General features: G+C 38.1%; 4 protein-coding genes across 7 annotated transcripts; all 4 read left to right on the forward strand.

Annotated features, from left to right (window-relative positions):
- The first annotated feature begins 14,156 nt into the window (after positions 1-14,156).
- On the forward strand, positions 14,157-23,400 carry LOC136250639 (DNA polymerase theta-like). The gene is made up of 5 exons (XM_066042864.1): positions 14,157-14,265; positions 15,010-16,625; positions 17,230-17,423; positions 18,883-19,025; positions 20,063-23,400. Exons 1-5 carry the CDS (start codon positions 14,173-14,175, stop codon positions 23,300-23,302), a joined length of 5,286 nt encoding a protein of 1,761 aa, XP_065898936.1. The 5' UTR covers positions 14,157-14,172; the 3' UTR covers positions 23,303-23,400.
- LOC136250640 (single-strand selective monofunctional uracil DNA glycosylase-like) lies at positions 23,369-35,016 on the forward strand. Its single transcript, XM_066042865.1, has 4 exons — positions 23,369-23,492; positions 32,494-32,704; positions 34,201-34,538; positions 34,589-35,016. The coding sequence occupies exons 1-4, from the start codon at positions 23,458-23,460 to the stop codon at positions 34,797-34,799; spliced, it is 795 nt and encodes a 264-aa protein (XP_065898937.1). The 5' UTR covers positions 23,369-23,457; the 3' UTR covers positions 34,800-35,016.
- A 1,642-nt stretch (positions 35,017-36,658) lies between these two features.
- Positions 36,659-58,956, forward strand: LOC136250641 (serine hydrolase-like protein). 3 transcript variants are annotated; one of them, XR_010698611.1, is made up of 15 exons: positions 36,659-36,805; positions 36,854-36,905; positions 36,955-36,997; positions 40,467-40,547; positions 41,689-41,742; positions 41,976-42,089; positions 42,467-42,508; positions 48,382-48,401; positions 48,531-48,605; positions 49,256-49,356; positions 49,550-49,635; positions 54,400-54,434; positions 54,684-54,735; positions 55,624-55,700; positions 57,323-57,384. XR_010698611.1 is itself a non-coding variant. In XM_066042866.1 (15 exons), the coding sequence occupies exons 1-15, from the start codon at positions 36,747-36,749 to the stop codon at positions 58,693-58,695; spliced, it is 999 nt and encodes a 332-aa protein (XP_065898938.1). In that variant the 5' UTR covers positions 36,660-36,746; the 3' UTR covers positions 58,696-58,938. The 3 variants fall into 3 exon arrangements, 2 of the variants coding, with proteins under 2 accessions (XP_065898939.1, XP_065898938.1); XM_066042866.1 differs by lacking the exon at positions 54,684-54,735 and adding an exon at positions 58,597-58,938 and having other exon boundaries at positions 36,660-36,805; positions 57,323-57,383; XM_066042867.1 differs by lacking the exons at positions 54,684-54,735; positions 57,323-57,384 and adding an exon at positions 58,597-58,956.
- Positions 58,957-64,587: 5,631 nt separating this feature from the next.
- Positions 64,588-113,252, forward strand: LOC136250642 (serine hydrolase-like protein). 2 transcript variants are annotated; one of them, XR_010698612.1, is made up of 16 exons: positions 64,588-64,727; positions 64,775-64,838; positions 64,887-64,923; positions 69,122-69,202; positions 69,653-69,706; positions 73,470-73,583; positions 75,547-75,588; positions 76,665-76,684; positions 81,084-81,158; positions 82,371-82,471; positions 85,309-85,388; positions 85,587-85,621; positions 95,767-95,843; positions 96,378-96,435; positions 97,646-97,738; positions 113,059-113,252. XR_010698612.1 is itself a non-coding variant. In XM_066042868.1 (15 exons), the coding sequence occupies exons 1-15, from the start codon at positions 64,684-64,686 to the stop codon at positions 113,155-113,157; spliced, it is 981 nt and encodes a 326-aa protein (XP_065898940.1). In that variant the 5' UTR covers positions 64,588-64,683; the 3' UTR covers positions 113,158-113,252. The 2 variants fall into 2 exon arrangements, 1 of the variants encoding a protein (XP_065898940.1); XM_066042868.1 differs by lacking the exon at positions 97,646-97,738.
- The last annotated feature ends 16,663 nt before the right edge of the window (positions 113,253-129,915 follow it).

Below are 129,915 nucleotides of genomic sequence, written 5' to 3' on the forward strand. Positions count from 1 at the left end.
TGTGGAGAGTTCAGCTACAAACAAATCACCCTGTAGAGAGATCAGCTAGAAGAAGTTGCCTTGTAGAGAATTCAGTTACAAAGAAACCACCATGTAGAGAGTTCAGCTACAAACAAATCACCCTGTAGAAAGATCAGCTAGAAGAAGTCACCTTGTAGAGAGTTCAGTTACAAAGAAACCACCTTGTAGAGAGTTCAGCTACAAACTAGTGACCCTGTAGAGACATCAGCTAGAAGAAGTTACCATGTAGAGAGTTCAGCTACAAAGAAACCATTATGTAGAGAGTTCAACTACAAACAAGTGACCCTGTAGAGACATCAGCTAGAAGAAGTTACCTTGTAGAGAGTTCAGCTACTAAGAAACTATCATGTAGAGAGTTCAGCTGCAAACAAATCACCTGTAGAGAGTTCAGCTACAAACAAATCACCCTGTAGAGACATCAGCTAGAAGAAGTTACCTTGTAGAGAGTTCAGCTACAAACACTTCACCCTGTACAGAGATCAGCTAGAAGAAATTACCTTGTGGAGAGTTCAGCTACAAACAAATCACCCTATAGAGAGATCAGCTAGAAGAAGTCACCTTGTAGAGAGTTCAGTTACAAAGAAACCACCATGTAGAGAGTTCAGCTACAAACAAATCACCCTATAAAGAGATCAGCTAGAAGAAGTCACCTTGTAGAGAGTTCAGTTACAAAGAAACCACCATGTAGAGAGTTCAGCTACAAACAAATCACCCGGTAGAAAGATCAGCTAGAAGAAGTCATCTTGTATAGAGTTCATTTACAAAAAAACCACCATGTAGAGAGTTCAGCTACAAAGAAACCATTATGTAGAGAGTTCAACTACAAACAAGTGACCCTGTAGAGACATCAGCTAGAAGAAGTTACTTTGTAGAGAATTCAGCTACTAAGAAACTATCATGTAGGGAGTTTAGCTACAAACAAATCACCCTTAGAGAGTTCAGCTACAAACAAATCACCCTGTAGAGAGATCAGGTAGAAGAAGTTACCTTGTAGAGAGTTCAGCTACAAACAATTCACAGAGATCAGCTAGAAGAAATTACCTTGTGGAGGGTTCAGCTACAAACAAATCACCCTGTAGAGAGATCAGCTAGAAGAAGTCGCCTTGTAGAGAATTCAGTTACAAAGAAACCACCATGTAGAGAGTTCAGCTGCAAACAAATAACCTGTAGAGAGTTCAGCTACAAACAAATCACCCTGTAGAAAGATCAGCTAGAAGAAGTCACCTTGTAGAGAGTTCAGTTACAAAGAAACCACCTTGTAGAGAGTTCAGCTACAAACTAGTGACCCTGTAGAGACATCAGCTAGAAGAAGTTACCATGTAGAGAGTTCAGCTACAAAGAAACCATTATGTAGAGAGTTCAACTACAAACAAGTGACCCTGTAGAGACATCAGCTAGAAGAAGTTACCTTGTAGAGAGTTCAGCTACTAAGAAACTATCATGTAGAGAGTTCAGCTGCAAACAAATCACCTGTAGAGAGTTCAGCTACAAACAAATCACCCTGTACAGACATCAGCTAGAAGAAGTTACCTTGTAGAGAGTTCAGCTACAAACAATTCACCCTGCACAGAGATCAGCTAGAAGAAATTACCTTGTGGAGAGTTCAGCTACAAACAAATCACCCTGTAGAGAGATCAGCTAGAAGAAGTCACCTTGTAGAGAGTGTTCAGTTACAAAGAAACAATCATGTAGAGAGTTCTGTAATATTATATATATATATATATATATATAATTTGTATATTTACTAATAAAATCAGAAATATTTAAAGTATTTATCACCTGCTTCATCTTTTCTTCTTCCTGTGGTAAAGAAAAAAAGATAGGTTACATTTTATGCTATTGCAGTGCATTCAGAGTTCCTAGAGGCATGGATGCAGTTATTTTATTTTATTTATTAAGACTTTACAGCACAAGTGCTGAAGTTCTGTAGGACTACTGGTCCTACAGCTTGTTTAAAGCTGTTACAGAAAGTATGTTTGAAAAGGTGGAGAGAAAGGAGAGAAAATCCATGACTGGACCTGGGCAGCCTCGAACCTGCAGCCATCCGATTAATGCTCAAATACCCACAATGCTAGCACCACCATAGGTTGACCATGATACAGCAACCTAAATTGTTGAGAAATTGTAGAGTGTATTCCTGAAGATTATGGCTTCACCTTCAGTATAAAGTTGCCAAGGCTAGTGAGTTATTATTACCATTTAAAATAGTATGGATGTATGTATATACAATGTCAGTTTTGCAAAATTACCTAGGTCACACATCATGGATACGTATGCGAGCATAGCATCACCGCAATGTTTTATACCTTTAAATAAATCTTTTTCTCCCTGATGTATAACATCACCTCCTTTACAACTTCCTGAAAAGTACACCAATACACTAGAGATCAATACTGAACACCAGTTACCTTGGTTGTCTGTCCCTGTATGGTACGTTCTTCTACCAAGTCCAAACAGTGTAGCTGTAGATCAATAGTGTAATTTGTCACTAAATATTCAAAGAATTCCAACTCAAATACAAAAATTTGTACATCCTGTAAAACACACAGTTCATGTGTACACTACACTCGGAGGGTCATTCTAAAATCAACCAAGTCTCCTAATTGTGACAGAAATAGTAATTGGATAGTTTATCTTGTCATAAGCTTACAGATGACTCAGGCCCGTAGCCAGGGATTTTGAAAGGGGGGTTCTTTTTGACCAAAAGTGGACCTTTAGTAAAGGTCCAAATATTGTGACTGTTCTATTAGAGTGGTTGACTGCTCTATTAGAGTATCTTGATCTTGCATTGCATTTAATCCATGCAATGAATGAGTTACTCGAAGCGCTTAATTTAGTTTCTTATTAGTGGTATCTAGTAAACTGTAGCTAATGGACTTTTGCTCCTGAAAATTTGGACTTGTATACCAAAAATTGTGGACCTTTTGGTTACATTATGGACTTTTTTACTGAAATTGGGGACCTTTTTTCCAAGAGGGCGGTTCTTCAGAACCCCCGAACCCCCCCTGGCTACGGGCCTGTGACTTCAGCTTTTGCATTAAAAAATTCACAAAACTCTTCAAGAAGTTCACTTACCTACAAAACCATGATAATTTGGTACAAAAGACATTAACAAGAAAATAATTAGAAATTGCACAAGCTAATATCAAATATCAGTAGTACTGTTTAAGTAGGCCACGTGCAACCTAAAATACCACCTTTAAAAATCATCCTAGAGACATCTTACACAACAAAAATTACTTTTACGGAATACTATTAGTCCATCTAACATCAAATAGAGTATTAAAATCAAGAAAACACTTATAAGCAGCCGGATATAGAATTTAAAAAAATTCCAAAGTTCAAATTTTGGTCTGCCTGCCTGTCTGCCTGCCAACATAGATAATATAAACCCTTACAGATATGAAACAAATAAGCACCACCTGGTTTTGCAACTCCAATGAAATGACCCATCAACTTTGCATACGCGCTCTTTCAATGATGGCAGTGTTTTAATAGCCATGAAATCTTTGTGAGGGATTGTTATTCGTTGTGGTGTGCAGTGAAACCATTCATCTGGTGATATAGCATGTTTGAGTGGATTATTAGAGGTGAAGAAAATTGGTGATAACATTCAAACATCATGCATTTGTCTGAAAACGCATACAGAAAAATGACTAAAAGGAAATAAGCGTAAAAATCAGCCTGTCTCCGTAACAAAATATTTCTTCTAACAACTATTACAAATAATATATAAATGGTTTGAACTTGACACAACAACAAATAAAAGGATGATTCTTTTCCAGGCGTGAAACTAGCTGCCCTCCATAGAAACATATGCTCACATGTCCATGGGGGCATATTATCTATGCCTGACCATAGTTGCACGGCTGGAGGCCAAACAAAGCAACACACAGCCACTATTTTATACCACAATAACAAACTCACCAGTGACATGTGCCTTTTGGGGTTCCAATGAGTGTGTGCCCTCTGCGCTTTGTCTTTCTATTAATCTTCAATCAGGCCTGTCATCATCTTCTTCATGCAACATAACGGTGTCCAGGTGTTAATTTTCTGTATAAACACTTTCCTTGAGCAGAATATTTAAAAGCCACAAAATTATTTAAAGCATTTACACTGCTGTAAAAGGTAGTGGACACCTGGTAGATACCTGTAGTTACATAATTGGCTTGAGACCACACCCAGGGGCGGATCTAGGATTTATAAAAGGGGGGGCTAACTCAAGGTACTAATCTGTTGGGTAGAGGTGTGAACTAGGGGGGTCTGGGGGCATGCCCCCCCCAGGAAATTTTTGAAAAATAGATGCTAAAATACTGCAATTTGGAAACATTTCCACATAAAATTCATAATATTTTCTGCCTGTAGATATTTCATATACTGCCTTTAGATTATAGGTATGGCTTTCTAAAGCATTTTGCTAATCAAAATGTTTGGGTAGGTACAGACAACCAAGTACACGATGCACCCCTCTCACAATTGCACAACACCGAATATGTGCATGTTAGAATAATATAATGTTGAATGTGGAAAATTTTGAAATTTGAACAATACAAGATTGAATCTGAGAGCATTTTCAATGAAAATTGTGTACCTGAATTAAGTATTGCCATACATATTAACTACACAAGTGGATGAATGAAGCCCTTTAAACAAACCAATGCATTTCATTGTATATATGTATAGGTGCAGGCAGATTTGGAAAAATTCCATAAAAGAACCAACTACATGTTTCCAGTGAATGTTCTATTAGAGTAGTTAGCTGACTGCTCTATTAGAGTATCTCGATCTTGTACACCTCCAATGCTGATCCGGGTCCTTGTTACATAAACTTTAGCATAAATCCACTAATAATACCTTGGAAAGATGTTTATAAGGTGGTTTTATGAGTATTTGTATTATTAGAGATCATATAATTATGCTAAGACAAAATTTCATTATAATACTCAGCATATTGATCAAGTAAAGCCTAAATATGAAGGGGGGGGCTTCAGCCCCCAAAGCCCCCCCCCCCCCCCTGTATCCGCCCCTGACACCCATTAATGATCTTGGTTGATTAATAATGATCAAGCATGGAGACCACACCTCTTAACAATAATTACTCAAACATGATGACCTCACACCTATTGGTCTAGCTGTATTTATAATGATAGCACAGTGAAATGCCCCTGGAGGCTACGAGAGCAGGCGCTTATAATTTCCAATCGATAAGCGCCGTGCAGAGAAATAGGGTCTGGCAACACGAGACTACCTGGAGGCTGACTTGAGATACTCTAATACAGCAGTCACTCTAATAGAACAGTCACATGTGTAAAGCTGTATGCGACAATAAAACAAGTACATTTAAAATGATTAATTTAAACATGAAGTGGGGATCCAAGTAATAAAAGTAGTGAAACAAGAGATGAATGATGGTATTACAACATAGCTTGGTGGGAAATCCCTGCTTTGGCATTGAACAAAATAATATACCAATATAGGGATTTTCTCACAGAGCTATATATGTTGTAATAACCATCACTCATCTATTTTTCACTACATTTTATCGCTTGGATCCCTACTTAATTTTTTTTAAATAAACATACTATGATTATATAGAAATCCATACAATAAAAAGTGCTCAAACAAAAGGAGAACATCACCTTCTGTATTTAATCCTTAGCTATTTTTATCATACAGTACAGTAATACTGCATGGTATGCATCATCAAGGTTTGGGCTTCCTTGTAATTTCACACAAAAGCCAGCCTAATTTTTCCTTAATGACAGCTTAGAAGTATTAGCTAGACTAATCCAAGCCCATAAATCACCCCAAACCCTTCCAACAAGTTTCTATGAATTTTTTAATTTTCTGTTAACTGACTGCTTGACTAATGCCAACATAACCTGCCTATGGTTAGGCTATAGGCTTGATTTCTTCACTGTTCGACATTGCTTCAGCCCGAGATGTACCTATTGCCAACCACAGCAGCTACAATGTACACACCATGGACCTACCTTTATCCTCCTTTGTACCCCCTTCACTACCACATAGGTGTTAATTCATCATGGCTTGAGTGCTTTAGTTTCTGAACTTATTACAAAGGAGCTTCTTGTACTGTTCTTCATTTGTAACAGATGGAATGTAGCTGAAACTAAAGCGGAATGGCCACTTCATGTTTCAGTAATAGATAGTGATCAGTCATATTTTCTGTAGTGACTGTATTGATTGTAGAGGTGCTCCTCATATTGTTATTCACTTTTAATGTTGTATAACAGGTAGAAAATAGCTGAAAATGAAGCGGAATGGCCACTTTGCATTTCAGTGCAATCATTAATCACGGGTTAATACACCGTTCGACACTCTTGGTTTCTATTATATACTCTTGGTAGCGTAGCCATGACTGAAATAGGGATTAAATGCATGTCCACTAGTATAATAGCTGCAAGTGTAGATTATCTCCCTTTTTCACTGCATTTTATTTCTATATAAGAAAAATTTAGGAATTTTAAGAAAAAAGTAGTCAAACAAAGAAATAGCTATATAAAAAGTAGTGAAACCAGAAGCTGCAAATCTACTAATGAAGAGGATTTCATGACTAAATTAGGGAGTAGATTTCCACTAGTATATATACAGGAATAGACAACTCCTGTTTTTCACTACTTTTTAGCTTTTCCCTTGTTTCACTAATTTTTCTTTAATCACTAATCCAACTTATAATTCCAAATTTTCTTTAGCTTCTACTTGTATGTTTACTTTGTAATAGCACAGTTATGACTACTGAACCCCATCCAAAGAAAGAATGGCATCAGGCATGCCATATTCTGTGTCTGAACGTTCACCCCAACAATCAATTACTGAAAGTAAAGTGGCCATTACGCTTCATTTTCAGCTATGGTCAGTCTATTACACAACATTACAAATGAAGAACAGTATGAGAAGCATCTCTGCAATCAATCCAGTCACTACGGAAATACAGGCGATAAGAATGATAGCTAGCCACAGGGAAGCAATATTGCACTATCGCAAATCATCACCTTGCATTGTCAGCAGGACACAAAGGAGGACAAAAGTATGTCCATAATGCGTGTATTGTACGTACTGTGGTTGGCAAAAAGGCATGTCTTGGGATGAACCAACATTTAATTGAGCAGTGAAGAAATCAAGCCCGTAGCCTTATCCATTGTTGAGTTATGCTTGGCTGGAGGCATCATTCAGTCAATTAGTTAGTCAGTCAGTCAGCATAAATATAAAAAGACTTTTTTTAATTCCATGGAAGGGTCTAAAAGATGACAAAGGCTTGGCAATACTGCCAAGCTGGAAAAATAAGGCTCTTTTTTGGGAGATATTGTTGGATAAGAAACCAAAGCACCTAATATACACTATTATCATACTGTATGATAATCCCTATACAAATGTATAATTTCTAATTTTTCTTTACCTTTTTGTACATCAGTTATAACTGGTGAACCACATCAATGGAAAGAGGACAGACATCAAGACACACGGTAGTATGTCGTGCGGCCCAAGAAGCCGGCGCGCCACACCGTGAGTATATTGACAGGAAGAACGAAAACGTCATTTTCACACCTTTGTATCTCAGTGATCAATTATCCGATTGGAACCAAACTTGCTACACAGTTGCCCGCCAGCCAGGGGAGTCTACATTCCAAATTTGAAGGAATTCGCTCCAGCCATTTCCGAGATACGAGCTGCCAAAGTTTCGTTTTTTTTTCTTCGTTTTTTTTCTTCTTCGACTTTTCGCACACTTGCAAAAATTGCTATAACAAGCAAACGCGTACTCCGATCGCCATGAAATTTGGCACACAGAAAGGGAGTCCAACGGCGAATCCTAGCATCAACTTTGGTACAAATCCGATGTATGGTTCAGGAGTTATGACCGATTATTTGCATAAAACAAGATCGATTTGTTGTCACGCCTACAGGGTAAACCGCTTCATGGAATGAGTTGAAAATTGCTATGTAGATGGAGTAACCATCGTAGGAGTGCCTTTTGGTGGTTTGAAAGGAATCGAGATAAAGACCATGGAGATATGACACAAAACCCAACCTGTGTCACAATTACGCGATCGATTTTTACGAATAAAAAAGTATTAGTTTTCACGCCTACTAGGCAAACCGCTTAGAGCAATGAGCTGAAAATCGGTGTATAGCTGGAATAATCTTCATAGAAAGTCCTTGCAGTAGTATAGAAGAATCGGATTACAAACCACTGAGTTATGATTCTAAAGCCAACTCCGTGTAGCAAATGCGAGATCGAGATACTCTAATAGAACAGTCACCCTAATAGAGCATTCGGCTAATTTATTTACTCCATTATAGAATTTTATTACATCACAAGTTATTCTGTAGGGAGTTCAGCTGCAAACAGTTAATCTTATAAACAGTTCAGCAAGAAGCAAGTCACCATGTGGAGAGTTAAGCAAATATATCACTATAGAGATTCAGAACATTACAAGTCACACTGAAGAAAGTTCAGCTATAAACAAGTCATGCACCCTGTAGAGAATACAGCTACAATTAAGTCACTCTCTAGAGAATTCAGCTACACAGAATTCAGCTACACACAAGTCACTGTGGAGAGAGTTCAGCTACAAACAAATTACCCTGTAGGGAGATCAGCTACAAATAAAACACTTTGCAGAGTGTTCAGCTACAACAAATCAACCTTTAGAGCAATCAGCAATGAACAAATCAACACAAATCTACCTGTAGAGAGATAAGCTAGAAACAAATCACCCTGTAGAGAGTTCAGCTACAAAAAATCACCCTGTAGAGACATCAATTAGAAACTAGACACAATGTAAGGAGTTCAGCTACAAGCAATCATCCTGTAGAGAGTTCAGCTAAAACAAATCAACCTGCAGAGAGATCAGCTACAAACAAATCACCTTATAGAGAGTTCAGCTACAAACAAATCACCCTGTAGAGAGATCTTCTACAAACAAATCAACCTGCAGAGAGATCAGCTACACACAAATCAACTTGTAGAGAGATCAGCTATAAAAAAATCACCCTGTAGAGACATCAGCTAGAAACTAGACACAATGTAAGGAGTTCAGCTACAAGCAAATCACCCTTTAGTGAGTTCAGCTACAAACAAATCAACCTGCAGTGAGATCACCTACAATAAAGCACCTTGTACAGAGTTCAGCTACAAACAAATTACCCTGTAGAGAGATCGGCTACAAACAAATCAACCTGTAGAAAGATCAGCTACACACAAATCAACTTGTAGAGAGATCAGCTACAAACAAATCACCCTGTAGAAAGATCAGCTAGAAACTAGACACAATGTAAGGAGTTCAGCTACAAGTAAATCACCCCGTAGAGAGTTCAGCTAAAACAAATCAACCTGCAGAGAGATCAGCTACAAACAAATCACCTTATAGACAGTTCAGCTACAAACAAATTACACTGTAGAGAGATCGGCTACAAATTAATCAACCTGCAGAGAGATCAGCTACACACAAATCAACTTGTAGAGAGATCAGCTACAAACAAATCACCCTGTAGAGAGATCAGCTAGAAACTAAACACAATGCAAGGAGTTCAGCTACAAGCAAATCACCCTTTAGTGAGTTCAGCTACAAACAAATCAACCTGCAGTGAGATCACCCACAAAAACGCACCTTGTACAGAGTTCAGTTACAAACAAATTACCCTGTAGAGAGATCAGGTAAAAGAATTCACCTTGTAGAGAGTTCAGCAACAAAGAAACTACCATGTAGAGAGTTCAGCTGCAAACAAATCACCCAGTAGAAAGATCAGCTAGAAGAAGTCACCTTGTAAAGAGTTCAGCTACAAAGAAACCATCATGTACAGAGTTCAGCTACAAAGAAACCACCATGTAGAGTGTTTAGCTGCAAAAAATCACCTGTAGAGTTCAGCTAGAAACAAATCACCCTGTAGAGAGATCAGCTAGAAGAGGTCACCTTGTTGAGAGTTCAGCTACAAAGAAACCACCACATAAAGAGTTTAGCTGCAAATAAATTACTTGTAGAGAGTTCAGCTACAAATAAATCCCCCTGTAGAGGGATCAGCTAGAAGAAGTCACCTTGTAGAGAGTTCAGCTACAAATAAACCATCATGTAGAGAGTTCAGTTACAAACAAATCACCCTGTAGAAAGATCATCTAGAAGAAGTCACCTTGTAGAGTGTTCAGTTACAAAAAAACCATCATGTAGAGAGTTCAGCTGCAAACAAACCACCTTGTAGAGAATTCAACTACAACAAATCACCCTGTAGAGAAGAAGTTACCTTGTAGAGAGTTCAGTTACAAAGAAACCATCATGTAGGGAGTTCAGCTACAAAGAAACCACCATGTAGAGAGTTTAGCTGCAAACAAATCACCTGTAGAGAGTTCAGCTAGAAACAAATCACCCCGTAGAGAGATCAGCTGGACGAAGTCACCTTGTAGAGAGTTCAGCTACAAAGAAACCATCATGTAGAGAGTTCAGCTGTAAACAAATCACCCTGTAGAGAGTTCAGCTACAAAAAAATCACCCTGTAGAGAGTTCAGCTAGACGAAGTCACCTTATAAAGAGTTCAGCTACAAAGAAACCATCATGTAGAGAGTTCAGCTACAAAGAAACCACCATGTAGAGAGTTTAGCTGCAAACAAATCACCCTGTAGAGAGACCAGCTAGAAGAGGTCACCTTGTAGAGAGTTCAGCTACAAAGAAACCATCCTGTATATAGTTCAGCTACATTTCAAGTCACCCAGTAGAGAGATCAGCTGCAAAAAAATATCCTGTGGGGAATAATGGGCGTGTAATAAATATATGTATATAATTTGTATAATTACTAATAAAATCAAAAATAATTGAAGTATTACAAATCTTCTTTAAGTTCTTTTCTTCTTCCTGTGGTAAAGAAAAGAACACATGGGTTAAAAAAGCCCCAAAGCCAGCCATAGGCTGGCTTTGCAGTATACAAATACAAAAAGAAGTGATATCTAATCAAAAACAGCCAAGCTGTAAAAAAAGGTGCGGCCCCCAAAAAGGCCATGGTGAAAAAAGATGTGAAATCCAAGGTGGCGGCCAAGAAATGGCTGTGATGGTAGGTTAATGGTTACATTTTAATAACGACAATTCAGGTGAATTTGGTGCCAAGGCCAAGTGGCACAAAATTCACCTGAATTGTCGTTATTAAAATGTAACCATTAACCTACCATCACAGCCATTTCTTGGCCGCCACCTTGGATTTCACATCTTTTTTCACCATGGCCTTTTTGGGGGCCGCACCTTTTTTTACAGCTTGGCTGTTTTTGATTAGATATTATATAACAAGTTGATGTTATGAATAAAAACCAAGCACCATCTAGCTAGCTAAATTAATTAACAATGTACAAACTGATCTATCAATTATTAACTAATAGGTTTTTGTCCCAAATTAAGGAGCTCATAAGCACCACAAGGCCTTCGGTGCTTATAAGCTCCTAGTACAAACACATGGACACAAAATCACAATTTACAGGCAATCGCGAAACTTTTATGTTAGTTAGCTAGCTACATCTGTTACTATGCATTGTATTTATATACCAAGACATTGGCATACATGATCAGTATCACAAACTTTTCTGCTGGTAAACAGAGTAAAGTGCCTCCACGCATAGCTTTCCTTGTCTACAGTATGCACCCTGCTATATGGTATACAAATATTTGCAAGCTTGTTACATTATAAAGTACAAATACTTTCAAGTCGAAGTACACTTCTATAAGGCCTGCTATGGTATTTTTTGGTTGTTAAACACCTAATGGGAAGGCTGTTTTACAAAGCCTGTAGAGTCGAACAGATGGTTTCCATTAGTCTCGCGTGACCAGACCACTTTTTTTTTTCTTTTTCATTTGGTCAGGAAAAAAAGGGTCTGGTCCAGTTCGAATACCCGCACTTGTTCTCAAAATCCCAGTTGTGGTGGGGATTTACTCTATGTGAACGTCTTAAAGCATTCTCGAAGTATGCTCGAATGGACATTAAGTCTGCCAGTGACTGGGCAATTGAAAAGATAGGATTCCGACCATTCAGTGATGAACAGGCAAGCTACGGTTTTGTAATGTTTACATTGATTGTAATAAGTGCACATAGAATAAATCCCAATCATGACTAGGATTTTGAGAACAAGTGCAGGTATTCGAACCGGACCAGGCCCTTTTTTCCCCTGACCAAATGAAAAAATGTAAAGGCAAAGATCACACGAGAACGGACACATGACTGAAGGTGTGAACTCATGGACCAAAATATTTGTTGTAGGCTGCTATTGTGTGCGTGATTGTAATTGATCAAATGTTGTTTAAGAATTGTTTAATGATCATTACTAAGTCATATTAAGTGATAATAGCCTACTGTACCAACCGTCGAGTGATATGACACACTTCAAGGATGGTTTCACACCTCCGACGAATGACACGTGGACCCGAGAGGCATCACAACAAAAAAGCGGTCTGGCCATGCGAGACTAGGTTTCCATGTGATGACAACATGTGAGCCATGGTGAAGTTCCATGAACATGCAAAGCTATTGTACTATTGCAAATTGATGCCTTGGTGTTACAAGTGAAAAGAACTGAGACACAAGTAATCCATGTATAGTCAGTGTTGGGAGTAACATGTTACATAAGTAACGAGTTACATAATATTATTACTTTTGTGGTAACCAAGTAATATATAACGAAATACACTATAAAAACGGGTAATATAACTCAAGTTACTTTACTTACAAATGTAATGCGTTACCTAAATATAGTTACTGTAACGAGTCTAATATTATGTAATATTATTACTACAAGTAACGAAGTTACTAATCTTGTTAGTTATCCTCTGAGTAACGCCTAGCCACAACGAAGTAACGAAGTCTACTGAATGAAGTTTATTCACCAGCTTCTTACTTATTATAACCAAGATTTGCATATTGTCCAACAACGCAATCATGTCACGTGATAAGGTGGTAGTTTCACACGTGACAGCTTAAGGCTGTGAACACAAAGTAATACAATATGTAACATTATTATAGTTACTTTATTTTATGGGTAATATCAAGAGTTCATAATATATATACTAAGGAGAGTATCCTACTCTCATATACCCCTGTAGAAGGGCGTATCGTGAAGTTATGACATAACGACAAGATGTTGTGGTTTGTGACGTACATGAAGCCGTAAAAGTGCAAGAATCGTTAGCACCGTTTCACACTTGCGACGCTCAGGATAGCCGTATTCGCGAATGGCCTAGTAAGAAACGCCTACGAAGTGGTCTTAACCCATGAAGGAACGATTGTAGTTGGGTGAGAAACGCTTAGAGCTGGAGTTAATTTGGTTGCTAGCGACGTTGGTAGGCACGCGTTCAATCGATACCATGTTCAACTAATGACATCATTAATTATACAAAGAAAAACGGGCGAACTCAGAAGTGTTATGTCATAACTTCACGATACGCCTTTCTACAGGGGTATATGAGAGTAGGATACTCTCCTTAGTATATATATTATGAACTCTTGGTAATATGTAACTGTAACTAAATAGTTCAGTTGCAAGTAATATGTAATATGTAACTAGTTACTTTTACAAAGTAACTTGCCCAACACTGTGTATAGTATAGTTATGTCAAAAGGCACTTACCAGGCTGAAGCAACACCAATTAGTGATAAAGCAAACCCGTAGTGTATTAGCTATGTAATACTGATAAGCTACGCATGTCTCACCATGTCACAGTAGCAGTGAAATATCAGTTTGCTTTCTTTCATTTGCCGGCTTTGCTGAAAATTTTATTAGCGTCATAGTATCTAACTGTCTGTAAAGATGCACCACACCGTTGAATAACAATAACCTACGGTAGTTATGCCTCACTTGCGTACTTTTTACAGACAGGGCACTTATGTCTGACAGTGGTATCTATGCTTTTTATCAACACCTCCACAAAACTATGCACTGGGTATTTCCAGAAGCTAGAGCTGAAAAATTGAAGACACTGTGATTCTTCAGAGAGGACTAAATCTTGTACTGCCAAACTACATTCAATCCTTTAGGCGACCAGTACTGTTCGTCACTTTTTGTATGCGCCTGCGTATATAGACATGCAGTACACTGTGCAGTTTTGTAAAACATCGTATATATGCGGGGGATGAAATGATACAAGTTTACGGAACAATTTTGAATTCATGGCGCTCTGTCTTCCGGCCTTTCGTCAAGGAAGCGGACGAAAATGTAAGTGGAAAAAATCTTTACTCGGGAACTCTACAAATACCGTAAAGGTAAAACATTCAGTATACTAGATTTTTGTGTGTGTTTTCGCGTAGCCGGCCCGGGCTTTCCCAGGGACTAAAGCATAGGTGCGTAGTAGCTGAGTCTAGGTGTGTAGTACAGTGAAACTTCACTTTGTGGCCACCTCAGTAATGAGGCCACCTTGTTACAGAGGCCAGGTCCAGCAAGTCCAGATGTATTTTTAGGCCAACTCATTAATATTTAATATAAAGTAGTAAAGGCCAGTGACCTTTTACTGCAGGACCAAACCGAGTCTATAGTATCTATGGTAAAACTAATACAATTTTCCCTCAAATATGCCAGCAGAGCAGACAGGTATCACTGCAAAAGTTGCTGCTAATATAAGTGCATAATGTAACTGCCAAAAGCTGTACTATTCTGGCAAATGTACTTCATGCTTTTCCTCAAGTAATGAATAATTAGTGTATTCCTACCTTTCACTGTGTTTATGTCAACTGTAAATTTCTGTTACGGCAAGCTAGCCAGTTGTTGATTTGTTGAAAACCCAATAATACCTAGTTTTATGGCCAGATTTTTGGCAATAGGACCACTTATCATGAGTCCCTATTAATGAGGTTTCACTGTAATAATATATTTGTTTGAAGTACCCTGATAGTTGCATCTTTTAGTGGGGTGGGGAATGGGCAAGACTATAGTATGAAAGATACAACACTTACTGTTTATGTTTTTGCCTTATTCTGCTTATTGAATACAAATATGCTAATATTGTATAGTCATTGAGTACTGAAAGATCACATACCCAAGTGTTTACTGATGATATAGCAGTTAAAACTGTAGCTTGTCTTACACCCCCAATAATATTAAGTCAGTCGCTTGGACTAGAAGAGAACAGTGAGTTAGACTCATTTTTAGAAAAACTAGAAAAGTATTCCCAAAGCAATTCTCTTTCCGAAAACAGTGAGAATGTACCATCGACTACTGATGCTGTTACCTCAAAACAAAATTGCAAGTCACTTCTACTGTTAAGCAGCTGGGATTTACCCCTCATGGTTGTACAGCAATATGAAGTGGGTGGGATTTCTTCAATGTTCCCCTGGCAGGCTGAGTGCCTTCTGTTACCTAATGTATTAAGTGGTGGCAACCTCATATTCTCTGCGCCCACTAGTGCTGGTAAGACTCTTGTGGCAGAACTGCTAACATTAAAGTGTGTGCTGGAGAGACGTAAAAAGGTCTTGTTTATTCTTCCATTTGTCAGTATCGGTCAAGAGAAGACTAGTCACTTTCAGAAACTGTTTGGTTGTGTCAATGTTAAAACAGGTGGCTTCATGGGTGGACAGAGTCCAGCTGGCGGATTAGCATCAGTAGACATTGCAGTGTGCACCATTGAGAAGGCTAACAGTATAGTTAATCATTTACTAGAGAAGGGAGAACTCTGGCAAATTGGTGCAGTAGTGATTGATGAGTTACACATGATAGGTGAACCTCATCGAGGCTTTCTACTGGAGCTATTAATCACTAAGGTATTGTATGCATCTTCCGTTGATATCTGTTCTAACTCTTTGACAGAAGAAAATAACCATATTCAAATAATAGGGATGAGTGCTACTCTTCCTAATGTAAAACTGCTATCTAGTTGGATAAAAGGTGAACTATTTTTAACCGACTACAGGCCAGTCGTTTTAGAAGAGATGGTGTTTATTGGTGATACACTTTATGATGCATCATTTAGTAAACTGAGAAGTTATTCTAATTCTAGTGATGAAGAAGGCCTCACACAGTTGTGTAAGGAGACTATTTCTGAAGGGCATTCTGTTCTCGTGTTTTGTCCTACACGGAGCTGGTGTGAAAATTTAGCTAAAAAGCTTGCCACTGGTATATCCTGTCAGGATGATAATAGAGCTATAGGTACAGTCTATGAGAAACTACTGCAAACAATGGTTGGGATTGATCCAATATTGAGATCTACACTATCTCATGGAATAGCTTTTCATCATGCTGGGCTCACTGTTGATGAAAGAGTGATTATAGAAACTGCTTTCCGTCAAGGCATCATCAGGTTATTGATTGCCACATCAACCTTGTCCAGTGGAGTCAACTTGCCAGCACGAAGAGTGATTATTCGCACCCCTATGTTCTGTGGTAAGCTGATAGACATTCAGGTGTACAGGCAGATGGTAGGTAGGGCTGGAAGGAAAGGAGTGGACATAAAGGGAGAGAGTATTTTGATTTGTAAACAGAGTGAACGAGCAAAGGTTACAAGCTTGCTGAAGTCGGAGTTGAATCCAGTTCACAGTTGCATAGGTGGAGGACTCTCTGGTGATAGTAGTCATAACCCAAATGCCATGAGTAGAGCATTACTGGAAGTAATTGTCAGTGGAACTGTTGTTAAGTGAGTGGTCCTTCTTGTAAATAATTTTGTTGGACTGTATTGTGCATACAGTAATGATATAATTATACTAACTAAGATGTTTGGTTTGGCCCAACCTTCACAGATGTTACACCCAGCTATTTTAAGTGGTGTGTGACTATGACTACCTTGTTTTTCTGTACTAAAGCTAGGCTCTAATACATGCTAACTTATATGCCAGGCTATAATATACACATTTGGGTCTGTTTAAATTCCAGGGCCTAAGGTCATGTGTTGTTACAATGGAGTCTAAATACCTGGATTTACACACTTCAACCTCTTGCTCACTGTTGCAAGTAACAAAAAAAATCAAACTAAGTGAGCACAGTCACTACCACTTTAACCATTACTATAATACATGCTAAGAACTGCCCTAGTTTGTTTAAATGCCTAGCCCAAAATCATTTACACCCAGTCATTAAATATGGTAATTGACTAAATAAGACACTAACTACTATAGTGGTGTTTATGTGCATAGGAAATAGTGAACTTGAGTTAAGCAAAAGTAATATGTGTCAGTACTGACTAGTTTGGAGGTTGATATTCATGGCACATATGCCATCTTTTTGTTTGCTACCTATTTTAGTTACAAGGATGTAATGAAGTATGCATCTTCTACTTTACTATTTACTGAGTACATGGACCAAAAGACTGAGACTGATACCTTAACAACCAATGATCTTGTGAAAACTACTCTGGAGTTTTTAATTGGGAATGAGTTTGTTGCTGTAATCCAACCTGGACAAGATGATGTTGAGAAGATCGATCCTCTGGCAAATGGTACAGTACATTTATCCCTAAAATCTCATGATCACTGTAGTACTCCACATACTCCATAGCTGACTGTCAACAGACTGTGGGGTACTTTATTGCTTGGGTCTACATACAGTGTATCTATCTGCAACCATAAAATGTGACATATAGCAGTATAGGTTTCTGTTAAAATAAGACGGAATCCTATTTCACATACTATTAGTAGTGAACACCACATGTACAGCAGGTAATGTTTGTTAAGACCAATTTCTTCTTGCTAGTATTCAATATAGCTATGTTAGATGTTATGGCATGGGTTATGAGTAACATTATGGTCATTCAGTTTCAATAGAGTAAGGAAACAATTCAAACTAAAAGAGAGTCTGAATAGCAGGTTCAGGGCCTTGGGTATGTACATTTCAAACACTTGGTAACACCCAAGAATTATGATGTGTTTATACAACCAAGAGTTCATAATATTATAGTGGGGGAGACTGAAACTGATACTGTAATATTATGTTTGAGTGAGTATGGGGTGCACCAAATTCTTTAGACATTGTACACATCTCTTACTGACTTGCTTGCATAATTCAGACACACAAGGGTATGTGATATGCAGACCACCAGTTATTTTAGAAATACAGTGTAATTTTAGAATTCTGTTTAGTTGGACACCAAAACAATTGCTGTATTTAGAGTGGTTGAGTGTTCTCTTATATAACCAAGATTCTACTGTCTTGTCTTGTCAAGAGAAGGGCGACCTTGGAGAAGTAAACAGGGTATGTATAGTCAGTTCTCATTCATCTTCACCTGAGCCCTCACTTTTTGTTAATAAAATTATTGTTACTTAAGCCAGCTACTAGTAGTGCTGTGAAGCTCTTTAAACACTGACACTGTTTATCAAAAGGTGGGCAAGAACAGATGGGTTATAACTTATATGGCTTTAAAAATATCCTGTACGTTTGAATAGACGATTCAAGTGCATAAACATTTACATAAAACATGCTTGTTCTACAAAACCTTTGGGAGTAACACATGTTCACACCTCTTTGATATTACTGTACTGCAGACCCCTAGTTATCCGATCCTTGTTTGTCCATACCTTTGTTTATCCGAAATTGAAAATGACCGTTTGTTCTATTAGAGTATTTTGAGTACAGGTGTATGTTCTATTAGAGTATTTCAACAGAACTCTGTAAAATTAAACACTTTTGCTATTTCCTGAGATCATTAGGGGTTCGGATAACTAAGGGTCCACTGTAGTTGGAAGGGGCTCAGGTGAATGTGAACTGACTATAGTACTTTTGATAGAATTTTCATCATTCATGTTACAGATGTACATGCTCCTGGCTATATGTACTACACACAGTGCTTCCGGGCCGGAATACATACATACAGTAGTACCATTTCCTGTACTCTAATTTTTGTTTACAAGTTACTATAAATTATCTTTGATACATTTACTGTATATTTTACACTTGTAAAGGAGTGCAGTATTGTGCTACTCAGTTGGGAATGGCAACAGTTGCATCATCTTTGTCTCCTCATGATGCTATTTGGGTCTTCAGTGAATTGAGCAAGGCAAGGAAGAACTTTGCACTGGAAAATGAGCTCCATCTCTTATATCAGGTAGAGCCAGGCAATTAGTAGTACAATGCATGCACATACAAATTATACTTTTAACCTGATCAAGCCACTTGGTAGTGTATTGGTGCAGCCCTAGAAACTGGGTCACACTGCTAAATTATTTACAGGAAGAACAAAAACATGATTTTCACACACATAGCTGTGTCATCCCTTATCCATTTTGAGTAATTTTTACAGTAGGATTGATTGCCCATCTGGTAGGAGAATCCGCATTATGTATGTATGTGTATACGTATGTGTGTATGCATCGTATGTAACTACAGTATGTACGTATATACATGTATTATAAACACACATCCAACCTTGTAACTACGTAAGTGGTTTTAATTGAGGGCTCCTGATTCAAGCCAAAATGTGTGGCCTACTGAGATTGTTGTGAATGTCTTGCCACAGGCTTTTCAAGTACTTAACAATTGCAATATACATTTCTGGCCTCCTAAGCTACCAGTTTTAACAGTGTAATAAAATACAAGGAACATGTCATACATGAATATGTATGAAAGCTAGGAATAGTCTTGAAAAACATGATTGTTCAATTGAGTAATATGCCTTACTATTGGGATGCTATTGATTTCAAGAATAGTAGTGATATACACCCTCGATTATCTCTAGTTATAGCTAAAATCTATGCCTAGGCTTATATCACGAGCTATCTTCCTCCTGCTAATTATTACACCTTCTCCATCACTTTTATAAACCAGAGTATTGCAACACTTTTAATCTCTTTATCACTATTTACTGATACAGTGGAGGCAGTCACTTTTGGGTCAAAATTTCTTGGCCTTGATATGCAGGTAGTTGTTTTTGGGTTAGTGTATTAGTGCCTTACTAGGTAGAATTTAAAGCAGACCTTTAGAGAGGTGGTCTTTTTATACAGGTGGCCGATAAGACAGGTTCTAATGTATAATCAATCACACATCGCTACAGAATAGAGTAGTAAACACACTGGTCAACTGAATGTTTGCTTTGTTTGTATAGTGTTTATACATCTGTAGTGTAGTGTACATATTATTCTGTAGGTAACTCCTATCCACATTCAGCAGCAGTGGCCCTCCATTAACTGGTATCAATACTTGAAACTTTGGGAAGGACTACCAGCAGATATGAAACATGTAGCAGACCTGGTTGGTGTACAAGAAGTGTTTCTCATACGTGCAATCAACCACAGGATTACAACTAGAACTACAGCACAACAAGCAGCCATGTCTGTACACCGTCGTTTCATGATCTCCCTAGCACTACATGATCTTGTTCATGAGGTACCACTGGCAGTAGTTGCAGAGAAATTTGGTACATCGAAAGGATTGTTACAGTCACTGCAGTTGTCAGCTGGTGGATTTGCTGGTATGGTGACCACATTTTGTCAGAAATTGGGCTGGTCTAACTTAGAGTTGTTGTTTGCTCAATTTCAGTCACGACTTGTGTTTGGTGTTGAGCGTGAACTTTGTGGTATCATCCGTGTTTCTCTACTGAGTAATTACCAGGCAAGGACGCTGTATAATGCTGGCTACCACACTCTTACTACAATTGCTAGTGCTAATATTTCTGCCATTGAGGTTTGTTTACGTACTGCAACCCCTTTCCATTGTGCCAGGGCAGCTGATAATTCTCCTGATAAGAAAAGTAAAATGCTAAAAGAAAGGTTAACTGAAGCTGAGCTAATCATCAAAGAAGCACAAAAAATCATTTCTTCGGATATAGGAATACCAATTGAAACGTGGCAAGCAAAGTTACCAGACCAAAGCATTGATGTTGAAAGCAGCAAAAAGACCCCATCATTTAAGAGGAGTCCATCAAGAGAAACTAGAGGACTAAAGAAGATGAGACTACAGTTAACACCACCAGATGTAACCAGTACTACCATATTAAATGATATTCCTCCGCAAGCACAAAGTACCCCCAGCTTGAATGATCAGAAAATTTGTCAGGTCATTGACTACAGTAGAATTGACCATTCAGCTCAAATTACTAGTCCAGAGCAGGTGATGGCACAGTCACCATTGTTGATAGATGAGGGAGAGCATACTAAGGAAGATGATTATAGTGAAGTGATGTTTGGAGAAGTGTCATCTACTTCATGTAACATGTCAGTTGAACTAGTTACCCCTCAACTGGCAGTGGCTGATATCAGCGTTGTGGCTGAGTCTCCTCTACATCATCCTGATCTGTCTCAACTATCTCACATGTCAAAACCAGTTTCTTCTGTTGAATCTGAGGATGTTCTCACAGTAGATAATCAGGCTGAAAATGAAAGGTATTCAAAGAAACTAACAAAGTCAAACGTTTTAAATACTGCGGTGTACTCTCATTGTTGTATTACAGTGAAGAAGGTCGTGGGTACTGATGTGACGGAGGAATTAATGAAATTACAATCACTATCTGTGTATGTTGTTACTAAACCTACAAGTCATGGGATTGGTGATGGTGTGAGAGGGTGCAAGAAAGAGCAGCAACTGTCAAGTGGTAGTATAACTGTACCAGTTTTATGTTGTGAGATCACTGGACTTGTCTTTTATGGAGGAGGTACACTTGTATACTTCCTTAGTGTGCAAACTGATGGCAACTTACGAAACATTTTTAGTGAGATTTTAGGTAATGGTTTAACAATAAAAAAGACTTTGGTGGCATTTTACATTCAGAGACATGTAAAACTGCTATTAAGTGGCCTTAACATTGACCTATCTGATGTAGCCTTGTTGGATCCTAGTGTTGCTCATTGGTTGACTAATCCTGATGGGAAACAGTTGTCATTACAAGATCTGGTCCACCGTTACTTACCAGAAATAACTAATATTTCATTACAGAATGGTAGCCGGGAGTTTCCCCTCTCTGTTAAAGGTAACTCCAGTCAGCTAAAGGCCATATCTGAGTGTGTGTTGAGTTTCTTACTCATGACTAAACTAGAAAACATCTTAGTAACTGAAGAATTATACCATCCTCTTGTTGAAATAGAAATGCCATCTATGTTGTCTCTGGCCAAGATGGAACTGAATGGTATAGGGATGTGCCAACAACAGTGTGCTCTGTACAAAAAACGTCTTCAAGATCACCTGCGTAAACTAGAACTAAAAGCTCATAAACTTGCACAGCAGAAGTTTTCATTATCATCACCAGGTGAGATAGCCCGAGTTTTGTTTATTAACTTAAAACTTCCAGTTGATGGTCGTATTGGGACAAAGAGTGGTTATTCAAAGGTCACCACTAAACAACTGAACCACATCAGTACGTGTAAGGAAGTTTTAGAAAAGCTCACTTTGTTACATCCACTTCCAGCAGTTATTATGGAATGGCGAACTGTTGCTTTGACACTGAGTACAGTTGTTAGTCCACTGGAAAGAGAAACTTTATCTTCCACCAATCATGATATGGTAAGGGTGTATGCTACATGTCACACTCATACTGCCACTGGTAGAGTTACCATTGCTAAACCAAATCTTCAAAGTGTTCCAAGAGATTACAAGTTGTGTTATGAAGGTGACACTTCTGGTCCTTTACCAGAAGACCAGCACACTAATGTGAGCATTAGAAATTTGTTTATTGCTACCAAAGGTTGTGTACTGTTATCTGCTGATTACTCCCAACTTGAGTTACGAATGATGGCACATTTATCAGGTGACCGGTCTCTTCAGAAAGCTCTCACTAGTGGTCAAGATGTGTTTAAAGTTATGGCCAGCGACTGGTTAGGCATTCCACTATCACAACTAACTGATCAGCACAGACAACAAGCCAAGTCCATTTGTTATGGATTAATGTATGGAATGGGTACAAAGAGTTTGGCTGTTCAATTGAAGATATCAGAAAGTGAGGCTGTCAACTTGGTAGAGACTTTCAAAAATTGTTATCCTGGTGTGAAGTCGTTTATTTCCGACACAATCCAATCATGTAAGACTAAAGGATACGTGGTCACAATGTCAGGTAGAAAGAGATTCTTACCAGCTATTCACTCAGTGGATAAGTCGGCACAAGGTCAAGCTGAACGACAAGCAGTCAACACTGTTATACAAGGATCTGCTGCTGACCTAGTAAAGATGGCTATGATCAATATTGATCAGTGTATGAGCAGATCTGATGATTGTTCAGCACGTCTGGTGTTACAGTTACATGATGAGTTATTGTATGAATGTGCTGGGACTAAAACTGATCGAGTTGTTGACACTGTTTGTCATGAAATGACCACAGCATTTAAAGGAAGGACAGTTGAATTTCCAGTTAAAGTAAAAGTCGGACGTTCTTGGGGAACTCTCCAGGCAATCACCTAATTACACTGTAGCTATAGCATTGTATACATAAATTATTATCTTTTCCATAAATTGCCTAGAATACAAGCATACTAAAAATAGTTTTATAGTGTAACAATCAGTATGCGGAATGATACGGAAATTGTTTATAAAGTAACCGATTGTGGGTACCAGCAATGGCAGAAGCTAAAAGAATTCGTTTGAGCGAAAGGTATGTGTATTGTAATTGAATTGAATTCTTGCATGCACGTATGGTAACGTAGAGACCGTTTTATGCCATAACTAAGCGATAAAATACTGAACTCGTACCCAGACCTTTAATATTGGCCGTTGCTATTCGTACGGTCATGTACGAATAGCTCACGTGCTATTTGTACGGTCACGTACGAATAGCTTAGTCTGGCGCGGCCGCCCCTTCGCATAAAGAGGAAGGGTCTGGTCACTCTAGCATTACAAATTTGTAGCGGTAGAATGTAATTAAACAATGACATCACAACAATGGCAACAAGAATAACATGTCTGACGACCATACAAAGTAAGCAGATCTCAGTTACACCGTATAGACGACTACCAGCAGCCTCAATCATATCTCATCTTCATGAAACTTCGCGATAATTTCTTTCACTCATTACGTATCTATGGTAACTTATAAACAAACGTCACAAAAATTCAGTAATTACCAACAACGCGATCTGATTGATGTTCGGTAACAGGCTACAAATTTTGTATGCTAGAGTGACCAGACCCTTCCTCTTTATGCGAAGGGGCGGCCGCGCCAGACTACGAATAGCTATGAAATCACCTTGTGCTATTTGTACGGCAGTCCGTATGAATAGCAAAAAAAACTTCATACGATGGTACGTACAAATAGCCTACCTGCTATTCGTACGGTCACGTAACAGCGTAGCTAGGGTATAACTACCACTTGCCAAATGATATTCGTTGGCAACGGTCAGCTGCCTCCTCAGTGACAGAGATTGACATACAGTGCGTATTTAGGGGTGGGCCTATGTCCTACCAAAGAGTTTTGGTATGTGAGATCAAGATATTGTAATAAAGTAATCAATCACTCGAATAAAGCAGTCACATTATTTTAGAGAAGCAGTACTATGATCAAATTATGCAGTGCAGTGTGTTATATTTGGTGGAGGACTGCCATTGTCAGCAGGCTGTGACCTCATTTTGCTCCAACCCAGAGTCTAGATCCACCACTGTTGACATAGCTCATTCAAACTCAGCTGACTTATTGAATTTCCATTCATGGTGCAGTGACACTGCATGCTCACTTGTACTATGTATGCGTGTAGTCTCGGTAAGAGCATTCATAATTTTTATAATACAGCAATAATCACAAAATCAATATTCAGATAGTTGTACTCAAAGTAATACAGGAATATCAATCAGTTAACTGTTAGCTAGCTAACATATAAAAAATACAAGCATGTATATTATAGCTATGTCATAGCTAGAATAAGATGACCATGGATTACCTTGTGGTCATGATGGCATGATGCTAGATTTCTGCCAAAACAATGATCATTACAGGAATATATACTCCAGTAATCAATTTGCATTTGCACTTTCCAAGATGGACCTGAAGAATTTATGCTGATCAAGAATTAACAAAGGCAGCAATTTATTTAAAACATCAGTTGTGTGACTTATACAACTTCAGAATCTGACATGGGATTGATTGCTACCCAGTGGTTGTAGTCAGTGTACAACAATTGACAGTATGCATGCAGCTCCTATAAAGCAATTCCATAACACAGCATTCAGTAAAACTTGAAATACAGTCTTGAGGAATTCTTATATTGTGTCCTGTAAGTCATGAGATTGGTCACGTAACAGTTGATGAGTGGCATTAATCTTGTCGTACTAGTGTAGCTGGGAGTGAGATACCTAATGTGATCAATCCATTAAGTACATTGCAGCAGTAGTTGTACTGTTGCTTATCTTGCAGTCAGGGTGACTGTTCAATGAATTGCTGCAAAGTAGAAAGTTGACAATGAGGTTTGCTCATCTTGAAGTGGTTAGTACAATGGATGGTTGCTAATCTAGAAATGCATGGTTGCCAACTGTACAGTCACACTAATTCGGTAATGCTTACTCATTCTGCAATTATACGATCCCTTTCTGAGTACCTTTTTGGTGCACGTGTTGCCGACGCTGATTCAAATGATCGTCCTTGCCGGACTCAAAATCGTCAGTGTCTGCTGTACAGGTTTGCACAAATTCGGTCAAGAATTCGGCTTGCTGAAACGTCAATATTGCATCACAAAGATCCTCTGATACTTTAAAATCCACCAAAGCATTCGACATTTAACTCTAGTCAAAGATGTACCAGCGTAGTGCAGACCAAACGTACGTGCCAAAAGCCACGTGTAGTTTCCAGAATACAAAAATCGTTGAACTGGCTCGTTCATTATGAATCATATGACTGCCGTACAAATAGCTCAAGAACTACTCATACGTGACTGCCGTACGAATAGCCACTCCATTTAATATTACCTTTCCCACATAAAAGAATCAGTCTCTGTCTAGCTAAATTATAGACTAATGATTTTATATACGGGCAAGGGCAGTCCATTTAACCCGGGGGGAAAAAGACCATCCCTTCGAGGGCGTAACTGAATCCAGAGGTCGAATGTGGGTAAGCATAGATACAGTACTTGGACAAGGGGTAGTCACTACCAATAGTCCTGTAGAACCATCTGCGACCGGGATCAAAATCAAATCAAGTGATCAAGAGTTAAATTTGGAGTGATCAAGACGTCCTAGAAAGTGGTGATTAAACTAGCTCACAAACGAAACGAGAATTTACGAGAATATGCACTAAATTATCAAGCAATCAAGGTATATTTTCGTCGATCAAAAACCTTGATCCAGGTCGCAGATGGTTCTACAGGACTATTGCTAGTGACCATCCCTTGTTGGATAATAATACACATAACTTGTATCTTCAGATTATTATCTTGTAACGTTTTAAGGGTGTCACTTCATACTATAGAATCTGTGACCACAGCTAAAACTGTCAAGGTTTATTTTACACAAAAGATAATGGTCAAGCTGTTTTCCCAGCGCGGTCACAGCTGTGCTAGTATGTAGTGCACAAAACAGTGAAAATAAACAGAACCAGGTCAGTGGTCGATACAAATTTCAACACAAGTCAGCAATCAAAACCAAAATGTGAATCTTGACTGGCTTTGCAGTCTTGATTTACAAATAAATTAAAAACCATTTTTGGTCAGCCAGCCTGCCTATCTGCCAGACCACAGTTGTTAGGCTTAGGCTCAAATTAAGTAGTGCACACTTTACACCACAATAACATCATGAATGACATGCTTTTTCTGGTTCCAACAAGTGCTTCTCTATAAAGTACCTTTGCTTTTTATGTTCAATTACGTGGTCATTTTCTTCATGCAAAGAAACCTTACCGAGGCATTAATTTTCACTTTTGAGAGTGTATTTAAAACATCGCTCTAACAGATTACTGAAATAATTTCAGCACAAGTGACTAAACAACTAAAATATCTAGGTCCTGTGGAAGCGATTTTTAAAGTTACTGGTTGTATAGACGTTTTGTTGAACTTTTAGCAGCTTTTTCAAGTGAAACAAGTTCTTTGAAGGCTTGTATCTGAGTCACTGGGAAGAAACACGCCAAAAGTGCTTCCACAGGACCTAATAAATTTAATATACTTTATCACCATGCCCCAGAAATGTCAATAGAGCCTACAGCTTTTTCTGTATTAGGCAGCAGAAAAACATGGTAGTGACAGTTGCAGCTGAGCGATGTACGGGGGCTGGTTTACTTGTGTTACTACAACAAATTGTAGTGTTCCTCAAACTACACTGTAGCTACATAAAAACATTAAATATGAAGGGCTTCACCTTCATTTAAAACTTTTCACACTGCTAGACTGGTTTTATGAGCTTCTCAAAAAGAATCGATAGGCATTCAAAATTTTTAATGATTCCCCGTGACTATATCGTAACCTTAAATACTTATATGTATGAATTAATTTCTTTTTTATTAATCCTATTACATGTAAACTTGCATGTACTGATGTGATAGGACAGGTGCTACTAGCTCCACAGATTTGCACATGTGCTGATTAGAAGTTCTACTCTTTAGTAGTTCATTTTTACTATTTGTTTGCATGATTATGGATGCATGTACAGTAGATTAAAAGTGCTATCACCATGCATGCTATACCTTTTAGGACATGAATGGTGCTGATCCTTAATGCTTCATTCCCAGTGCATTGATTTGTGTTATTGTGGTTGATGTGGAATCTGAAATTGTCCTCCTGCATGTGGGGCAGGTACCAATGTTAGTTTATAAGCTATCTGTCTGGATTCTTTTATTGATGCTAACTTGGCAATCATAGTGTGTATCAATGCAACACTTGGGCAAAATTAAGCATGCATCATCTACCTCCAAGTTTTGCTGTAGATTGCTCATTTGTTCTCTATATACACAACTGTTGAAGGCATTGATGTAGAGGAAACTTACACTGCATTCCTGTCAAAATCAGACAAGCTTCCCTGGTATTAACACATAGAACTATTAACAGGAGGTCCAGAGCTTGATTCCTCAACTTTTTCTTCACTCTGCCACCTATTTTTTATGTGTCAGATAGTGATGACACTTACTGGTATTGCTCCACAGTTTGTGCGATTCTTGGGAATGTTTGTAGCACAGTTGATAGGTGTATGGGGCAAGCTACAATGTAAATGGATGTACGTTTGTTTATCTGTATTTCTCCTGTGTGTTCTATTAGACTAGCACTCTTTCAAAATTTCAGTCTTTCTTGATGTTATTTGCCTAAATTTTAAACATGTACCTATAAGAGCTAGAGTCCCTTTTATTTTAGAGTGGACCTAACACATGCACTTAACATTCTGGTACAGCAGTCATGCACTGTACACTGTACTCTAATAAACAGTCAAATGTATCTGTAGGATTATACATACTCCTATCAATACAAACAGCATAATACCCCCTCAAATTATTGGTTCTCTTCAAAGGAGGTACCGTATAGTAAAAAACTTTGACGGTAAAAAAGTTTGGCGAATGCCCGCAGTTTGAAAATTGACGGAAAAAACATTGACGATTGGGTGGCTTTTGTGAAATTACGTAATGGCGTACGACAAGGCACGTGGACTCTCGTAAACTGGTTTGGTCAAACCGAAACCACGTGCTAGTGAAAGCGTGTAGTTTGCTGTAGTCTCCTGCGATGCCAAGATCGTCGTTTCGTTTTTCAGTGGACTCTAGCAGCAGAGGTTATCATGAGTACCAAAGTATATGGCCGAATCCAACCGCATACGATGAACTTTTATGCGAACGAGAACCTGGAAATAGTCACGATACACATGCCGTTGCCATCAAGAAATATATTTCTGGAGTACTTTCGACTGTGGGACACGTTCCTAGGAAGATTTCTAAAGTGAGCTCAATCTTTATAAGGCGTGGTGGCACGATTCAGTGTAGGGTAAATGGGCACCGACGTTATTCAGCTGACCTTGAGCAAGGAGGATTAGAAATTCCTTGTATTTTAACCTACATTATAGATGACCAAAAGGAATGGGCAAAGACACAGGAAACCATCAATGTAAAGTTGGGCATAAAAACTGCAGATTGTGTGGATGATTTAGTTAATTTGGACTTTCTTGCTAATGCCAGTGCTGAGTCAACTGCACCGCCAGTTGCTATGGAATCTATAGATGGGTCTGTATCAATGGTGGATTTAACTGCTCAATGCAGCACTCAAGATCAGGTTGATCAGTCACCACCAAAAAAGAAGCCAAAAAACTTTTGTGAAGAAGACATAACAATGGGCCAAGAACTCTCTGATCTTGAGATCAATCTTTCACAGGAGTTGCTAAAAGCTCAATATCCAAAAGTGAGTGGACTTCAGTCTACACTTTTTCAAGAAAGAAATCAGCTTTTTCCAAATGGTTTTCTCACTAACTGCATCCAAATTGTTCACTGTCAAGCAAGGCATCACTGGGTTACAGCTTCGACTATAAACTGCAAGTTAGGTGAAGTGAAGGTTTTTGATACGTTGTTCAATCACTGTGATCAAGAAACAACTGGAATAATTCACAAACTCTTTGCTACAGCAAATTTTCCAAAGCTCACCATAACAATGGGACGTTGTCAAAAGCAGAAAGGAGGGATGGATTGTGGGCTGTTCTCTATTGCTAATGCTACAGCCTTGGCTTTTGGATTACACCCAAGCAAGCAAAAGTATAAACAGTCGGCAATGAGAATGCACCTAGTCCGCTGTTTTGCTGCAAAACAAATGACTCCATTTTCAGGGCATGCAATTAAATAATGTGGATATATACCCCACTACTTCTCATGCTTTGCTATAAGTGTATGTTATGATTCATTAAATAATTTATTGCATTAATAAAATTATCATTAAAATCAAATACTGGTTGAGTTAAAGTAGAATTCCAGCTTCCCTGAAGCCATTTATAATGATGTCAGGTTTGCTTTTAATGTAGTCATAGCAAGATTTCATCCACCCAGCTCCCAATGGCTTGACTGTGCTAAGTTTTAAATCAACAGGTTCGTGTTTCGACTCTCCTTGCAACTGTGTACATACTTTCTTGGCATACCAGGTCTGAAACTCGTTTCGTAAGTGAGATTTCACTGATTTGTTCACACTCAAATCTAGTGGTTGCAACCTATCGGCGCAGTTTGCTGGAACCAATACAACATTAATGTTATTTTGATCGAGGAGAGTGAGGATTGCATGAGTACACTGGGCTTTGAAATTATCAAAGGTAAGCAATGCTGGATAATCACTAGCAAGCTTTAATTCTTCCCTCTTCTTATGGATGTATGGTAGAATAATGTAGGTAATGTACTCTTTCATCGTGTCCTCATTTGACCAATGATTAGCAGAAAATGTTATGTGCCAATCCGACGGAAAGTCATAATGTGGAAGGCAACGTGTTGTTTTCCCTTGATAAACTAATTGAGGTGGCAAAAACTCTCCACTCATGGAACCTGCAAAAACAGCAGTTAGCTGTCTTTTGTCGTCTTTGCCTACCAATTCAACCCGTTTTGCCCCTTCTTCAGCCATCGTCCAATCTGAAACTGGAACATAATGTATTCCAGTTTGATCAAAATTAATTATAAGCTCCTTAGGAATTTCATCCATTGATACCACTACCTCCATGTCTAAAACGTAGTCTCTCTTGATTTCTTCAAAGTCCTCAACAGAGATTTTAGCTTTTGTTGTAGCCTTCCTCCTCACAAACCCCATTCGCCGTAACAGATACTTTGCCCATCCTTCTGTCAAAGCGATTTGTTGTAATAAGTTGGCATCTTTGTGCATGAGTATACCCTCAGCACTAGCTATAACAACAGCAGTGTTGATAACAAGGCCCTTAGCTCTTAGAACCCCAACATACTCCCTGACCTGTTTATCGAGTTCTTCACCCAGCTTGAGTGGTCGTCCAGTCTTTTTCAGACAGAGTTCTCGTGATTCTTCCTGTTCAGAATCGTCATTCACAGTGCCAACAGATTTATTATTTGCCAAGTCTGCCTTATATTTATTCTTCCACCTCCTAACAGTAGGTTCTTTCAAAGACGCAAATTGATCAGGGTATTTGCTGGCAAAATATCTCATCGAAGCGGTTGTTCCAAACTGTGCCGCTCGCTTTGCGATAGCAAATCTTTGGGCATCACTCACTTTTATGTAATTACCCCTGTTGGAATCAGCATCACTGGAGGATTTCGTTGACGGCGGAGGTTGTAGCTTAGACGATACCCTTTCATTGGCCGCTTCGATTGCTCCCGGTGGAACTTTGCTGCTTAACGGTCCATGTGGAGCAGGTAGAGCAATATCTTCTGTCTTCTCTTTTGGTAGCGGTTTGAAATATTGAAGGATAGACTTCATCACAATCCGTCAACGTCCCTGGTCAACGTGGCCACTCGATTGTGATCATGTGATAACTGAAAAGAAAAAAAAATGGCGGTAAAAAACTTTGGCGGATCGAACCTTATTCGCCAAATTCGCCAAAGTTTTTTACTATACGGTAATTCTAGAATAAAAACAGGGATTAGCATTGTAAATGTTTTGGGATCAATTTTAAGTTGTTTTACTCGGATAACTTTTGGAACAACCCCACTCCACCCCTAGATAGTGCATGAGTGCATGAGTGCATGAGTGCATGCTGTGTTTACTGATTTCTTATCATGAGTTATGCCCTGTGAGCATCTGTCCCTGTTGCATAAACCTGTATAGTTTACCACTGTAGCTCCAAGGAACTTGTGTTAAGAAATAATCCATCAATTAACTTTCTGCTGGTAATCATACCACCATAATGAAGCATTTCATTTACTTTATTCTGTGGAGCTGCATGGACTATTTAAATTGCAACATTGTAGGGGTATGTCTACAGGGTGTACAGCTGTATATAGTCAAATAAGTACAAAATTTTTCTCAATCAGGTGCTTAGCTACTGTAGACTTACACAAGACATAATAAATACTAATCTATTTTATGTAACCTGATCTGTGAATATGTGACATAGCCTAAATTGCAAAGTGTAAAACATTTGTTGTATAATACTTGCTAAAAGATTCCGTGCCTGATTCTCAGTAAAGCAGTGATCTAATGACAAAACCTGACTATAAGAATTAGTCATGTTTGGGTACAGTTAGCCTCCCCACCAAGTGTGGTACGTATCTGAGTGGCCTGTGGATCAAAGACAGGCTAGGCATGGATTTTTTTCAAACCCCTTCTAGGTGTTTGTCCCGTTTCTAGTCAAAAATTTTTGCTTACGTTCCTTGGCTCATGGTAAGCACCTTGCACAGGCTCTGTGCCCTCCAGTGCCTAACTGGTAAAGCAGATAAAAACAACAACTTTCCCCTACTTAGCTGTCCCCCCTGATTTGACCACCGAGTGTGGCACTTGGCCGGTATCTGGGTGGCCTGCAGATCAAAGTCATGGATTTTTTCAAAGGTATTTGTCTTGTTTCACTTTAGTCAACGATTTTCGCTTAGGTTCCTTGCCTCGTGGTAAGCGCTCTGCCTCCAGTATGCACCCTCCAGTGCCTAACTGGCAAAGTAGATTTTTTTTTAAAACTAAATTGTCATGGTTGCATTCTCTGAGATTGACTGTCTTTATGATTCCTGCTATTATCTTGCTACTATACTATTGATAAGTATTATGTGAATCTCACATTAGCAATATTAGCAGCCAGTTGGTGGATATTGAAGATCAATTGTGTACTAACTTGGCTACCATCACACTTCATGATCCAGTGTGTGTAGTATATAATCCATTGAGTTATGCAGTGGAGACACACCAGTGTTATGTACATAAATATGGAAACTCTACAAAGCAGTTACTCTTCTTGGGAATGAATCCAGGTCCTTATGGAATGGCTCAGAATGGTGTACGGTTTGTAATTATTGCAGTGACTGTTGGTTCTCTTCTGTTACCATTATATTAAGATGCCATTCAGACACACATGTTCTTTAAGTTTCATGTGGCTATATTCTATTTGTACATTTGTTAGTAGCTTCAGTCACACAGGGCTACTGTCCTTTTCAATGCTAGCACTGTTTATCATATGAGCACTATGATATGAGCAAGAATATAGAGTTGTGTTGCTTTAAAAATATCTAGAAAATAGGAATGGGATCATACAGAATACAGTGTACAGGTTAGATTTTACACCAAAATGCTTCTTGGCAGCATTACACAATCCTTCCATTGTAGCAATCAAACATCTGGCTTTTATTTCACTCAAATGTAAAATTTCTTATTTTTCCTTACACTTGGGTCTTTACATAATTATGGTGAACTAACTTGTACCATCAATGGTGTCAGATACATTGTGCATGACTAAATACGTGCTCTGACAACTGTCACTTATTACTGAAAGGCGAAGTGGCCATTCCACTTCATTTTCTGAGAAAACTATGTTCCACCCATTATGCGGCATTATAAGTGCAAGAAACACCTCTACAATCAATTCAGTGACTACAGAAACTGTACACACCTCTGCAATATCAATTGTCACTGACTTGAAAGTGAAATAGCGTTTTTGCTTCTTTGTCAGTTCCCCCATTGTTACAGTGTTATAAACAAAGAACAGTATGAAAAATACCTTTGCAATTAATTCAGCCACCACAGATAATACAGACAATTCTCATGATAGCCTGTAGTGATGAATGCATTACTGTGAATCAACACCTTTGTGGTAGTGAAGACCAAAATGGGACACACAAGGATTTGGAAACTTACTGGAAGTGTTTTGGGATCACTCTGGAGGCATTCTTGAGTTTAGTTTTGTATAACTAATACACCCAAGCTAGAAAATGAGGCAGATTTTGGCAGGAGCTCATCAAGTCCGAAGGACAAGGACCCAATGAGCTCCTGTTTTCAGGTGATAATTTTTGGGCATGAAATTCCAAGCCTTCATCACTGTTATACAGTGCTGCCATACCTTGCACTGTCAGCAAAGATAAATAGGACACAAAGGAGGACACAGGTCATGAAGCATGCATTGTATGTACTGCGGTATACCAAAAGGTACCAGTAGGGCTGAAGCAACTTCAAACAGGTAAAAATGAAGCCTGTAGCCTTAGCCATTATCAAGTTACACTTGTCTGAAGGCATTAGTCAGGCAGGCAGTCAGTCAGTGGAAAATTCCACCAAATATATATATTTTTAAATTTCGTGGCAACTTTTTGGAAGAGTTTCAGGTCATACTGAAGGCACTTTTGAGCTTGGTTATACCACACTGCCAAGATGCCATGAAGGTATTGTGAGGCTGGTTTTAGGGTGATATTTTTGGCTAAAAAAGCCCTAACCTTCACGATCTGTACTATCATATTGTATGATAGAATTACTTCATTAGCATTTACTTGTGTTGTACATGTATAGGTTCCTTTTGGAGACAGTCATTATGTGAAGGAGTGGTTGAACATTAAAGGAAATGTATACAAGCCAGTTAATGAGCACCCAAAGCGTCCAATTAATGGTCTAAGTTGTGACAGACGAGAAGTTAGTGGGACAAGATTTTGGGGCTTGATGGAAGAATTATGTGGAACACCAGATAAATATTTTACTAACTGTTATGTACACAACTACTGTCCATTATGTTTCATGACTAAAACTGGTAAGAATGTTACTCCAGCGGATTTAAAGGCAGTTGATAAGAAACTGGTAGAGAAATACTGTGATGTAGCATTACTGAGTGTTATGGAACTACTGCAAGTCAAGTGAGTATACAGTAGTTGAATGACTATGTTGTGTATCATTTCATTTTTAGGTTTGTAGTAGGGATTGGTAAGTATGCAGAGAGACGTTCTAATTTGGTAGTTCAAGGACAAGTCAACTCTAAAGTGGTAGTAGGAGGCATCACTCATCCTAGTCCTATTAACCCTCAGGCTAACAAAGACTGGAGAGGAATGTGTGTTCAGCAACTAACTGAAATGAAACTGTTGGATGTAGTGAAGGAACAAGTGTCTGTAAATTCCTGATATTACAATATAGTAAAAAGGTTTTCTCTAATAGCAAAACCACAGCACAAAGAGTTGGTCTACCACTATATACAGTGTATATAGTTTATACAGTTGGCAGTATAAGTAGCGAGTACCTTAGTTTGAGTAGTGGTGTTATCAATAAGTATGTATGTCATTCAGGTATTTAGTATTCTTCCAAATTTACGTGTAAATTAAATCTGATTCACAAAATTAATTCTGCATATAATGAGCATTCTTGTTTATGCAAACAAAGCGACTCGTACATATCTTGTACCTAACCAGCAAGGAGAAATTTAGGGTGATAATCATAAAGGTAAATGGCATTCAATGCAATGAGCTCACAGGATACAGAGAAGATTACAACTGTGTTTTGATCTTTGCTCTGTTCACTGTGCTGTGACACTCCTGATGCTTGGGCTGGAAGGTACGTATCTAGGTAACCATTTACCATTAAATTAAACAAAGTAATTAGACTGATTTGACATGATTGATGATCGTATCTACATTTTAATGTCACGTATTGTGTGGTCCTGCAACCAGAATACAGGAGTGGATATAGGGGCCTCTGATTTGATGGAGTAGGCGATCACAGATTTGGGACAGTCTCCAGATGCTGATGTTTCATTTCTGACAACTGTTAGCTCACACAAAAAGCTAACAATGCATGCCAAAGTCATAGTTCAAATTATTCTTCATTAATTTCATCTACAAAACTACATGAGTGCCCTTAAACCATATTGAACTTGACTCTATAATACTATGCTTAAACCACTTGTCAACAATATATGCATACTTTGAAGCTATAAGGCTTAGCTGCTGCATTTGCCTGATGTGTGTCCAGCTCTTTTGTGAATTATGTTATATTTTCATCTTTAAATAATTAATCCTCCAGTCATCCCAAAAGAATTAAACTATAGTAGTACTAAGTGTCCCTGTTCATAACATAACTAGTATTGTACAGTTTGAAGGCTTGGCCTGTGAATTCACATAGCTACACTAAAAATTATGATGAAAAATTTATATTATGAAAATGTTAGTTACAATATAAATCAAATGCAAATCCATGCAATGTTCATCTAATAGATACTGTGGTAATGTATGCTTCTCTTTGTAAACTGGTTTTCATCACTTAAAACTTTAAAAGGGGACTTGTTAGTCATGACAGCTGCATGCACATCCCTAAATTAAGCCATGTAAGTATTGTCACTAGGCCTTAAGGGTGCAATCTCCAGTTGCAAAAGATTAATTGGATATATGTGTGCAACAAGTCATTCAAAAAATTAATATGTTTAAGCCTCTGTTGTAGGGATAAACCTCAGGTGCAGATGCCTCCATGTGCATCTCATACTGATAGAGTTGGTGCTGGTATTATGGTATAATGAATGCTGGAAGGATTTTGGGTTTGGATCATTGAGGATGTGTAATAGTACAGAATTCCACAGAAAGACAGTGTTAACGAAGAATAAATAACAACAAGAGTTGATGCCGGGTTAACTGTAGTGGACTTAGCCAGCTATTGACAAAATGATGACTTCTGGTAGATGAAATTGAATTGAATTAACAGTGACAATTGAACTTAATGGTGGTAAATATTATGGAGGAAAGAAATAGAAAGGTACTGACATCTTGATTCAAGAGTAGGAAGATTAAGCTGAGGGCAGCAATCACTCAGTGGAAGATATAATCCAGTGATTGCTGCTCTCAGGCGCCTCAGCTTAATCTTCCTACTCTTGAATCAAGATGTCTACTAGTATGCCAAAAGAGAATCGTGGCTGGGCTGGATCTATGGTAGCATTGGTATGTAGCTAGGTAGCTAGCCAGCCATAATTCTAGATTTGAGATTGCACAAACGAGGTGTAATTATAATCAATTATCAAGTAATTATAATTACATGTTAAGTCACCGAGCTGCAAGTACACACTAGAGGGGTGTATAACGGATTTCATGTTTACCATCTCCTGTTGCTGGGCTCGAGGCTGGACTAGGCACATTACGTACACGAGGTAAGGCGAGGGTAAGGGACCGGAGTTTCATAGACTATATTATTGTAGATATCGAGTTTTCAACATTAACACAATGGCTGGCGATATAAGCTCGAAAAAGGTGAGATTTCACAAAAGATAATTGGGGAAACTATGTTGTGTTTTTTTAGGATAGTGGCGCTGGATCGAATTCGATTCGTTCTCCCGTAGAGAGTATGTTAATGTGGTGATTCTCTCCCGGATTCTCTGTAGTTTGTAGATCTAATTGTTTGCTACGTCATGTAAATGTGCAATAGTCTAAAGAGTTACGTAGGACAGAATGTATTTCTACTCGGCACCCCGGTCCCACAAAGGCCTGGGTGGGACCATATAGATCCCGTTATCTATGGCGGTATTTATACTCTCCCATAAAATCTTAAATCCACATATCCGGCCTCATGCAGAAAGCCAATGAAGCAAGAAATTTGTTTACTACTAGATAAGCAGACAGCATAGTAGCTAGGAAGAAGCAAGTTACAAAATTAATGACAATGCACTGTCAATGCCAAGCCCCACCCCCATATGGGTCCCTATAAATATATACCAGCTGGGGATTGGCATCTAGCTATATATGCCCATCCCTTGGAAAAGTTTGCTGAGGCAAAATTTTTAATTTAAGGTAAACGTTTTTACAGTAGAAGTCATCATGGTTTATTTTTACCGAGGGCAAGATTATAATAGTACAGGATACACTGTCATCTCAACAAAAGCCTGCCTAATTTGCACAAGCATACTTTTTAAAGACAAACACTTTTAAATATTGGTAAGTTATGAAAGCTACAAGTAAACCTATACACCGTGAATCTCATTTGCAAGTTCGAATATCTTTGTATCTGTATCCAAATGATATGTGTGTCGTGTATGGTGCAGTAGACATAAACAGTCATTTCTTCATTTAATACGTACGTCTTCATACTTGTATGCACAAATAACTGCAAGGATAAAAACTATACCTTGGTTGACTGGTTAATCCATGGTGTATGAGCTTTTTAAGTGTCAACCATTGCAAATATAAGTTGTGGTTACAAATTTAAGTGCATGTAATTTATTCAGTATAGTCACTGTACCTATAATTTCACCATAGTAGGATAACCCATTCCTTGGACACTGTAAATAATGCTGAATTGAAAATTGTGCAAGCTAGGCAGGTTATTGTTGTGATGGGAATATTTTGCAAAGCCATCTATATAGTGAATCATTTTCAAGGGACAATTTTTTTGGAGAATGACTGAGGAAGGAGCCATACCCATATATCAGTAGGCTTGTTGCAGTCTGTAGATATGTATGTGTGAAGCCATGTCTGTTGCTGAGTGCAGGGTTACATGAAACCATGCCCGTTAATTGTTATTGTATGAGTCAATCAGTAGGCCAGCTTTTTTTTTGTGCCATCTCCACTTTTCAGGAGTGTAGCTACTTATATAAGACATTTTTGCGATGTAGTCTTACATGGAACCACATCAACTAACTGATCATTGATATTAAACTTACCTATTTAGTTATCATATAGATACCCATCATACGGTATGGTAGTACTGTATATTAGGGATCATGGAGATTTGGGCTTCTTTTCCTTCAAAATCACCTGAAAAAACAGCCTTACTTTTCCTTCAAATCAGCTTGTTAAGCATAACCAAGCCAAGAAATGCCTTCAGGGCGACCCCAAGTTTCTATGGAATTTTAAAACTTTCCTTTTTAACTGAAATTTCTACAGCCAAGCATAACTTAACAATGCATAAAGTTAGTTTGGGCTTGTCCATATTTTCTGTAGCGATTTCAGAGACACTTCTCGAACTTTTTCTTCATTTGTATCACTGTGTAACAGGTGGATCATAGCTGAAGACGAAGTGTAATGGCCACTGCACTTTTCAGTAATTGATTGTTGCCTAGTATTAGCTTAAAGAAGTCGTTTTGTTCACAACTATTCGAATAGTAAAAATTGTTATTCGTTTCAATACTAGTTTACACAAAGGGACTGGTACCTTTGAAAGTACTTATACAGTGCGCTGTATACAAGCAGAGCCAAGTATGTACTTGACTATACTTTGGTACCAGAAATTGTGCATTTAGTTGACCATCCCATAGAAAGATGTGCCGAATCCAGTTTTTTTGCTATATAGTGGAACCTGTCTTAGCATCCACCTGTATAGAAAGACCATCTCTCTAAAATGGCCAACTTCCAAGGGGGAAAATTTTGCATTTTCACAGATTGGCTCCAATCCATGAAAATTTTCTCCCTTGAAATATAGTATGCAGCTTAATTGGCATTGTTTATTTGTTTAATGCATAAAAGATCCTGATGAAGGGGTAGGTAAAAACAGTGGACCCAGGGACCAAGGACCCGGCTACCTGCGGAAATCCAACTCTTCTTGGAATTTTATACACTTCACAGTATTCTATACTTGTACTAGGTACCTCTGCAAGTAGTCTTACATGGCAAATCCACTTTTCCCTCCTCGCAGCATCTTGCACGATGCTTACACCAATTAGAAATTATAAGCGCCTCTGAAAAAGTGTCTGAAGCTGACAGCATTTGCTATTTCCCCAGAATATTTGTTTGCACAATGTTTCTAAACTTTAGTAGATAGGTGACATAATAGACTAGCATGCTCATTGTGCAGCAGGCGAGCAATTACTAGCTAAGCCAAGATAAGCAATTGCAAGTTCAACAGCTCTTCATACGTCATGGTGTACTTGCATAATGTTCTTAAACTACTCTAGTAGCTAATAGACTAGTATGCTTATTGTGCAGCAGGCAGTGGCCTATAAATGCAGTCAGCTTCAGTCACTTTTTCAGAGGCACTTATAATTTCTAATTGGTGTAAACATCATGCGAGACGCCATGACGGAAGAAAAAGTGGATTGCCATGCAAGACTACTTGCAGAAGTACCTAGTACAAGTATAGAATACTGTGAAGTGTATAAAATTCCAAGAAGAGTTAGATTTCCGCGGGTCCCCTGGTCCTGGGTCCTTGGTCCCCGGGTCCACTGTTTTTACTTACCCCTGAAGAAGTGACTCAAAAATTTGAGTAATGGTCATCTGCGAAATATTTCCCCTAGAAAATATCCAGCTGTACAACACACTGATTGAACTGTATAGGCATATTAGGCCTAGTCTGGCAGCACTTGCCCCTTTGCTTTTAGAGTAAGGGTCTAGTAACCCTAGTATGTGGTACTTGTGCTACTACCACTATAGTGGTAGAGCCAATCAAATTGCAGTATATCCAGTTTAAATAAGTATTTGTGACATAAACCATGTAGTTTGTGCCATGAATAACACAATCACCATGGCAACCAAATTTGGAATATTTGGAAAGTAGCTGATATTCTCCAAGCAAGACCCCCCTACACCCGTCGTAAAGACTTATGTTGAGAAGTATGAAGTTTCGTGCTTTCTTCACCAAAGTAAAATAGTAATATATTACATTACATGCAATTTGAAACCACATTTGAATTCCAGGCCGCACAAGTACCATTATACTACTGTCACCAGACCCTTACTCTATGCGAAGGGGCAGGTGGTGCCAGACTAATTATGGTCAGGAAAGTTTGGCCCCGGATGCAGCTTACAGGTTCCATTGTAACACACATCATACATGCATTACTGTCATGATCAATGTATGTGTTAATTGCATCACTTAATTAGTGTCCATTGATGTTCCATGGGGACAAATCTGTGGCAAAGCATGGGGCTCCTCAAGTGGAAAACCTGTATTGGCATTGCATGGTAAGCCACTGCATATATGTGTACTGCATATCATATACTGGTATATCTGTATGACTCTCTGCACATACAGGCTGTATATGTGACCAGATTTTACAAAACCGATCCGAATTGCACATTAGGCAAAATCAAACTAACACCATCACTGGATAGATACACTATCATACTACTAGTTTTAACCCTCAGTACTACTCAAACTACTCGAGGCTGGTTTAAACAGGCATCTCTACTGGGTGGTATGGAGAGCTCGAACTGGCCTTGTGAAAGGCCTGACTTGGCAAGAATCATTGGTTTACTGGTGGATGGCCTGATAATGTTGGCCAAGCATTTTTTCTGTTGATTATGCTGTACATCAGCCACTAAGAAACCAGAACATGCAGTCCTGTAATCTCGTGTCTGGACTTCAATTGTGGTCTGCCTCCATTTTGAAGCCTTGTCCACCCTGCCACCCTCCTCCCCTTTGTGAGCACTCGTGATATAACCAACTGCTCAGATTTTCTATCTTGTTTGGCAGGAAACTTTATAAGTGGCTACAAGTACTGGAAGTGGCCTGAAAGGTAATAGGATTTATGCATCTCTAGTGTAAATTTCATACACGTGCTTGCTATCCTTGGCAAGTTATGCTGACTTGAATTCTTTAAAACTGTTTATCTTGAAACTTCTAATTTGCGATTTGGATCGTTTTACCACAATCCAGTCACATACAGTATGTATAGTAATAGATGTTGTCTAACTGCAACTGAGGTTATCATTTTCACAGTATGCATACTTCAATGCCTAGATATTACTGTACAGTGTACAGCTTGGCTTTATAGAGTACATTATTTGCACATCATCAGTGGCAGAAATGGGGGAATGGACAATGCTTGTAAGAAAAGATTGAGATACTCTAATAGAGCAGTCACTTTTATATTTCTGTAATTAGGTACTTACCTTTTATTGTGAAACAGATTCATCTAAGATATTCTCCCTGGTCTCTAAATTCCTGGGGGTATACTTTAAAGTCTACTAAGTATGCTGCCCCTCCCCCCTTCTTTGACCTGCCCTGATATATTATTTGTATGACTTGTTGCTCATACATACAGATATGCCTCATTTTCTTATTATTATAAGTGGCTACTTACTTATTTTCATTTTGTTATAGGTTGGCTTGATAATGCTGGATCCTTTGACAAGTTAATTCCTTTGCTGTCACGAGGTTCAAATATGCACAAACATACACACTCACATTACATATACATCACTCACACATACACACATGCACTGGACTCACGTGCACACAAGCACATGAATACAATGCACATATGACACTATCCACTTGAATGCCATAATTGTGTTCTTTGTAACATATGTACAATGTATATACGTACATGATACATCACTGCCTGGTACTTACGCTATTCTTTCTGTATGCATGTTATTGTATTACAGATTTATACATAGTGGCAATAGACTGGCCAGGACATGGCCTGTCCTCCCCACGTCCTGCTGGTGCCTATTACCACTTGATCAATATGGTGGCTGATCTGAAATATGTGGTAGATGGTGAGTATACTGTGATGTAAAACACATACATATTAGAGCCATTGTAACTAGTTATAACTCACAGGATCTCCACTACGTATGTGTTTTTTGAGAAGACCAAAAGCCTTTTGATACTTTGGAGCAGCTTAATTTTTAGCAGTAAACACACAGTATTATTATCACTAAGCTTCTGAATACAAAGAAACTTAGTGTGCTGGAGTAATATGTATGACTATAATACATGTCTATACTATCACATCTGTATACTACTACTATACTGTACACCATGGTTTGAGCACGAGTGTGTGTTTTGATTAATGATCAGTCGTTTCCCATGATTGTGTTTAAGAGAAAATTTACTTCACAAAAATGTTTTACAAATGTTTGTGTTTCTACAGGGTTAGGATGGAAAAGATTCACATTTCTCTCACACTCAATGGGTAAGGATGTTTGGTAATCTTGCATATTATATTCATCTAATACTATATCTACAAGTGTAGGAGTTTTATACGCTAGTAGGGATAATTACAACAAGAATGCTTAAACATTGCCTAAAATGCTATTTTAATCATTACTGTATAGCAGGTTACATTCATTTTCAAAGCAGAAATTTCACAGAAGAAGCAAAATCTGGATTTCAAAGGTTTTTAATTTAAAACTTTTGAATTCCATGCATTTTTCAAAGTTCAGAATGAAATTCGTGTCAGAAATTACAGAAATACTTGTATTGATTGCCAAAAGCTCACTTACTGATGTAGGTAATCCCCACTCACTATGCACTTAAGAGAAGGCTAGGGAGCCTCAAGTACATGGAGCAAATTTTTATTGGCTTGGCACCAGCATGATGCCTTAATCATACCTTCACCTTGACCTTCACTAGAATAGGAGAAGATTGCACCAAAGCTATTCTAGATTATAGTCTAGTCGAAATTTTGTGAACCTAGTAATCTCAAGAACTATGAAGTTTTTTTTCTGATTTATGTTCCAAGGTGGTTCTAGAACAGATTCAGCTTGGTTGCCCAAGTGGCAACTTTGGGCAACTCTAGAAAATTGGCGAAAATTTATATGCAGGAAGTCATAAATTTACATATGAGCTAGTGTTCATAACTCTTCGGGATTTTATACAATCAAAGTAATTTTGGCACCATTGAATTCAGCACATTTTTCTGCACAAGATGATACTAATTTGAGGTCAAAAAACAAATTACGTAATTGGTTGCCATGGTAACGGACGTTCTATATTAATTTTTAAAAGGGAGCAGAAGAGTAGCTACCACTCGTTTTCAGACTTAAGTTTTGGTTGTATGATAATCTACAAGGTTTGATATTGGATCAGGAGTAGAGTAAGTGTAGATTTGATGCATTTGGCTGGTTTTCTAATTAATGCAGTACGTTTTTCTGTTTCATTTTTGTAAACTTTACTTTCAACTTTAAAAAAATTGTTTTTTAGGTGTTTGACATCCTGCAATACATATTTCTGCAACAATTTTCACATTTCTTTTGCTTCCGATGGCTACATTGGGTGATCAAAAGTGCTTTCTTCCAATCTGTAGTAAGTCTGGGCAATTTAGCACTTTCAAACAAAAAGCAGTGAAGAAGCTGATAGAGTGTGCAGTGGAGCGTGGTGACCAGGAGCTTCATAACAAATTGCAGAGCATTCTAAATTCTCATGGAGAACAAGCATCAGTTGAACTCCATAAGAACTGTTATTGTTCGTATACATCAAAGGATCATATAAAGAAACTTGTGTCAAGGAAGAGGAAGGCTTCGGAAGCTGACATCACAGAGGCTCCAACAGCTAGGGTTAGAAGATCACAAGTAGGTGATTTTCAGTTCAAAAATCACTGTTTATTTTGTGCTAAAGTGTGTGAACCTATAAACCCTAAGCATCCTGATAGGTGGGAGAAAGATAAAGCTTGAGCACCTTTTTACATATGAGCTATGTTCAGTTCCTTCATCACTTCTAGATGAACACAGTTGTCTCCGCAAAGCCAACAAGTCTGCTCTAGTTAAACGTCTTGGAGTGCTTGATGTCTTACCAGTAACTCCTGAAACTGTTGTAGTGGATGTTTCGCAGCTATTTTATCACACTGTGTGGCCACATGGTGGTAATCTGTCTAATTTGATTGCTTGCATTCAAAGTAAGATTAGTCGTTATCCAGATGCTACTGAGAAAATCATTGTATTTGACAAATACAATGACACTTCTGCCAAAGATCATGAGAGAATGCGGCGTGCTGGGGAGGTGGTAGTTGACTACGAGCTCTCCATCACTAGTCCCCTTCCCAAAAGAGATGCAATTCTCAAAAGCAAGAACAACAAGCGACGGTTGGCAAGTGTGTTGTGCACCTTCAGCATGGATAACAATGTGACAATGGAAACTAGGGATGATGGTGCCTTTAGTCATGATGAAGCTGATGTCACAATGGTTTCGTATGTCATACAGGCTGCTAGCCATGGCAAGAGTGTGATTCGTGTTCTTAGTGATGACACTGATGTCTTTGTTTTATTGGTCTATTGGGTGCATCGAGCTGGACTGCAATGTAAGGTACAGATGGAAAGATGGGATGGGACAGTGCTGGACATTAATGCTACTTGTGCTGACTTGGGCGAAAAATGCTTTCAGCTCCTTGGTATGCATGCCCTAAGTGGATGTGACACAGTATCGTACCCATATGGCAAGGGTAAAATCAGTGCACTTAACACCCTGCTTACTGGAAACTTCCCAGGTTTAGCCCATGAACTTGGTGAGGTAGACGCCACCCACACTGATTTGATGGAAGCGGCTCAACAATTTTTCTGTGCTCTTTATCGTCAGCCTAGCGGGACCTCAATGGAAAATGCTCGTTTCAAACTATTTACTAAGAAGAAGAAAGCCACAAAAATCATGGCTTTACCTCCAACATCTGCCAACCTCTTGCTGCATGTTTTGCGGGCACATCTACAGGTAATGCTATGGAAAGCAGCAGACCAGCAGGCACCACCTGACCAGTCATCAGACATTACCCACTTTGGATGGATTATCCAAAATGATATTCCGATTCCTGCAATTGCTCCAGGTGCTCCAGCTCCACCTGAACTAATTGACTTAATAAAGTGTAGCTGCAAGGCACAAGGCAAGCGATGCAGTTCTGAAGCTTGCAGCTGTCACAAAAAGCATGTACCATGCACTTCCTATTGCAATTGCTCTGGTGGAGAAGACTGCTGTAATCCACACTCTGTGAGACCTGGAACAAGCAGTGAAGAAGATGAAAATGAGGCAGATGATGACTATTTTGAAAGTGACACTGCGATCGAAGATGAAGAGGAAGGAGAGTCTGGTGATGTTCATGATGAAAACTGCATAATTGCTGAAGAGGATTTTGAATTAGACATGCTCTAGCTACTTAGCTTTGTTTTATAGTATAGTAATCTCAACCAATCATTCTAAATTTTTGTATATAATGCTATGGTGGAAAAAATGACATGAGAAAATATCTACAAAAACCATAGCTAACCGTATGCTAAAAGCATCGTGCATTAATTTTTGTAGTGAATTGTTTCTGCGGTGGCCATTTTAAATTTTCACTATGTTCTACACCTCAGATTCAAAAGTTAACACCAGAAATGAATTCTGCACCCCCAATAACCCTATATTAGACATATTACACAAAAAAAGTTTTTCTGTTGGAGCCGGTCATAGTCATATAGGCCATTTTAAATTTTCACAATTTTCCAGAGTTGCCCAAAGTTGCCACTTGGGCAACCAAGCTGAATTTGTTCTAGAACCACCTGGGAACACAAATCTGTAAAAAAACTTCATAGTACTTGAGATTACTAGGTTAATGTATTGAGTCTATGAGACCACCGACTGGACTATTAATTGTTTACCAGCTATTGACTTGAAGTAATGTAACTGTTACAATCATTAACACTGAACTGTTACTCAATGAAACATGCGTCCATGTAAAATATTGGATTACATGAAAGCAAATTACTTTTAGTTGTGGCAAGTTTTTTTTTAAGAACGGCCAGGGGACTGATCTTTGAAGAGAAAGGGCCACTTACAGCTAGACAGTGCTAGTCACTGTAAAGTGCTAATAATAACAAGTATAAGAAAAAATTTGGAATTTTAAATTAGATTAGGGACAGTGTATAATGCTGCAATAAAAAGTACTGAAACAAGCTGGGTTGGAGTAGTCTAGTACGTACTGTCCAAATACTGTAAAACAATAAGAAGTGAATATCCCTACTGTGCATTGAGTGTAGCACAGTAGGGATATTCACTTCTTACTTTGAGTGTAGCACAGTAGGGATATTCACTTCTTATTGTTTTACAGTATTTGGACATTACGTACTAGACTACTCCAACCCAGCTTGTTTCAGTACTTTTTATTGCAGCATTATACACTGTCCCTAATCTAATTTAAAATTCCAAGTTTTTTTTTACACTTGTTTGTGAAGTTTTTTTGCAAGCTCGTGTCATGACCACTAAATATCTGCTGAGTTACTCACAGCACTATTATACTAGATTATGACTCATACAATAACAACTGATCAGTGGGCGTGGCTCTACATAAGCCTGCAGACAATAATAGAACATGGATTCGTGCATACCTATGGACTAATGAATGGGTGTGGCTACCATATGTTTACAGACAATAATTTACGTAAGTGGGTGTGGATTCGTGCATACCTACACACTGATGAATGGACGTGGCTACCATATGTCTACAGACTGTAATTTACGTAAGTGGGTGTGGCTCATGAAAGAAGCAGAGCTACGCTATGATGTGTAGTAGCACATCCACATTTAATTTAGCATGTGGGGTCAGACCGGAATAATCTGTAAAGCAGGACCTGGATGACCCGATTCGGCTTAGCATTGTTACTAAATAAACTATATTTGTGACCAAATTTTGGAAAATCACCCTTATGGGCGCATTTAACACATTAAGTATTTAGTTCTGAAACACAGCATTATAAATTAAATTCCTACCCAATTAAGGATAGAATAAACCATAGATACCCTGAATTACAAGGAAATTTTTAGAAATATTTGAAAAGTGCTTTCTGCTATTAACAGCACCATGCTAGTTTCAAAATTGTTTCAGGCGTGGCCATAAGGGTGATTTTCCAAAATTCAGTCACATTTATTGACTTTCACATTGCTATAGTTCGTCGTGAGTTGCTCCCTCTGATCGATATCAACAGCGAGTCACGTACAGGTGCATTTTTGGTGCACGTGTATTCGAATAGTTTGTTGCAATATACACTGGTATGGAAGCAATACTGTAGTCTATTAACACTCAGCGGTAGAACCTTGACTGATGGCCATGGTAAAGAAGGATAAAAGGTAAGACAATAGCGCAAGCATTGTATGCTTATCAATATACCAAAGGTTTTTTCTTAAGTGAACTAGAAACGTTTCTGCAAAAAAATTAGGGCTGTAGCTGTAGCCACTTTTCCGCTACGCTTGACTGAAGGCAGCAGGCAGGCAGGCAGGCAGGCAGGCAGGCAGTAGAAAATTCTGTTAAATAATTTTTTTTCTAAATTCTGTAGCAACTTGACGCAAACGTTTCGGGTCGATCTGAAGACACTTTTGGGCTTGGTTTTACCCAACCAATACTGTCATGTCGTTGTGAGGAAAAATCATGGCAGGTTTTTGGGTTATATTATATCACGGATCGCCCCCACACCTTCGATGTCCCTAATATACAGTACTATCGTACTGTATGATAACAATAATAATAGACCTTTAACCATGCTGGTGTATTAACTATATTGGCTTAATTAGGGATTAAATTAGCACATCAGGTGATGATTCCCCTTGTTTAAGGATTTCTTATTGTAATGGCATGTAAAATTCCAATAATTCATCATTAGTGACCTTCTATGGACTTGTTCCACAATGACGTCACTAGCACATGATGTCTGCCTTATTTGAGAGACTAATGTACAGACGTTTGTTTTGATCAATCATATTTCAACCAGGGAAGGAGATATCAAGCTCTAACAATACAATATGAATATGCATCACATATTGGAAAAATGCTTGTTATGTATGTGCTGTACATAATACTACATATGCAGTGTACATGTGTACATAATACATGTGTACATAATACTACATATGCAGTATGCATGTAGATAGTAGAAAGCTAGTTTCCAGTGTGTACATGATGATGCCAGATATTATAATATTCTTGCTGTGCTTAGTTTGCTTATACAAGGACTTATGTAGATTCATCCCTACTAGCTTCTAGCATTTGATTACTACGTAGATATGCCTCACTCATGTTACCAGTGTTATATACTGTATGTGTCTATGTAGGAGCTGCAGCAGCTACTCAAGTAAGTAGCACATGTAGGTATACGATACTGATACCTATGATTACCATTTTAAAAACAAATATATAAGTGTACATGATGTAACAGAGAGTCAGTTGTAGCTGTTAGTGCTACAAAATAATATTATTGTAGTTTGCAGCATCACTACCTGAATACGTGGAGAAATTGGTGTCAATTGAAGGTCTTGTGCCACTTCCAGTTGATAATGTGAGTCATGATTATTTTTTTATTGTGTGTATTTGTTCATTCTTGAAAATGACATCACCTGAAAATCTGTTAGGACATTTACGCATCAGTTGAACCCTCTTCTCAGATGTTATTACACAATGTGCCTTACAGTAGTAGAACTTCAGGCAATCAAACTCATTTATTTATGTGATTGTAACAGTGTACTCTAATATAACATAGTTATTCTGATGAAACAAACAAATGCTCTGTTCATACGTACGTAAAGAGTTTGGATTACTAGAGTGCAGAGATTAGAGTACATATGTGACCAGATCTGCAAGAACTCCACATATTTGTGCATATTTTGAATTCCATTTTATTTTAATACATTTCCTTTAGCCAAAGGAGTGTTTAGACCTAAAAGCTGAGAGCTTTAGAAGTTGCAGCACCACAAAATGGTAATCAGTTTTTACAGTGATATTTAATTTATTGCAACTGGTTCAAAGCCTAGTATTATACTGGTACAGTATGCTGGTATGGCCTACTAGCACCTGAAAATTAAATAAAGGAGGTGTGGAGGTTAAATTCCTCTAGAACAAGGACATACAACATGAAAACTGTGAGGGTTACGTTCATCAGAATTGAAGTTTGACCTTTGACTTTGAAACTTATTTTACTTGCTTGTGTAGAATAATATACCTGAAGCAATGGGAAAATCTCTTAAAAGTCTACCAAAGTTGCAGGACAAGGCAGAAAAAGTGTACCCTACTAAAGAAGCATGTGTTGCAAGGTAATTAAAATCTTTGTTGTGTATCAAGCAACACGATGTACAAGTATACATGCTTTGTAGCCTCTCCCCTTAAATTGGTTTGTGCACATTTAAGGATTATTGTATGCACTACATGTACTAATTTTGCAGTAGACCTGAACTGAACTACAGAACATTGGATTGTAAGTTATATGCTGTATCTGTTTACATGTAGACTTATGGAAGCTACTACATATGGAAAATTAACAGAAGAAGCTGCAAAGACTCTTTGTGTTAGGGGCATAGCTCCAGCAGATAATGGTACTCCTTGTACACTGTACAAAGATATGGTGTATGTATGTACGTATGTATGTATATATGTTAGAGCTGTGCGATACCACCTTATATCATGATACCATACTTCTAAAAGGTATCACAATATACTTTAGGTATCAATACTACACATGATGTGACCTACATGAGATAATCAAGCTAATGTGCACATAAAATTTGGTCTTTTCATAATTTAGTACATCAAATAGTATGGTAATACTGTTAAAGTTAGGATCTCCCCAAAAATGACACATGCCGCCTAAATTGCTGCCTTCAATAATCATGTAGAGACATCTTTCACGTTGAAAATCACCTTTACAGCATAATATTTGTCCATCTAACATTGAATACAGCATTGCAAACAAGAAAACACTAATAGGTGGCCGGATATAGAATTTTTTTAATTGCTAAAAACTCGGATTTTAGACTGACTGCCAGCATGCCTGCCTGACTGCCCTACCACAGTTGCAAGGCTGGAGGCCGAACGAAGCAGCGCACATCCACCATTTTATGCTGCAATGACAAACTCACCAGTGGGATGTGCCTTTTGGGGTTCCGACGAGTGTGTGCTGTCTGCATCTTGTCTTTCCGTTTATCTTCAATCAGGCTAGTCTTCTTCCTTTTCCATGCAATGAAACCATATTGAGGTGTTGATGTTGTCTATCAACACTTTTGAAATTCCTTGAGCAGCATATTTAGACATCGCAAACTTATTGAAGTAACTTCACGATAAGTTCAATGCCACGCCTATTAATTAATTAACATGATCTGGTTGATAAATAACGATCGAGCGCCATCTTAACAACCTATCATGATGACACACCCCGTTATATTTTCCTATCTATGCTAGCACAGTGAAATAGTGACACACCCCTGGTAGTGAAAGGCTGACTTGAGTACTCTAATACAGCAGTCACCCTAATAAAACAGTCACACCTGTTTAGCTGCTAGTATGCTATAACAAAAACCAAACAAACTAGTATAGTAATTTAAAAATGAAGTAGGGATCCAAGCGATAAAAATGGTAGTGAAACAAGAGGTGAATGATGATGGTATTACAGCATAGCTCAGTGGGAAAATCCCAATCAGGCAAATAACGAGGGCACATGATACAATTGATATGTACCATGCCAATGCAGGCTAAGAGCCTGCGGACAATTAATCATCCAAACTAATATGAGACCGACCACCGAATTCATTATATAGACCAACTTTTGAAATTCGATTATGGGACAGCAGCAGCTAATGTTGTGACTGCGTACGTTTGTTCACAACGGGCAAGTCCTAAGGGTAGTTCAATTTAGTGATTTTAAAAGCCGCTGCATCGTTTTACAGGCTGTTTACAACATTTACTAAACATCTATAGGGTAAGCTTCGCTGTAGAGTGTTTATCTCGTGTTGCTTGAAAAGTGGGTGTATCCATATTGAAAAATGCGGCAAACCGCTTGTGAATATATGCTATAGCACTAGTTCTCACCTTAAACCAATGTTTATCAACGCATAGGATGGCAAAGGTGACAAATTACTTCCGTCTGGGTGCTGTAGGATACAAAATCGGACGAATGGTTTTCATCATGTGATCAATAATAAATTCCCACAATCGATTTCAGCTTGAGTTTTTATATAAAGAAATTGGCGGTACTGCTCCCATATCAAGGCCATGGTCATGGTACATATGGTTTAATTTAAATGTACCGTGGCCAGCCAGGGTTTATGAGATATGTACTCTGAAATTTGCCTTTGAAGTTAGGTGGCTTCATGGTACATGTATGTATGTAATGTATGCATCTATGTGTAAAGCTGAAAAGTTGTCTATCTGTTCGTCTGCTTCGTTATGCTGTAAACTCAACAACCAAAGCATGTATCGACATGGGACTTTAACGAAATTAAGCGCTCATCATTTGGCAACTCCAAGTTTGTTGTTACATGTCGCTATATGCTTCCGTTCGTTCTCTATAAAGCATTGAAGGCATTGGTATAGTGGAAATTTTGAGCTATATTTCTGTCAAAACCATGAACAAACAGCCAAAGTGTTAGCACATAGAACCGTTAACCCAAAGGTCCAAGGTTCAATTCCTGCCCATGATAACTTTCTTTTTCTTCTCAGTGCCACCTTTTTGGGACACACTTTTTCATATGTCAGCTATTGAAAACTATTACTCAACAATCTGTGCATGTATCGACATGATCACATGCAAAATGAAACGCTCACCATCTGGCTACGTCGCAAAGTTTATTGCAAGCTTCTACATATGTTCCTTCGTCCATTACAGCACATTGAAGGCCATGATGTAGAGAAAACTTCAGCTGCATTCCATTTCTAACCATACGATAAACAATTCAGCTGGTAAAGCACCTCCCTGAAGTTGTTGCAGTTACTACTGTGTAGGGTGTGGGGCCACAGGTATAACTTTCTTTTTCATTTTGTCTACCTTTTTGGTGCATAGCTCAGTACTTCTTCTAATTTAACTTTTTGCTTATAGTAAGTTCATAGCTTGCTCACAGCATACAGACTGTTGGATAAGTATACAGTAGCACATTTGATAGGTATAGGGCAGGCGTGGGCAAGCCAATAGCCCATTTTCACACAAGGGCTAAAAGAATGTAATACATCAGCTCCAGTTACCAAAACTCTAAGAAAAGTCCCCATAGGAACAATTAATTTATTATCTACTTCTAACAATCTGTGCTCTCCCGGATTTAAATCCCCCAGGATTGTGGTGGTTCAATTGCACAACATCCGGTGTCCTTTAAAATGTATTGAAGCCTATGGGAGTTGGGTAAGAAATCTTCACGGGAGCCTAAACTGTACCGTTTATTCTTATTATGAGAACAAAATTGTAATCTTCAGGTTGTTAGTATCACGATGGTATATAGTTTGTGAAGATTCGCTGTGTTATAAAATGTAAAGAAGCGACTTTAGCATATAAGAATAAACAGTATGGTTTGGGCTCCCATGAAGTGTAAAGGTCTTAGTCCCATAGGTTTCAATGCATTTTAAGGCCTCCCAAAGGACACCGGATGTTGTGCAACGTGTAATAAATTAGTATTCATTACCATACCGTAAATACTTTAGCTTGTGTGGAAATGGACTATTGGGTGCATGTACGTTTGTCTGTGTGTGTCTCCTGTGTGTTCTATTAGAGTAAGTACCTTCTCTTTGTAACTCCAATTCTTTGTGATGTGATGAAGTGTGTACCTGTGTATTAAGTTAATTTTGCTCAAACCCCTTGCAGTATAGCTAAAAGTGCTTTAAATACTGTTGACCACGTTATTACAGTGTCTGCATGATAGGATAGCACCACATAATTTGCACATGTCTTGATAATTATTAGTTTAGCTTACATGCAATTCTGCTGTTTAGTTAACTCCATGTTCACATCACTTTAACTATTAGGCTTGTATGATGGTAAAATAAGTTCATGCATGTTACTCAGTTTAGGACATGCTTCATTCCTAAAGCACTGATTAATGTTATTGTGGTTAATGTGAAAATGTGCACGTAGGGCAGGTACCATGAAATACAGGCATGGGCAGGCCAATTGGTTTGTCTATTTGTTTGTCCCATGCATAGTAAGTGCCTTCTCTTTGTAACTCCAATTCTTTGTGATGTTAATGCCTAAATTATAGCCAGGAAGTCCGTACCTGTGTATTAAGTTAATTTTGCTCAATCCTTCAGTTGCTTGCAGTATACCTACAAGTGCTTTAAATACTATTGACCATGTACGTTAGTTATTACAGTAGGATAGCACCACATAATTTGCACATGTCTTCATAATTATTGGTTTAGCTTACATGAAATTCTGCTGTTTAGTTAACCCCATGTTCACATTATTAGGCTTGTTAATGTGAAAATGTGAAATGGTCCTGCACGTAGGGCAGGTACCTATGCTAGTGTATGTATGTATGTACGAAAGCCTGAATGCCTAGCTAGTGTTATAGCTAATATGTAACACTCCGATAGCCTGCACAATCACCCAAGCCAATACAAGTGCAACCACTGGATATATTATATATGCATTGCAAACATTTTTCAATTATGGGTTAGCAGCTAGTACGTTCTGCTTACGTTTGGTTACGATGAATGGACAAATCCTAGAGATATCACGGAGAATTTTGGTTCCGCGAGTTTAATGTTTTGATCAGTGCTGTTGAATCATTTATGGAATAATTATAGAGTTTACTAAAGGCCTAGATAGATAAGCTTGGTTGTAGAGTGGTTACTTCATGCAGAGTAGTAACTTTGTGATGGAAGCATGGTCCATATTCGGAAATGTGCAGATACGATTGGTGAATAAGCTATAACAGTAGTTCTCACCTTAGCCCAATGTTTTTCAACTTGTAGGATAGTGAGGATAACAAAATGCTCTCCATCTGAGTGATTTTCATGGCAAAATCTAAGTCATGCATACTAATCACATGAGTATTAATCAATCCCTACAATCGATTTCAACCTTAACGTCTATATAATCGCTGCCCAGATGTAACCTGGTCTACATTCCCAGATTTCATATGTAGTCCAGCTAGCTGGGCTAGGGTTAGCATAACTCGATTCAGAGATTCTGCTAGTAGTTGCCAGGAATTCAGCAGTCAATGGGATAATTATTAATTAAATAATTAACAATAGACCCATCCTTTTTAAAAGACTAGTTAATATTTTGTAGCCACCACACAGAACACATTGACATACTTTAATATTCACTGAGGCTTATACAATACAAATTTTATTATTTGTACATATTTCCCTTACAGGTTATATGTTCACACGAGATCCCAAGCTTAAATTGGTAAGGTATTGCACTGTATATTGCATTGTATGGCTTATTCCTAGACTAAATCCTTAGATTTCATTATTTATTTATTTGTACCTAAATCACTTAGGGATTGTTTTTTTCCACTCATTGGACAGCCTGCATATGTATGGACTCAAATTAAAGCCAACAGCTTAATAAATGTATTACAGAAATACTCTGGCTTGTAGAAACGTAGTCATGCCTTTTGTATGGCTTACTAAGGCGTGTAATTTGCATTTCTAGAAACACAATGTCTTGTAGTAGACAGATGTCCAGTTTGAACAGTGAGGATTGGGTAAGGCATGATCAAGTTGAGTGTTACAAAATTGTTTCTAAGTTCACACCAATTTGTGGCTGGATCTTCATAAACTATATTCTATACATGATTCCTAGTGATAGTCTTGTTTGAAGTCTCTCTGTTGCATCTCCTATATTAGCCAAAGGAGTTTTTAGTGAACCTTTTTAACCTTGATAGTTGATACACTGAGAACTGTTTAGAATGCTGCTAGGAAGTAATAATGACAGAGACATAAATCTGTATAGTGATGGGAAAAAGTTTCAATGTACTTAATATTATACAAGTGAACAAATTATTGTATTTTTGTAGTAAAATCATTTGTATTTTACACAATTATTATATATTATGTAGCATTAGAACAAATTTAAGAATATGTGTTTCGCAGATAGCCAAGCAGCCATGAAATCTGCATAATGTGAAATCTGCATAATGTAGGTTATGTCCTTCAAAAGCTTTGTACATATGCAATATGATATGACTTATAATTATAAATGCTGTTCTGCGGTGTGCAGGATGTACTGTTATGAAGTTGAAATTTTAAGCTTTTATATCCTCTGTGAAATTCAAGGCAAATCCATTGCTGGGTCTAGGAATGAAATAAAAACAGAGGAGAAACTATGATGACTTATGTTCCAAATTTTGTAACTCACATTTGATTCAGTGTACTGCAAGGTTTTAAAACTTCTATTATAATGGCAAAACACAATTATTCCCTTTGTCAGAACCTTCTTTAGAAACCATGTTTTTAAATACATAACATGTATGTAAGTAATGAATGCTTGACTATGTCTGTGCTATTATGCCAGATCCAGCCACATTTGCTTGTAACAATAAATTATACATGGATCTCAGTTTTGTTAAACTATTATTGGATACAATTTTTAGGCACCAATGCCACATGCAAGCATAGAAGTAACAAAAGCATTTCTGAAAGCTCTTCAGTGTCCAGTATTTGTTGTCAAGTGAGTGAACTATTGATGCTGTAAATATATTAATCATCGTACAGTAGATACAGTACTGTATATTTAGGATCATGAAGGTTTGGGCTTTTCTGGCCAAAAATATCACCTGTCTCACAATACCTTCATAGCGCCTTGGTGAGGTATCAAAAAGTATTTACAGAGCGGCCAAAATGCTTCTGATAAGTTGCTACAGAATTTAAAAATAATATTCTGCAGAATTTTCTACTGCCTGCCTGCCTGCCTGCCTGCCTGCCTGCCTGCCTGCCTGCCTGCCTGCCTGCCTGCCTGCCTGCCTGCCTGCCTGCCTGCCTGCCTGCCTGCCTGCCTGCCTGCCTGCCTGCCTGCCTGCCTGCCTGCCTGCCTGCCTGCCTGCCTGCCTGCCTGCCTGCCTGCCTGCCTGCCTGCCTGCCTGCCTGCCTGCCTGCCTGCCTGCCTGCCTGCCTGCCTGCCTGCCTGCCTGCCTGCCTGCCTGCCTGCCTGCCTGCCTGCCTGCCTGCCTGCCTGCCTGCCTGCCTGCCTGCCTGCCTGCCTGCCTGCCTGCCTGCCTGCCTGCCTGCCTGCCTGCCTGCCTGCCTGCCTGCCTGCCTGCCTGCCTGCCTGCCTGCCTGCCTGCCTGCCTGCCTGCCTGCCTGCCTTCAGACAAGCGTACTTCGACAACCACTAAGGCTACAGGCATGATTTTTTTGCTGTTAGATGTCACTTCAATACGTACAATGCATGCTTCATGGACTTTCCTGTGTCCTCCTTTGTGTCCCATTTATCTTGACTGACAGCAAAAGGTATCACTTTGCAGTAGCGCAGCATGATGTCTTTTCTACATAACGGAATCATCCAAGGTTTCCATTGTGAGTGGATTGATTGCAGAGGTCCTTCACATAATCTCCTTCATTTGTAACACTGTGTAACGGGCTGAACGCAAAGCGTAATGGCACTTTGCTTTTCAGTAATAATTGATAGTTGGGGCATGCGTTTTGTCACGAAATTAATTTGATGGCATGCCTGGTTTGTTTTGATGTGGTATGCGTGGGCTCATTAGTCATAATTATGTTGTTTAAAAGTAAACAAACAAGCAGAAGGAAAAATTAAGAATTTTCAGTCTGATTAGGGATCACAGTCGTAAAAAGTAATGAAACTAGGGAGGTTGCCTATAATAGCCCTATATATTAAGATATGTACTCTTGCCAATATGGCAATTCCATCATATCAATAATTAGTACAAATGATGCAAGAGCCAAGGGAAAATTTCTGTATGTTTATAGTAAGGAAGAAGATTTTTTAATAAATGCATTCATACTTGCCGTGCAAACTATCAGTATAGTATATCTATTATTACTGCCTATACTACAAAATACTGAGTGCACACATAAGTACTACTGTTGTTGGTCAAGTAGTCAAAAGAAAATTTCATTTTAATTCCTTTGGAGGCATTTTCTTAAAACAATGATTATACTACCACATTACGGTATAGTAGGGGTCATGAAGAGTTACACTTTCCTGCAATAAATATGTTGCCCAGAAACCAGCCTCTCACCTTATATCTTCACAGAGAATTGTATGATACTAACTAATAGTGAATGTTACTAAGTATGCATTATAAAGTGTTCTTTAATATATGTGTGTAGGGCTCAAGAGTCTTTTTTCAGTAGAGAAAATTTGGAGATGATGTTAAAATCTGTTGCAGAGGTCTGCATTATATGTGTAGATTGTTCTATTATGCAATATGTTTGTTTGTTTGTTAACCTGTTTTTGTTTTTTTTCTGAAATTGATTTGGGATTATTGTAATATATAAGTGTGGGCTCTGAAATGTTCTTGACAAAATATGGGTATATTGGGTTTTTGGATTAATTACATTCCTGTCAAAACCACAAACAAACAGCCCTAGCGTTAGTGCATAGAAAAGGTCCATTCCTTCCCATAATAAGTTATTCCTTCTTCATTTGTCAGATATGACAACGTCGATTACTCACCAATTTGTACACATATCAACACAATTCAATGACAAAATGGGATGTTCACATCATTTAGTTACCTCACAGAGTTTATTGCAAGCTTCTATGTGCTTTCCTTAGCACCAGGACTTCATTTAAGGAGGGCCACTCACTCTAATTTCATGGAAGTATTGTGTCGATATACGTGTTGGCTGCTGAATTAGCAACCCGATGAAGAAAGAATGCAGATGGATACACTGGAAGCTTTTCAGTTTTATGATGTACAAGTAGAAGGAAATTAGGAATTTGATCAAGGATCATAGCATAAAAAGTAGTGAAACAAGAGAAGCTGCCTACATCAACAGATATACTAGTGGACATTTAATCTCTACTTCATGACTGAATTAGGGATTAAATGTCCACTAGTATATCTACAGGTGTAGGTGACTTCCCTTGTTTCACTATTTTTTATGGCTATGATACTAAAATTCCTTCTACTTGTTTGTTGACTTTTAAAAATTATGAATAGTGAACCAGCTCATACTGCATAAAGAATGGCCATGTTCACATCATTTTACTATTACTTGCATGATGGCATAAGTTTCATATACAGAAAATTAAAAGTATCATCACCATGTAGGGCTTCTCCCTCCCTCACCCCTCTTGACTAACTCTTGCCACTAGGCTTGTGGGAATTATGCTCAAAATTTTCATCATTTTTCAATTCTGAATTTTTAACATTATGCTTTTAGTATTCAGAAATGTACTCAGTATTCTCAAAATTATTCTCATTTTTTATAACTTTTTCTTCACTTTTGTAATTAAATTGTGCAACAAAACTTTTTAAACAGTAAATCTAGCTGTATCAATTTGTCAGAAAAGCTATTTTTGCTAGCAAGATGTTACATACATACAGGTGGAGGCTGGGTAATGTACAATGTATGCTATGGTAGTTCATTCTCTGTAGGCAAGGATGGTAATGGTTGATGGAAACCATCTTGTTCATCTGAATAATGCACCACTTGTTGCACCAATTGTTGACAAAGAACTAGTGGGATCTAGCTAGAAACATAAACAACATAAACAGACGTCATAGTAGCTGTAATGTTTATATATATATATATATATGTTATACCTGTAATTGTATCTTTATAGTTCAATCATACAGGTATTTATGTAAGAGAGAATTATACTGTACCCAGCATGTAGGTGTGCCATAACTACACAATTAATGCACACACATAAATTCAGTCACTGTATAAGCCTGTACTACATGTACGTAGATGATGTATGTTTTATGTGCTGACTAAGCTACAGGGAAAGTATTTGCAAGTATTTTGGTTGAAATTTACCTGAGTAACATGAATATTGTGAACATCTTCTTCGTGCAACAAAAGCACCAACTGTGTAGTGAGCGGCACACTTGAAATGTGTCACAGAGGCATGTTGCTGGGATTGAGATATTCTAATACAACAGTCTAATCCTCTAATAAAACAGTTGGGCAAGTATGGGTGTGGATGCATGCAGGTGTGTATGCTACTAGAGTTGGTCCTTTGGGCTAGGGTTGCCAGAATAGTTTACCACAACCATTCTGTCATACATAACTTCTACTAGTGTGGGGCTACCTACGAGTATGACTCATGGTGCCCACAGTATAAAAAATGCGTTACGTCTAATATGGCAGACTGTGCTGGTACTATTATGGAGAATATTAAACATTACTGCACATATCGGACAATTCTGTATAAATCATGTAGTTCCACAGTTTGACACTTGCACATGCAGAGCTGCTAGGATTCACTATGGTTTTTTGTAATGTGGGTATGTACAGTGTACATAAAGACAATAGTAGTAATCAGTGACGTGCATGTTAGAAATTACCGTGCACTGTTTCCTTTATAGCAGGTGTTGGAATGTAGCTACCTTATAGAAGTAATGTTGATGATTACTGTAATCAAGGTGTTGTGACATTTACTGTAGCAGGTGTGCATTTAATTAAAAGCTGTCAATACCATTGTAAACAATTAAGAAAATTGATTAAAACCACAATGTTTTGTTATCTGTTGTACTTTCTGCATATAACAGCTATAGCAACATCTCTGCCAAGTTGTAAGGTACTTAAAAGCTTTAATGTAGTACTGTACATTGGAGGGCTAATTCATCAGCTGATGTCAGCTGTGCAACTGCTCGACAGCAATCCATTATTGTCCTACAAGTTGTCAGACTATCGTTTCTCTACATATACACAATATCATGTAGGGATACTATGATAGTCATGACACAATATGCCATGGTATAATATGTTGTAGCCTAGTTTTACAATGACGTGGTATTTGCATACAAATAAAGAAAATGATTTGCATGTTATGCCCTCTTTTATTGAAATGTATGAAACATAACAACTGTATACACATGAATGACAATTACATACATATACTTTTCAGAAGTGATATTTATTAGCAAAGTTACTTTTCACTGACTTGAGACTTGTGGTAGAAATGTTCACTAAAATAGGAGCAGTGAAATCTATAAGACACTTTACTAAATAACAAGGTAGTGATTTTCACTAATTTTCTTATTCCAGTCTGACACAAAATTTGTTATAATATTATATTGTACATTGTGCATAAAGCATTTTAACTGTGTTATAACAAATGATGAGGTAACATATATAGACTCAATCCATTATGAAACAGTGACAACTGTCATTGCTGTAATATGGTTGTACATTCATGCAAGACCACAACAGTATACTCTGTAGCAGAGGTTCAGAGTAGCCTTTAACTTTTAGTATGGTTGGGACTAGCTATTAAGATTTCATCCCTATTGACATATTGTATACCAAGCACAGCAAAAATAGTGTTCCAATACTACCTATACTAACCCCATCTTTAGTTGTTATTAAAATAATTATTTCAAAAACTTCCTATAACGAGACAAAACGGACCTCAAATCTATAAATGACTCAAATGTTATTCACTGCTGAGGCCTGTGGTCTGTTTTTTGTTTGAGCTTAGGTAAAAATTTTGGACTGTTAGTTCCAGCACCAAAAACATTTAGATACTCTAATAAAGCAGTCAGAAATCGATTCAGTGACAGTCAACCCCCTCTGAAAAATTTTTATAGTGAACTCATGCAAGACCAGTTGCAGGTCTGGTGGGTGATACTAGGTGTATACTAAGGCTGTCACATTAATTTTATTATTTCTGATGAACCAACACAGCAAAAATAGTGTTCCAATACTACATATTCTAACCCCGTCTTTATTCAGTATTGAAACAACTATTTTTAAAAACTCCTTATAACGAGACAAAATTAACCTCAAATCTATAAATGACTCTAATGTTATTCACTATTGGGGGCTATTTGTTTGAGCCAAGGTAGAATATTTGGACTATTAGCTCCAACACCTAAACATAGATGGAACAAATACAGTCAGTATTTATGTATGAATTATGAATTATGTTGTGCAATAATTAGAAACAGTTGATACTTATACAGTGTAACTGACATTCATTATTTGTGACTGGATTTGCAATAAGGGGTCTTCTGCAAACATTCTGGTAAAATGATGTATCATATTGGTGTTCTTACAGACTCCATTCAGGGTATTGCCAAATATTATAGCTAACTGGACATTTGTTAAAGTTCAGTTTATTCTTAAAACTTCTCTAGACAATTGCTATATTACTACATCACTCAGTATTGTTTCAAATATAGTTCAGGATGAAATAGACATTTACAATGTATTTACATTATTAGTTGAAGCTCAATGAGTGACTACCCCTTGTCACAGTGTTTGCTGACTATATCTTCCAGGAAAGTCACTATCTATATACAGCAACTATATAGCTATGCACATAGTTTTTTACATGCTATTGTCTCCATACTGGCAGAGACAAATTCACTGAAACATGCCAAAAAGAGTTGGGTTAAAAGACATAACCATATAATTGCTCCTATCTTCTCTGAGCACTTCAAAATGTAGTCAGCTGATGCAGGGGATTTAGCCACAATTTTGTAACATTTATCGTCTTTTGACAGTTTATGATAACTACCTTAAGGCAATTAATTCATTACATCTATTGTAGGTTCAGGAGCAACTTATGACCTTTTTTTTTTATCAAACTAGAGACAGTGTAGTGCCTCAGTTCATTTTTGACCCCCCCCCCCTTTCTATAAGTCTGGATCCGCCCCTGTAGTGAGGTTTCTAGTCTCTTTGTGTCAGGCCACCATTGCCAGGAGGTGCATGATCAACTGAAGAACAAGTTCTGCAAACACAGCAAGTTAGCCGGGCGGAGTGTACTTACCCATAGTGTAGAGCAACAGCATTGCAAAAGGCTGCCTTGTGAAGTGTGAATGTTCCTCTAGGGGCAGAGTATATAGTACTGATATACGGCAACTGAAGCCACCCTTTGCATCATGTAAGATCCCAGCACAGGTTTTCAAGTATAAACGCAGAATTATAGAGGACCGCAGGGGCGGATCCAGGAGCTGGCAAGGGGAGGGGCACAAATAGGCCAAGTTGTAGGTGGTTGGGGAGAGCCAGATTCTCTAGTTCAATGCTGCATTTTTGAAGCAGCAAATGATTACCTCTTAGTAGTGTCTCATTGTTGTTTTTGCCATATTTGGTCTTTTCAGATCGTTGTAAAGTCTTAAAAACTGTTTAAAGGCTGTGAATGTCTTCACGATAATTATTTTTAGAGGCGCTTAGTACGTACGAAGGTGCTGGGTGACAATTTCAGACTTATTTGACTGATTCGCTTTGGTTTTAAGTGAATTTGTAATAAAATGTGCTTACTTTCATGAGTTTATACATTGATCTTGGCCTGACATAAAGTTTAGTAGCTAGCTATTTTAATCAGAAGTATATGGCTGGCTCCTCCACAAGGTGGGGGGGGGGGGCATTTGCCCCAAATGCCCCATCCTGGATCCGCCATTGGACCGTTCTGAATAGTTGAAACTTGGAATGATGAATATTGTGGATTAGGCCACTCCAAATAAATTCTGTTTCCCGTCCACCGCCCGCATCTGGTTACTGTCAACTCTAAACTTCCATTATTCCGTATTCTTCCATTATTTTCCGGTTATTCTTGCATACTGACAGGCTCAGTAAAAGCCATCTCGAAACGGTGTCAGCAGTGCTGTCAAGTTGGCTCACACTTCACGCTTGTGTTATTTTTGCAACTTAAAAAGGAAGGATCAAGCTTAAGCATGCTTTTATGCAGCTTTTTATGGTTGTACCAGGAAAATAATGCCGGGCTTGAAAAGCTGCCAATCTTTTTTTTTTTTTTTTTTTTTTCCGGGGTGCCTGCACCCCTTGCCACCACCCCCAGCACCAGATGGTAAAAGTGCTGGACAAAAAGACTGTAAACTCAAAAAAATCAATGAGATGGCAACACTTGGCCTTCCGAAATAGCTAGGTCAAGTGCTCCAATGGTCACAGGGCTGCCACGGTGTGACCTTGCTCCACGCAAGCAGGTCACTGCTGACCTGAGCAAAGAGAAGCTGGTGGAACATCTAATCCATGACACAACACTGCTGTAAGATTGGCCCCGTTGAGTAGATAGCATAGAAGCTAGACGTTCTTATAATGAAATAATGGAAATGGATCGCCCGCCCGCATGCAAATATGCTTGAGTCCAGGACGGGAAACAGAGAATTTATTTGGAGTGGCCTTAAATAGCATTCAAGCAATATAGCTAATTATTATTGCCAAGGCCCAAAGAGCTAAAACAGGTTGATGTTGAGCTACTTCTAAAAACCAGGCGCCATGCTGCTAGCTAACTCATCTGAAATGAAGTATTAACCAGCTATATGTATTAAATAGGTTTGCAAAAATACATAATTAATTTATTTTAATTCTTGTATTTCGTAATTCACGATTTTTTTTGTAATTCTTCAATTACGTTGCTATGCACTGCTAAGGAAGCGCTTAGTAAACAAACCAACACATTACGCACAGAAATATCTTCTAAACTGTTTTATAGTTTTACTATCGTGTTGTTTTCCAAAGCCTCAAAGCTGCTCTTCATTTTTCGTTCGTGTACATAGGGGATACGCCCCCTTTCCAACTCGAAGGGATAAGCTATTCCTGGTAGTCTACGAGGCCTGCACAGTTGTTTTTCAATTATTAAACACCTGTAAAACCCGAAGGGAAGGTAATTCACTAAGTCGGAGGAGAGTCGCCACACCCATGTTTCAGACCACCGAAAAGAAACCACCTCAGAGCAAAGTTTACCTGTGCGGAAGTTTAATACAGACTTCATTTAACTTTTTTACTTCTTGCGTAAAAGCTGCTTTTCCATTTTAAGATTTTGCTCACGTGGGTGCGTACGGACAAACATAGGTACACAGTCACGTGTGGTAATTATAGTTTGAAGTTCAAAAATAAATCGATTTGATTGGTCGAAATTATATGCACGTGATTTCGCTTGTTTTTGTTGTCGCGCAAGAACTATTAGAAGCTGTGTAGATAGGTAGGTTTTTTTTTTTTTTTTTTTTTTTTAATCCCGGGGTGCCTGCACCCCTTGCCACCACCCCCAGCACCAGATGGTAAAAGTGCTGGACAAAAAGACTGTAAACTCAAAAAATCAATGAGATGGCAACACTTGGCCTTCCGAAATAGCAAGGTCAAGTGCTCCAATAGTCACAAGGCTGCCACGGTGTGACCTTGCTCCACGCAAGCAGGTCACTGCTGACCTGAGCAAAGAGAAGCTGGTGGAACATCTAATCCATGATACAACACTGCTGTAAGATTGGCCCCGTTGAGTAGATAGCATAGAAGCTAGACGCTTATAAGCAACTGTAGCTGCACTAGATAGGTAGGTACACACACACTTTTATCAGTAAACCAGGCGCGCGCCCACAGCCGGCCTGTGGGCGCGCCTAGTTAAAAAATCACGTGACTAATAGATTTTAGAATTATCAATGTAATTCAAGAGTAATTTTGTTTGCCTTTGGTTACATCGAATTACGCGTGGTTCTCGTGACAACCTATGGTAGAGCTGGAGGTCACGTTGTCCCGGGTCACGTCTAGCTCTCATCGGTTTCATGCTTTTTATCTCGCGTTGTTGGACTAGTCGTGTTGTTTGCAGGTACACTATTTCGGTGTACAGGTCAGCTTAATGCTTGTTTATTGCAGATATCGAGCATTTATCAACACTTCCAGTAACGGCAGGATGGCTAGCGATGTGAACTCGAAGAAGGTGAGTATGTTGTACATGTTATAATGCCGGTATATCTCAAGATTGTAGGATGGCGATACTGGATCAGATTGCACTCCAGTAGAAGGTATGTTAATTAATGATCAGCATATATTATTCTGTTCGTACATGCTACAAATTTGTATATATGGGACAGGATTTAATGCATATGTGGGGAAGGGAATTACTCGATATATCATTTAAACACTGTTCCCCATACTGCAGTAAACCATTACATTGAACAGGTTAATTAATAATACAATTGCACAACGTTACATTTCATTAAGTGTATGTTTATAGTGCTCGATCCAGTGTGGGACGCCTTTGTTGCAAGATGATAAAAGTTTCACTACCCACATTTTTCATATTGTTGGTTACTGCTATGCTTCTATAAACTCTGAGCACAAGTCTTATAATTATAAATCTTCCAGTATTGCTTACCTGGCAAATATCTTCACAAAAGCCTACAACATACTATAGCTGCCGAGGGGTAGGTAATGAGCCAAAATCATCTACGAAATTTCAAAGATGACTGCCCATATTTCATCTCTCAAGACAAATTTCAGCTAAATTTCTCCGCAAAATCCAGTAATTTCAAAAAAAAATCTGTAAATTTTAGACTCTAAAATTCCATAAATTTTCGTAACATTTTCCTGATCATGAAATTTCATCTTTCAAACTGCACAACTTTCAAGCACTATTTCATCTTTCAGAAATAATTTCAGAGATGATCTACGAAATTTCAGGTAGTTACCTACCCACGATAACTGCAAACAAGTTGCCATTTTTTGAAGCCACGCCCTTTCTTGTGATGTTTGTTATATTTGCAATAATTTTGTCCTGATTCAGTTCTGTTAATATTCCAACCTACCAACCCTGTACTTTTGCCCATGAAAAACATGTGAAGTGTCAAAAGATCAAAAAATGTTAATACTTACATACGTAGTTTTTTTTGTTTATCACCTTCTTCTATCTGATGTCATGTATGGGTTGATTACAATTAGTCTCATCTGTATATTTTCTTTTGTCATTTGGTCGGGAAAAATGACTAAAAAAATACAGGCTGGCTGGTGAGACTAGAATACCATCTTGAATATTTGTGGTCATATCCTAATTTGGACTTTCTGTTTGTCTTGACTTGTTTCCCTTCTATAAATGGTTGAATCACTTGATTTTAGGGTCAATTATTATTTATGGAATTAACGATCTATAATCTCTACATTTGAAAGATTAATAGGAGACTTTATCCCATGCTTGTAGCCTTGAAAATGAATATAGCAGGTTCGAACTACTGTAGGGTCATACGCTACGTATGCTGACCTGGGTTGGAGGTTTAGTATCAGAGTATATCAATCTTAATGGATTTTCAGTCCTTAAAGAGATGGGGCTTAGCTTCACACCACCTAAGAGTGGTCTTCAGTACCCTATATGGTCCCTACCTTTTTCTGCCAATGAGTGTGCTCTTATCTGTCAATCTAACAACTACTATAAATTGGTAATCCAGAGGGGAGGGGATTCATTTGAACCCCTTGACCCCCCTCCCTCATGGGCCTGATAAAACCATCTTGTTTTTTTGCTTAGGGTGGTGGGATCTTATGCGATAAATAAATGGGAACTGGGGGAAACACTAGTCAAACTGTAGTGCAGGGAAGTTTTCAAATCATGTGACAGAGTATTAAGAATTATTGGCATTGTTGCTACGTACCTATAGACTAAATGTGTAGTCATGCCATTGTTGGAACATACATTGAACTTTAAAGTTTAGCTACTTTTCATTAATATATAATATACGTAGGGTGTATCCATTCACTGGACTGGACTACTGGACTCACATAAAATTTACTCAAACACATTTTTCAACCACAAACACCTTTTTCAACCGCTAAAAGTGATTTCATACAGTAGTACACCACACTTGAAGCTAGGGCTCTCCTCTCAATATCTTGTCTTGCATAAAAATGAGGCACATACAGCTAACTGTAATCTATCTTTTTTTTATATTAGGCATTACTGCACAAGTGCTGAAGGTCTGTAAGATACCTGGTCCTTTAAAGATGTTATATTAAGTATGTTTGAAAAAGGTGCTATATAGTTTTGGAGGTCTATAACTTTGGTTTGAACCTGTTACGCTTGCTGTATTTTTTTTGCAAATATGTGTAACCTTACCTTCCTGTTTTGAAAGTGTGTGCATTAATTGAGAAGCAATTCTTTAACACTGCATACTCATTGCTATTTACAAACATTATAAGCCAAAGAGCCGGCGAAGTTAGAATGAACGCACAAACTGCAGGCAATTTCTATATCATAATGGTGTAAAACGTATATATGGTGTAAAACGTATATATGGTGGCTATTTTACAAAAGAAGGCTAAATAGATAAGACAGCAGTGTTAATAGTGCTTGAAACATTGCTAGCAGTAGGCAAATTACGATAAAGAACTGCACCAAGGTTTTAGTGTAGTTTTTGTGATCGATGTACAAGTTTTATGTCTCATGGTGAATGGTGTCAGTTTCTAAGACACTTATTTTAGTTAAGTTTGGCAATAAAAGGCAAGAAAACAAAAAAAAACTTGAGTCCAGTAATCCAGTCTAGTGAATGGATACACCTATATACGTAGCTATATAAATGGTGTAACCATTCACTAGACTGGATTACTGGACTGGACTATTGGACTCGCATAAAGTTTGCTTAAATACCTTTTCCAACCACTAAAAGTGATTAGCCATATGATCATTACTTTGTATACCACACACTCAGGGTTCTCAGTGTCTTGTCTTGCATTTAGAGACACATACAGCTAATTATAACTGTAGTCTAGTTTTAGTGGTCTAATGGTATGATAAATTTGTAATCAGTGTAGGTTGAATTCTTCTTAAAAATTTGTACACTACATGTAGTTTTTCTTCATTCCTGTTAGATAGTGTGTGCATGCATTGGGAAGCATTTCTCTGGCCAACTGAACACTGCACACTCGTTGCTATTTACAAGCATTATAAACCAAGGAGCTGGCCAGTCTATATGCTGAAAGGCTGCATTATTTCAATATAATTACAGGTGTAAAACTGACTGATATTTATGTCAATGTGTGCTATTGTACAAAACACTGACAGATGCATTTAGCAGTGTTACTTGTATTGTTGCTAGTAGTAAGCAAATTATTTTTGATAATTTGTCACACTGAGGTATTAGTGTAGTTTTTGTGAATAATGTACAAGTTTTATATGTCTTGTGTGCAAGTTTCATGTCTTGTGGTGAATGGTGTGATTTCTAAAATACTTTTGTGGTAAAGTCTAGTTATAAAAGGCAAGAAAACAAAAAAAAAATTGAGTCCAGTAGTCCAGTCCAGTAATCCAGTCCAGTAGTCCAGTCCAGTGAATGGATACACCCACTATATAAACACCTTTTTCTCTTGCTGAATATCTCTTGTATAATTTGGGCATAGCTACGTAAATGTAACTAATGTTATACCCAAAGTGTACACTCTTCTGTTTTAGTCTCACCATACTACTATTCAGGACTCTAATAGAACTATATCAAACATTACCCAAAGTGTACACTCTTCTGTTTTAGTCTCACCATACTACTATTCAGGACTCTAATAGAACTATATCAAACATTTGTTCATAGTATTATGCATAGTACAACTTTCGGATAAGAACAAAAAAAAACCTATTTATGGCGTATTGAACCTCTTCAATTTGTAAGAACACTGTGCTGCCTATTGTTTATATATACTCTTAGCTATCTTATCAACATTATCATTGGGTACTGCGTGAAGTGCAGTATTAAGGTGTATACAACCCAAATTATCAATTGCAGCTCCTAGTACTAGGGTAGCTGAGACAGCTTTTGCTTGAGATAGTTTAATAAACTCGACGTTTAATGTAGATGGCAAGTACAGAGTGTAATAAGGTGAAGTACTTCCACTATTCCACACAGTTATTGATTAGTATACTTGAGAAATCATATGCCAGCATAATTTAAAGCATAATAAGTAGCCTAAAATATCGAGCATGATGCCTGCATGATGGGGACAATTTTCAATTAAAATGTGCATGCACATGCCAAAAATTTAGCAAATATGCTAGTGTATGTGTAGCTATTACCACATAAACTCTATTAGTTCCTTGGTTCCCATCATGTTGCTGTTTTCCTTTGTACCACTGGTATACAGAGGTCAGTATGTGATGATGTATACACCTACAATTGCCATTAAGTGAATTTTTTCTGGAGTTATTTATATTGTACATACATACAGTGTGTAATGTTACATTTATGTACATAGTGTCCATTGATGTTCCATGGGGACGGATCTGTGGAAAGGCATGGGGCTCATCAAATGGAAAACCTGTTCTTGCACTACATGGTAATATTTAACTACTACACCTGTAATGTATATTAGCAAGAGGTCATAATAACATATTATATTATTATGAACTCTTGATATTAGCCATTATTTAGTATGAGATGTTTCCTTTAAATTTAGCATATAGAAATATGTTCTAAATATTATTTTTGTAGATCCTAGGTATGTGACACGCAGTCTGGCTGCCTTCCAATGCATATGCGTACTGTATTGAATATGCTAAATATTAAGTTTCACACTTTTCAGTACCTCTAATGCTACAACTACAGTATCAATGAAAGCCCTATCACATACAAGGAGTACAGTACATTTGAATTATGAATGTATAATATCAAACCAGTGTTTAACTGGACACCGTAGATCATGTTTCTTTGTTACTTACTGTAATTAAGCTATACAAAAATATGTACTTTTCTTTTATACAGCAAGTTGATCAATTGATTGTTACAGGTTGGCTAGACAATTCTGGAACATTTGACAAGCTATTACCATTGCTCTCCCCAGGTATGGATGTGTTGATTACATCATGTACACATTTAAATTTACTGTACATACGTACTGTATATTGCTGCCACTCCTTTTTATATGCTTGAGACTCAAAAGTGATAACCATTATGTAGAAAGGAAGTTAGCACACTAGCATGGTCAAGCCCCTAGATTAAAATTTTGAAATAGAGGGTGTGGAGGAAAATTCACACCCTGTGAAGTTACTTTGAGAGCAATTTTAGCAGTTTATCATATTATTATTATTACTAGGCCCGGGCAAATACAACCAAGTACAATCACCAACGGGACAACCTACTAATGGGGCATGTACAAGCAGTGCATGGTGAACACAGTATGTGCAGGTAGAAAAGATGCACAGTAATACAATTCTAGAGGAATTGACTGGCACATATACATGTACATTAGGGATGTATTAGCAGACCACGGTAAGATTGGGATAAAAGCAGAGTATTTCAACTGTCTGTCACCTACAACTGATATCTGAGTTATATACTGTATTTAACATGAGCTGGGTCATTTGTACTAAAATGATCGCATGATGCCATGGATACGTTGTAAGACCAAAAAAAAATTTTTTTGGAGAACAAAAAGCATTGCTGATGGTGGCAGACTGTAGCTACATATAGTAATAGCAGTTAATAGCTAATACAACCATGCACATAGCAATTAACAGCCTAAGGGCACAATTTGTGTATGTTGTTTGTTCTCTCCATCAGCATACAGTATGTGGGATGCAATTTGGCAGTTTCTCAGGCCCCATATCAGTGATCAGTCTGGCACTAAAAGGCTTCAGGTGAAGAGCTATGCATCACCACACAAACTTACCACCCATACACGAGTGAAGGTAGCCTAGTTACGCGAGACTAAAGAAACAAGACTATCAAAGTGTTTCAACCAACACAAACTAAACTCCAGCAATTAGTAGCAACTTTCAATCATGTTGTTTATTAAGTAGGAGTAGCAACCACTCGTCTTCCAATCGAAAGAGTCACTGTCGCCCACTTTCAAACACAAATGAACAGTAGTTCACGTGTCTAGAATCCGCCTGATCTATTAATAGTAGGCGTCACGTGCTAACTGTTTTGATCGGCATTAAATAGAATAGTTGTACGTTTCTATCACCTCCACGATAACACCCGCCCATTATACGATTGTCTTTTCATACAACATGGATCTATTCCCGGTGAGTGCGAATCCTTAGGCCTTGTAGTTTTCTCAAACATTATTTATTTAGTATTTATTCACTAGGACCGGGTCACATACAGCCAAGTACATACTCCAACGTTGCAACCTACCCATTGGGCAAGTATAAACAGTGCCATAGCCAGCACTCAGAGCAGTGTGTGTGTACTGGTGGAAATGATACATACTGTATGCATACGTACACAGGCAAGGGAGTTTAACTGGCATCAGAAAACCACAATACTAAAACACAACCTACACAGAAACCAAGTTAAGTTAGCTATATTGAAAGTAACTATATATTGTAGGTGTGACGTGTCTCTGAAGATGACTCAGCAGTCTATGCAGAACAAGGGACGTGGTGAAGGCGCAATTAGCAGATGATCCCAATCAAGCCAATATGGCACAACAGACTCTGTTGTAACTAGAGGCCACTGGTGATGTGCCAGTATATCAGCAGTGTGGCATTGGCACAGTGATCACAGTCTATAATATTATACATATAGCCATGCACAACATACAGGAAATAGTTACACATTGTTGTATATGCAGCACTGCATCTTCTTGTTTATTACAGACTCACAGTAGAGTAGTATTTAAGCCGGGCGGAAAATTATTCCAGCCGCTAGCAAGCCAGATGAAGATGTATAATACAACTACCGGTACAAGTATTACATTACTCATTTCCTTGTTGTTCCAGCTGGTTGTTTATGAGCGCATCAGCTGGTATCCCAACTGGTTATCAGCTGATTGTTCACTGCATGATGCCTGGAGCGCATATCCTGCATACAAAATACAGTTATAAACAATTAAACATACTAGTAATCTTGTTGTTTACGTGTAAGTGGCCTCTGGCTCTGCTGCAGTCACTCCGCGGACGTTTACCAATAGGCTTGAGCCAATTATGCTTTGAAAATTGCCTATTATGCTTTTGAGCAGTGCTAAAAAATCCAGCCTATTATGCTCAAAATTATGCTCTCAAAATCAAGATTATGCTCGAGAGCTGACTGTTTTATTAGAGTATATCTACATTTTCTGACTGCTGTATTAAAGTAAGTGACTGCTCTATTAGAGTATCTCGATCTTATTTCCATAAACTGTGAATAATCAGCCAATCAGCCAAGAAAAAGTAAAAATAATAACACTGCAGGTTTTTGATATGAAATGCAGTAATAATTTGCAATGTGTTCATGTTGTGCAGTATTTTTGGTGCGCGCATTGCACATTTTAATTATAATTCTTGAAAATCGTCCTACTATGCTGGCATAATGCTTGATGCTTTGCTAGCCTATTATGCCAGCATAATTGGCGCAAGCCTATTTACTAATCTTCTCCTAAATTCCAATCTGTAATTAAGCAAGGGTGTGGTGCTGGGAATTATATAGAATTACATGTATGGTAAAGTAATTAGCATGAACAGGCGTACTTATTATACGGTTGTGCCAGGCGAATCTATCCCCGCTTAGTTCATGTCTCTAGGCCTCATGGTTTTCTCAAACATTATTTATTATTTATTCATTCATTATTAATGACGTAATTTTAACCACATTTCATATTATCCTTAGTACTTGGTTGTATAATTAACACTTTACAGTGACCAGCACTGAAGGTCTGACAGCAACATGTGCTGCAGCCTTAGGATTACCTAACCTAATTTCAGGGACTTAGACCTAATGACTTGACTTACTGACTGATGAACATATGCTTGACTGTTGTTGTATGATGACTGCTTTATTAGGGTGATTTCTCTATCCCCTCCCTCTCAATGATGTACTTACTGAAATGATGTTATTTTCAATGAACTGCTTGTCATTATATGTGCACCTTTTCAAAGTTTCTTCTATTTATTGTCTATTGCTAGGCAACTTAAGTGAAAAAAAATAAAAATGCTTTACCATCCAATCAAGCTACGCTTTATAGCCAGTTATTGTACAGTTCACTTGTGAAATACGTAATGGAACTTGATGGTGAATGTGAATAACTAATAAATACATAAATGCAAGTTCTTAGGATAAATGTATATACGTGTTTATGATGTATTTTGAATACCATTTCAAAATTATGCACCTACAATGTTCAAATGAAAATTGCTATTACAGTGGCATTGATGATGTGTGGATTGTAATAGTAGTATAGCCATAGGAGAGTAGGTAAAGAATGTGTATGATGGGTTATGCAGTAGGAATACTGGTATGTAAGACAAAAAATATTGTATGGGAACTGCTATCGTATACATGTATATATATATATATGTAGTTGAGAGTGTTCGTGTATAATGTGAGGGGGCATAGGAAAAGGGACCTATAGAGACTTTTAAACTTTTGAGTAAAAGTCAGTAAATTTCTGTTTATTGTTAGGTAATAGTAGTAAATTACATACATTGGGAAATCACACTTGTTTTTAAATTCTTCATAACTATGTGAAACAATTCAGTATTGATTTGAAATTTGAAATATGAATAGCTGGTGAGTTGTAGAATTTTTTGATTAGCGTAACTCAAATTCCATGTTAACCACTATAGGTCCCTTTTCCTATCCCCCCTCACAATTATAATAATTACTTACTAATTTTGTTACAGATTTATACATAGTGGCAATAGACTTTCCAGGACATGGCTTGTCTTCTCCGCGTCCTGCTGGTGCCTATTATCATTTTATCAATATGGTGGCTGATGTAAAGTATGTGGTGGATGGTAAGTGTTGTGTTGGTATATGTGACATGATATTATGATATCCAAGAAATAGGGTTGAACGATATTGGGGAAAAAATGCAACAAACGGTATGCCTTCTGAAAAAAAAATCAAGACACATGATAGTGTCGTACGACCAAGAACCACACCATGAGTATATTTACAGGAAGAAAGAAAACAGCATTTTCGCATGTGTATAGCTCTGTGGCCTCTTCTCCAAAGCACATCATTTCTGCATTATAGCTTTCTGCCGGGCAGGAAATTTTGATTAAATTTGCACCAGCGATTTGCAAGATATGGGCATTCAAAGTTTCGATTTAATATCTTCATTTTTTCCCCTCTTCATTTTATTTTTGCATACTTTGCAATAATTGCTATAAAACGCAAACTTGTAACTTGATTGCCTCACACGAATGATTTGATTTTTGACTAGACTCCTCTGTTTGGCATAGCAGATCTTCCACAGAGGAGAATGAAGAGCGTAGTAATGATGGAAACTAATGCAATCACATACTTGTGAGCCAGTAGAGTCACTGGGGAAGTCCTGTTAACGACAACACGTGTTAGACGTATAAAGGTATCAAGCTTGCTGTAAATCTGATGAATATATCCAAGGAATTATGAGATCATCGTAGCAGTGCCTTTCGATGGTTTGAAAAGCAACAGAGTTACAGTTACAAATTTATAAAGCAAAAAACAATGAAGTCTAAAATCTCAGGGTCGAGATACTGTAATAGAGCAGCCACCGTGGTATTAAAAAAGGTGCACAAAAATGTCATGAAACTTACCAGAGTTTGAACCAGGGACCTCTATACCTAATACCTGCATCCTTACTGAACCACTGCTATCTTGGCTGATCGCTTCTTTTAGAAGTTCTCACAATTACCATACTTCAGAATAGAACCTGCCACTTCTTTTTGTAAGTTTGGATCCACTCCTGAGTATTACAATAATAATAAATAGTCAAATACAATAAACAGCATAATGCATTTATAATTTCTGTCTTCAATAATCTTCATTGTGTCTGTAGATATAGTATAATAAGAATTGTGGTTATTGAAAACCAGCCTGTAAACTAACCTACAGTGGCTGGCTTTCTGGGATAATCAAATGTAAGAAGTGAGATGCATGCTAAAACAGTAAAGCTGTAATAAAAGCACCTGGGTTAAAAATTAAGGAGTTGTGAGACCAAAAGTGGAGGCGAAGAAATGGCTGCAATGATGTTTTAAAGGCCACATCCTTTTTACAGCTTGACATGATTGTACTTTCTGGCAATATATTGTACTTTGCGTGGGAGGATCAAAGTGATGCCGTGTACTGTATAGTACCAATTAGCTGCATAACTGTACTGTATGAATCATATGGTAATAGTTATTCAGATAATTGAGCAAATACAGTACAGTTGTGCAAAAAATTTATTTAAGGAACGTTATGAAAACAACCCCAGGTGCATGACAGTGTAAATTGCTAAAACCAGCCAAAATAATCCTACCACTTCATTTTACAGCTAGAAATAGATTGTATAAACACTTACTGATTGTCTGATCACGAAGCACAGCCACTAAGACACCGCGATTGATCACGTGCATCACATTGTAAATCGCTAAAACTATCCAAACTAATCCTATTACAGTAGTTCGTTCTACGACTAAAAACAGATTATATACTGTAAACACTTACTGATATAATCACAGTGATTTGAGTACTAGAGAAAATCGCTCCAAGCCAGACGTGACCAGGAAGTACAATATACTACTTAAAGCACCGCCTATGCTTGTGTGTACGAAAAATACAGCACTCAAGGGGTGTCTCAAGGCAAATGCAGCACTCGGCTTTACCTCGTGCTGTATTAGCCTCTCAACACACACCCTCGTACTGTATTTTCTGTACACACGCATGGCAGTGCTTTAACTATAACATAAAATTGTTACATGTATGTACATAGTACGTGTTTCTTTTCTACAGCTTTAGGATGGAAAAGGTTCTCATTCCTGTCTCATTCAATGGGTGAGAATTTGATATAGAAATGAATATTCCAGTATAAATGAAAGTTTTCAAATGACAAAATATCTGCTGTGTTTGTAACAATATTATTTTTCAAAATGGTGGTTTGTAAGCAAAATTTTCAAGCAAAACTGTTTTATCTAAACTACTGATGTAATGTACTCAAAACTTTCTCTTAAAATATTCTAGCCTTAAAGATCCTTTTTGCATAACAACAAGAGTGAATAATGTATATCTAAGGTATGGCATAATTAGCACACAACATTATAGAATTGTACAGGCACATGCCTTTTGTGTATCCCTTTAAACAATTTGATAATAATAATAACACTGCAAGTACTAGTACTGTGTAGGTGTAGTAGAGATCATGGAGATTGTGGGATTTCCTGCTCAAAAATATCACCAAAAATTAGTTCCAGCTTGGCAGTATTGTTTAGGCATAACCAAGCCCATAAATGTTTTCAGAGTGACAAGTTTCTATGGAATGTTTTATGAAATTTTTAAAATTTCTTATTTGATTGAATTTTTCTACCAACTTCTCCAGTCAAGCATAACTTCACTATTTTTAATGCCATAGGGTTGATTTCTTCACTATTTGACGTCACCAAAGACGTGCTTTTTCACCAACCGCAGCAGCTACAATGCATGCATTGTGTTCATTATAGGCTTACCTTTGTCCTCCTTTGTATCCCTCTACTATCATGTAGATATTGATTCACAGTAATGCATTATGGTTTCAATGCAGTCAGTTGTCACGAGAATTGTCTGTAATTTCCATAGTGACTGTATTTTGATAGCTCGTACTGCTATATAACGGGTAGAACATGCCTTAAAACAAAGTGGAATGGCCACATTGCTTTCCAAAAATTGATGGTTGGGATGAACAGTAAGTTGCTCTATTATTTTTATAATATGTCTGGCCAGCACTGCCATTCTTTTGATGCAGTATGTGTCAGTTCACCAATCATAAAATTTTATTAATTATGTTAACATAAACAAACAAGTGTAAGGAAAATTAGAAATATGGATCATAGAAATGAATCAAAGGTAGTCATTTTGATCATTTATTGTTACTATAGGAGCTGGAGTATCTACTCTGGTGAGTTTTTAGTATGTATGCTTAAAATATATTGTTGTTTCATGTATTAATGTTTTAATAAATGTGTAATAATGCACCTGTACCAACTATGTATTGTACCTAAATTAAGTGTAGAATAACCACTATGAATATTATATAATTGTAAATTATATAGTTATGTATATAGTGCAAACTTTAAATGGTTTTGTGGAGATTAACAAGTCTTAGCACATACAGTATATTAAAGGGATATTTATAACTCTCGACAACTAAATGAATCACTCTATAATTATATAGTGCGAACTTAATACTTCTAGCAATTCAGCCTTTAACTCTTAATTATCAGATCCTCACTATTCAGACTGTTGTATTAATTTGGGTTTGCACTTTGTAATATTAGATACTGTATAATGAATTAAGAGTTAATACAGCCCTACGTCTTTGTATATTGTCCTATTAAGGAATTTTATAAAAGTACCATTTATAGCACACGGCAGCCATGTTTGAATTTCACTGTGTTGACAGAGTTACATGCTCCATTGTCCATAGGATTCAATGCACTCCTGCTGCTATACTGTCATTTCAGTGGAGCTAATTATGTTCATTCACTTAAAACTGTTTATAGGTACAATGACCATAAAATACTTCACCACAGCTGACAGCTTAGCTCTGATACCTCAATGGCCATACCATATCAAGCAGTACAAAGGTACCAGGAGATGCAGTGCCATAGGTTGTGGGTTGAGTTATGTGCTCGAGCATGTCACGTTACCGGCATCACTGAAATGAAACTATAGAAACATAGTCAAATGGCACAATGGGAAGGATAGTAGCACAGGAATAACAGGGTAGCCTTACTGTATTCACAAGTGATGTGAAATTCCTTAACTCAATCATTGTAAAGTTATCCTTTGACTTGATGGCTGCCTATCAAGGCCGGCTTGGCTGCCTTCACAGAATATGATGAAGTGGTGGCTCGTTCTGCGTATCCCTGTTGCACGTAAAGATACCCAATGATATGCATAGTAACACTGGACGCCATATTTTAATTTCACCTGTTGTATTGGTAGTGGACGGAGTTACATGCTCCCTAGATTTGATGCATTCCTGATAGCAGCTAAGCATTACAAAATTAAGGTGTGAGGACTCAGCCATATGATTTTGATGGTGCATTCTTGCTTCTAGGAAAGTATCATGGCTGCATTGTGAAATCAACTGAGTTGCTAAGGTAAGAGTATTGATGCTAGTAAACACCTAACAAGTTGTTCTCAAGGATTTTGAGCATAAAAAATTGCTAGATGGAGTTTTAGCGATATTGTACCATGATCTTCTTATTTGTAAAGTCACACTGTCTTGTTTGGCTGTATGAAGGGTGACATATTACTGCTTGTGCTGTTCATTTCTTACATGGGTAAATATGTTGACTACATGCCATCCCTTGTTTGGTACTTGATTTTCTCTGATATAATGAGATACCACTGCCTACTGTATGTGGTGAAGCTTGAATCCAGTATCTGATGATATTTCACTGTCTACTTTTTTTAAATGAGCAGTACTTATTCTGATAACACATTTTCTCTAATTCCCATCACAAACTGTTCTCTAATCATGTCATCAATAAAGGCTGTCATAATCATAAGTGTTCTGGTGAGCAGAGCTTGAATTGAGGGTATACTGGGGTTTACAAGGTATACCTTGTTAAAGTGTTACTAGATATAGTATACCTTGTTAGCTGCTTGGAAAATTAAATATATATACAAAACGAAACAGATTTTTCTGCAGTTGATATCATAGGTTAAACCCAATATTGTACTAGAATACAGCACCTGTCCCAGATCGATTTACTCTAATAGAGCGGTCAACTAAAGCATACTCTACAGTAGTGTTATAGAGCAACAGTAATTTTCTGATGAGAGCTAGAAGTGAGACTGCTAGTTATGGCCAAAATGCTGTTGAAAGTGACTGAATGTATAACTAGCTAATTATGCATTGGGCTTGAGACAAAAACACCATACATACTTTTTTATTTGCCACTCAACTTGCATCAGATAAGTCAAACTGATGACGTAACACTCTGATGGTTAAAATTGCAGTCTTAGAAATGCTTTAGCTAACTTAGTCAACCTTTCTCTCCCCAACCCCCTCTTCCAGTTTTCATACTGAGAAATTGGTATACCTTCATGTTATTTTACAATTCAAGCCTCACTGGTGATGTATGATGTATTATGTCACTGTAAATTATTTACCTGCTACCATCCTATACTGACTGCTGTATACTAGAAATGTGTTCAATTTAGTATACAAATGTTTTTACAATTTTTATAACTGTCAGTATCACTGACTGTTCTATTAGAGCAATTAAAGTGATGATACCCATAAAATGGCCCAAAGCAGCCAGATCATCTCCACTGGTCCTGATTAATAGTTGTAATTAATTTCAATGTGGAAGCTACTTCAATAATGTAGAAAAGTATCTGTATTATTTTTGTTATGTATACAAATTCTCTACAGAGAAAGTCTCAATGCTGCTCTTCATTTTGTACAAATATATGTTGCAAGTAGAGTTTGTGTTTAAGAGTGTTTGTAGGTAAAATAGATCAATAGATCTATCTCTACCTACAAACACTATTTAGCACAAACTATACAACTTCATGTGGGATCATCTCATGCAGCAATTTAATGATACAAATGTTCATGGTTCCATTACCTTTGTCCTAGCTGCCACTGTTATCACCAATATACAAAGTACTATTATGACAAATTATTTATAATATAATTAATTTTGTTTATGTATTGAGTCACTGGCAGCACTTGCCAGTGACTTTCAGTATAATTTTTATGTACTGAAAAACAATAAATAAAAATATATAAGGGTAGATCATGGGTTCAGTTATGTAACATTAATTGCTAGTTGGGAAGGCATCCACATCTTGTTATGCCCATGATACTGTATTTTGAACAAGCATGAAGAAACCACTTCAGAGCAAAACTTACCTGTGCAGAAGGTCGGTGCCTTTTTCACAATTTCTTAGGAACACCTGGTTTATTAATGGATGAATGTGTAGATAAACAGGAGTCAGATGCTAGTGAAGTGGATCCTCACTAATCTGAATGGTAGAAATGACTATTAAATGACTATTATATTAGAGTATTTTGTCAATGGTGTATGTACTATTAGAGAAATTGAACTAAGCTCTGTATCAATGGGCTTTGCTAATCCAAGCAATTTCGCTAATCTGAACAGACTTGTCAACTGGAGAGCAAAGCTGTTCGGATTAGTGAGGATCCACGGTAAGCGATTATTCATGTAGTTCTATAAACAATTACTGTTTCTTCTGCAAATATACAGGAAAAAATAGCAACTAACTATAGAAATATACTTCTGTATTCACTGACTCTGGCATCATAGATAATACACGAACATGGATTGGAAATGCCCGTTAAATTATTTACCTATCCTAGTTACGGTGCGCCAATACATTGGGAAATTTGTTGAAATGTACTGGGTGGCTGTTTGACTTTCTCTCGCTTGTTTGAAGGCTAGTTTCAAGACATGGACATTCCTTTTACATTGTTTATTGTGTAGCGTTTTGTACTGAACAAGAACACCGTATGTTTGGTGGACATAGGAGGGAATATCGTTGGCGACAGGGGGATACTGGCAGGTACACATTAGCAAATGTTTCAGCAACATCGCTACCAGCTAACTTAACATAGCCTCTATGCCACAACCAAATAAATGTTTGATAGACTGAAATGAATTTTTAGCCAAAGACTTGTTTGACTTGGGTAAAACAATTGCCCAAAGTAGTGCCTGTTTTCTGTCATTTTATCCAAACAGTCTGAGTATACAGTGAAACATTGGATATCTAGTTAGCTAAAGCCACTCTACCTGCTACAAGTGAAGTTAAGAACAGCAAACAAACGATGGTGCACTTTTTATTTCTTCAGGAAATTTGCCCAACCGTTATGAAACACTATACTTCACCTTTTAACTTGCATCTCGTTATGCTGTTGTTTGCTACTCGACAGTATCCATAACCAGTCCAGCCTCCAATTAGTGTAGGTGCTTTGTAATCGAGCTGTAACCAACAAACACGTATTTGTAGCTTACAAGACATGCAAAATGTTCCATCTGTAATGACCGTAGAGTTTTCGCGCCCATAACGAGGATGGTCTATGACTTCACCACGTAAATAATACAGGCGTTTCCAATCCATGGTTCGTATATTATCCATGCTGGCATCATGGTCATTATACAGTCTTAAAGTGTGTGTAAATAATGATCTTTGTAGTGATCATAATTATGCAGTTGTAGAATTATTAGTATTGTACATTTATTTTTGTTAAATAGTAGAAGGCGTGATTTGGAAAGTGTCATGAGCTGCAGATAGTTATTGGTATTATTTCTATACTATAGTTTGCTGCATCTCTACCTGAATATGTAGAAAAACTGGTACTGTTGGAAGGCATTGCACCACTTGCAGTTGATGCTGTAAGTTTTGTGTATAATGCAGCATTAAATTATCTCAATTTTTTTATTAAAACATTTTAAATTACTAAACACTGCGTTAAAACATTGTTCAAATCATGTTTATTAATTTTTCTTCCATGACCACTATAACCTGGGTTGTTTAAGCTACTTCACAAAATATGGAATGGCAGCCTATTATACACATACATACACGTCGTACAATACAAATTTAAGGAATTTGATTAGGGATCAAGTTTCCATACTAGAGCATATTTAATTGGAATCCTTAAAGTGTCAATAGTAACTTCATGGCTTGTATGGCTGCAGTATGTGTGTGTGATTAGTTTTAATTTCTATGATCCACATTCAAATTAAAATTGCTTTATATTTGTAAACTTTTTTTTGTAGCATGGTGCATATTGCATCAAGGAGCCAGGCATACCAAAAATTAATTATGTTTCTTGATACATGCTCTGACCATCAATTACTGAACTGTTCTTCTCATGTAGTGCTGTGTAATGGGCAGAACATACATAGATGGAAATATATGGCAACGTTGATTTGTGAAGCACTTTTGTAGTCAACTCAAATGTAGGAGGCATGGTATGAACATTACAGACAATTCCTGATATTCCATAAACAATTCTATGTAGACAAACATGTAGCATAACAAGCTATATTGGTGTGTTGCCCATGAAGCACCTTCCCACTAGTGGAGGACACACAGGCATTTTAGCTGCTGTGATAGATGAAAAACATGACTTGGGCCCAAGTGATATCCAACAGTGGAGAGATCAAGCCCTTAGCATTAACCATAGTCCAGTTACACTTTACTGAAGGCATCCATTAGTTGGTCAGTAGATACATTTGGTTAAATCATGATCAATAGTCACATGTATGTTAAAGCTCTTCAGGGGCTTGAGTATACCAAATCAATCACATTTAGACTATAAATGTGCTCTTATGGCTCCTCATATTTCAATTATAACATGCACGAGTTATTACGATTTTTCTAAAGAGTGCAAAAGGCAACAAAGAAAAACAAGAAGAAATACAGTAAGACAAATTAAAAATGCCGGTGGCTTGGAGGATTTATTAGAATAGGAGAATATCACCTTGAGGGAATTTCCTCAGCAAAAATAGTTATTGTGCAAGCACTCTTGCTTTCCTTGGCCACACAACAAACTATATTGTGACTTTACATATAAGTGCATACGTATCTCATTTTTATAGAAAGAGTTGCCCTCAAGAATGGGTAAAGCACTTAATAATCTTAAGAAGTTTCAGGATAAGGCAACAAAGGTGTATCCTTCACAAGAAGCTTGTATTGCAAGGTACGTTGTGTACAGACGTTCTCACACACAATTTTATGTGGGCTATGTACGTCAATACGTATGTAATTAAGTTCAAGTATAAGGAAAAATTAGGAATTTAAGTTCAATTAGGGATCATAGAAAAAAAGTAGGGAAACAAGGGAGGTCGCCTACACCTTGCAGATATACTAGTGAACATTTAATCCCTAATTCAGTCTAGTTGTTGTACTCATGACTGAATTAGGGATTAAATGTCCACTAGTATATCTGCAGGTGTCCTTGTTTTCCTACTTTCTTTCTATGATCCCTGATCGAACTTAAAATTCATATACTTCTTTGTTTACTTTTTGTACATTGTTATGACTGGTGAACCCGTGCATACTACATTAAAAGAAATGAGAGCACACCACAGTTAATGTTTTTGTCTGAACCCACGCCCCAGCTATCAGAAAGTAAGGTGGCCATTACCCTTTGCTTTCAGCTATTTTCAGCCCGTTACACAGCACTACAATGAAGAACAGTATGAGAAGTGCCTCTGCAGTCACCATGGAAAATGCCCATTTACAAACATAAGGAAGGCATTGCACTAGCTACTGCGAATTGACACCTTGGGTTGTCAGCAAAAAGAAATGGGACACAAAGAAGAGCAACGGTAAGTCCATGATGTGTGCATTGTATGTACTGTGGCGTGCCAAAAGGCACGTCTCGGGACAAGGTAATGTCAAACAGTGAAAAAATCAAGCCCGTAGCCTTGTCTGAATGCGTTAGTTAGTCAGTTAGTCAGGCTGTAGAAAACTCCACTAAATTATTTTTTAGTTTCATAACAACTTTTTGGAAGCGTTTAAGGTCATACTGAAAGCACTTTTGGACTTGGTTATTAGAGATGCAACAATATATCAATATATCATGTATCGTATCGTATCGTTTTAAAACGATATCGCTGTATCGATACAAAGCCAAACCATTTCGATATATCGTGTATTGTGATATATCGACATATCGTGGCTTGTTAACATGGCTGACAATCAAATCATTGTACATTGTGGTTAAACTGAGTAGTATGTAATGCTTCTCAAAGGACAATTAGCTCACTTGTTTCTCTTTAAAAACCATTAAAAACAACATAGACCATTGATTAGACTCCACTTTGTATCGCGCAATATATCACTGTATCATGATACACCAGACGCAATATATCGATATGTCTACACACTGTATCGTTGCATCACTATTGGTTATAGGTTATAGGTTATACTGTACCTAACCAATGCTGCCAAGGCACCATGAAGGTATTGCAAGGTTGGATATTTTTGGTCAGAAAAGCCCCAAACCTTCATGATCCCTAATATACAGTACTACTGTACTGTATGATACAAGTAATAGTTGTAACACGGGCATGAGGGCTTTGCCTGATATGTATGCCTGACTGCCCGAGGGCAGAGGGTATACATACAGGCAAAGCCCGAACGATCCGTGTTACAGCTAATAATATGTAACACTTATTAGGCTGATAGCCTGTACAGGGCGATCAATCACCCAAGCCAATGCGAGTGCAGCAACTGGATGTATTATATATGCATACCTAAAATTTTCGATTATGGGTCAGCAGCTAGTATGTTCTGGTTACATCCGGCTACGGTGAACAGACATACAGTATCCTAAGGATACCACGGAAAATTTCAGTTACGTGAGTTTAATCTTTTAATCAGTGCTATTGAATCGTTTATGGAAAAGTAATGGAGTTTACTAAAGGCCTAGATAGGTAAGCTTGCTGGTAGAGTGGTTACTCCGTGCAGAGTGGTAGCTTCGTGATGGGGGCGTGTCTGTATTCGAAAACATGTGGAAACGATCGGTGAATAAGCTATAGTACTGGTTCTCACCTTAGCCCAACGTTTTTCAACTCGTAGGATGGCAAGGATAACAAAACACTCTCCATCTGAGTAGTTTTCATGGCGAAATCCAAGTCGTGCAATCACGTGAGTATTAATCAATCCCCACAATCGATTTCAGCGTCGACGTCAGACTCTATATAATCACTGCCAGGTTGTAGCCCGGTCTACATTTCGTATGTAGCCCGGGCGGATCCTTTGATCTAAGGTGTGAAAGTGTTACATATGCACTTGTACAGTGCATCACAATATCATGTACATTTGTGACCCGCTGAGCAAAACTCAACTAGTTTGCATAATTATTTTTGAAATAAACTGCACTGAAATAAATTGGATAGAAAATGCATGCTTCAAAAATAAGTTTATGTACATTTTAATCACTGTAATAAATGGTGACGCAAAACTGATATTGATATAATAACTACTATACTGTTGGATTACCTCTTCACAGAGAATAAGAATATCTTGGTTGCCATGAAATAAACTTGTGTTATGTGAATTTACAGTATTTGCATCACACTTTGATGAACTCTCCAGTTCAAGGTGAATGCAATGAGACAAGTCCCAACTTCATAACCTGTTCCACTTGTGACTCATGATCAATTAAATAAGTTCCTGTAATTTCTTTTCTGTAGAGTCAGTCACTTAAAAATTGATTGTTTTGCTCTTCTTGCTGCCTATTGCTATAACTCCATGAAAATTTAAAGTCATAAGCAAAGAAGTCATAAAAGAAGTTTGAGAAAAATTCTAACTAGTCATGTTTTCGCTAAGTGGTCACATTTATTGTTCATGTTGTGACACCATCATTTCTGTCACTGATAGTATTTCCCTGATGCTACAGTATCTATGTAATTCCATTCATGATACCACTATGTCATAGCAGATATATTCTTTAGCAGATATATTCTTTAGGTATCTGCAGCTTACAATTGTAGCTCAAAACTTTAGTGCAGTTTATGTATTTTATAGACTTATGGAAGGCAATAATGATTTAACAGAAGAATCTGCCAGAGTTTTGTCTGAGAGGGGTACAGCTCCAGTAGAAAATGGTATGCAACTAAACTACATGTAGTCTAAACTTACTCAGTGGCTAGTTGAATTTGAAGTAAGAAGATTTTTAAAGTTGACAGAATTGAGAATAGCTATATATACTCAAAGTAGCTATCAACTTGGTATGATTTTATTGCCCTACACATAGTTAAAAATTTATTATTTTTCTTGTTTATTATGCATGTATTTCATTGTAGGATATGTGTTTACACGAGACTTGAGGCTTAAATCGGTAAGGGTACTGTGCATATACCTACAGTTAACCACATAAGTATAATGTAGTTATATTTGTAGTCTTGTGGTATGTTTTAGTTATAATTAGTATGAGGGTGAAAACTAAGGTACAGTATTGCCAGATATACACTACTTGTTTTATATCCCAGTACGGATCATTAACCTGATTTTAGTGATGTATATTCTAATTAGTTTGTTCACCACAAAGCAACTCAAGCAGCCCAAACATACATCATAGCTACTCTTAAGTCACTACTACTGTATCTTACCTAGTCTGCCTCCCCTTAGATATGTCATATCAAAACTTGCTATTGAGAATTGTAAACCAAAGTGATATGAATTATGTAATAAAACAGCTTAAAATCCATTCCATGCCATTTTGGTATTCATAGCTTAGTCAAACCGGTTGGTTGAAAAACCTTGTCGACAGCCACTATTTCTTGCCCTATATAAAATACATGTATTTTATACTAACTACAAAAAATACACATTAGCACCCATAATCTCTACAACGCATTATACAAAAAAATTAAAGCCCTTGAATTGCTCTATACTGTACTTTGCGTGGGAGGATCAAAGCGATGCCGCGTATTGTATTGTCCATACAGTACTAATTAGCTGCATAACTGTACTGTATGAGTCATACAGTCAGCTAATTGGGCAAATACGGTACAATTATTTGGAGAATTTATTTGTGGAATGTTACATAAACAACACACTGTAAATCGCTAAAACCAGCCAAACTAATCCTATGAGTTCGTTCTACGGCTAGGAATAGATTGTATAAACACTTACTGATCGTCTGATCATGAAGCTTTTAAACACGACTCCACTAAAACAGCACGATTGATCACGTGCGTGACATTGTGAATCGCTAAAACTAACCAAACTATTCCTATTAGTTCGCTCTATGACTAGAAATAAATTATATGAACACTTACTGATATCCTCATCACTGAAAATCGCAGCGGTTTGAGTACTAGAGAAAATTGCTCCGAGCCAGACGCGACCAGGGAGTACAATATAATACTTAAAGCACCGTCTTGCTTGTGTGTACGAAAAATACAGTACTCGGGGGGTGTCTCAAGGCAAATACAGCACTCGGCTTCGCCTCGTGCTGTATTAGCTTCTCAACACACCCCCTTGTACTGTATTTTCCGTACACACGCGCGGCTGTGCTTTAACTCTAACATACAGTTCCACCCAAAGTAACGCTCTAACGTTACCATAGTAACATTTATTCACTGTTGATTACAATATTATATGTGCCCCCATACAATTTCCAATTGAAGAACCAAATTACTCAGGTGGGAAAACCCCCAAAAAGCAGCGTGTTACCTTCAACCGAATTCACTAAACTTGGTATCATTCTACGTGGCAACACTTGCTGATCAAGAATCTGCCCGAAATAAATGCTTAACTGATTATTACACAGAATTACATTGCGAATCACACCAAAAACATGGTTTTTCTGCTGTATCATTACATACCTGAACATGTAATCTTGTGATACAAGGGCTTTTTCTCTTAATCACTTCACAAACTCCTATACATCACTCGAATCGCCATTCATCAAGGATTCTAATGAGCGATAAGAGATCTCCGTAAATCAAAGTATGCGGAAGTTATGGAACCATGTTTACTAGTTTGCATTGTTTTCGCATATTTTTTACGTTACGGACTTTATAATGTATGGTTAAGTTGACAAATGTTTTGATATGTTGTAGCATGGCTGGTTTTGAGGTTTGCTCCCACAATAATTGGCAACCCACACATGCACACTGAGGTGATAAATTAGTTATCACCCAGCATAGCACTTTGATCCTCACATGATCCTCACATGCACTGTTATACAAGTTCAGTATGTCAACTACCATGACATGATATAATTGTCACAAAATGTGAGAGGATCCGCCAAAACGTAATGTATTCAACTTGACGGCTATTTATTGCAAACAGTTTTAGTACTTACACTACTCTACCCTACTGTGTGTACTGGGGCTGCTTTTGTACTACATACATACAAATGATGTATTCTTAAAAGTCACTGTACATGTGGTATTGAATTTAAGGTAAAGTATTTAAACCATCAGCAGCTATACTCTAATGAGGCTGGTATTGGCCTTGTACATGTACCTTTCAACACTGATGCTCGAATACAGATCTTTGTCAGCTAGGGCTATGCGATATGGTAAAACCTATATCTCGATAACATTTTATCTCAATAGTCAATATTATCTCGATAATGATGTGACATCATAGGACCATTTTGTAAACAGTTTTTTATATAAAGTCAAGTAGTGGTCAGAAATTTTATTACTTTCCCAAGTAGTTTGACACCTTTCCACAAGTTTTCCACCTGACTGTGTGCTTGATTTACAATAGATTATGAAGATTTACTATTATCTTGATAAACAAATTTGTTATCTAGGTGATTTGGTATCTAGATAATCTTTTATCTAAATAAATTATCTCCGAGCCTTATTGTCATCATAATTGACTACAACATAATTGCAGTAACAAAACATTTGTTTTGCTGCATGCATTTATCACTCATGTGTAAAGGTAGAATGTGAGGGCAAGCTGAGGTGTGAAGGAAGATGTCAGTGACTAGTAGTGAGTTAGCTACAGTAGTGAGTCTGTGAACAAATAAACTGAGTTCTAGGTCTTACAGTATGATAGCCAGTCCAGTGGCCACTAGTAGTCCATTGTTAATACAAAACTTGTTATGGGCACAGTATACTAGCAATGTTTCTAGCTTTATTGAAGGTAAGCTAATAGTTATAAACTATAATCGTTATCCGGTTTCTGATATTACAAAAGCTTCGTGCATTTGTGTCTTTAGAAGCTCATAAGCACAATAGCTTCTTCAATGCTGATAAGCTTCAGTGTCTTCAACAACTGACTCTGATAATACAGTAGGGGTCATTATAAACTTTACGGTTTTAACTGTATTTAAACTGTACAAATTGTTGTAGAAGTACTGTAGCAAATGGGTAGACAATTACAAGCTGTAACTTAAATCATAAAACTATAAACTGTTTCTATTTATATGTAAAGTTGAAAAGCTGTTGGTCTGTCTACATTGCTTGCTGTCGCCCACTTTTCACAATCTTTGCACATATCAAAGCAGTTTTTGTGCCAACCCAAAGTGCTCATTTTAACTAATTAATTTATATGAAGCTTCAAATGACCATCGTTCATTGTCTACAGAATGTTGAAGCAAGAGTATATACATAATCTACAAGCAATTCACTGGAATTTATTGTGTAAACTGCAAGTAAGCACCTAAGCCATTCCACTTATGCGTGCCTTCATAAGCAGTTTTTATTGACCACAAGTTTGTGTGTGATGTATTGCTTGATGGTTGAAACAGATATTTTTCAATTGTGATGTACAATGTATAGTGGATTTGATTCCTTGATGAGACTTTTTTGCTTTTGCAACTTTTTGGTGCAACATTTTTTTGCATACTATTCTTTGATTCTGAACCTTTTGATGCAACTTTTCAGTTATGCGTTCCTTTTCATTTCACCTTTTCTGTCACAACTTATGTAACAAAATTGAGCAGAATCGCTCCAGGAATCCTGGGAATACAGTATGAGTCTTTAAAACTCGCTTCTTTTTTTTTTGCTCACTTACAAAAGTTTCCATAAATTGTAAACATGTTACATGATTGCCTGGAACTTAGCACATATAAGGAGGGTTTAAAGACAAATCTTGATACCAAGTTTGGTATGGATAAATGGTATTAATGATTATTCACGTAGAATAATATCTAGCAAAAATCATCTCTTTTTATAAAGGCAACACAGAGCTATGCATGCATTAAAATTGTGTTATTGTTGTTCCTGTTAATACTGTAACACATTACTGTGTCTTGATATACTAGAAAGGAATTTTAGACTAGAGTAGAAGAATGTAGCACCCAAAAAAAAGTTCTGAAACTGGTTGGATCAGATAGTGCATAGTATCAAATTACTATAAATAGAAACAAATATCACCAGTCTCCGAGTACTGTGCTATGAAGATTCTAGAATTGAAACACACAGTAGGGATATTTGCTTCTTATTGTCTTACAGTAATTATGCACTACTCCAATTCAGTACTTTTCTATTGGGGTGCTGTATTGTCCCTAGTCTAGTTTAAAATTGTTTGTGAACTTTTTTTTTTGTAAATTCATGACCACTAATGCCCTCTGATATTCGTATCGCAATTCTAGTTTTAATCATATTCATGAGTGAGGTCATGATCTACAGTGATCATGAATTTAATAATGCAGTTATATTCATAGAAGTACAAGAGCTCCCTCACCATACTATTACCCCTACCACCCTTACAACACATGGGTTGTGCTGTCACCAAATGTGGGTTACTTGTGCCGCCACCAAACGTAGTCTACTAGTCATCAAGTTTCAACAAACAAAATCACACAGAATTCACCATTTCTAACAAATCTACTACAACAAAACCAGAATGGGGGCTTAGCTCAAAATCATAATAACATTAAATAATAAATTTGTGACTGTCCAGCCCAAGACTGCCACTGGGAAAAACCTGGTAGGCTAACTTTTTTTTTTTTTTTACTTACCAGGAAAAACCAAAAGAATGAGTGAGCTCCACTCATGTGTGCATGTGGAAAGAAAAAATTATATATAGTCAATTGTCCTTCTGTTGCTGCTACAACCATCAGCTACCTAGACAGTTAAGGAAAATCAACATCACAATATTACAGGGAGGGGTAACACACTTGTATGAACACGTGGCGTAGAATGTACTTTTCACACTTAGAAACCTTTATATAAAAAACCACTGTCACATGAGAGAGGCTCACGTGACCACCAACAGTATTCATGCGGGAGCTTATTTTCTGTCTAATTCATTACATTCAACCAACAGAAAATACACCTCCCTCACCATACTATTACCCCTACCATCCTTACAACATGTGGGTTGTGCCGCCACCAAACGTGGGCTACTAGTCATCAAGTTTCAACTAAACTCACACTCTAGGGCTACACAAGATTTACATTATAAACCCAGCTGTTTAGTGACAGACAATCTGTGCTCCACTGAGTCATCCACATAGCCATCCTTGGCATTATCTGATTTCCAACGGCCATGGCATTTAAACAGCCTGTCTGGCACACCTGCATTAGCTGCCCTATAGTATGTTCACGTTGAGCTGAATCCTCAAAAACATTTAATAACTCATGGATGCAATTACACACCATCTTGAAATTTGGTTCACTTGTAGTACTGCTTGATCCGCTAAACATATTTCAAAATCTTTTTGTTCAAATGTTTGACATAATATTTACGGCCAATCAAAATTTTCACAATACATTTCCTATGGGAAGCCATATAAATGGGGAAGCCATATAAGTATAGTGTCCATTACAGCCCTTTCCCGAACTTGTAATGGAGCCAAACTGTACGTGTCTGTTGTTGACACCTTTGCTGTTACCAATAATCATCTGGTTAGCTGAAATGTTAACTCTGTTGAGAAAAAATCCACTTTTAATTTTTAGCTGTTTTTCAGGATTCAACTCAACGTGAACATACTATAGTTGCTCCCCCAGCATGCAGACTATGCAAGCCAAATCGGTTGGGTTGTATCCTAACTTACTGACCATTGCTCTCACAAACATGTATAGCTAATACTGCGTGAGTCTTGATACCGTTCACCATTTTTGGTCCTGCATATCGTACGAAACAGAAATCTCTGATCCTGCAAGTTCTCCGCAAATAATTTTCCAGGTAAGTGACAAGACAGGTTCCCCTACCACTTCTTGCAATGATCACCTCATCCCCTCTCCTGAGTTGGTCAGTTTTACTATGGAGAAGCTTGATTATCATGGCATCCAGCCTGAGAGAGATATTACCAGTTTTAATTTCGATTAATTCACTGAACCTATGTATTGGAGATACAATGCTACATGATTTTCTTTAGCCAGCAACACTGGCAATTTGTGCTGCACTGCCCAGGACTTCCACTTCCTGAAGACTCCCAAGTATTTCTTGACTGTGGAGCCTGCTCGACTATGCAGCACTGTGTTAGGAATTTTTCCTGCCAGCTCACGCAGTGTAGGATCCTGCAGCTCCTTCAATTCCAGCCAAGACCCTTGGAAGAATACTTCTGCAATACACAAATAGACATTTGTGATATAGTGCACACAATAACGTTAATGAGGATTCCCCCAATTAACTTATTTATGACCCCACAGGTAGTGATGTTTTATTGAATACTATTGATACTATGTCCTGGTATTGTGAGGGCCCGCAGACAATCAGAGAGCCAATGGTTGGCTTCAGTTAATGAGAAAGGGCAAAGGCAGAAAGTGAGTGTTGATGAGACAGCTCAGCAAATTTACAAGGAGCAATTGCCAGGCGTTGATAGCCATGAGCTTACTACAGTTATGCCTGCTGAGACAGCATTGGGACATAAGTGAGTATGACCCCACCCTGTCCAGCGGTGAACCTGTCAACAGTTTTGGGTTAAGCCCTACAAGCTTTGAGAATGAGTGGGAACTGACTAGATCATGGGAATTTGAGGAACTGGGGACCACAAGCCCCCAAATAGTGGATGTGCAAGGAAGGCTCAAGCAACACCTCCTCTTTTGGTCTAAGGTCCTTGGGGCTCCAACTCCAGTAGTTGATTGGATTCAAAATGGCTATAGGTTTCCCCTCCAGTTCATGCCCACCCTGGGGTAACCACAAGTCTACCTGGGACCACATTGATTTTGTCATAGAGAGCATGCAGGAACTACTGAACAACAGGTGTGTGCGGGAGGTTAAGACAAAGCCAGTAGTTTGTAGCCCCCTGTCAGTTGTATCTAACCATGAAGGAAAGTGCAGGTTGGTGTTAAATCTTAAGCACCTGAACCAGTTTTTACGTAAAGATCATTTTAAATATGAGGACTTGAGAATTGCTACTCTGATGTTCAAGAAGGGTGATTTCTTGATGAAATTTGATTTGAAATCAGGTTTCCATCATTTAGATATACAGTATTTGAAGCACACCAAGCTTACCTGGGTTTTGCATAGGAGTTGAAAGGCAACCTCAAGTATTTTGTGTTTACGGTACTACCCTTTGGCTTATCCTCAGCATGCTATGCTATCACAAAACTATTAAGACCCTTTATTGGGTACTGGAGGGGGCAAGGCTTAAGGGTTGTTCTGTACTAGATGATGGTATTGTGGCAGTAAAAGGTGAAGACTTGGCAAAAAAGGGTGAGCACACGGGTATGGGATGACCTGGGTAAGGCTGGTTTTGTTGTTAATGAGGCCAAGTTGCAGTGGACACCGGTTAAAAGATTAGTTTGGTTGGGTTTTGAAATTGATCTAGAACTGGGTAAGCTAGTGGTACCGGACTCAAAATTGGAGAGTACTTGTGACCTGTTACAGTCATTGGTAGAGAGACCAACTGTCCCTACCAGAAAGTTTGTTAGTGCAATTGACAAATTAATTTCCATGTCTATGGCCCTAGGCCCGGTTGCACGCCTAATGACACGCAGCCTTTATGCTGTACTGAATGCTAGGAGATCATGGTTTGCCCAATTGCAGCTCTCTAAGGAGGCTAAAAGTGAATTAGAATTTTGGATGGGTAAAATGAAAGAGTTCAATGTGCATAATTTATGGCCAAAGTCAGGGTGATTTTCTCTGATGCAAGTGACACCGGGTTCAGTGGTTACACGGTGGAGCATGGAGGCCTCATTGCCAATGGTCAATGGTCTCAGGAAGAGGCCCAGCAAAGCTCTACATGGCGCAAACTCAGCGAAGTTAGACTAGTCTTGGTCCAAAGCTACAAAATGAAAGGGTCAGGTGGTTCACAGACATCAAAATGTGGTCAGGATAGTATTATGAAACCAATCCTCCAACAGGAGGCACTGGCAATTTTTGAAGCCTCCAGAATCAGGTTGGAGCCGGAATGGTTACCGAGAAAGGAGAATGAAGTGGCAGACTACATTAGTAGGATTATTGACTATGATGAGTGGTCACTAAGCCCATTGGTATTCAAGGAACTAGACAGGCTGTGGGGTCCACACACTATTGATAGGTTTGCTGATTGGTGTAATAACCAAGCCCCATGCTTTAACTCCCGTTATTATTGTCTTGGTACTGAAGCCATTGATGCATTCACATTTGACTGGGGCCATGATACCAACTGGTGGTGCCCCCCACTGTTTCTGGTCTCACAACTGCTAAAGTATGCCAGCGTGACGAAGGCCAAGAGAACCTTAGTTATTCCTAAGCACTCCAGGCTGTGACCACACTTAGATCGTGAACAATAGCACTCCAGGCTGTGACCACACTTAGGTCGTGAACAATAGCACTCCAGGCTGTTACCCCGCTTAGCAGATGTAAACAACAGCACTCCAAGCTGTGACCTCTTTTTGGTCATGAGTAACACTCATTGTGCCACCAGCACTCACTACTGGTTGGCCAAAAGGATACGGTTGGTGGTTCCTGGGGCATGCCCTTGTCAGGTGACCCCATTGTGAGCAAGAGTAGCAAGGCCCAATTGGTCTTGTCTTTGGTCCTGGCGGAGTCCTTCGTACACCACCCTCGTCAGACCTGGCTGCCGCCTCTATCCTGGGCTTCTTCCTGGTTGGCCCAGCTGACACTGCACGCCTACACTTGGAGTTCCTCTCCTTACGAGCACGGAAAAGACACTTCTCGTCATCTGAATTGTCCGCTAGCTCGTCGGCCTCATACTCAGCAACCACTCCCCAGTCAGAGCAATCCGCTATCCGGATATGCTTCTGGCAAATGCATATCTCCTCTTCACCTTGCTCCAGCTCTGCTTTCGCCCGCTCCAGCTCTGTTTTCGCCCGCTCCAGAGCCCGCTGGGAGGAATCATCGGTAGCAGCGATCTTGTCCAGCTGCTTCTTGGCTGCTTGTGCGTGGTCGTCCACCTTGTTGTTGAAGACAAATTGTGCCTCGCAGCCTTTCTTCTTGTAGGTGTAGGTCTTGCGGTTGAGTTTGTCCATGAACAGGCCGCTTGGGTTGTGGTCATCTCCTGACGCAACTGGTAAAACTTGGCGGCAAACTGCTGCTCAATAGTCGTTGTGAGGGAACTGGTCTCCTTCTAACGATGTCTCCGTACTACGACATTTCTCAAGACGAAAACACTGTAACTCACTTGTATGAACACGTGGTATAGAATGTACTTTTCACACTTAGAAACCTTTTTATAAAAAACCACTGTCACATGAGAGAGGCTCATGTGACCACAAATAGTATTCATGCGGGAGCTTATTTTCTGTCTAATTCATTACATTCAACCAACAGAAAATACACCTGTCCACTTACATTCCAGCTGCACCTTCACACCAGGATCTATGCCAGGCTAGTTTGCAATTCCTGCATAACACAAGCATCCAGTCAAACTTTTCAACTGAAAAGTATTCTCAACAGCAGGTCCTGTAAGTCAGGAAATTGGTCATATAAGAGCTGATGAGCAGCATTCAACAATTTATCCTAGTGAAAGAGCTGCACCAGCATAGAGCAGACGTTTACACTACAGAACAACTTGCATACCAAAAGCCACGTGTAGTTTCCAGAAGCGTAATTTATTGAACTAGCCTGTTTATTTGGAATCATGTGACTGCTGTACAAATAGCGCAAGAGCTATTGATATGCGATTGCTGTAATAAAAGCCACACTGTAAAAGTAAGGCAATAGTGCACGCATTGTATGGCTATCGAATGCCAAAGGTTCTTCTTAAGTGAATTCAAAAGTATTTAGAGTAGAAACACACAGATACAATTACGTGCTAGCTAAGTTATGTGTTAACTGGACACATGTTTAGTAGGCAGACAGTAGAAATTTCCACTGAATATTTTTTTTATTCTGTAGCAACTTAACCAAAACGTTTCAGGTCGATCTGAAGACACTTTTGGGCTTGTTTTTACCTAACTAATACTGTCATGTTGTTGCAAGGGGAAATCAAGACAGGTTAACGTTTTTGGATGATATTTTATCATGATCCACCTTCTTGTCCCTACTATACAATACCATTTGTACTGTAATCAACATGACTTCTTTGTTCTTGGTTTCTGGCCAAAATTTGGCCTATGTACTTTTATTGCTACTTTAATGTTAAACAGCTAACTATGTTATTGTATATTTTCATTACAGTCATCAATGCTGTATTTTAGCTTTGAAGTTGTAGTGTCATTCTTGAAAGCTCTTCAGTGCCCACTGTTTGTTGTAAGGTAAATTACATGTACACTGTACTGTGGATATAAATGCAAACATCGATTTGTTGTTTGCAGTTGCAAGTCTATATTGTAAATTCCCTTCCAGTTATTTCAGTCTAGAATAATAATTCAATAACTAAACATGTGTGTTACTAATGGATATGAAGTTTACTGATTTCAAGTCTTGAAGTTGAAGAAGTTCCTCACTTTCCAGTATAGTGGATTTTTTAAGGGGAAATTTTTGCAGATTGCCACCATCCAAAATTTCAAGAAGGGGAATTTTAACTTCTTCAGGATTTTTATGCATATATAATATTCAGACAATGTCATTTTGATTGAACTACAAATTTCGAGGGGGGAAATTTACATGGATAGTTGCCGAAGATTGTGAAAAGTTCCCCTCAAAAGAAATATTGCTATACAATATACAGTGTACATTGTAGTCTGGAAAGCTTCAATAACTCACAAAGTTTGTATTCCTTAAACCCTTATAATTAAAATGGTCATTATCGTTTAATCTGTTGAGACATAATACCTTGTGTTTTGCAGGGCTGAAATATCTGTCTTTCCTAAAGAACTTATGGACATGCTTGTACATGCAGCAAAGGTTACTGTGTGCTTGTTTGTACTATGTGTGTCCGGGGGTGGATCCAGGAGGGGGGTTCACATATGCGACTCCACACGTCCTAAAGTTGTACGGTAGGTAAAACAGTGGACCTGAGGACCCCCTTTAACACTGATATTTAATGTATTACCAACTAATTTAGTATTGTAAAGTAGCTTCTTCAGTAAAGCAGTGGTCCCATGATTAACATGAGTGGTACCTTTGAAAGTTTAATGATGTGGTCAAAAAGACTTGATTAATGTCACATTGTTAGATTCACCCCCATGTGAGGAGTTGTAAAGAATGACTGGCCATTGGTAACCAGTAAAGGCCAAAGTTAAAACCCTTTCCAAAGTAGGTGCTTATAATGCACTTAAACTCTGTGTAGAGCATTTCTGTGATTGCAAGCAATTGTGACATGCAGAGTAGGCTAGTACAAAGTAAAGAATATATAAATGTAATATTATCAAAATCCAGTGAAAAGTTGGGTCCTCGTGGGTGCTTTGTCCCAAGTCCTCACTACCCAGGTCCATTGTTTTTATCTACCCACAGCTGTAGCATTTGCATGCATAAAATGTGCAAACTTTGATGAGCAGATATGTGTATCTACGTAGCTAACTGGCTGGAAACCTACACTGCTGTTTGTGCATGCTATACTAGATTTAGCTCACTACATACACAACTTCCTGGCATACAGTATTAGGAGCAATGGAGCTCTTGTTCTTCCTGGCTGAGTTGAACTACTTGTATCATTCTACAGTATATTTCATGCTATGGGGAGTCCAATTCATCAGATCTGTGTCTTCTGGGCAAGGTCTCAACAACAACTGAGTGATATCATGTGACTATATAGACCAAATGTTGTACAAGGTCAAGTAACTATAAATGCCATTACTTCCTTGCAGTTGCCAGCACAGTAAGCATGTGTCTTCTATGATTGTCTAAAGTCTAAAATTTAAATAATCCATATCATGTGTGTTATCATCACGTGATGCTATAACAGCTAGTGTACATATTGCTATTCTGTTAGAACTTTTGCATGCTATTGCTTTCCTTTCCTGTCAGCGTAGTTAAACCTGAGTTTCTAAAGACCCCCCCCCCCCCCCACATCCACCCCTGGGGTCTTACTGTTTATGAAACTTTGTGAACACATATTTGCAGCATGTGACCCTGTCAGCATAATCGTAAACTAATATAATATTTATTATTGTAGATGATCTTTAAAAGATTTTTTTATTGAACCAGACATTGCTACAAGCACCAAACATTTTCACATTTCACAAAGTGCATTTTCCCCATCACAAAGGTACGAACATTGACCAGAAGCACTGAATTATCTATTCAAGTGCTCTTTGTTCATTCCTATTCTTATGTACCTGGTAATGTCTGAATCCACCACTGTGTATATGATAAGACATAGACTTGTGGAATTACATTGTATGATCAAAGGATGTTATCACTGTTCTATTTCAAATTTCTCCAAAAAGTTGATATCATGCTGCTTTAAATTTATTACAGTGGAGCTTCTAGTTATCTTATCTGGATTCTCGGTTAACCGAACTTCGGATATGACTGTTCTATTAGAGTAGTGACTTTTCTATTAGGGTAGTCGAAATACAAAAATATCTACCAATGATCTTTATGCTATTTTAAACTTATTTATACACACTTTCAGGGATATGGACTTTTCAGACTTATGGACCACCCCTGGTCCCAAGGGGTTCAGATAACGAAGGTTCCACTGTACATATTTACTCTCAAATTTGTAACCAACTCTTTCTTCACTTTTGTAATCAAGATGCTTAGCAAAACATTTAAACAGTACAACTACAGGGTGTACATGAAGTGGTAGAAAAGCTTATTAATTTGTTAGCATGATGCTTAGTGAAACCAATGAAATACAGTAAGTGAATGCGCTATTAGAGTATCTTGCTAATTTTATTATTTTGTTCAAATTGTGCTCTAAGACTGCTCCTAAATGCTGGAATACTACCACATTATTATCCCTGATACAGGCATAATTCCTGCATTCTAATGGGGAGGTATGGTGGGACAATTGCCAGTTTGCTTTTAGAATAATGTACTTATCAGCAACAATTTTGCACTAGAAATAAAAGAGATGGAATACAAAAGGGACAAAAGTAAATGAATAATGCATGTATTTTGTATATTAATTCTAAAACCTCCCTCTTGAATTAAATACTGTAACCTATGTATAATATTGTAATGGACAAATTCCATAATAAGGCTTTATAGCATATAATAATAACTGTTGCCCCTAGCAACCTGAATTTTCCATTATTTTTAGGTGATAATGTCTAAAGTAACTTCTCCAAATTTAGAAAGGATAGCATATAAGATATGACAATTTGAAATTTGTGGTTTTCCTATACATATCTATGTGAGAGGGCTACAGTTTCCCCTTCTGGGCAATCACAAAAATCAGGTATTTCAATGCATACAAAAATCAAAAATTCAAAAGTACATATATCTCAATTTTACATAATTTGTAGGTGTGAATGCCAACAATAATCTCTCCAAGTTTTAAATGGATGGTGTATATAGGTCATAAGATATGACATTCTTTAAATCCCATGATTTGTGTGATTACCGAGAAGGGGCAACTGTTGCCCCTCTCTTTGAAAATGTATGGGAAAATTGCAACTTCAAAATGTCATATCTCATGACTTATATATGCTATCCTTTTAAAACTTGGAGAGGTGACTTAAAACATTGACACCTACAAATAATGTAAAATTTAGGTTGCTAGGGGCAACAGTTAATTTTTTCGTTATTATGAAATTTGTCCATTAACACCACCCAATTGCAATTTGTAGATCTATATGTGACCAAATTTTTGGAAATTGTCAATCCACACACACACACACACACACACACACACACACACACACACACACACACACACACACACACACACACACACACACACACACACACACACACACACACACACACACACACACACACACACCAGTGAAGTTCAATTTTCACCATCAATGGATAGCGACACCAATACTCAACACATTTGCACCGCAGCCATGCCTCTGGTTTGATCAGGCTGCTTTTCATGAGTGGATTTCTAGAGACGTGTGCCAGCCACTGGGAACACTCTGGCACCTTGTAATGCCACTGGCCAGCTGAAACACGAGACTAGAGACAGTTGTCCAGATATTTTCTACATACATTTCTTTAGACTCTATTTAGGCTGTTTTAGGTGGGTAATAAATCTCATATACTCCACCTTGTCTTCTAATGTACTCCACGCCTTTTAGCACAATATGACATATGCTCAAAATCGGGTTTGTCCAATCGCTATGCGTTATTCACGTGCAGTGATTTAACTAGCACGATTATTTAGTCACGTGAGGACGCATAGTTGCCATGGCGCTAGTATTATCATAGCCACTTTTGCCAAGCCTACAGCAGAAACAGCCATTGTTGAGGTAAGTAATCTGAGTGTAATGTGAAATAGAGTCTAAAGCAGTTATACGCACAATGTGGAGTCTATGAAATTTATAAACCCTCAGGCCCTTAGTAGCGCCCTCACTTCGCTCGTGCGCTACAGCTCGGGCCTTCAGGTTTATAAATTTCATAGACTCCACATTGTGCCCGTATAACTATTATTTAATTCTCCATGGCACAGGTAGTCTTGAGAGCCCAATATTCACCATAATGACCTACTCAGCCCTTTTCTGTTATATATCACTGGGTGGTGACATACTTGTGTTACAGATATTGTCATGAAAAAAGGTGCTCAAAATTATGGTTATATCAATAGCTAGCATGCTATGGATTGAAATGAAATACTGTAAACACTGTGGTTGGGTGCATTCACAGTGAAAATTTCAAACTCATATAGCTTTTGTCCTTCCCAAGCTATACTGAATTGAAATGTTTAAAATTGTGTATCTCACAATCATTGATGTGCATAGATTGACGGTTTTCCCAAATTAGGTCACATATACGGTATAGCTAGTCTCGCGTAGCCAGACCCTTTTCTTTCTTTTGTGTGGGGGTGGGAAAGAAAAGGGTCTGGTGAACATAGTATAGCATCGTCGTTGGGCTATCCCGAGATTGTGGGGATTCTACTGCGCAGCTTCCAGATTGTTGATTGACACGAATGACGTGATTTGGTAACATTTGTGTCATTTGCATCCTGTTACCATAGCTACTGCTGAAATATCTATGGTAACAGGATGCAAATGCAACAGATCACGTCATTTGTACCAAACAACAATTCGGAAGCTGCGTAGTAGGATCCCCACAATCTCGGGATAGCCCAACGACGATGCTATACTATGTTCACCAGACCCTTTTCTTTCCCTGCCCCCACACAAAAGAAAGAAAAGTGTCTGGCTATGCGAGACTACCATATAGCCTAAATATTTAGAGGTGTAAATTTGTTGAGCAATGTTTCTAAAATAATTTTTTTGCAGATTTGCAAACACTCCCAAGATGTATTAGACTATATAGGGTCTAAATATTTCAAGGATAAAATTTTTGCTGATAACCCCCCTAAACTGCAAAAATTTCAAGGATAAAATTTTGCTTATAACCCCCTAAACTGCAAAAATTTTCTCCCTCGAAATATTTAGGCTATACGGTACAAGGCATACAGGTTACCTTGTTTGTTTTTAAGGGTGCTCTGTACAATTAAGCGTATGGCTTCTGAGGCTAGCACAGCTGGGGTTTACTAATGGATTCCCATGGTCACCAGTAATTGTCTGTGGCTTGTTTAACGCGTGGCGCGCCCAACGAGAAAATGTCTTTTATGATGAAATAACCTGCCACAAACGAAGAAAGAAGATATACATGAAGGAAGCGAAGTAAGTGTTGTATCTTATCTTCCGGTTATTCATTAAGAAACAATAACTGTGGCCATAGAACAGCTGCGGGCGCCTCATTTTCTACTACAAGTTTAACCACAGGTTAAACAGTGTTAACTAGAAGGTTGTTTACATTCATATAGCTAGCACTGTTAATCTGGAAATATGAACAACAGTGCAGTCATATGTACCAACATAGTGTGGGCGGAAATTTTAAATAAGATCGAGGCGCCCGCCAACTGGTTATTTAGCGACGTTCAACAGACAAACCGTAATGAGCTGGGAAGCTGCTTTTCAGTCAGGAATTACGGACCTTCCTACTTTTATTCGTCAGCAGAACGACTCGTGGACTTGGGTGGAGGCGTTAACACTAGAAACAGCGCCGGGAGAGCGCAAACGCGGACCGAACTTGCGTTTGTTTCAGTACGTTGCACTTGCAGTACTCACGTAACTACCTTGCGTTTGTTACTCACGTAACTAACTCACAAGCCCACGGACGCCTAGGCAGGGAGTTAATATGGTGTATATTTGTTAGAGTTTGGTGTGGGTGCACGCTTGCCTACTGGTGGGTTCAATGTAGAAATTTGGGCGGCGCCTCGAGGGGCTAGCTACTTCACATTGACTGTGACAACCTTTTGGAATAACTCAGAAACATGGAAACTATACTTTCCTGATATTACAGTGGGAAACCAACGGATATTTGCTATTTAATGTGGGAGAAGATTCAAACAAGAGCACTCTGTGGTGGAAAGTAACGTTCAATTACAACTAGAATGGGATGTTCATAGCTACAGCTTAATACTCGTATAATTGCTTTTCCAGCAATCTAGACTTCAGTTGCTATGCAAGACCAATCAGAGATGGATCAATTTATCATGCTACCAACTGCAGCTTACTCATATTACTGTTTCTGAAACTCCACTTGATTGAAGAGGAAGAAGGAATGAGAAAAGAACTTTGTGTACCACTGTCCATTGCAGGTGTGACTATTGTCTGGCTGTTCTCTTCTTTCTAACGAGATATTGTGTTTTTAAGAGGGTCAGTGCACTAGCTGTTCTTAGAATTACTGGTATATTGTGTACTATCTATTATTCAAGTGTTGGGTGTTACTCAAGTGGGACTTGGCACGCTTGTGTGACTGGCTAGTCTGGCGGCGCCCGCCCCTTCGCATGGAGTAAGGGTCTGGTTTGCTTAGTATCACCGAGTTGTTCTGGAGGAATTTAATTTGAATGTAATGATGTAACGAAAATGGTCTTAACGGAAGTGCCTCACTCAAAATTGTGGCAGTGATATTGAACTTCCTTCGCCTTTACACAGGCGAAAGTGGATTGGTCTACTTTTATAGAATAGACATGTCTACCTACCTAGGAAATCAGAGCGTAACCCGGGTTTTTCGCGTATCAAACAAGGCGAAAAACCCTTCCGGAAATAACACTTTCTTCTCTTTGTTCTTTATTAGCTAACTCCTTTTGTTTCTTTCAGCACTGTTAGGGCATTTGATTCATTCTTCTGACGTAACATGAACAAAAATGCGCTGATTAAACGTGGAGCGTTCTGATTGGTTGCACCAGTTTTTGGTAATCCGGTACAACTCCACTATACTAAGCATACCAGACCCTTACTCTATGCGAAGGAGCGGGCGCCGCCAGACTAGTGACTGGCATGCTTGCCATTAATATGTGTTACAGGCCCAGTCTTTGAAACTCAAACCTCCACTCAATCATAGTACTAGAAGTAATAGAAAGTCACCTCCACAGTCTGGATAACAGAAAATTCAGATAATTGCTGGCTGGATAATTGAGGGTCCACTGTATCTACAACACAACCCATGTTATATCATGATGTTCTCCTACACATTGTGTTGTTTGTATATGTGATAGCTCATCATCTTCAACTATGACAGCTCATTAACTGGTACACTTTCCATTATGTATTACTCAAGTGGGATTGGAATATATATGTTGCTCAAGAGGGGCTGGCACACTTGCCATTATGTATTACTTATAAGAAACTGGTACACTTGCCATTATGTGTTACTTATAAATAAGAGACTGGTACACTTGCCATTATGTGTTACACAAGAGGGGCGGCACGCTTGCCATTATGTGTTACTTATAAGAGACTAGTACACTTGCCATTATGTGTTACACAAGAGGGGCGACACGCTTGCCATTATGTGTTACTTATAAGAGACTGGTACACTTGCCATTATGTGTTACACAAGGGGCTGGCACGCTTGCCATTATGTGTTACTTATAAGAGACTGGTACACTTGCCATTATGTGTTACACAAGAGGGGCTGGCACGCTTGCCATTATGTGTTACTTATAAGAGACTGGTACACTTGCCATTATGTGTTACACAAGAGGGGCTGGCACGCTTGCCATTATGTGTTACTTATAAGAGGCCAGTACACTTGCAATTATGTGTCACTCAAGAGGGACTGGCTTGCTTGCCATTATGTGCTACACAAGATGGGCTGGCATGCTTACCATTATGTGTTACTTTTTTAAGATACTGGTACATTTGCCGTTATGTGTTACACAAGGACTGGCACACTTGCCATTATGTGTTGCTTATGAAAGACTGATACACTTGCCTTTATGTGTTACACAAGAGGGAGTCAGCATGAGGGACTGGCACGCTGGCCAGCATGCTTTACTCATGAGGGTGACTGGCATGTTTGCCAGCTTGCGTTACTCAGCTTGCTTACCATTATGCATTACTCAACTGGCATGCTTTCTATTAGGTGTTGTTTAAGTGGATCAGGTGTGCTTGTTATTATTCATTTTTGGCATGCTTGCAGTGTGTTGCTCAACAGGCTGGCATACGTATGCTTGCCAACTATATAAGATTCTGTGTGGTAGTAACAGTGATAGGAGTATCTTTCAGCTTAAAAACAGATTTACTGGCATGTTTACTGGAAAGGAAAGTAAAAGTTTCTAGTCCAGTTGATGACTGTCACTCAGTTGCAACAATCCATCATATCATTTTTTCCGCAAATGTTCTCTACACAGAAATTTTGTTGGCTCCACCCTGTGCTTATCTCATATCACAAATAGTGGTACTCATGCATGTGAGAGTTCATTATCTTCAATCACTGACAAGCCATTAAGTATAAGGATACTCTTCATGTTTATTTTATTACATTATACACCTTATGTGTGGTGATACTGGATCCTCCAGCTGTGCTCTACACTCTTCGTAAGCTAATCACTATCATGCAGTCCTTAGAAGGAGAAAGGGGCCTTATGTTCCACCCCTTTTAGGGGTGTGATCATCATTAAGACTGTCCACTCTCTCTAATGTATATTGTGTAGATAGTTGTTTTGTGTTTATACGTATGTACTTCCCAGCAATCAATTCACTTATCTCACACTTTCTTGGTATATATACAATGATTTACAGAGACAATGCTATTGGATTTTGATCACATACTGATTGATGGCAACAGGCAATTTCACTATGATTCTATTTGTGATAAAGCTTTGGAAGTTTTAGTATGGATTGTAGAATTTGCACATGTGATCACAACATTGTCATGCTCTTAAAGACCCTACACCTGTATGTTCATTGTTATAATGAAAGCAATTACAGCTTGTCACTATCATAATTTATTAAACCATTCTTTAACTTAAGCTCCACCAGGGCCGTATATAGCCAGACTTTTACCTGGGTAGGTTGTTTAGACAAAAAGGTGGACCTTTTGTGTGGTATGATACAGAATTCCATCGTGGTGTGCTAAAGAAGGATCTGAGGCTATGTGGCTCTCCCCAAGAAATTTTTGAAAATAGATACCATAGGCTAAATTTAGTGACATTTCAGACTTTCAATTACTAAAAATAATAAAATTTTGGACTTTAGTACTGAAATTGTGGACCTTTTTACTGAAAATGAGGACCTTTTTGCTGAAGAGGGGGGTTCTCCAAACCCCCTCTTCCCTACAGGCCTGTCCACTAAAAGATACTGTAACATGTCTGGATCAAATTATGCTACAAGTGATTTTAACTCTTCCAAGCCAGTGTTCGCTGAAGAGAAATGACAATTTTCTCAATAAATACCTTCACAATTATTGTCCTAGCTCCTGGAACATAATGGTACTGGAGCAGAATGCTGACAGCTCAAGTCTCTTGTACACTATTAATGCTATAATGTACCTGTAATAATAATCTAATCAAAAACAGCCAAGCTGTAAAAAAAGGTGCGGCCCCCATAAAGGCCATGGTGAAAAAAGATGTGAAATCCAAGGTGGCGGCCAAGAAATGGCTGTGATGGTAGGTTAATGGTTACATTTTAATAACAACAATTCAGGTGAATTTGGTGCCAAGACCAAGCGCCACAAAATTCACCTGAATTGCCGTTATTAAAATGTAACCATTAACCTACCATCACAGCCATTTCTTGGCCGCCACCTTGGATTTCACATCTTTTTTCACCATGGCCTTTATGGGGGCCGCACCTTTTTTTACAGCTTGGCTGTTTTTGATTAGATATCACTTCTTTTTGTATTTGTATACTGCAAAGCCGGCCTATGGCTGGCTTTGGGGCTTTTTTAACCCATGTGTTTTTTTCTTTACCACAGGAAGAAGAAAAGAACTTAAAGAAGAATTTTAGTACTTCAATTATTTTTGATTTTATTAGTAATTATACAAATTATATACATATATTTATTACATGCTCATTATTCCCCACAGGATTTTTTTTGCAGCTGATCTCTCTTGAAATGTAGCTGAACTATATACAGGATGGTTTCTTTGTAGCTGAACTCTCTGTAACAGGTGATTTGTTTGCAGCTAAACTCTCTACATGGTGGTGTCTATAGCCGAACTCTCTACATGATGGTTTCTTTGTAGCTGAACTCTCTATAAGCTGACTTCGTCTAGCTGAACTCTCTACAGGGTGATTTTTTGTAGCTGAACTCTCTGCAGGGTGATTTATTTGCAGCTGAACTCTCTACATGATGGTTTCTTTGTAGCTGAACTCTCTACAAGTTGACTTCGTCCAGTTGATCTCTCTACGGGGTGATTTGTTTCTAGCTGAACTCTCTACAGGTGATTTGTTTGCAGCTAAACTCTCTACATGGTGGTTTCTTTGTAGCTGAACTCCCTACATGATGGTTTCTTTGTAGCTGAACTCTCTACAAGGTAACTTCTTCTCTACAGGGTGATTTGTTGTAGTTGAATTCTCTACTAGGTGGTTTGTATGAGGCTGAACTCTCTACATGGCGGTTTCTTTGTAGCTGAACTCTCTACAGAGTGATTTGTTTGCAGCTGAACTCTCTACATGATGGTTTCTTTGTAACTGAACACTCTACAAGGTGACTTCTTCTAGCATGATTTTTCTACAGGATGAATTGTTGTAGCTGAACTATCTACAAGGTAATTTCTTCTAGCTGATCTCTATACAGAGTGATTTGTTTGTAGCTGAACTCTCTGCAGGGTGATTTGTTTGCAGCTGAACTCTCTACATGATGGTTTCTTTGTAGCTGAACTCTCTACAAGGTGACTTCGTCCAGTTGATCTCTCTACGGGGTGATTTGTTTCTAGCTGAACTCTCTACATTTGAATTGTTTGCAGCTAAACTCTCTACATGGTGGTTTCTTTGTAGCTGAACTCTCTACAAGGTAACTTCTTCTCTACAGGGTGATTTGTTGTAGTTGAATTCTCTACTAGGTGGTTTGTATGAGGCTGAACTCTCTACATGGCGGTTTCTTTGTAGCTGAACTCTCTACAGAGTGATTTGTTTGCAGCTGAACTCTCTACATGATGGTTTCTTTGTAACTGAACACTCTACAAGGTGACTTCTTCTAGCATGATTTTTCTACAGGATGAATTGTTGTAGCTGAACTATCTACAAGGTAATTTCTTCTAGCTGATCTCTATACAGGGTGATTTGTTTGTAGTTGAATTCTGTACAGGTGGTTTCTTTGTAGCTGAACTCTGTACATGATGGTTTCTTTGTAGCTAAACTCTTTACAAGGTGACTTCTTCTAGCTGAACTCTCTACGGGGTAATTTCTTTGTAGCTGAACTCTCTATATGATGGTTTCTTTGTAAATGAACTCTCTACAAGGTGAATTCTTCTACCTGATCTCTCTACAGGGTGATTTGTTTGTAACTGAACTCTGTACAAGTGCGTTTTTGTGGGTGATCTCACTGCAGGTTGATTTGTTTGTAGCTGAACTCACTAAAGGGTGATTTTGCTTGTAGCTGAACTCCTTGCATTGTATCTAGTTTCTAGCTGATCTCTCTACAGGGTGATTTGTTTGTAGCTGATCTCTCTACAAGTTGATTTGTGTGTAGCTGATCTCTCTGCAGGTTGATTAATTTGCAGCCGACCTCTCTACAAGGTAATTTGTTTGTAGCTGAACTGTCTATAAAGTGATTTATTTGTAGCTGATCTCTCTGCAGGTTGATTTGTTTTAGCTGAACTCTCTACAGGATGATTTACTTGTAGCTGAACTCCTTACATTGTGACTAGCTTCTAGCTGATCTCTCTACAGGGTGATTTGTTTGTAGCTGATCTCTCTACAAGTTGATTTGTGTGTAGCTGATCTTTCTACTGGTTGATTTGTTTGTAGCCGATCTCTCTACAGGGTAATTTGTTTGTAGCTGAACTCTGTACAAGGTACTTTTTTGTAGGTGATCTCACTGCAGGTTGATTTGTTTGTAGCTGAACTCACTAAAGGGTGATTTGCTTGTAGCTGAACTCCTTACATTGTGTCGAGTTTCTAGCTGATCTCTCTACAGAGTGATTTGTTTGTAGCTGAACTCTCTATAAGGTGATTTATTTGTAGCTGAACTCCTTACATTGTGTGTAGTTTCTAGCTGATCTCTCTACAGGGTGATTTGTTTGTAATTGATCTCTCTACAAGTTGATTTGTGTGTAGCTGATCTCTCTGCAGGTTGATTTGTTTGTAGCCGATCTCTCTATAGGGTAATTTGTTTGTAGCTGAACTCTCTATAAGGTGATTTGTTTGTAGTTGATCTCTCTGCAGGTTGATTTGTTTTAGCTGAACTCTCTACAGGCCGATTTGTTTGTAGCCAATCTCTCTACAGGGTAATTTGTTTGTAGCTGAACTCTCTACAAGTTGATTTGTGTGAAGCTGATCTCTCTGCAGGTTGATTTGTTTGTAGCCGATCTCTCTACATGGCAATTTGTTTGTAGCTGATCTCTCTACAGGGTGATTTTTTTTGTAGCTGACCTCTCTTCAGGGTGATTTGTTTCTAGCTGATCTCTCTACAGGGTGATTTTTTGTAGCTGACCTCTCTTCAGGGTGATTTGTTTCTAGCTGATTGTTCTACAGGTTGATTTGTTTGTAGATGAACTCTCTACAGGGTAATTTGCTTGTAGCTGAACTCCTTACTTTGTGTCTAGTTTGTAGCTGATCTCTCTACAGGGTGATTTGTTTGTAGCTGAACTCCTTACATTGTGTGTAGTTTCTAGCTGATCTCTCTACAGGGTGATTTGTTTGTAGCTGATCTCTCTACAAGTTGATTTGTGTGTATATAGCTGATCTCTCTGCAGGTTGATTTGTTTGTAGCCGATCTCTCTACAGGTAATCTGTTTGTAGCTGAACTCTCTATAAGGTGATTTGTTTGTAGCTGATCTCTCTGCAGGTTGATTTGTTTTAGCTGAACTCTCTACAGGGTGATTGCTTGTAGCTGAACTCCTTACATTGTGTCTAGTTTCTAGCTGATGTCTCTACAGGGTGATTTTTTGTAGCTGAACTCTCTTCAGGGTGGTTTGTTTCTAGCTGATCTCTCTACAGGTAGATTTGTGTTGATTTGTTCATTGCTGATCGCTCTAAAGGTAATTGATTTGTTGCAGTTGAACACTCTGCAAAGTGTTTTGTTTGTAGCTGATCACTCTAAAGGGTAATTTGTTTGTAGCTGAACTCTCTCCACAGTGACTTGTGTGTAGCAGAATTCTGTGTAACTGAATTCTCTAGAGAGTGACTTAATTGTAGCTGAATTCTCTACACAGTGCATGACTTGTTTATAGCTGAACTTTCTTCAGTGTGACTTGTAATGTTCTGAATCTCTATAGTGGTATATTTGCTTAACTCTCCACATGGTGACTGTCTTCTTGCTGAACTGTCTATAAGATTAACTGTTTGCAGCTGAACTCCCTACAGAATAACTTGTGATGTAATAAAATTCTATAATGGAGTAAATAAATTAGCCGAATGCTCTATTAGGGTGACTGTTCTATTAGAGTATCTCGATCTCGCATTTGCTACACGGAGTTGGCTTTCGAATCATAACTCAGTGGTTTGTAATCCGATTCTTCTGTACTACTGCAAGGACTTTCTATGAAGATTATTCCAGCTATACACCGATTTTCAGCTCATTGCTCTAAGCGGTTTGCCTAGTAGGCGTGAAAACTAATACTTTTTTATTCATAAAAATCGATCGCGTAATTGTGACACAGGTTGGGTTTTGTGTCATATCTCCGTGGTCTTTATCTCGATTCCTTTCAAACCACCAAAAGGCACTCCTACGATGGTTACTCCATCTACATAGCAATTTTCAACTCATTCCATGAAGCGGTTTACCCTGTAGGCGTGACAACAAATCGATCTTGTTTTACGCGAATAATCGGTCATAACTCCTGAACCATTCATCAGATTTGTACCAAATTTGATGCTAGGATTTGCCTTTGGACTCCCTTTCTGTGTGCCAAATTTCAAGGCGATCGGAGTACGCGTTTGCGTGTTATAGCAATTTTTGCAAGTGTGCGAAAAGACAAAGAAGAAGAAATAAACGAAGAAAAAAAAACGAAACTTTGGCAGCTCGTATCTCGGAAATGGCTGGAGCGATTTCCTTCAAATTTGGAATGTAGACTCCCTTGGCTGGCGGGCAACTGTGTAGCAAATTTGGTTCCAATCAGATAAGTGATCACCGAGATACAAAGGTGTGAAAATGACGTTTTCGTTCTTCCTGTCAATATACTCACGGTGTGGCGCTCCGGCTTCTTGGGCCGCACGACACACTACCGTGTGTCTTGATAACAAGGCGATGTGGATATCGGACGTACGTACTAGTACAATGCTATTATTTGGATTTTTAATTGTGGACACAAGTACAACATTACTTTAAAACTTTGCTGATTTTTTTCCCTACTTTTATAGTGAAGGATAGTATGTTGTAAGTGGTCTTGTACCTCAAGTTAGTTGTTCATTTAGTCATTGTTAACCAGTGTAATAATCATAACCTTGCTGGTTTAGTAATTATCATGTCTGTAAATATCCATTAGTATGAAGTGATGAAGTATTTATTTACATTACTGTGACAAATGTGACACTTATTTACAACATTGTCATACATTTTTTTCTATTCATATCATCATATTTACACCGCTTTGGATCCCCGGTCTATCCACAGTCTCCTGAGATGAAACACGCCGAATGCTTTCCCACTCCCTTGAGCCCAAGCCAAGTCTGGTGAGGTACTCAGTAGATAAATGGCTCAGTTCAATGCCCCTGGACAATGTCGGAAATGCATGGCAAATGGCTTTTGGTGGTTTTGAGTTACCACACGTGTGCAATGTCAAATGAAGACTCAACCTATTCCAGTACAAGGAATTATCATCCTTTTAACCTCCTATCATTGCAAGCATCAAAGACCTCATATCAGTCCTCATTTTTTCCAGCAACAATTTCACTTTGGAATGATTTACCTAACCTAGCTAAAGACTCTAATTCACTTGAAGTATTTAAATCTATAATTAAATTATAATTTACTTATTGTATTGAATTTTTTTTTTGTGATTTGTTTGTACATTTTTCTTCATTTCTGAAGTTGTACAGTATAGGTAAATAAATAATAATAATAATAACCTTATCCCATGCTGCAAACTGATCCAGCTGCAGTGTGCCTCAAGCAGATGTCCATGTAGGAATTCTTCCCCACTTGCCTGATGTTTTATATCAGTTTTACACCTCAGATTAAAATAAAATGGCAATGACAGTAGCATACATGTATGTCTCTGGTTCCATAACATGGCTTCCTTATGATTATATCATATTGGGCAGAAAATTCATTGCAATGAGAGTCATGTGAATATAAGCTGCCATAGTAAGGTTTAAGTAGGCCAAGCAGTACCATCAAATAGGTTCATCAAGTGTACTACAAGTTATGGCAGGATGTGAAGGCACTTACTTAATTGGTAGATTGAGCATTCACTATAGCTTTTGTTCTAATGTGACAGACTTGTTTGGTGGCTGTGTATATACCATCACATCTATGGGTAAGTGACTTTTTAAATGCAATGGCTTGCTTGTATGGGTGTTGCCAGGTTCCACATTGTGTCTACTCATGTGGGTAATTAAATGCTGGCATCATTAATGCCAGCTTAGGTGGGTTGTTTACCACATGAGTTTGTAATGAAGATTTGTAGTGGCTGAATTGTCTCCTGGATGATGTGAGATGCTCACGTGTCCCCTAAACCAGGAATATGGTTAGCTACACGATAACGATACAAGACAATTCAGCCATTCCACCCTGGCACACCCATTCCTCCACACAAGCCTCGTATGTATTCATATAATAGTATTGGTTGGTCATAGAAACCGCAACTAGTTAATACAAGTTTAACCACAGGTTAAACAGTGTTAACTAGAAGGTTGTTTACATTCATATAGCTAGCACTGTTAATCTGGAAATATGAACAACAGTGCAGTCATGTGTACCAACATAGTGTGGGCGGAAATTTTAAATAAGATTGAGACGCCCGCCAACTGGTTACTTAGCGACGTTCAACAGACAAACCATAGTGAGCTAGGAAGCTGCTTTTCCCACCCTCCCTCCCTTTAATTCACCTAAATTCATCTCCATTGATCATGCCTAACCTGGTATGGTTAATGTGACATGGGTTCAGGGTGTCAGAATATGGACAACTGTGGGGTTGTTTACCACATGAGTTTGTAATGAAGATTTGTAGTGGCTGAATTGTCTCCTGGATGACGTGAGATGCTCACGTGTCCCCTAAACCAGGAATATGGTTAGCTACACGATAACGATACAAGACAATTCAGCCATTCCACCCTGGCACACCCATTCCTCCACACAAGCCTCATATGTATTCATATAATAGTATTGGTTGGTCATAGAAACCGCAACTAGTTAAACCTTGATACTAAAATTAGAACTAGTTCATCATTTTAGACCCGATAGGCATGAAAATTTCAGATGGGCAAGCATGATATTTATGCATTAAAAGAGCGTTTGTCGATTTTTGATAGCTCCTTCTGGCGAGGAATGGCATGGAGGTAAAGAAGACTGATTAGTGCCAACACAAAAGCGGAAGAAGAGTATCTGATAACTGAGAACGAAAATAGAAACGCACGTTTGTTTGTACAGTTTTTAATAATGTATTTTTAAAGAATCAAGTCTCTGGGGCATAAACTGTGGGACTAGTTCTAGTTTGAAACGAAAATTTATAACTCGCCTTCTACAGTGAGTTAAGAGATGGGATTCGGACTAAACTGTGCAGTAGTGATAGCTTATAGCCTTATTGCAAATAAAAAGAGTTTAGCAGAATAGTTTAATCCGTTCGTAAGTTATAGCATATCTATGGTTATAGCAGAAAACATAATTTACGGGAAGCCATATGCGGAACTGTACAGAGCACCCTTAAAATTGATGCCGTAATTTTTGTGCATACTGCATTTTTTTGTGTTAGAAGTGTAACTACATAGTTGTTGGACACATGGCATATTAATTTTGGTCTTTATTGTATTGAAGTGAGCTGTACTTACATACATGATCACATTTTAGGGTAACATTGTAACAGTTGCTGGGAACCATCACGTTCACTTGAACAATGCAGCAGTTGTAGCACCTATTGTGAACAGAGAGTTGCTAGGACCAAGCTGAATAAATGATACGTGCTATTTACATATTATACATGTTTACCACCCTTTGTAATGATTCATACTTGAAAATAGAATGTAACACAATACATAATACTAGGGGTGTGGTACAATTGGTAATATTAGTTGAACACATTTCTGTCAATCTATTTCTATCAATCCATCACTGATATGCAATGTACATCAATTAAAGTCTTCCAGATGAATTAAAAATTGCATGACCCTATTGTCTTCAGTGCTCCAGACCCAGAATTTTATCTGCCATACCAATGAATGTGGACAAGAACTCCAAGCACCCAGGGTCTCAACACAATGGTAAGAGAAGTGATAGGAATTGGTTAAAGAGAACTATTTCCTGAACTTTGTAGATTCTGTAGTTTGCCAACCAGCTGGTGCCACTGGAAAAAAGTAGATACCTTTGATGGAGCTAGGGTGTTGGAACAAGTTAAGTCCCAAAAAGGTAAACCCCTCCAATCAAGGACATCGTCATCTGGTCTCTTACCATTGACATGGCATACACCAAAACAGCAGGTACACCTCATACACCAAAGCATGATGAATTGTTCCGTCCTTTGCATCATGTCAAGGAATGTGGTCATATGCCTGCAAGAGAGCGCCAAATACATCAACATTACAACCAAAGAGTTGTGTGTAAACTTCATGCAGTAATAAATATAATGTGCTACATTAAGCTTGAATGGATGTGTTGTGCATTAACACTCACCATAGTAATATTTATTCCATTACTTAACTACCAGAGCATTACTGCAATATTATTACATGGTGAAGTATTATTTAACATTAAAACGAAACAGGGGCAGTGGAGCAGGCCAGAGAGTGAGGGGGCCAGGCCAGCTGTAAGTTGAAGACCAAAAAAAAAAAAAAAAAGGTCACAGCCTGCTGACAATAGCTGCTCACCACAAAATTATACATGTGTAGCTAAGGAATTTGTTACACTGCTTCTCTGAATACTGTGACTGCTCTATTAGAGTATCTAGGTCCTGACTGTTCTATTAGAGTATCTCGATCTTTTCTTGCAAACAGTGTCCCAAAAAGGCCCCCCGTCTCCACCGCCTATGAAATGAAATGTTACTGTTTGTGGTGGCAACAACTAATAACAAAATTAACGATGTCTTTTTTTTAAAAGTACTGCTCTGACCACAATGTGAATACCAAGATATAAACTGAAAGCAATATTATTGTCAAAAGGCTCGTTAGTTCTAAGAAAGGTACAGGGAGAGCTCTGAGCCACACCTGAGGATGCAACTGACAGTAAGCAAGCCTTTCCTTTAAGCAGAATTCAAGAGCTGAAAAATGGTTTTCATATAGCAGATGTCTGTGGTCCTCATAGTCTGGTGCTGCCAACCCTTTTAAGATGCCTAAAAGTGCCCTGAAAAAGGGTCTGCTAGCATTAGGGACTTATGCCACCGTTACCAAAAACCGGTGCCTTCAAAAAAATTGAGGTATTTGACGTCAATTAATGCATTGTAGCCGCACCATGTGAGTGAGCAACTGGGACTACAGGGTTTAAACAGAAGTGCAAAATCTTTTTGCAAGGGACAATAATATTTGCCTCTAATAGATGTCTTCCCCTGGGAAGTAGAAATATCATTTCTACAGACTAAACATCAATTGCCTATAGAAAGTAACTTGGAATAGCCAAAAGTATCACTGTCATGATTCGATTCTTTGGTATTCAAGATCACACAGTACTATGGTTATTAATTTTTATTTTTTTGCACTTATGGGCACCTATTAAAAGGTTGGTGTGCCAGACTGTGGTCCTCAGGGGGCACACATGAATAGATTATCGATTTCTGTCAAAAGACAAGGTTACACAAAGGTAAAGCCTGTAAACGTGCTTCCCTTACAGAGACATACATACAGGTACAAAAACAACCATAAATAAACTTGCAATAAAACATGACACATAAAAATACTTATATAAGAACAAGACAAAAATAAATGAGATCAGCTAGTTAAAAACAAAACAACGAAGTGCTAACTGGAAAGGGCTAGAGAATTTATAAAAATTAATAGCAATACGCATTGATGGTAGATGATGATGTGGAAAGTGACAATGAATGAGATGTAGTACAATAGTTAGAGAATTTAAAATGTGAATTAAATGGGATGGAGATCCTGTTATGTAGAATGCCATGTACTTGAGCTATAGCAAGGTACAACCGACAAGAATGTAGTGAAGGCCATCTTAGATCCTGTAGACAAGAGGTGGAAGATTTGGACCGGTTACAGGTATGAGGATTCCGTTACCACACACCCAGCGTGCAGCACTTCGCTGAATTGTTTCCAGTTGAGCAGTGTCTCTTGACTCTCAGGCAGAATATAATTTTTAATCACCAAAATTATGATGAACAAGGTGTATCTATATATATAAAGCTGCCTGTCTGTCTGTCTGACGGTCACGCTGCTTACTCACCAGACTTGGTGCGAATCGATATTGTCTGTGCTGATAATGAAGCGCTCATCATCCGCCTACTCTAAGATTGTTATCACGAGTTCACGCGTGCTTCCGTTCGGTCTCTACAGCGCGTAGAAGGCCAAGGTGTAGAGAAAACTTGAGCAACATTCCTTTGAAAACCACAGCACATACTGTTCAAGTGGTAGAACGCCTGACTAGCGTGTAAGAGGTCGTGGGTTCAAATCCACGTGTTGACAGATTTTTTTATTTTTACTCAGTACCTTTTTAAAATACGACTTTTAGCTCATCATATCTTGGCATGCAAAGCATGTATCGAGGCGGGACTTTAGCGAAATTAAACGCCCATCATCTGGCAACTCGAGTGTTGTTGTAGCAAATCAATACGTGCTTTTGTTCGCTCTTTATAGGGCGATGAAGGCACTGGTGTAGGGAAGGATCACTGAAAAGTTGAGCTACATTCCTGTCAAAACCACTGATAAACAACTGTGGCGATTTGTGCACCTCCCTATCATCTGCTTTTAAACACCATATATTTCGACTTGTAAATCGCTTCTACTTATTGATACGTAGGATGATTCTTGTAATAGTATGCTTTCATCATGTGAAGTATTGGAGCTAAAACTTGAGGTTATTGAGAGATAACGCGTCTTCTGTGGTCCACTAAGTACCACCGATTTCTTGGTTTGAGAGCAGTTCTACGCTTTATACTCTCTACGAATGATAGATTCCTGTATGCATAGTTTATTTGTATGCAAAATTAAGTACTAGCTTTCAATATGTCTTAAATTGAGACCATGTTGAGACACAGCAGATTGTTGTCAAGAATGCGCGTTATTGCTTTAGCGCCACCTTAATTGCATACAAATAAACTATGCATACAGGAATCTATCATTCGTAGAGAGTATAAAGCGTAGAACTGCTCTCAAACCAAGAAATCGGTGGTACTTAGTGGACCACAGAAGACGCGTTATCTCTCAATAGACCTTATTCATTTAGAACAGTAAGCGCCCTCTGATGTCACGCGAAGCCATAAAAGGCTCCCTATTTGCCATGGTGATGGTCTTTCGGACGCCATTTTGAGTTCTAAAACTGGGCGAGCACAACGGTTGCTATCATGTTGCCATAGTTATGGTATTGCAAATGGCGAATTTGGCGGAGAATTGTGATGTTACTATGGTTTTGGTACTGCAAATGGCGAATATTGGCGGACAACTCCTTCGCAACGGATTGTAAGCGCTATGAAATTAATTCAGTGAATAAGGTCCATAACCTCAAGTTTTAGCTCCAATACTTCACATGATGAAAGCATACTATTACAAGAATCATCCTACGTATCAATAAGTGGAAGCGATTTACAAGTCGAAATATATGGCGTTTAAAAGCAGATGATAGCCTTGTTTCACCGTTCGCACCAAGCGAAGAAGCCATAGAATGGACATATGATATACCGATACGTAGAATTATTCAGACACTATTGCTTACCATTCATACGAGGTTTCGTGGCTGTTCAACCCGTGTCTACAGAGAAAAGATAATGTTTGTAACAGGCTGTAAGGTGAGTCGAAACAAATAATAATTATTAGTAGCGCTTGTTTTCACGTTGTCAAGGTTGTCAATTTGTTGTAAAGGTGAGTTACATTCCACCTGAAATGTGTAACAGCAGCTGCTTGTTGTTTTTGCTAACAACTCACCTGTTATTCGTGGCTGTTTTTACGCTTGGTAAGTTTATTATGGTTCTGCGCCGAATTAGCCCCCGCCTGATTTACCACAAATTGCGTAGTATATGATATGTTACGTCATATGTATTTGCTATGGCTTCTTGTGCGCGTCATTGCTTTATCGCCACCTTAACCCCAAGTTATTACATAGATAATATAGTAACCTATTATAACCAGCCAGGGTTCAATCCCCGCCTAGGTCATAACTTTTTTTTTCACTTTTGGGACCTTTTTGATGCACCTTTTTGCTCTATCTGTTCCATGCAAGTCTTCATCTACAAACTCTTATGATCAGTTTTTCAGCACTGGCACTGAATTATCTCACATAATAGGGACTCTTATAGCACTTTTGGGACAGGGCAGAAAAATTGCCAACATATTTGTCCATCTGTGTGTTGGTCCAGTGTGTTGTATTAGAGTAGGTAAAAGCTTCTTTCACCAGTATCCAGAATATCTACATCTTTGTTTTAAGCACATAGGTGTGCACTGACATGAAAAACTGTTTGTTCAGACTTACCTCAATACTGCTGTAGTAATAGGCAGCTTGCATGATTGAACAAATACTACTGTGCATCTGAAAAATGATAATACTGGAACCATGCAGATCCATAGTTTATACCGAGGAACTGCATCTGACCTGGCACAACTGTTTCACTATCCTGCTTACATGCTTTCACTCTAAAGATTCATACATTACCTTATTGGTCAATTACACTGCAGGTGTTTCAAAACTGGGTTTTTGTATGGCAAGAGGTATATGTGTCACTGCAACATCAGAACTGAAAGTGCATAGGACAAGTTCTGAACTTTTGCTTGCCATGCAGTAACTATAACTGCAAATTGTGTTGACTTTAAATTATGCTCAAGTTCATTTCTCTTTGTGACAGTCGGTAAGGTAAACATCAAAATGCAGAAACTGAAACTGTACCGTGTGTACACAACCTGTATGTAATGTAGGGTATACTGTATACAATTGCCTTAGCTCGCATGCAGTTTAACTAATTAGCTAGCCTTGCATGCATGCTTCACTATAAATTATTATGTACTGCATAAGGATCATGTACTTTAAAGCACTATCGACATACATGCTACACAGCAAATATAGGACACTAATATTTATGCTTGGTTCCCAATATATTAATTATTGTTGCATTAGTTCTCATGTAAAACAGCAAAGGTTTCGTTTGTTCTATACAGCACGTTGAAGTCACTGGTAGGGAAGATGCACCGAATAATTAAACTACATTCCTGTCAATACCACAAACAATAAACTTTAGTGTTTTGCATCATTAATGACATAAGAAAACCTCATGCTCTTTAAAAAATGTGACATCACCATGTACCACCTCATGCTCTTTAAAAAATGTGACATCACCATGTACCCTACATAGCTACATTAGCAGTGCTGGTGTTTAATGCTTAGTCCCTCTTCGTGGCATTAAAATGTTTAATGTGGAGATGGTCCTGCACATAGGGCAGGTACCAATGCTAGTACAAAATAAAAGCAAGTGGATCCTCGGACAACATGCAACTGCACAACTGACCGGTAATTGGGTCAGCACGCAGGCATGGCAAGGAAAAGAAAGACTATTTACACACACACACACATACAGAAAAATTAATTACACACACAAAAATTAATTACAAAACAGATTTAGTAAATTTAAAAGCAGTCCGGGTTGACAGTCCATTCCTTAGAGCTTCAACCAAAGAATATCTGCTGAGAAGCAGATATTGAGGCTCTGGTACTATACAGGTGCGGTATATTCTAATAAGGGCCTAACAAGGCAATTGTAGGCAGCAGCTTTAACAGTAGATGGACTTGCAACAAGAGTGCGTCTCAAATATAGTATGTTCACGTTGAGCTGAATCCTCAAAAACATTTAATAACTCATGGATGCAATTATACACGATCTTGAAATTTGGCTCATTTGTAGTACTGCTAAAATCAAATGTTTGACATAATAATTACAGCCAATCAAAATTTTCACAATACATTTCCTGTGTGGAAGCCATATAAGTACAGTGTCCATTATAGCCCTTTCCCGAACTTGTAATGGAGCCAAATCGTAGTCTGGTACATCGCAGACCCGGGCTTATCTATTGGAGATTATAAGCGCCCGCTGGACGTGTCTGTTGTTGACACCTCTGTTGTTACCACTAATCATCTGGTTGGCTGAAATGTTAGGCCATACCTATTTGATCTTATGTTGCGCGGGCCCGACCGACTACATTTTTCTTCAAATGAAATAATTTTGAAAATCACGTGTGCGGATCACGTGTACTTAATTAAAGACAACACATCATCAGCACCCTCGTGATATAGTCCAAAAGGGACCATTGAAGATCGTCCAATGCTCTACAATTGTAGAATACAATGGGAAAGCTCTTTTGGAGATATCTGATGCTACTAGAAGAGTACGAAACGTAGGTTTTAAACTGTATGTACTATTATAGCTACATTCATTATTTGTATTTTGTATGCTTGTGTTTAATCATTTTCATTTTCAAACCGACCTACCTACCCAAATTTAAAATAATTTTGCCCGCGCAACATAAGATCAAATAGGTATAGCCTTACTCTGTTGAGAAAAAAAAATTCACATTTAATTTTTAGCTGTTTTTTAGGATTCAGCTCAACGTGAACATACTATAGTTGAGTAAACGGGAGGCTTTTGCTGATATGTATTTAATATGATCACTTCATTTCAAATGCTTGCTGTGCGTATTGCACTTACGGTTAGAATACTATACTTCAGTCTTTCTTGGGACAAAGCTCCGCCATTCTCGTTACAGTAGATCGTATAATCTATGCTGGTACAATAAAGAGCACTAATAAGAAAATTTGTTAGATCACGTGATCTCAGTCATCGGGCACCTCGAGGTCAAAATGGGAATGAAAACTACGATAAGGAGCATTGCAACTTTTCTGTTAATCGCGTTGTTCACCTTTTCCGGTGTAGCCAAGCTAATGCCGTTCCCTAGCGCTGAAATCCACGGTGAAATGGTGAGTGACTACTTATCTTGTGTGGTGCAGTTTCGTCGTGTACTGTTTGTGTGAGGTGTGTAATACTGAGTGCTAGCTTATGATAAAGCAATGAAGAGAATGTACGAAACAATTGGAGTTACATACTGCATACCGTATAGCTGGTAATTTCGAAAGGTTTTTATTTTGGATATTTCGAAGAGGCCCTTCTGTTCGAAAATAGATTCCCACGTCCGGTTGTTCTTTGTAAATAAATTCCCACAAGTGAAAGGAACGATTCAACTTTTGGCGATTTGTTTGTTAATGCCATACCTGTTTCACTGCCCATACAAAAGTCTCAATAGTAGCAGTGAAATTTATCCCGTATTTCACTGACAGCAGTGAAAAAGTTGTAATTGTAATTTCATTGGCTAGAATTTATGTTAGCAATGTAGCGCCAATTAGTGTCGACCCGTGTTTAGTGTGTTTAGTACATAGTGACAAATTGCATAGCAATGCTAATGCACAGCATGCGTATATGGTATTAACTGGGAATAGCATGGGTAGCAGTGAAATTTGGGATAAATACCACTCTTGTTGTATTGGAAATGGTAAATTTCCAATACAACACTCGTGATATTTATCCCAAATTTCACTGCTACCCATGCTATTACTAGTACGTATTCCTCGAGTTTTAGCTCAGTATTACTGATGATAATGGATAAACTATCATTACTGTGCCAATAACCAGAAAACAGGTGATCCAGAATGGGAATTGATGCTACTGAGAATCTATGGTGGATAGCTAGCTACGATCGAGCGCGATGGAGCCAGTGAATTTACTCCACTCGAGACTCCCTCAGTCTTCTCTCCAGTGCACAAGGATGGGGATTATTCCATTAGTAAATCAGTTTTTGGCAAACATTCACGCATCTTCAATTTTGTGACATGAATTTCCGTTTATTTGAAATCCATCCGGACTTCGAAATATGCACTCTTCAAAATTAAAATCCTTCGAAATTCAGATTTTGTTTCTTGTGCGAAATTTTCTGTTTCGAAAATAACCTGCTATACGGTAGATAATGCCAACGGAATTTGAATTTCAATACAGCTCGTTATTATAAACACTGCTCATCACATCAGTCAGGCTGAATATTTTCGAGTAAACAGTGCTCTGGATTCTAAAGTGTTTTGTCATGTTGCCATAGTAATACGTACTGAGGAATCATTAGTTTGCAGAAATTTTGCTGGAGGTTTATAATACAGTATAGTCTGGTCGTGCTTGTACAGTCTCAATTCACATCAAGATGAAAATGTAGTATTCAAAATTTGTAATGTGAAAACAGGTAAGGCTACTCCTCTCTGTTTCCCATCCTGGACTCAGGCAGCAGGCGGGTGGTCCATTTCCATTATGTCATAAGATTGGCAGCCATTCAAGCCATTATTTGTCTGGCACGGCCATAAAAAGCTGCATAAAAGCATGCTTAATGCTTGCACCTTCCTTTTAAGTTGACTTGATAGCATTGCTGACATGTGAACTGACACTGTTATAAGATGGCTTTTACTGAGCCTGTACAGAATGCAGAAATAATGGAATATTTAGAGCTTACAGTAACCAGATGCGGGTGGTGGACAGGAAACAGAAAATGTGGCCTAACATCAATCATGGCATTGTTCTAACTTATGTTTATCTTTGTTTTAGAGTTACCATACACACTGTAGAATTAGGAAGAGTTTGTCACGAAGTTTTATAAAGATGCAATATGTTAGTAGTCGCCAATAGTGTGTTCTGTAAAAGAACAAAAGATGGAGGTAATAAAGGGTCTTGCAGTTGGAACTGATGTACTGTATTTCCTACTGTAGGTTAAATACCACACCTGTAAAAGTAGCTGTACTTGCATGGTGCCACAGTTGATTTCGGCTTAAAACATCATTTTTCAAACTAAATATTTATCAAGGCAATAAACAAAGCTTTATGTAACTTGATATTTACCACTTTAGTGTGGGCATTCAAAGTCACCGCTTAGGGTTCAACTAACATATGTGACCGGATCTGCGAAAACCTGACATAATGGTGCAAGCCTAAACTTTCAGTATAAGCCATTGATTTGCAATGGGTAAAATATTTGCATAATCGAAAAAAAAAATTCGTAAAAATTTTAAACGCTTTGTTCTTTGTGAAGGAAGGGTCCTATGATAAAAACCTGGATATCATCTTATTCGCCTACTCAAGAGGAGTTCAAAAATCTTTGTTTCGTTGCAGTAGACTAAAGGATACATAAGTTATGGGCGTTTGTTTACGTCACGTCAAAACTTAATTTAATTTAATTTGTTTAATGCACATACCTCATAATTGAGTGTTGTGTGCATGTGAAAAGATGTAAACTTAAAATAACTGTTCTCTATAAAGATGAAGTGCGTGACAAAATGTGTTTAAGTCAGGTGCATTAGTTAAGTTAGTAGGTAGTGAGTTCCAAAGTCAAATTGAATGTGGGAGAAATGAATGATAATATGAGTTAACTCTAGCAGGTAAACTGATGAATCTTTTAAGATAGCCCCGGGTAGATGACAGTACTGGTTGGAGATCTTGTGAGAAGTCAATACAAATAAGGTTGTTGATAACTTTGTAAAACATGGTGATGATGGCATTAGTTCTTCTTACTTCAAGTGATTGCCAGTTTAATTGAGACAACGTGGAGGTCACACTGGAGTATGCCGAGAATTTGTTGAAGACAAAACGAGCAGCCTTACGTTGGACCATTTCTAGTCTTGCAATATCAGTTCTGACATAAGGGGACCATACAGTAGAGGCATACTCCAAAATTGGTTGTACGTAAGTGAGGTAAGCAAGTGATTTAATAGTAGGAGAGCATTGCCTTAGATTTCTTTGCAAAAATGCACGTGTAGAGTTTGCTTTATTACAAATGGCAACAACGTGATCATGCCAAGACAAGTTGTGAGTAAAGGTGACTCCTAAGTATTTGGCAGAATTGACCTTAGAGAGGAAATGACTGTTGATATTGTACATTGAATTTATAGGGTTTTTCTTATTTGTTATAGTGATGTGTTCATACTTCGTCAAATTGAGTTTCATTAGCCACGTGTGGGCCCACTGAGCAATGATGTCCAAGTCTTTCTGTAGTCTAATAATATCTTCTGCACTATGAATCTCTCTATACAAAATTACATCATCTGCGTAGAGTCTGATTTTAGAGGTAACATTACTAGGGAGATCATTTATATAAAGAAGGAAGAGCAAAGGACCTAATACTGAGCCTTGCGGCACCCCTGATAAAACATTACAAAACTGGCTTCTGTCATTATGTAATAATACTTGTTGCACTCTATCTTTTAAAAAGTCACTTATCCAATTGAGTAAAGGACCTGTAATTCCATAGTAGGACAGTTTGTGCGGTAAATGTGGATGAGACACTTTATCAAAAGCTTTCGAGAAGTCTAATAAAAGAAGATCAATTTGATTGTTTGAGTTTAGAGATGCAGATAAGTCATTAACAGTTTCGAGTAGTTGAGTCTCACATGAGTGATTTTTAAGAAAGCCATGTTGTTCGTTACAAATTATGTTGTGATTGCTAGCGTGCTGAGAAATTGAGGATACTATTATATGTTCAAATATTTTGCAGCAGATGCAGGTTAAAGATATAGGCCTATAATTAGAGGGATCTGTGTGTGAACCCTTCTTGAAAACTGGCACCACAAAGGCTTTTTTCCAATCTGTTGGAAGCTTTCCCTGTTGAATAGAAGCATTAAATATTAAAGTTAATGCTGGAGCAATATGATTGGAGGTTTCCTTAAGAAATCTAGCTGGTATGCCATCTGGACCCTGTGCTTTATGGGAGTCAAGATTTTGTAAAAGAAGTCTGACACTGTTTTCCTCTATTAGAAGGGGAGTAATTACAGGATAAGGATTATTCTCAAGTGAAGGGATTTGATCTGATGGAATATTGGATTTTGTGAAAACTGATGAAAAATGATCATTTAATAAGTTAGCTTTGTCGGCATTCTGAGTATAAATCTGATTTTTTTTCTCAAGTGAGGGAATCTCACACTGGTCATTTCTCTTAGACTTAATATAGGACCAGAAACGCTTGTTACTGGATGAGCCATTGCTGTCAATTAATTTGGATACATAGGCATTGTGAGCTTTACGACATTCTCTCTGAACTTGTTTTTTCAGGTCTCTATAAGCTTTCCAATCTGATTCAAGGAAGGAAATACGAGCCTTATTATACAAACGTTTCTTTTTGTTGGAAAGGCGCTTTATTTGGTTATTGATCCAGGGATGTCTTGGAGATTTAGAGAGTTTTCTTTGAGGTATCAGTTCCAAGCAGCTGTGACATTCCTGCTTAAAAGCATTCCATAAATCTTGGATTGGAGTGACAGTAGAATAATTGGATACAAAGTTATTTGAGAAGTGGGAAAGATTTTCACTAAGTCCTTGCCAATTAGCTTGATGCCATAAGTACACCATGCGAGTTTGGGATTCAGTTAAGGTTGCAACAAGAAAGGACTCAATAACAATTAGTTCGTGGTCGCTAATACCAGGAGAAACCTTAACTTCCTGGATCAATCCGGGTCTGTTTGTAACAAATAAATCAAGTATATTGTTTCCCCTTGTAGGTGAATCAACTGTGTTAACCCAAAGATACTAAAAGTGTCAAGTAACATATTGCATAACTCTAATGGATAGGCATTGGATACGACAGAATTAAGGTCCCAATTGATATTGGGAAAATTGAAATCACCTGTAATCCACATTACAGCATTCTCATACTCACAGCACAAGCGTTCAGTTAGATTACAAACGTTTTACATATACTGTATATCTCTATTTGGTGGTCTGTATATAACTAACACTATTAACATGCGACTGTCTGATAACTTAATTTTACAGGCTACAGCTTCACAATCTGTTATGGTTTGGATTTGGGTACAGTTTATAGTGTTGTGACAAGCGAAAAATACTCCTGTATACCCGTCTTCTCAATCTGCACGAAATACTTGATAATTTGAGGGGAAAATTTCACTGGTGTATACAGTAGAGTTCAACCAGGTTTCAGTACCTGCTATAAAGTGTGGCGTTTCTGCATTAATCATATATATAAAAGACTCTTGTTTGGAACGCAAACCTCTTAAGTTAGTTGAAATCATCTTGAAAGATTTATGATCATTAAAGTAATGTTTACAATTAGTAGTTGAATCATCGTTATTAGGATTACAGATAGAAGAGTTCTTAATTGAGTGGGAGGGAGGTCCCCCTCCCTCCTTACAATTTGACCGTTTTTATACGGTATGATCTTGGGACTGTTTTATTAAGCTCTGCAAGTTTCTCTCTTAAAACCTTGTTTTCTGCTTGTTCCTTGGGTGTAAGGTCAGATGTAATAAATATTTTCTTGACCCAGTCAGGGTTAGAATCATCTCTTAGCTTTGAACTGTTACGCAAGACCTGCTTTTTCAACTTTTCCGATGGAACATCAACCTTCAGCAGTCTCGTCTTTTCAGAATCCTTTTTGCCTATACAGGCAACTGTCCACCTGGACGTCGATTTTAAGGTAGTCTTGAAGAATGGATTTAACGTGATTAGTATCATGTACCCTCCTTTCCACAGCATCTTCTGAAGCACTTTCAGGAATCCAGTGTAGTATCAAATTGAGCTTTCTCTTTTCTTTCTCCTTCTCTTCAGACAAGAGGGATGTGACAGTAGAGTTATTCATTGTTTCTATGGATGGTTGGAGAGTGTCCATGCTTAACGTGGGGATGTCGTGGCTTAGTTTGTCTTCTTCTAGGTGTTGAATTCTTTCAGTAAGCTCACTGACTTTCGTGTGGAGGGATCTGATCTCGGACTCAAAAGAAGCTTTCAGGGATCCAACAGATGAGATAATAACCTCTTGGAGTGAGGATAACAGCCGTGATTCAAGCTCCCTAAAAGCTGAGTTCATAGACTGACTGACTGAGCCAGTGTCCTTGTAAACTGTTGGTGCTTGTTCATCACTATCTTTCAAGGCTCCAGAGTTAAGATAGGTTGAAAGTGGCTGACCTTGTGCTTTAAAGATGATTTCATGGCTTTCATTCCAGCTATGGCCTCAAATTCTTGAGGGGAATAATCTTACCATTGTATTCAATACATTTTGTATACCCTTTGTTCCCCTCTAGTTTGTGAAACTTGTTTAAGATTAGTTTACCAGTTCTACCACCACATACAACTTCTATATACTTACGACCTTCAGTGTCCTCTTCAATGTCTATTTCGGCAACATCAGCGATGGCAAGATTGTTAACACTTGCCTGGGGGCTGGTATCTGGCGTATCGTTGGGCTTTTTCCTCTTCAGTGGGTTCGTTTGGTAATTCTTCACTTGGGTGACGAGGTTACGAACGTTTGGGGGGTTCGAGACAGCCATAAGTGATAGTTCCAGCGTTGATTCTTCAAATAGTGCCCCCTGTGTGAATTTACACTGTAAAAACCAAACAGAGAAAAGCAGTTCTCTTAGATAACGAACAACCTGTTTTGGTACCGTTGACAAGCCACGGTACAACAGCATAAACGAGTCTTCTTGGTGAGAATTTAACGACACGAAGTACAACTCCCACAATCGATTATAAAAAATTAAAAACGATCGTATGCGATCGATTTTTCTTCACTGATTTCGTCTCTGTATGCAGTGAAGAATGGTAATAGAAGAAAAACTTACCCAGTAATGGACTCCCTTATTCATGGCAAACACAATGGTGTAAGTTGCAACTCTGTACTGCATTGTATTTGTAAGTTACAGCGTTTTTTGTAAGCGCATGTAATTTATTTTCCCAATACTTGCGATACAAATCGATCTTTCTGTTGTTGCTACTTTGTAGGGCTGTAACTCTAAAAGTTGTTGCCATATGAGGCTGAAACTTGGCCAGAGCATACACTTGGCTAAGTAGATTATAAATATTCAATAATAAAGAATTTGAAAAATGCACCATTATGTCGGGTTTTTGCAGATCCAGTCACATAATATATTGCTTGGGCATGGACAATATCATGGGAATGCAGTTTGCTTAGCCAGGGAAGAACGGCTATGCCTACTGGTTTGAGTTTAAATTATAAATCAAATCAATCTTGGCTTTGATACCCAACCAATTCAAAAATACAGTATGGTTTGACTTGTCATAATGAACACGCAGCATTATATTGTGAGATTAAGTAGTACAGCTTCTTAGCCAGGCTGAGTAGTTGTTAAAGTATGACTGGTTGATTGATAAAATTAATGTTGAATGATCACTAAACAATCGTTTGGAGGTGTGTAGATGCGTATTTCTGTGCATTACGTGTTGGCCCACCAATAACAAGATTGCTACATTAAAGTACTTTACATGTACTTAACACTAGGGGCCCTCGGGCCTGTTATTATCGCATAAGCTGTACTGTACTAGTACTACAGCTGCATTGAAAGCACAATTGTTAAGGTACTGTACAGTATGATAGTACTGTGTCGTTCTGTATAGTAGTAGGGACCACAAAGGTTTGGGCGTGGCCCATGAAATAATATCATCCAAAAACCAACCTCACTTTTCCCTGACAATGATGAGGCACTATAGGTTAGGTCCAAACAAGCCTTCAGATCGACCTGAAACAAGTTGCTACAGAATTATAAAAGAAAAAAATTATTAAACAGAATTTTGTACGGTTTGACTAAGTAACTGACTGACTGATGCCTTCAGACAAGTGTAACTTGATAATGGCTAAGGCTATGGGCTTGATTTTTTCACTGTTCCATGTTGCTTCAGCCAAACACAGTTTTTGATTCGTAATGCTGTTTAAAAGATTGAACATACAGTAGCTGGCAACGAAGCGTAATGGATACTTCACTTTTCAGACGACAATTGGTAGCAGGGCATGCCAATGTTTCTGTTGATACAATATGCTTGGGTTCACCAGTCATAATAGTTTTTTTTTTAAATTTTTTTAAAGTAATAAACAAGTACACAAAAAAAATTTAGAATTTTGACTAGAGTAGGGGCCATAATACCATAGCACATTGATAAAAAGTACTGAAACAAACTGGAATAGTGCACAATATTAAATCACAGTAAAACAATCAGAAGTGTCATATTTCTGCTGAGCACAGTAGGGATATAACACTTCTTATAGAGATACAACAATATATCATTGCTATTATTTAATTCAGCTAAATAATTGGATTTGTAAACACTGTAATTTAGCATATTTCGTAATTCATGAATTATTTTGTAATTGTGTTGCTATGTGCTGCTAATGAAGCGTAACAAACCACTTTAAACAGTAAAATACTTTATTACCTACCTATGTTTGTCCGTACACACCTACGTGAGCAAAATTGTTAAATGGTAAAAAGCAGCCAGGATGTCAGGATTGAAAGCTAATATTAAGTTTTATTAAACTTCCACACACATAAACTTTGCTCTGTGGTGGTTTCTTCTCGGTGGTCTGAAATACTGGCATGGTGACTCTTCATGAATGGCCTTCCTTTTTGGTTTTATAAATTTTTAACATCTTCAAACAACATTGAAGGCCTCTTAGACTACCGGAGATAGCATATCCTTCAAGTTGAAAGGGGGACATTACCTGTACTTACGTGAATGAAAATGAAGGCAGCCTCAAGGCTTTCTCTAAACAATTTGCATGAGAAAACACGATAGACACACAACACACACACACATACACTTTTATGAAAACAATTTCAGTAAACCAGGCACATCCCCATAGCTGGCCTTTGGCCAGCTGTGGACACACACCTGGTTTAAAAATGTGTATCTGTATGATGTTAACTATCATCACACAACCATTTTTTTTACAGAAATATCAATTCAAGTCCAGATTTACTAACGTGTTTCCATTGGCTAGTGTGGGAATCAAACCAGATCCTGATATCTACCGTGTATCTGTAGGAATATTAGAAGTGGTGTGTGCCTTACTTCTGGTAGCAGGAACACCAAGAGCAAAGTTGTATTCACTTTATGTGTTACTGATAGTCATGATTGGAGCCCTGTATACCCATATTGCATTACATGATGAGGTCAAGGAGATGATGGGTGCCTTTATTGCTATAACTTTGATCCTGACTCGACTCACTTTGGATGGAGCAATATCAGTTAGGGCAAAAGTCAATTAGACTTCCATTGCATCAAACAAGCGTGTTAGATACACAGATTGGCATGTTAGGCTTAGCAACAGTTTGTTTAGATCAACATTAGAAATATTAGTAGTATTTTGTTTTGCTAACATTAATTTTGTGTTTATAACATAACAGTACTTTGGTACATACTGTTGGTGCAGATTTGTCGATGTAGCTAATATGGAATAAGTGGGATATACATCACCAAGATTAGTGATCACAGTCACATTTAAGTATGTGGCTCCTCAGCTAGTCCTTCAACATGCACTGTTAGAATGGTTCATTTTTTGGAGGAATTATAAGATTCCATAGAAAGTTCTTCCAGATCCCATGCAGTTTGCTGGAAATTGGTCAACCACCAAGCATTACCACAGTATAACTGCAATTAAAACTTTTCTTGTTGACAAGGTAGCATTGAACATCCAAATTGCAATTTTCTTTGTATATATATAAAAATAAAGTTTCCACTTTATATATGACTTGATA

Source organism: Dysidea avara, chromosome 3, assembly GCF_963678975.1.
Source record: "Dysidea avara chromosome 3, odDysAvar1.4, whole genome shotgun sequence".
NCBI lineage: Eukaryota > Metazoa > Porifera > Demospongiae > Dictyoceratida > Dysideidae > Dysidea > Dysidea avara.

Coding starts and splice junctions, on each gene's coding strand:
- LOC136250639 (XM_066042864.1), top strand. CDS start 14,173: ATGGCGCTCTGTCTTCCGGCCTTTCGTCAAGGAAGCGGACGAAAATGT. Junction 16,626..17,229: donor GTCAGTGGAACTGTTGTTAA/GTGAGTGGTCCT, acceptor TACCTATTTTAG/TTACAAGGATGTAATGAAGT. Junction 17,424..18,882: donor GATCGATCCTCTGGCAAATG/GTACAGTACATT, acceptor ACACTTGTAAAG/GAGTGCAGTATTGTGCTACT.
- LOC136250640 (XM_066042865.1), top strand. CDS start 23,458: ATGGCAGAAGCTAAAAGAATTCGTTTGAGCGAAAG. Junction 23,493..32,493: donor AGAATTCGTTTGAGCGAAAG/GTATGTGTATTG, acceptor ATCTCACATTAG/CAATATTAGCAGCCAGTTGG. Junction 32,705..34,200: donor ATGGAATGGCTCAGAATGGT/GTACGGTTTGTA, acceptor GTACATGTATAG/GTTCCTTTTGGAGACAGTCA.
- LOC136250641 (XM_066042866.1), top strand. CDS start 36,747: ATGTTTACCATCTCCTGTTGCTGGGCTCGAGGCTGGACTAGGCACATT. Junction 36,806..36,853: donor AGGCACATTACGTACACGAG/GTAAGGCGAGGG, acceptor ATATTATTGTAG/ATATCGAGTTTTCAACATTA. Junction 55,701..57,322: donor TGTCCAGTATTTGTTGTCAA/GTGAGTGAACTA, acceptor ATATGTGTGTAG/GGCTCAAGAGTCTTTTTTCA.
- LOC136250642 (XM_066042868.1), top strand. CDS start 64,684: ATGCTTTTTATCTCGCGTTGTTGGACTAGTCGTGTTGTTTGCAG. Junction 75,589..76,664: donor ATTCCTGTCTCATTCAATGG/GTGAGAATTTGA, acceptor TTGTTACTATAG/GAGCTGGAGTATCTACTCTG. Junction 82,472..85,308: donor CAAGAAGCTTGTATTGCAAG/GTACGTTGTGTA, acceptor TGTATTTTATAG/ACTTATGGAAGGCAATAATG.